Here is a 105,967-nt window from a genome sequence, read left to right on the forward strand (position 1 = left end):
GTGCTTTTTCCTGCTCATGAACACAGCCAAAGAGCGCCTGAGCTAGCCAAATGACACTTCAACACCTCTGTGTACTCAATACACCTCCCTGGATTGCCCTCCACCCTGAAATGTTCAGACTGGCGCGGCTCACCACGACAGACCTATGTGGGAGGACTCATGGCACTGAGCACAGCCCTCCCGAACCCCGTGCCATGTTTCACAGTACGGATCAGAGCCCGTATATATGCGCGGGGACAGTCACGACCCACAGCTCCCGCAAATGGAGCAGGCGGCGGCACCGGTACCACCGCGATGCCCCCGGGTGTCCCTGCCGTTGCGGACACGGCGGCGCGGGGTAACAGGGGACAGGCTGTGGCGAGAGGCAGACCGGCGGCGGCGGCGCGCTCCGTCCCGTCCCGCCACCCCACCCTGCCCCGGCCAGGCGCAGGCGCGCGCGCAGCCCACGCCGCTCCGCTCCCCACGCGGCGCCGCTCCTGCCCCGCCCCCCCGGCAACGCCGCCGCTCCGCATGCGTCGTGAGAGAAGGCAACGGCAGGCACTGCCCCCTGCTCCGGCCGCCGCGGAGGAGCAGTGCCGCGGGACGCCGGCCGGAGAGGAAAGAGGCGGGGCGCGGCGCGGCGCGGCACAGGCGCACGCGGGGCAGCTGAAGCGGCGTGCGGACGCGGAGCATGCGCGGAAGGCGGCCCGGCGGGTCTATGTGGCGGGTGTGTGCCGGCGCAACAGGCACCAGCCGTTTCCTCAGAGCAAAGGGAGCATGCGCGAAAAGGAGGGAGCGGAGTTTCGTAACGGGCGCAGGCGCACTGCGCCGCTCGGGGACCGCAGCCCCGCTCGGTGGGGGAAAAAAAAAACCACCTCAGAGTTACGTCAGGAAAAGACGCCTTTGTACGCGGGGAGACCCGCACAGCGCGGGCAGCCCCCGGAACGGGCGCGACACGCGGCCGCTACTCACCCTCTCCGCCGCCAGCCGCGCCCCCCCCAGCTGCCCCCCTCGGCGCCTCCTTTCACGGTTCGGCCGCGCGCGCTGCTGCCACCGCCGTGATTCCATCCATCTTGAATTTGACGTCATCCCACACTAGGGATGAGGTCATCGAAGGGAACGCTCGTCACGTGCGCAGCGCTCTGATTGGCCGGCGGGGGAGCGGGGGGCGAGGCGCTGGCGCGGCGGGGAGGGTCGCGGTTGGAGACGGTTTACGGGAGTCGGGGGGATCCCCCTCCCGCCGCCCCTCCCCCGCCAGGTAGCGCAGCGAGCGGGCGGGCCTCGCGAGCCCGGGGCCGCGCAGCCGGGACGGCGCCTGGCGCTGGAGGGCTCCGACATGTCCGCGGCTGTTGCCTTCACTCTTTCCCTCCCCCCCCCCCTACTTCCCCAAGCCGCTAGCGGCTCGGCGTGTGCGGAAGGGACACTGAGGCAGCGGGGTGAGAACGGAGAGCCGAGACTCCAGGGAGAGGGCATGCAGGGAGGGTATTGAGAGAGCGACATTAATGGGCAGGTGCCCATTCCCGTGTCCCGTTGCGTCGTGGTACGGTGTCACCCCGTCGCCGTACTACTGTTAGGGGGCCGGGGTCACCGGTGGGCTAGTGACGACCCGACCGGATTTGCCACACTGCCGCCCTGGCCTATCCCCCGTGTACTGTGGGGTTGAGTTTGCAGTTCACCCAATTTAGTCGTCTGGTTTGTTGTGGTTCTTTATTTTGCTTCTAATCCACGTTTTTCTAACACGGAGGAGGGGGAGGTTCCCGCTCGGCATGCAGAGAAGCTCAGTTGCTGGTGGAACGCACGTGGTGTGTTTGCACACCAGTCCGCTGTTGCCCAGTACTGGCAGGGAGATAACCTTCCTCAGGCCCTTCTGGGTTCCGTCTCGGACCCTTTGTCACTGCTGTACTCGTTCATCTTGATGCGAGTTAAGAAGTCATAGTGGACGTCACCGTTGCTTTAGGCTTCTCATTGAAATGATTCACTTTGAATTAAATACTCGAATAGGGCTTTTTATTGCAAAACAGTCACTGAAATAGAATTACAGGATTTCTCTTGTTTGTGTTGAAAGCTAATCTGGGCCATTATCATTTCATTAAGGACAGCTCAAATCTTGAGATTTACATATAATCTGCATACACAGTTTCAAACGTGCTTTTAGGTAGTCACAAATGCTCTGAAGCAGCTACTAGAATCCCTGTAATGGGTTTAGAGTTGCATTTCTAAACCTTTTATGTCAAGGTTTTACTGCAAATGAACTAGCCCTGCATAAGGAAAACAGCAAAGCACATCACTGTGTCCAGCCCCAATCTCTCCTCTCTACATCTAGCTTTTGTCATAGCTGCCCCTTGGTGTTGTAAAAAGAGTGAGTTTTTGCATTCAGGGCCTTGTGTCACTGCTGCTTCTATCCTGATGTGAGCATGTTGGTGTGATGAACCAGCAGAAAAAACGAATTATGTTGCTTGGTTTCATCTGCAATAGTGCTTCGATTTGATTTGTTGCATGGGTATGCAGACAAACAGCTGAGGGACAATGCAGCCTACTGTGGTGATGGGAACAAACAACTGGGAAAGCAGTTGGATCTGTTTGCATCAACCAGTTTATGCAGTGACACTGACTAAGCTGCCAGTGAAGCGTTTGTGAAACTAACCTTGAACTTGCAAATCTAGCAAGGCTACATGAACCTTTCTCATATGTACTCAGTTATTTCTCAGCCAAGCAGAAGCAAACTGGTCTTGTGTAATTATTTTCTCATCCAGATTTCTACAAGATGGCCTGTGTCATAGATGAGGACCTTATAAATATGTCTCACTGTTCAGGTATTTATTACCAGTATTTTTAATTTGTCAGTTTCCCTACTGAAAGTGCAGCTCATAGAATGGAACCCATTTAATAGATTGTATAATATTGGCACCAGACAGCAGTCAAGCCTCTAATTCTAAACTTAACGCAGATGATTTGGGAAAATTTTGAACAGAATTCTTAAAAGATATTTTGAAGGGACATAGAGCTCCATTTTATTGTCTATCATGTTTGCATCTGATCAATGATGTGTTATTAAAGTTGTATAGATACCTTAATTCCCTGTAAATTAGATTTCTGATTCTAAGGAAATCTTGGCAAGAAGTTAATGTCATAAAATTGTTTGGAGTTAAAATTGTCTGTAAGTAGATCAATTTTGACATATACACCATTCACAATTATTTAAATGCTTTCTTGTTCTGCAAGAACTGCTTGTTTATGATTCTACTCCCTTCCCCCCCCCCAATATTTCTATTTCTAAGTGTTTTGATGAGGCACTTAGTTTGATACATTTTTCATTTATACCTATGTAGTTGCAGCTGCTACTACCAGATGTGTATTTGTTGAGTATGTTTTGTTTCCATTCACAGTCTCCAATAGCTGTTTGCTCATACTTGCCAGCAAGCTTAATCACTGTCTTGTTAAAAACTGAACTCCTGCAAAACAGAATGTAATGCAAACTATTTTAAAATATGGATGATTATACATGGACTTTGTGAATAAATGTCTAAAAGCCAAGCCACTTGCATTGGTTGCATGTGTAAGTACAACAAGTTACTAATTTTCGTGGTGCAAATACTGTACTGTAGGGCTAAGTTGTGTACTCTGAATAGCTTGGGGGTTTAATGCTGACATTTGTTTATTTTTCAATAGAAAAATATTTTTAATAAAGTCATATCCTGGAGCTAGGATCTGTAGTCTCAGCCCTTTTAGATTTATAGATCCCTAAAAAAAATGCAGTGAATGTTTATGCCTTATGTGATTAATTTAAAATTAATGACATTAAGTTATTTTCTTTTAGGGAGCTTTAGAAGTATCTCAGATACCCTTAAACACTCGTTGGCAGCTGAGAAATTTTTGTGGATGAGAGCTTAGTTGTGAGAGAGCAGAGAAGCTGAAAGAAGACACCTCAGAAAGAAGGTCATGCAATTTAATTTTACTTTATTTCAGGGGTGCAACTAAAACTTTTAATCTTGGGTTTGTTTTTTTTTAAGTCTTGTGCCCATCTGTATAGAGGGGTCCATTCTGTACTTTAGAAGTGTATGCTGCTGTTATGTCCCCTCTTCCTAGGCAGCATGGCTTTTTAAACCCTAAGGTTCTGTAGCTGCTGTGACAGCAGAACCCGAGAGCCAGAGTGTTATGTCTTTCTTGTTTCCCAACAAAAACTCTGTTGCCAAGGACATATTGCAAAGGGAGATAATTAATCTCTAAGAAACTGCCTCCTCAGCTAAGCCTGAAAATCTTATCAGTGGAGATTACTGCTGCAGGACATGCTATGGCTCTTACCCTCTTCCTTCAGAGAGCAACTTCTGTCCCAGAACTTCTGGGAAGTGGAACTCTGTTACTTGCAATCACAGAAAACACTTGAATGAACCAGTTTTCTTCAGCCACTGTTGAATGCAGTAAATGTTTCTGGAAACACTAGGGGCCTGTCTTTATTGATTCCAAATATTCTGCCAAAGCACAGGTAACTTAATGACTTTCCACAGAATTTTCTACCAGATTCTCATTGCTGGCTGCTGTGCATGGAAGTGGGTGCCTGTATTTTTATTTTTATCTTCTTTTCTAATATGTTTGTATGAAGCTTCCCATAACAAGTGCTGGCAGGCAAAAAGAAATATATATATATATTTAGTTAAAACCTGTCACCTTGTCACAAAAATGCAGACACTTATTGGTATTCAGAGAGGCAACCTGGCAGTAATGTACACAATGAAAATATGACTGAAGTCACTGTTTGTGTGACTGGTTTGAAGCAAAATACACAGTCAAGGCTTTCTGAACATGTAAATTTCTTACCAGGAAAATAACTTACATAGTGTAACGCAGAACTCTTCCTTCCTGGTATTGCAGTTTCTGAGTGCCAAGTCTCGAGCCCTTTTAGGCATCACCCTCATTCTTCTGTAAATAGTCCAGTGTAGTTACTATTTTCTACTCAGAATCCATATGTGTAACAGCTCAGACAGACAACAACATGTTATATACTAATATTACTATAGAAAACTGCTAAGTAGTAGTAAAGACATAATTACTTAAAAAAGGTGAGAGTTCCACAGGTCAGGCAAAGATGTGCTATATGTATCAAGGCATACCTTCTCTAAGTGAGCAGATGGTCCTGGTACTATTACTGCCTCAAAGAACCATGTGTCTTCATTTGCAACTAGTAAGCCGTTAGTGAGTACTTTAAAAAAACCACACATGATAAAAAGCTGCAGTAACAACTGAAATAGAAAATCTGTCACAGTGTAGCAGATAGGGCACAATTGCATGTCACCAGCCTTCACAGCTCTGAATAACTTCAACTGGAGTTCAGTGTGAATCTTCCAAAAATAAAATCCTGAGTATTTTACTTAGTTGAAGCCTGTTAATATTAAAAAGTGGCTTTGATTTAGTAGTTAGAAGTGTGCACATCCTGGCTCTTTATTTTAGAGAAACTGTATGTAAAGAAATTGAGGAAACAGCAGATGGGAGGGTGGATGATATGGCAAGCATATTCTGTATTTCCATCCCTACACTTACTCCAAGCAAGGAGAAGCAAAGAAAAATGAAGTGTCTTGTGCTTGCCTGGAAAAAAAAAAAAAGTCAAAATCACAGAATTAACCATGTTAGAAAAGACCTTTGAGATCACTGAGATATGCTTTTGTTCACGTTCAGCAAAGTTTATTTTCTGGAAGAATAAATGGAATGAGAAACATTGTATTAATACAGTAATTACATTTATCATTCCCTTTTCCTGTAAATGTGGCCTTGGGGATCAAGTTTCTTGGCAGAAAGTGCTGTGACTGTAGCCTCACTGCACTAGAACGTTTATATAAGTGAATCAGAGAGACCAACAAAGAGCTATTACTGTTATGGTATATTTTAACAGTCAGCTTGATGCTTTAATACCTCAGTATCAGGCAGTTAGGCCTTGAATAACAGTCTTCTGGGGTTAGAGATTACACAGAGATGGAGAACAACATTTGGAGTTGCAACAAGTGCATTTTTGTTTGTGCCTTGTTAAGATACTGGAAAAATGTGGTATATGTCAAGTAGGTTATTTTTCTTTTCAGTAGTTGTATCCAAATGCTAGAGATGATTTATGTTACATTCTCATCAAGTACAACATTCAAAAGTTAGGTAGTAAGCGTACTGGCTTGCAGAAAAATTGTCTAAGTTTCTTTATTTCATCAAGTAGTGCCAGAAGTGTTATTGCTAGATGTATTTTTTTTGGTTTCTGCAACCAAAAAGTTATCTTTGGGGTTGCACATGTACAGTAGCTGAGGGTGCTGTTGTGTCACTGAGTCACTTTCATATATAGTGTTAACATTGTGGTTCTAAGGCTACAAAATTTGTGTTTCAAGTAGGGGTTGAAGTTTGTAGCAGCATCCTTGAACTTACTCTCCTGCCTTTCTGTTCACTACAAAAGACATGCCAGTTTTGAGATGAAGACAACTGAAACTTGCTTTCAGGCTAGGAATACAGAAGTGCTGCCCTGTAACAGCTGTGGGTCAGCTTTTGCGTTACTATGGCCGGTGCAGTCTTACTGATGGTGTCTTTGTACTGATTTATTCATTACTGAGGAGAAAGTTCAAATGGCATGGCCAAAATAACCAAGATGCCAAATTATTAATGTTCAGGCTACTGACTGAACTGACTTCTGTCAGTTCTGTACTGTCAAATACTATTCTTTGTGTGACAAGTTCAGACCCAAAGCAGAATGGTAATTTCTTTAGTAAATGTTGCTTTGCAGAGCTGAAGTGCAGAAACAGTCCTCTGGAAGAGGTGTTTTTGCCTGAGCTTTTCTGCCAATGTAATTCTTCCTTCCTGTTTTCTCTGTCTCTTCATTATAGATAAGCCAACTATTATAGGGACAACAGAAAGGCTGATTGCCTTTCCAATATAAATATCTTGCTTAGGACCTCACTGGCTGTAATCAGGTACATTATGGGAATTGGTAGGTGCATGCATTTATGCAATGCTGTGTATACAGGTAGTTTTGAATGGTGAATGTGAAGAAGCAGAATTTGGCCATGCTACTGCACAGTTGGCTTCCCCTCCCTCAATTATACAAACATTACTCTCTCCCATGTCATTCCCTAAGATACGTGGGCAAAGTTTGTATCTCTAGACCTCATGTGCCTACTACAACTGAAATACTTACTGGAAAGCTTCAGGACAAGTGTTTCTAATTGAAAACAACTCCAAGGGTAAAATCATGTACATTAGCTGCAGTGTTTTGTTTGCTGATTCTTCACATACTGTTGACTTCTTAACAACTTTTTCTATGAGAGTAAGTGTAGATTCCTGCACCTGGGGAGGAACAACACCATGCACCAGCACTGATTAGGGGCTGACTTGCTAGAAAGCAGCTCCATGGAGAAGGACCATGGAGTTCTGTTGGGTAACAAGTTATCCATGGGACAGCAATGTGCCCTTGTGGCCAAAAAAGCCAATGGTATTCTGGAGTGCATTAAGAAAAGTGTGTCTAGCAGGTCAAGGGAGGTTCTCCTCCCCCTCTACTCTGCCCTGGTGAGTCCACATCTGGAGTATTGTGTCCAGGCAAGAAGTAGGTTAGACATAAGGACGAAGCTCTTCATGATGAGGGCAGTGAAATATCAGAACAGGCTTCCCGGGGATGTGTTTGTGGCCTGTGTTGCTGGTGACATTCAAGATCAAACTCAATGTGGCCCTGAGCAGCCTGATCTAGTTGGAGGTGTCCCTGCTCACTGCAGGAGCGTTGGACAAGATGACCTTTGAGGGTCTCTTCCAACCCTATGTAATCTCTGAGTCTGTGACAGGCTGAGAGAGTTGGGCTGTTAGTCTGTGAAAGGGAAGACTGAGAGGAGATCTTACTAATCTTTCTAAATATTTGAAGGATGGGTGTCCTATGTTAACACAGCCTCTTTTCATTATTCCCCCTCCCTCCCCCACCCCTGCCTTTTCTCCAAACACAGACAGGAAGGAGAAGGACCCAAGAGACAGAAATGGTGGTTGAGATAAGGACAATTTACTACTCTATTGCAGGAATATTAGATTACAGAAAAGAAAACAGATAAAACCCCACCAGCATATGCAGCAGTAGAGGAACAGACAGAATGAACCACCCATGAACCACTTAAACTGAAAACCAGAAGAAAAGGGATGCATCCCTGCCTGTAAGCTGGGGGAAAGCCACAAAAACCTGGAACAAGAAACTTTACAAGCTATAGAAAATATTTCATGTCCCATAAGCCCCAGTCGAACCCTTCCTGTCATGTAGCAAACATGATGTTAGCATGGTGTAGAATACACGATCTAGCTGGCACTGCACCCTGCAGGGGCAATGGACTGTAGCCCTGTCTCCTGTGTGACCAGTCAGTGTAAACCAATATAATGGGTGTTCAGATGCTAGGCTCTTTTCAGTGGTGTCCTGTGATGGGACAAGGGGCAATGGATATAAACTAGGATATAGGAAGTTCCACTTCAACATGAGGAAACACTGTAAGGGCGAAGGAACCCTGGAACAGGCTGCCCAGAGAGGTTGTGGAGTCTCCTTTTCTAGAGACTTTCAAGACCCATCTGGATGCATTCCTGTGCGACTTACCATAGGTGATCCTGCAGTGGGACTGGTCTCGTTTTGCTCCAGAGGTCCCTTCTAACCTCTGCATTCTCCAATTCTGACATTTCCCTTGGTGTTGTCATGGGCCTTAATGATGGAAAAAAATAGCTTTTTTAAAAAAATAGTTTTTAATGGGCAAGTTACCTGAAGTTTTGGGCAAAGTTTGAAAACCTAAGGGCGATGCCTGCCCAGCTAGCTAAGAAGCAAGTCTCTTACCAAGAATCCTCACTTGGCATCAGATTTAGAAATAGCTGGGGTCAGTGAGATGGAAATGATAGGACCTCTGAGACTGTCCCTCATCTAGGGTTGTATAGTGGTTCCAGTGTGTACCAGCATAGTGTAAGCATCCATTTTGCTGCAGCTCTGGACTTCAACCTCATAGTTAGTGTGGACTTTTTTAGCAGACTGCTAAGTCAACCCTCAGCATTATGCTCAATGTGACACGTTGCCACGAGATACTGAATATCTTACATTCTTCTGCATGAATTACAAAGCTAAACAGAATCATTCCAAATAGGATGAAGATACACAGACAAATAATGGCTTTAAGCTGTTTTATTTTTGTGCTTCAGGATGTTTGTATGTCTTGAAGTGTCATGCTATGTACTGCATATACAGGAAGACGTTTCACTAGCTGTGATATGTGGTGGCTAAAGACTTGAGAAATCTTAAGTTTACATTGGCCCTTAGGTTGAAATTGGCTTCAAGGCTATGCAGGTGTATTTTGATGATGAGTTAAAAAATTATGGGACTTAACAGGTGGCTAATTAAAGCACAGAAGGTACTGAGTGTAGAAGGACCTAGCTCTAGTGTGTCAGTGTATGGGGCTGTTCTTTCTTCTGAAGGTCTTCCGCTCTTCCCAAAGTAGCACAAGCTAGTATGAAAGTTTTGTTTTTAAAAGTGTCTTTAAATAGAAAAAGGAATTCCATATTGAAGAGAACCTGGGGAAAATGGACATTTCTCTTTGTATGTGGACAACAGAGATAGTCAAAGTAGGAAAAATCAGAGGGTGTCTTGTCACCAGAATGGCATGTGGAGGGAACTGCTGATGGAACCTGAGATGTGGGGGAGGTTAGTTCAGCATTTTCCGGGCTAGAGGAGAGGATATGTTCGAATGAATCAGAGCTAGTCTTACATCCTGACATCTGTGGCTGAGGAATCTGACCCCTGCAGTCTTGTCAATGGACTCTTGAGTTACTGAAGGGGTGTATTTGTTCCCAGGAATCTGCAGAAACACTGTCCTCTCTTCCCTGGCAGGCTGCTCAGCAGCCTGGATATGGGTTTTCTCTTGAGCTGGAGATGTGTTCATTTAAATCAGACTCATAAAAGTTCTGTGAATATGTACAGGCTTTCTGCACTGCAAACTTTCCATTGCGTAACAGCTGCTGCAGACCTACATCGCGATGAGAGCTAGTTTCTGGTCTCATTTTGTTGGTTGGTACAACCTTGACCTGGAAGAGAGAAAGTGAGAGGGGATTCTGTAGTTCGTGGCATATTTGACATCCTGTTTTCAAAAGCTGCTGAACTGATCTTCGGTTGATATCCTTAACGGGTGTGTCACTCCTGGAGACTGGCTGATATGTGGTGCTCTGGGCATTGCCTAACTTTGGCGTATGAGACCTGCAGAAAGGCAGACCTGTCCATTTTATACTGCAGGTTGTAATAGGTAAATTCTCTTCTGTACTGGGTAAAGCTGTAGTAAGCAACACTGTCTTGTGGTTTCTGTTGACCAAACATTTTTGAAAGATTCTGTCTGTTCAAGCTGAAATGACACACTTTCTTCCCTTATATGTTTCATCATTCCTTGGTTTTCAGGTGTTTTAGGTCACATGATTCATCTCTACATTAATGCTTCTGCATTTTCAGTGCCTTAAGTGGGACTGCATTACAGTCTATATAGACTTGACAAATGCTATTTCAAACAACATACAGATTTATCCTGAGGCCCCCTCTCTGTCTCACTTCCTCTCACCATCTTCATTGCTGCATTGTCCTTCCTCATCTTTCTCAGTTCCAGGTGGATTTTTTCTTCATGTCTTCACTGCATTACAGCAGTTCAGGGGTTTTGCTCACTGGGCAGCCAAAATGTACCTTGTTTCCTTTAGTCACGAGTTAGCTTAGAGGAAAGTCCTCATAAATTTTCATGGTGTTTTAAGTTATCTACAAACACTGCTGCAGGCAAAAGATGTCAGGAGATGTCCTGGACCAGCATGTTTGCTGGATATTTCAGATACTATGTCAGGGCTGGAGCTCCTCTCCTGTGAGGACAGACTGAAAGAGTTGGGGCTGTGCAATCTGGAGAAGAGGAGGCTCCAAGGTGACCTTCTTATGGCCTTCCAATATCTGAAGGGGGCCTACAAAAAAGCTGGGGAGGGACTTTTTAGGCTATCAGGGAGTGACAGGACTAGGGGGAATGTAACAAAGCTGGAGGTAGGGAGATTCAGAGTGGACATGAGGAGGAAGTTCTTCACTGTGAGAGTGGTGAGAGGCTGGACTGGGTTGCCCAGGGAGGTGGTTGAGGCTCCATCCCTGGAGGTGTTTAAGGCCAGGTTGGATGAGGCTGTGGCCAGCCTGATCTAGGGTAGGGTGTCCCTGCCCATGGCAGAGGGGTTGGAACTAGATGATCCTTGTGGTCCCTTCCAAACCTGACTGATTCTATTCTATGACATTGTGCTTCAGTCTGTACGTGTGTGCAACACACTCCTGCTGATGTGTCTGGAACTCACGGAAAAGGGCCATCACAGGTCTTCTTGAAGCTCTGAAAGAGGCAGCTTGAAGGGACTATTGAGTGAGCACAGCCAAACTCTTAAGTCCTGCTAAACTTCATACTGATTACTGTCACTCAATGGCTGCAGATTTTAGTGAACTGAAGAGATTAGTTTGTGTTTTTTAATCTACTGAAATTTCTGCACATCTGCTTTAGCATCAAGTATGGGCTTATTGGAGTAAAACCTAGGCAAAGCTTTGCTTTGTGTCACTAACCAGTGACCTAAAAATAATAAACTCAGGACATGCTCTCAAGATAGAGCAATCATTTCCTGTTGCTTGGCAGTATCTCCAGCCCTGAATACAGAACTGGGAATTTATTTTATGATGCTGTGCAGAAAAAAATTGTGTACAGTTTTCCACTGTGATTCCCCCAAGAGAAAGAAACCATGGCTCAGTGCAAACACTAATGACACCTTCTATTAATCTTAGCAAATTTATGACCAAATTTCTGTTCTTCATTCTATATTTCCATAAATATTTTCTAGAAGACACCCTTGTGCTTTCTCAAATTCATCCCACTTATTTTCAGTGGGAATTTGTTTAAACCTACTATAAATAGCTTGTTATGGCATAATTTAAATTCTAATTTATTAAGTAAATTTAGTTTGTTTAGTAAATTATCTTTTTATTATCCTGTCTTCACATGACATGGACAAAATATTTTCCCTGTTCTTCAAGGAGTACTAAGAATTCTTTTAATGTATCTCTAGATAACATTTTATTACCCACAAAGTATGCATGATTTGGTTTAAAAGGAACCCTGTATACCCATGATGTCCTATGCTTGATAAAATGTGAAGACCCTAACTTCATAGTATGCTTCAGGCAGGTAATCTGCTGCATACCTACCTGAACAGCAGTATTTACCATCATTTGTAAGACTGGCATATTTTGGTGACTGATTTCAACTCCCAACAACAGAAAGGACAAGTTCAATGTCTTTGTTCTCCTGGAACATACGGATAAGAGGGGAATAAAACCCTTAAATGTTTCTTGTGTGTGTGTGAGGTTTTCCTGTGACCTGGGTTAAACAGTCAGTGTTTTTTTTGGGAATGCATTAACACTGGAAATAGGCTTGTATGAACTGACTCCATGAAGAAGGTCATGCAATGAATCATGCAGAGCCATTCTGATGACAGCCATGGTGGACTTCTTACACAAATACGTACTACAATCAACACTTTCAAATAGTTTGAGTTCCTTCTTGATGTTGGTATTTTAATATTTGGTCAATCCCTCTGAAAACAGTAAATCCCCAAATCTCCTTTTATGGTAAATTCTATTATGCTGGATCATCCTGTTGGTGGGAAAGCTAATCAAAATTAGGCTTAGCTAGTGATGAGCTCAGCTGAATGAGTGGAATTCTTTTCTTGTTTTCATTTTGTTTATATGGTAACTGTCTCTTTCCATTTCCCATACAAATAAATGTTGTGTTTTGTAGCTGAGATGTGCTGCCTTTCATATGCCAGAAGTTGCTGATAATTGAATCACTTGAACACTGAAATTGAGAAGCAAATCTTTTCAAAAGAAAAAAAAATGATGTGCTACAGAATGAACTTTGTCACACATGCCTCCTAAAAATAGTTAATTCTTTTGTTGCTACAGGAAAGTTGATGAAGTTATCCAGGTCATCAAAATTGACTGAGTCACAGATTCTTTTGCACCATCTCAATGTTTTTAAACATAACCTCAGCAACAGTTTCTTTGTGTAGTACAGGATAATAATTCAGACATCAAACTGATCATAAATCACTCCATCAAATACTTTTTGAAGAGAAGAGATTTTAAACTAATCCTTAAATGTGCAAAAAACCCAAAATAAGTTTCATTTGTTTTTATAGCAGCTAATTGCATAATGTGATTTCTCTTGAATCCAGAGAGCTGAAAAGAATAAACAAGTTAACAAGGTGCTATGGGACTTGCCTTTATGGTGTGCATGTAGAAACTTGTTAAAGAAAAACTGATTGATAAAAGCTTCTGGAGGGTGTTTACAACATCCAGCTCAAGCATCCATTGCGCAGGGAGCCATTTCCCTCCTCACTGATTGCACACAGTTGCCAGAGACTGTGATGTAGGGCAATGTTTTTATTTCTTTTATCTCTCCTTTGTCTCATATAGCTGTGCCCAGAACTTCCTTGTCACGATTGTGTTCTATGAATTGTTGTGCTTAAAGAGTGTAATAATCATGGCTGAAAAATGGGGTTTGTAAGATAAAGTTTCAACAGGCTGATGCAGTTCCATAACTTTTAGTTTAAACATTTTCAGTGTTTAGCCAAATAGAATTCCTCTTGCAGTGGCTGTATCTTTGCATGCATGTGTATATGTATATGTAATAAATATGTATGCATGTACCAATATGCTGTGCTTATATGTGCATTCGAGTGTGAATATAAACATGTATGCATATAAAAATAAAGGTGTATAATGGGATAGACATGATAAGAGAAAAATCTAAGCAAAACATTAATCTGCATATACTATTCAGACTGATAGAACTGTAAAAAGGGAAAGACAGAAGTGGACCTAAAAATAAATTATATTAAAAAGAGCTTTCTGCTTGGATAATTTTCAGTGCTGTTTGTAGGGATGCAGAAAGAATTTTTGTAAGTGGGCACTGAGTTATGTGCATAGCTCTTACCCTCTTGGGAAAACAATCCTCCAAAATTTATTTTTAGACAACTCCAGATTGAAAATCAGCCCATTTCATTAGGGAGCAGGTAGTTACATAATGCAGGCACATGGCTCTTCAAAATTCAAATGTTTGCTTTAGAAGACAAGAAGCTAGACCTCCCATGTTTGTACTTGGCACAGCAGAAGGAAAGGGAATACCAGGGTTATTGGAAGTTGCCTTTGACTCCCCTTGATTGTATCTCCCTCATAGTGTTTTCAGCATCTTAAAGACAAAACTGTTCTGACTATTCCTCATTTTCTCTGCCAGAAGGACCAGAGAATTACACTGAGCCCATTTTTCCCTGTCTATATTGCACTTGTGCCAAATGAAACTGGAGGTAATTTGCTGAGTTTTGGCTGCTTTCTGTCATAAATATCAGCTCTTCAGAGTGTAAAACTGCCTCAGCTATGCCATTTTTAGATGGAAATATTGCTTTAGTTGTGGACCACGTGATAAATCCTTTCCTACTTTTAGTTGTGGACCGTATGATAAATCCTTTCCTACTGGACTCTTGCTATCATAAAGATGATACTTTTTGCCATAAGGATACACAGCATGAGCTTTTCACCTTGCTGGTGAGGAAATATACTTGTCATAACCTGGAGGAAGCATCAAATTCCAGCACTGACATCAAGGTGATTTTCTCAGACTGATGATTAAGGGTCTATCTGCTGTTTATAAACCCTCAGACCTCATCGTGTAAACTTCTACAGTGCCTAAAGTTGTGTTAAGTATTCTTGTCCCTGTTACTTTTGAAAGTACAAGATCTATCAAAACCAGATCTTTTACAAGCCGAGAATGATGTTACCCATCAATGGTTTTTCTCTTAGGGGTATGATTGCTTAGAATCAGGGGCATATAAGCAAAGCATTCATTTACTGTTGTCATGAGCTAAGGTATGGAAGTTTTGTAGACAGTCCTACAGCCTTTTCTGCCTTTGCCAGTGGGCCTTGATCCATGCCATCAATCCACCCATCCTATCAGATCTCTGAGGAGAAAAGAACAGTGACCTAAATGAAAATGTGCTAAAAGCAATCCATTTAATTTGCCTTCTATTTTTCAAGACTGCATTTTCTCATTAAACTGACTTCTCAAGAAGGCATTCTCTTTCATTAAACTGACATAGCTGATGCACACAATTATATTAAAGGTACTATCTTCTGGGGGAGGCTAACATACCTCTGATTCCCACCTCTCAGTGAAAATTTGAGGTACTAATTCAGGTCATGAGCTCCAGCTCTTAAGTCACTACTCAGTAATTTTTTCAATGTGGTAGAGAAATTAATTGCAAAGAGAAATAGTGATGGAATATGTGTGCAGATATTTATATTTGGAATTTGATAAATGAATATTAACCATTATGACAGTCATGTCCTCATCATCCTTTAGTGGTAGCATTGTTACAGCTATAAAGCAAAGGACCTGTCATTTTCAGCAGCAAAGAAAATACTCTTTGCCCCAAAGCACTTGTGGTCCAAATATTGCAAAGAACAAGGTTGTGTGCCCCCTTAACCAAAGGCAGATGTTTGACTGCAAGGGAGGAATTAAAATCTGTTTTCTCTAGGGAATTTTTCTCATGTGGTAGGTCAGCATGGGAGAAAGCAAGCAGGAACTTTCCCTACTGGCATTTGTGCTAATTAAGAGTGCAGAACAGATTCAGTAAATAACCTGCTGTTTTCATAAGCCAACAAACATTTTGAAAAGCATCTCCTTTTCAGCTTTATCAACTTTCAATAGCTGGGAAAATGTCATTTTAAATTTCTTTTTAGTTAAATACAATGCAACAATTTTCTTCGGGAATTTTGTGGTCTGAAAACTGGAAGGGAAGAAAAAATCAAAAGCATTGTTTTCTTCCTATTTTACAGTGCATGACTATGCATTTCTCTTCACTTGGGAATGCCAATACCTGTTGTGAAGTCTCTTTGGACTCCAAATGCCAAAGGTCCTTGAGAGATCTCTCTCCTTTTTCCTGATTAGGTTTGCAACGAAGGCGATATATTGATTTTTTTTATGGATTACAAAGCCAGTGATGCAATATAATCTTTCTTCCAAAACAAGCACTTAGATTTAGATGTTTGTTGCCCTTTCAACACTATGCAATTGTAGAGAAACTGCCCATGTTTGTTGCAGCAATTGATGGTGATAGGAAGTAGAAATGACCTTCCAAGTACCTGAAAAAGGCAGACTGTGCTGTCTAACCGAGGCAGGGGCAGCATGTAGGAGAGGATGAAGAAAGAACGTCAGTTTTCCTGTCACCAGAAGGGGAAATAGCAGTGCTGAGGATTCTGCTGAGATGGAGTGTGGTTCTTCCCCAGTGTAATGTGGAACTCATGCTCCAAAAATGGAGGCTTCAAAGATGGAGGCTTCCTTCTGGCTGCACAGTCCTGCAGAATTCCCCTTTGTGAGAGACCTGTGGGCTAATACTAGACTTCCACTCTTCCATTACTAATTCCTTGGTGCTGTTAGAAAAAATACTGCTAATGTGCTGCATAACACTGGGCAAGCTGGAGCTTTGCTCTCTTTTATTTAAGCAAAAGCTCAAACTCAACAAATGCTTCAGGTGACAGTAGTCTCTTGGTGGGTGAAACCACAGCAAATGTATATGTGTCAAAATGCAGAGTCAAGCAGGATGTTAACAGCATCCTAATGAGTAACTTAAAGGGCAGTTTAGTCATGTAGTGCCTTCTGTGCACATCTGACTGTTTGTTCAGACTTGGCCTCGTACTGGCAGGTACTCCTGGTGTGCAGGAGTTCTTACAAGTAGCTTGTAATTTTTTTTCTGTAGGGAAAGGGTATGAGAAGGGGCATGGAAAACCCATAGATCCTTTGATTTTAGTGGCACTGATGATTTAGTCTCAAATAATTTCATAACAACAGCTACACTTGACAGCAGGCCGGGATTTTCTCTGAAAACCCTGAAACTACCAGTAAATCTTCTGTTTGTTCAGATTCCCTCAGAGGGAGAGATTTGGGTTCATAGCTTGTCTGCTCATTACGTTTTGGCAGAAGCAGAAACATTAAAACTCCTATTATCACAGTATCACAGTATCATCAGGGTTGGAAGAGACCTCATAGATCATCAAGTCCAACCTTTTACCACAGAGCTCAAGGCTAGACCATGGCACCAAGTGCCACGTCCAACCTTGCCTTGAACAGCCCCAGGGACGGCGACTCCACCACCTCCCCGGGCAGCCCATTCCAGTGCCCAATGACTCTCTCAGTGAAGAACTTTCTCCTCACCTCCAGCCTAAATCTCCCCTGGCACAGCCTGAGGCTGTGTCCTCTCGTTCTGGTGCTGGCCACCTGAGAGAAGAGAGCAACCTCCTCCTGGCCACAACCACCCCTCAGGTAGTTGTAGACAGCAATAAGGTCACCCCTGAGCCTCCTCTTCTCCAGGCTAACCAATCCCAGCTCCCTCAGCCTCTCCTCGTAGGGCTGTGCTCAAGGCCTCTCACCAGCCTCGTCGCCCTTCTCTGGACACGCTCAAGCATCTCAGTGTCCCTTCTAAACTGGGGGGCCCAGAACTGGACACAGTACTCAAGGTGTGGTCTAACCAGTGCAGAGTACAGGGGCAGAATGACCTCCCTGCTCCTGCTGACCACACCATTCCTGATGCAGGCCAGGATGCCACTGGCTCTCTTGGCCACCTGGGCACACTGCTGGCTCATGTTCAGGCAGGTATCAATCAGCACCCCCAGATCCCTCTCTGTCTGGCTGCTCTCCAGCCACTCTGACCCCAGCCTGTATCTCTGCATGGGGTTGTTGTGGCCAAAGTGCAGCACCCTGCACTTGGAGCTATTGAACCCCATCCCATTGGACTCTGCCCATCTGTCCAGGCGACAGCACAAGCCTTACCCCAAACATCTACTCTATATTGGTTTTAATCATTTGGTGCTTCAGTCATTTGGTGTTTTTCTGCCCACTTAAAAAGCTCCCTGCCTCTTTTGTACTTGGTAATCCAATGTTTGTCTGGGTTAATCATAATTACAGGCATTTATGTTAAGAAAAAAAATACACCTGCCCAAAACAACTTACTGCATTCCTTCCAAATAAATCTAGTTAAGTGTTTGTGCCTTTTAACCAGGTTTAAATGTGGTGTTTTTTTTCTAAACATTTATTGAAGTCCTTATTCAGTACTCAATCAGAGCAGGGTGCCATCACTTGCCTCATCTGTAAAGTAGGTTCCCTTAGTCCAGTGTTTCTACTTGGAAAGGTTTCTGTTGCTTCATAAGGCTCTTTGTTTCCTGTTGAGCTGGCTCAGGAGCACACAGAAACATGTAGCTCTATTGCATCAATAAAAGATCTTGCACAAACTGGCAAGTACTCTGTGGGGTTTGGATTATAGATCAGCTTCTATCACAGTTTAGGAAAATCATCAGAAGTGGGTGCTTGGCTCTGTGTGTATATCTCTTAGCTGAAAGTGAGAGCCAGATCATGTATTGACTAAGGGAAAAGTGGACTGTGTATTTCGGTCGGTTCATTCTGTGCTTCAGATCTGCTTAACACAGGCAGGTTCTACATGTGTGCAAGAGATGGTTTCACAAGGGCAAACCAGGCAGTGGCACTGGTGTGAACCAGTGAAGGCTTGCTGCATCTGTGGGCTGGTCACTGGTGTTTGAAAGCCCTTGCCATTCTGAGCACCGTGTCATCAGATCAGCAAGAGAACTTGAAATCTATGTCGACTCTTTCCCAAAGTGAGCTGATGGTCCAGTCAGCAAGGTGAAGCAAGGAGGGAGCTCTGATCCTGTCACCAAGTGCTGCTACAGTCTAGGTACCATCATCTTTGCTGAATGGGACTTCCAGGTGCACTTTGCCCTTGTACCTCATGGGCAGATGCTGGGAAGGAGACTGATTTTTCTTCCAAGTGAGCCTTCCTAGTGAAGGGCAATACACCCACCACCTGGACTGCTTGCTTTCAAAAGTGCCTGGTTGTAGCATTAAGAAGCACACTATGAAATGTCTTATATGGGATTTACTTTCCTGCAGCACTGACAAATCATGGGTGAGGCCTGATCAGCAGCCTCATATGGTACCTATCTTGGTGCTGGGAGTGGGACCATGCCATCAGAGCACTGGGACAAACAAGAGCTTCTCTGTGCTGGTATTGCACAACTGGAACTTGGTTGGAGGAGCAAGGCCAGGCGGAGGTTCAGCATGACCACCGCCTGACTCATATTTTTTCCTCCTGTTACCAATAAGAACTTTTTCCTCATGAGTCACTTCAAAACTGTGCCTGTTCAGGAAAAAAAACACAACTCAAAGATTTTCCTGAGGAACAGTTTGTTGGTGAGACAGAACAAACCACTGTGTAGAGTCAGGGACTGTTCTGTTCGCACGCTTGAGCTAATTGTCTCTACAGGCTGTAAAGGAATGGGGATTTTACTGTCATTTATGTAGACCTCTTCATCTTTACAGCATTTTTCTCTGAAACACGTCATCAAAATAAGCAAATGTTACTCTTCCACTTTTTGAATATGCATCTGAAGCTCAGGGAAGAAAGGACTCCTTCAAAATGCCATGGTCTAGTTGACTGGATAGGGCTGGGGGATGGGATGGGTTGGAGTGGATGATCTTGGAGGTCTCTCCCACCCTGGTCGATTCTATGATTCTATGACAGAAGTGATTTGTTTGCAAAAATGGTACTTTTGGCTATGTCAGCTTGTCCCTCTCTTCTAATACACTTTGGCCTTGCTAACTGATTTAAGCCAGTTTGAGGCAATCAAGTTCCTGTAGACTTCACAAATATCATAACTCTAGTGGTGCCTCCCTAAGGGAAAGAGTGGTTTGAGCTCAGCCTTTGACAAATATCTGGAATGTCACAGCCAGGGCAGTTTTTAAGACTGCTCTGATTGTGAGAAAATGAATGTGGGCACCAGGTAATGCAATTTTGAGGCAGAAATGAGATGGAAATCCTGTCCATGTGATCTTCTTCTTGCCTTCATTGGCAGCTAGTAACATGGTCTCACCTACATGTTCCTGATGTGGATCAGTTTATTTCTGTTGTGAGAGCCTCAGGACTGGTGGCATCTCCATCCATTCCCACAGTCCCACAGTGGCTATGGGCTGGGCCTTCTCAGACTGGCAGGATTTAATGAGATTTAAACGGTGGAAGTCTGGAAGAAGTGTCTGGGAGAGACATACTGACAGCTGCTTTTGACACATCAGGTTAACTGATGTCATGTTCTCAAGCTTTAGGTCCTGTGGATCTGCAGGAAGATCTGCTGGCTTCTGGAGCACAGAACAGCTTTTGTTAGATTCTTTTGGAGCCCAAATGCATAGTTCTGCTTTCTGGAAGCAAGCCCTTGTGTCTCGAAATGCCATGACTGTTTGGAACAATTGCAATAATGGTTACTTCATAAAGAAAATAATGCAAAGCAAGAAAGGAATGCTCCAACAACCGATGTTTCTGTGTGAAACTACTAGCCTAGAGATCAGGGTCTTCTAAGTGACTAATCAAATCCAAAGTGAATCTGTCTAAAGAATCTGAAAGAGTGAATCTGACTCAGGCTGGACATGAGGAGGAAGTTGTTCAGCATGAGAGTGGTGAGAGCCTGGAATGGGTTGCCCAGGGAGGTGGTTGAGGCCTCATCCCTGGAGGTGTTTAAGGCCAGATTGGATGAGGCTCTGGCCAGCCTGATTTGAGGTAGGGTGTCCCTGCCCATGGCAGGGGGGTTGTAACTGTATGATCCTTGTGGTCCTTTCCAACCCTGACTGATTCTATGATTCTAAATAAATGCTTAAAAGATATGATGAAAAAGCCTTCTGTCAGCCACAATATTCCAGTTACTGATAGTACTGTCTAGGAGAGTAAAGGCTTGTTTCCAAAAATCTCATTCTTGATCCTCTAAAATTTATCCATTAATGAGTTTTGACATGGCTGTTATTGGCACAGTCCTTTTCTTGTACAAATTGCATACTGAAGATCAATTCAGACATTACAAATGTAACTACAGAAAATATTAACAGCAGAGCCAGGAGGATTGATTAGCTCCAGATGGCTGGGCCAGGATGACTGTGAGGAGCTCCTTCCAGAGTGGAGTCCAGCTCTCTACCAGCACAACACAGCCACAGGCTTTAATTCCACTAAGCAATTCCTTCTCTGTACCTCCCTCAATTGACCTTCTTCACCACCAAAGCGAGCATGAGTAAGTTTTGTACTGAGGTCCTGAGGTAACACCTAATTGAAAGGAATAAGGGGTAAAAAAGAGCAAAAAAATTGTATTTTAAATACAATGATGCTTACTAGAAGTATAATTATATGTAATCAGCCATGCATGTGCAGGTGATCAGTCTTCTGCTGAAATAATGGATGCATCTGTATTTCTGTATTGGCTTGTGCTGAGTAAGTGCAACTCAGTGCAGTGGCTGCAGAAGTATAAAGAGCACATGCTACTGCCTGAGATGCTGGGCATCATCTTAAACTTACTGTAGTTAATGCAGTGCAAGAATAAGTCTGGAAAATGTGAAAATGGCTGTAGAGGTCATAGGGTGTATGCTTAATTGCCTGAGGGGGTCTCTTCAAGTATCTGCATTTCTGATAACTAAGTTGCTGTGTGCCAAAATGATTCTAACTGAAGAAACAATGCAGAGATGATTCAGAATCTCAAAGGATTTGTAAATTACAAGGTAAATCCTGACAGGAATAGGATTTCTGTATCCATTTCTTGTTTAGGTTAAACACCTACTGACCTGACTTACAGTTTTGTTTGAAAAGGAGGTTCTGCATATTCTGTATTGAGGAACCCTTTCATTCACTACTGCAATGAAGTGGCAACTGTTAGTTGCCTTGCTCTGGACACAGGCCTGCTACAGCTTCCAGCCATAAGGCTGAGCTGTAAATGTGCTAAGTTTTATCTGGTTTTCAGCAGTCCTGAAGATGAGCATATATATTTAAGTCTTTTAGAAGAAGAACATTAGTCCTGTACTGCAATTAACATCATCATGCTTCAGTCATAGGAGTGCTACATAGCAAAGGTGATGAGATTTAACTCCAGAGGACAAAATCTCTTAGGGCATATCGCAACCCCAGCCAGCAATTTAGGATTATGAGTGGTGGAATTCCAATGCAATCCAGTTTGGATGCCAGTCTTGCATTACCTATATTTGACTTTGGCCAGGACATACAAATATTTTTTAAGGGCTAAAGATTTTTTTTGAGTGCTAACTGAAAAATTTCTATCAAAGTATTTTTTCCCAGAAAATTTAGGTGAGTTACAGGTTGGACTTGGCAATCCTGAGGGTCTTTTCCAACTTGGATGAGAGTCTTTTCCAATCTGGATGTTTCTGTGATTCTGTGAAAAAACAAAAGAGGTAATGAACTAAAATATGGAGGATTAATTGCACTGACTCAAGTCCTTTTTTAAAATTATTATTTTAAATTTTTAAATATGTTTATTTGTTAGTGGGATATTTAAGTCAAAATGCATCCTCTGTACAGCCTGCAGCCAGGCTTTCCCTATTGCCTGCCTGTGCTGAAAGGAGATGTAGATGGTGCACCTGGATCACAGGATCACAGGGTGTCAGGGATTGGAAGGGACCCAAAGAGATCGAGTCCAATGCCCCAGGAGGGTACAGCCTGACCAGGTAACCTGGCCCATGCAGGAGAAGGGGTACTATGGTACACTTTCTCCTTAGACATAGTAGAAATGCTTCCAAACCAAAATATGTTTTGGAGTTTTATTTTTCTATTGATACATTCTCCTCTACCAATTTGTCCATTTTATTGCAAGTATTTTTCAGTTGAAGTCTGGACAAGCCTTTATTTTCCTTTCTTTTCTTTTCTCCTTTTCTTTTCCTGGTGATCTTGCTGTTTTATTGTCTGAGCCATAAGAACAGCTCACAGGTGCCACAAAACTACACAGAGCTCTGGCTCTGCACTGTGCCAGAGGGTCTCAGCCATCCCACAGCTCCCCCTTTGGCCCCACATGTTCTCCAGGGCCCCAGCTCTCCTACTTATTAGTGCCAAGATGATTATTGTCCCACAGTATTTTACAGAAGTGATGTTACTGGCATTCTGAATGTATGCAAATGAGGGAGTAAATGTAGTTCCAGCTCTCATATATCTGCCTCTTTCATCCATATGAAATTGTCTACCATCTGCTGCTTCAGCTCCAAAAACTACTTGTGGTTTCCCACACTTTAGTATTATCCTCTCATAGCAAATAATACTGTCTTTGCTCCTTTTCTGTGCATGATGTGCATGAACCAAGTGATATTGCATGGAAGTTGTTGTCCTGCACTGTAAACCTGCAGGCACAGCTATCTTGGGAGCACACCTTCCTTATACACAGAATGAAGAGAAAGGGATTTTAGTTTCTCAAGCCTCCTGCCTAATATGGTTCTTGTTTGCCTAGCATTGCTCTGATTTATGTAATGCTGAAATTGCAAAGAAATGAGTAGCACAGTAAAAGCAGCTAGCGAGACAGATCAAATTCAGGAAAAATACTCTTTGTTTTTGAGATACAGAGTTGAAAACCTACAAAGTAGAATTGCCTGATATGTGGACAGTAACAAAATTCAAGATACATAAACCTGACATTCGAGGCATGTAAACCTGGCTTCTAAATGTCAGATGTTCAAAGTGGGAGAGGGAATAACTCTTCAGAAGGATAAACACAGACTACATCAGGAATTTTGAAATGCCTTTTTCTTTGAGTCAGACAGGGGCAAGGGAGCCAAGCTGAGCAGTCAGGAGAGGCAGGTTCCCTGGGGAGACTGCAAAGGAGAGAGAACTGGCAAAATTCCCACTGGATCCCCTTTGTTTCTGTTGCCAGTAGTTATCACACACACACCTGCAAAAGGTAACAAACTAGAGCAGCTTTTTCCCTAATCCAAAAGCCTACATGTAAGGAAGATCACACTCCACCACCTAGGGGGTGCAGTGATAAGAAGGGCTTAACCACAATGGACAATATTATGGCCAGGATCACTCTTATTTCTGTTCTTATTCTCTGGGCAGCTACACAACAGGGAAGAGGAAATGAAATTACAGGTGAGTGATGCAAACAGTGAGAGGACTGTGGCTGTCATGTAGGAAAATTTAGTTAGGATATGGAATAACTCTTTATTCTAAATAAACCAGCCAAGGTGGCCACCCTCCAGAGAAGCATCAATGTCTCTGTGACCATTTGAAAGTCCTCTCTTGATAACTAAAGAAAATCTAACCGAGACAATATACAACTTTTCTCTCTGATTTTTTATCCCTTGTAATTTCCTTTGTAGCAGAAATTACTTTACCAAGTTGCTTCTTTGTCTTCAATAACGTGCAGGTTTTTTATGAGAACTGTATTTAAAAGAAAATTTTGGAGGAAATTATGCTGCAATGTACCTAAAATTCCTTGAAATGCATAAAATGAAGCTGTAAAAGACATGTTTGACTTACATCTGTGTTATGGGCTGTAACTTGGAAAAATCTAACCTGATTGCTAGATTGTAGCTACTAAATTAAATCTTAATTTGCTCTTAATTTCCATCTGACTTAATCAGATGAGAGAAGATTGAGATTTTTCTCTGCTTTTTATTGCTTTCCCCCCCATCTAAGTGGTTTTACAAGTCTCAGTTAAAATACAAGCCATATTTCTTAAAGCCTTGAAGACTTTATTGTGTAAAAGTCACAACTTTAAAAGAGGTTTCTACAGACTGAGAGTCAGAAAAGCCTAAACTGTACTGCAATTTAAAGTTGATGTTATTGACTTGAAGAATTTGGAATATACAGGAAAATCAAGCCCTCAGTATTTTTTTTATTTCAGAGCTTTCACTTTTTGAAGCTGAATCTGAGTCTGCCTTTTGTGAACCTGTTCCAATAGTTTACTTTTAAGACCATGTCAAGACAAGAAAGGGGCTTGTCTTTGGCTCTTGCTGTTCTCCAGTCAGAAAGGATTTTGCAGATCTCAGCTCACACTGCCTTTTCTGTCACTGGAGCAGTGAAGTTTCCAGAACTGCAGCTAAGTCTGAGACATAAATGTTATCAAGCATGTTTTATCACTGATCATATTTTCAGTTTGGATCTGAGTTTGACCAGAATTATAACCAACCTGCTCCTATGCAGACTTCCCTCTTGGCCTTTCCTCTCTGTATTTATTTCTATTAATGAAGTATTTTCTTCAATTATTTATGCTCTTGCTTAACATAATAGAATTTATACTTTGCCTGACAGTGGTGAGAGCTGATGATTGCTAAGATAAAGCCCTAAACTCCAGAGATGGTAGGCATGACGTAGCCCTTCTGTTGGGTGACTTGCCTTTTACTGTTTTGTGATTGACTTCAGCTTTGTCTCGCTGGAAACAACAGCCAGTGCATTTTAATTCAATTTGATAGTGCCATAATCCCATAGATGGAGGTAATGAGAATAGAAAGCCAATATGCTTAAGAGCCAAAATTGATCCAAGCCACATTGCTGGGCAGAGGAAACTGCTGTCAGTACATAATTGAGCTCTGTGAGTGCCAAATCTTATTTTAAACTGTATGGAAGTGATGGATGATAGTAAGGTTGATGGTGCAGCATCTTTCCCTGTCACCTTCAGTCTAACCTCTTCTGGAGAGGGTATCTTTTTGTGCCACCACAGCCATTTCTTAAACCTTCTCTTTGGGCTTTGTCAGTCTCATTCTATACCCAGTATCAATGTTTAAGTATGAAATATGTTTTCATATCTGCTCTAACAGCTGTAGCTACTAATTATAAACTGTGTCTAATTCTATACCATTTTATTCTCAGTTTCATACCTGTATTTATGTTGCACATTGCTGTAGAGCCTAAGCCAGCCCAGCTGACTCTGGAATTTTTTGGCTTTCCATTGCTCTGCACAGATGACATGAATCCTCAGTGCTCTCATTACTCCCTTATTCTCTTCCAGTCCCTGCTTTGCCTCAGCCATGCTAATTCGTGAGCTCTGGAGAAATGGAGGGATCATAGTGACAAGAAATCAGTCTGAACTCTTCTTCCTTGTGTGTCCTACACAATTCTAACATAATTATATGTTATAGCACTATGATTTCTTACTACAATAGTTTCTTTTTCTCATTTTCATAGAACAAAATTTGACCTGCTCCTCCCACCTTCTCTGATCACCATCAGACATTTGTGCATTTTCTCCAGATGAAGGCTAGATCCAGAATGATTTAGGTATCCTTTCCAGTCCACTTTAGGTATTTAGCCGTTCAGGTTCCTAAGCAGCATCACTGGCCTCCCTGAAGCTTGCTGGGAGACCTTTGCTCTCACACACATTCTCTGCAGCACACCTTGGCATCAAACTCTGCCCTGTGCTGCAGGAAGAAGGCACAGAGTGGGTTAGGCAAAGCAGGACTGGACTCCAAGAGGACTAATTTTCACCTGAGTCTGGCCGGCTATGAATTAATTATGCTAGGGCTAGTCCATAGTCAGCTGCAGCCCTCTTAACCTCCTTTTGCTCTTCCAAAATGCCCTTGTCCACAAGGAGGTGTCTGTGCCTCTGTCAGGGAATTGCACCCAAGCAAACTGATTTTTCTTGATGGCCTTTAAAGCATATAAGGCAGAAGACACCTTTCAGACTGATCTTACTTGAGCAGTGGCTAGGATCACATCTGGAGGAGGACCTTCTGGATAACTTCTCTGAGCCAACTTGAGACATGTATTGTGACATGTGGTATCTATCTATGCTTTCTTCTGGGCTGTCCTTGCACTACAAATGGATAGTCCTATTCAAAGCTCTTTAAGCAGTCCTATTTGAATGTCATGTATATCTTTTGTTTAGCTGGAAAGCAAATGATCATAGAATCATAGACTTGTCATGGCTGGATGGGACCTCAAGGATCATCAAGTTCCAATCCCCCTGCCATGAGTAGGGACACCTCACACTAGATCAGGTTGCTCAGAGCCACATCCAGCCTGGTCTTAAAAACTTCCAGGAATGGGACTTCCACCACTTCCCTGGGCAACCTGTTCCAGTGTCTCACTACCCTCGTGGTGAAGAACTTCTGGCCACACTTCTCTTGATGTAGCTCAGGACATGGTTGGCTGTCTGGGCTTCAAGTGCACGCTGATGGTTCATGTAGAGCTTCTCATCCACCAGCACCCTCAAGTCCCTCTCCCCAGGGCTACTCTTGAGCCAGTCCCTGCCCTATATTAGTGCTTGGGATTGCCCCAACCCAGGTGCAGGAGCATGCACTTGGTCTCCTTGAGGTTGGAATGGGTCCATTTCTCCAGCCTGTCAAGGTCCCTCTGATTGGCATCCTGTTGGAGAAATTCTTGTTAGCAGAGCACACAAAATTGATAAACATGAGCAACCCGTGCTGGGAAGACCTTGAATCCATCCTGGGAGCTTAGATAGCAGGCACAGGGTGGCTTCCCCTGACATGCAGCTGCAGGGGGTGGAGTGCAGCTGCAGGTGGGCAGAGTTTAGCCAGCCCCAGAGGCTGACCCTCAGATTGTTATGGTATGCTGACCTATCCATGCCTTACAAGTAACCCTGGACCCTCTGACTGTAACCAATCTTGGTGGAGCACACCTCTTGCTAGAATGCATATAAGTCACTGTATCACGGAAATAAAGTGGATTTGACCATCTAACCATATTGGTGAACCAAAAGTCATTTTCCCATAGGGCTCCACTGGTTTAAACTCCAACAGCATCCCTTCCCTCCAGCGTGTCAGCTGTGCCACACAGCTTGGTGTGGTGCACATGATTCCTAAGAACCTAAAATATTTGCTTGAACTGTTTTTACACATTTCATCTTTCCAGTCAGGACATGAGCTGTACATATAAAACAAGCTGTGTAAGCTGTGGATATTTTAATTGTATGCCTGTTGTGTCAGCTTCAATCTGTCTGCTGACTGACCCTGGTCCCTTCAGAGCTTTCAGAAATAACAACCCTGCCATACTCAAATCTCTGCAGCTAATTCATATTTATCCTTATTAAAGTTTCTTTTGTTTTGTCTAAAGGATGATACAGGCATTTTAATTCCATCCCATCTATTTCCCAAATAGGACACAGAGTGACTCAGCCTCTCAGGCTTTCCTAGTATCTTATTAGAGACAGCCTGATGTCTGTGACATGACTGTAGGTTGCTTACTGCTGATTCTTACACTTGATCTGGTTTGGTTGCTGTTGTTGTGTAGGTTTCTTTGTTGTTGGTTGTTGTTGCCTTTTTTCCCCCTCTTGCTCCTTCTCAAGTATTTCAGTTCTAAGTGAAGCATGTAATGAGTTTGCTCTTCACCATGACAGGTTTCAGAACTCCAGAAACTAACTCCCATTCCCAGACTTGGGTGACATTAAATAGTTAATTGACTTATCACTGAATTAATTTATACCAAAATGAGTGGACCACTGCAGGTCTCAAAGAGCCTGGTCTATTATGGTCTGCTAAAAATGCAGATAGACAGCATAGGAGCTCCAAGAATACCTTTTGTGTCAGATACCTGAAAGTCCTTCCCAGTGATGTATGAGTACACAGTTTTAGCCTAGAGCAATGTCTGAAAGATGTCTTATTCCAGACATCTACTGTGACTCATTTGCCCATGAGTTCCTCACCCTTCATTCCCTTTATAGTTAGAGAAGAAAGATAAACACTTTGGCAGCATGAGCCTAGAGTGCTTGGATGACTCTGCCCTGGAAGTGCCTGTTGTGCTTTACTATTAATTTCTATTAACATATTAATTTCCTTTGTACTTCCTTGTGTTAAATTGCCTTTTCTGCTTTGCACCTTGAAGGCACTGAAAGCTCTTTGCATTTTCTGCCAATCTACATCCTTTTGTTACTGAAATGATGCCTGTGACAAGCAGTCACTACCAATTCTTTCTTCTGTCTATTTTGTGAAGTGAAACTTTCCTAACATCAGCCTTCCTGGAAGTCATTAATCTGTGTTGACTCTGTCATTGCTTTCTCATAACGTTATTTTTAACTGGGTACTGCAGGGAAGTTATGCTCCAGAGTGACAAGTTAATGCTGATCTCTTTCTTTTCTGTTTTTGTTTTGTTTTGTTTCCATTTGCTTCCCTAGAAAATGGCCTCTCTTTGCTTGGGTACCATCTATGCAACTATAGCCTGACCAAAAATGTGTTTAAAATGGTTGCCTACCAGAAGTCCTATGAGAAGAGCACTTCCTGTGGAGGATGGATACCGTGGATGCTGTGTCCCCGGACGTACTACAAAACACAGTATCATCCTGTTGAACTTCCTGAAACTGTCGTTTTTACAGATTGCTGTGAAGGATATGAGCAAGTTGGACTCTACTGCTCTTTAGGTAAGTTTTAGTCAGGTTAATAATTGGAACAATTGCTTCTGGTGGAAGAGGTTTCACTTAAAATGTAAAGATGTAATTCAGTTCTGGCCATTAGGTTCCTGTACACTGCAGTCACTGAGCCTGCAAAATCTATGGTAAATTTGGTCCAACATGAAAGCCTAATGTTCCTAGTTACTGCTCTTAGTCACTTCTAGTCACAAATTCACTGAACTTCCAGGAGAGCATGAAGAAGAACCTGCTTACTACCACTGCAAGGGCTCATTACTGATCCAAATTCAAGCCAACAGGTGTGGCCAAGGGCAGCCACTCATGCAGCCTTGGCCTGGTGCTGTCTGTTATGAATGTGCTTGCATTTGCACTAGGAGCTTTCTTATCAAAAGTAATTGAGGATGCACTTAGGACAACATCTCCTTTGATTTTGAGCAGGGTCAGTTCCTGGGATGCAAATCTGATTTTGGTGTTAATTCAAACAAACTATGGCCCCAGGATGAGTCAGTACCAACTGCTTTTCAATCAAAACTACATTAAGGGCCCTTTTTCTCATGGCTTCCTTGGTTACCTAGGGCTATGTTGGACAACTAGAAGCTGATCAACCTTTTGGTGAATCTGATCTAACTTCTGAGTTTTAACAAGACTCTGCTTGGAAAGACAATCATCTGACTCAAGCTTTTCCCTCTTCCTACATCAGGGTTACCAGCTGATAAAAAGAAATGGCTAATTTTAAGCAGAACTGAAGTCATAGGTGGAAGAGATTCCTTGGGGAAAAGGAACATTTTTGTTTTCTTTTCCTGGACAGAATCACATGCTATTCAAATGAATACATTAGCTAGGCCAGCATTGGTCTGTTTTCAGCGTCCAGAAAAGTTCTGCAGAATGTAATCTTGTCTTCTGTTTTCAGTATGACATTTCGTTTTCTCCATTTCCCCTTTTCAAGTTGTCATCCTGGCAGTTTACGTAGTCTCAACACTGTGACAAAAGAATGAAAAGGAAAGGTCCTATTGCAGCCCTGGCCCTTGCTTTGGGTCATAAGACTTGGATGACTCAGCTCTGTAGGAATGTCCCTGAACCTGCTCCTGCATCAGTTCATGTAGCGTGACATGAGGGCGTAAGAGCCATATGTCTTGTCATGGGATCTGTAAAGAATAATGTGTTCATCCTACTTTTAAATTGCTTCAGAGCACTGGAAAGTTTACCTCTACATAATTTTTGCAAGATATTTCCCAACAGTTACCATTAGTATATTGTGTCTAGCAGGAAAATTCATTTAACAGAAAGACACAGAAGTGTTCTTTAAACAGGAACACAGAAGTGGTCGTTGTGTTTTACTTAAAACAGTGTGCTAGAGAAGAGAAATGAAAACATTATTAGATGCACATCATTCTTCACTTATTATATCCTGCCCTTGTTGTCACTGTGGCAGTTGTGTCAGCCAGGGCAGAATTTGACCAACAGGTTTTATGTCCCGGCAGGCTTGTGAGACTAGCAAGGACCTGCTGTTGATCATCTGTATTTTCCAATGGATCAAATTGCTGTTGAAAGCTACTCCAGTAAGGTTTTTTTGATGTACGTGCATGTGCATACACGTGTGTGCATGTGGATCAAATGACAAGACTGAGAAGCAGTCAGAGGAAATAGCTTTTCAGTTCTGTTGCGCAAGCAAATAGGTATGTCAGCTAAATGCTGAAAAGTCACTAGCTGGTTTTGGTTGTTTCTTGCATGAGAAACTCTGTGAGGATTTTCAGGGTATTTCAGCTCTTCTGAGAATCAAAATCATCTTCTTGGGTGTTACCCTGGTAACACGTTAAATATTTTTTCCCAGTATAATTCTATGCCTTTTAAAAGCATCTCTAGGGATATTTTAGACTTGAAGGCCGTTGATGAGCTTATTTCATCTAACATTAGCAATTCTGTAAAACTCTTGTAATGCTTAGCTGCAGAATTCCTGCTCTGCCTATGACACGTTTCCAATGGGCACGCTACACAGGTGTGCCCAAATCCTGTGGTCACCTTAACTCCTTTGTTATTTTCTGTCAAAGTTAATTTGGAAATATTTAAAACCATAAAAGGATTTGTATAGCTTCTAGGTGATTCCCATGTTTATGTTATTCTGATATCTTTGCTTTTCAGGGCATTAGTCATAAATTGTGTGAATGGTAATGCACTGTCTAGACAGTCTTAAATAAATGATGAGAAGAGAAACTGGAACTGCTGAAATTACTGCACAGCATGCTGTTGAACTACTGTTATTTTCTTCTTGATGTTATCCATGCTGGCATGCTCTCCATCCTGCTAGGAACATAGAGGTCTCCATGACCTTTCAAAGCGACCTGCTGCTCCTGGCCACTCCCTGCCTTTTCTTCAAAGAGGAAAATATTTATTCCTGCCTGGGATATGACAGGTCCCATTTTTTCTTACTTCTTTACTGTTGGGAAAAAAATATCTAGCTTGTTAGTCAAATTACTCTGTTATTTCTTTCTAGTTGTCCCTTGATCCATTAGAGTAGTATTAAACATGCACACACGAACTAGCTGAAACTGTTTTAAAATAAAAATTGAAAAGCTAAGTATCTAAAAGTTAGGAAGTTCTAGAATTAATTGTAAAGGTAGAACTGAATAAAACAACCTTTGTTTCTTCTCTTTATGCCTATGCATGCATATTAGTGGTCTTTCAATTACCTGATCTGGCACTGCACTGTCTCGAGGACCACATTTCCCTATGGTGCTCAGGGACCAAGGAGCACCCCAGCAGCACATTGTCCTAGTCTCTGCATTCAATATATGGTTCAGTGCTCTACTGAGCCTCTTTCTGAACAGAGAATTATTTATCACTTCTTAAGGTAAATCCTAGAGCAATTCACTTACAGCAATTTGTCTTTCTGAAGCCTGCAGGAAGGGAGGGAGGTTCTCCATCCTACACAGCTGGGCAACTGAGTGGCAGAGAAACTGATAGCAAATAATTTTGTGTGCCCACTTTCAGACACCTTGGGTGTGGGTTTATTTTTTTCCCCAATTTATTTTGATTTTCAGAATGCTTAGCACTGCCTTTAACATGGCTGGTGTGCGTGGTTGCTGTGCAAAGCCTCACATCCTTTTTGTTGACTGAGAGCAGTCCTCTGACTGCTAAACAGATTTCAGAGCTGGAGGTCAGGATCCTGGGCCTATGAAACCCACAAGTTTGTTGTACAAAATTTTACCAGCACCTTGCAGGAAGCTTTCTTTTAGGTAGAGATCAATTATACAGGTAGGGTCCAGTTCTACAGACTAGTTTCCATCTGTTTGAATCAATGGTATGGTTACTACTCGTGGCAACTGGTTTGCTGCCCACCTTCCACCTTACTGCATAAGATGAAACCCGAGTCGCATTTGAGCTTCAGACTCACCACAGGTCCCTGCTGGCTCTCTACCAATTGCCAGTGTGAACACCAACATGAGATGCTGCTGGTGAGATGAACTCATTAGAAGTGGCAGTGGCTAAATTTCATTAAAGTTCTTCTGAATGTACACAGACTGATTTTGTTCTTTAGATGACATCTTCACCCTTGACAAATTTAATTCCCCGGCTCCTGGATACATTCTAGTGAATTATGTCTTTGCATAGAAAAGTGTGTTAAATGTTTGTCAGATTCTGAATTAGCACACCCCAAGGCTGCCCTCCATTCCAATTAACCCCTAGACATGCAATCAGGATGTTAGCTATGCCTCTTGCAGGTTAAGTCTAGCAGTGCTGAAAGACCTCAAAACAGAGTCATATGATGTAAACTGCCAGTCTTCCATTTTAACAGCCTTTGCCAGGAGCTCTTTCTGTAGTCTCATAGATTTGTCTCCACTTTCTGATGCCTGAGACAAATTGAGAGATTTTGTCCCTGGCTGTGCTGCACCCTCTAGAAGAAATTTGGCCCCTCTAGGTGGAGAGAAGGAGATAAAGGGGAGTTATATCTCGGGTAATGTTGTCCCTCAGTGTCTGTCTCCTGAGAGATCCCCCGTCCTGCAGTCACAGCAGACCAGGCAGCTCTCATGTGGGCAGGCTGCTAATGCAGCTTTTGTTGCTAAGCACTGCGTGCTGCATCTCTGCTTCTCTACGTTTATGCAAATAGCAGAGGCTGGCTTGCACCACAGTGCTGACAGTGTTGTTTGGTAGGTGACTGTCCCTAAGGCAACTGAAGTGAAGAGCACAAATAGCATAAATCTAAATTTCAAAGTGCATCTGGTGCAATTAGGCCAGCAGGACTATCAAAGGGATTGTAGTCAGCACTGGTGAGGCTTCACCTAGATACTGTTTGGCTTTGGGCCACTCACTACAAGAGAGACACTGAGGTGTGGAAGCATGTCCAAAGAATGGCAACAAAGCTGGCAAAGGGTCTAGATCACAAGTCTCCTGAGGAAGAGCTGAGAGAACTGGGCTGTTTATCCTGGAGAAGAGGAGGTGCAGGTGAGACCTGAAAGGTGGCCGTCACAAAGTGGGTGTCAGTCTCTTCTCCCAAGTAGAAACTAAAAGATGAGAGGAAATGACCTCGAGTTGTGCCAGGAGAGGTTTAGATTGGATATTAATTAAAAATCCTTCACTGAATGTGTTGTCAAGTGCTGGAACAGGCTGCCCAGGGAAGTGGAGGAGTCACCAACAAAAGGTTAAATGAAAACTCTCCGTTTCAAGCTTAGACATTACCTGTTTCCTTGGATCATTACATATCATTTGGATTAGTCATAGCTGACATCAGGCACATTTTCTGTTTTGCAGGACAAATGACAGGTCAATGGATCAATAGATCAACCTATCGATCTGTCTGTCTATCCACCCATCCATCCATGACTATTACTGGATAAACATAAATTCTTTTTTTTTAATGTAAAAAAAATGCCATGAGTGAGAGACAAATCTGAGAGCATTTGCACTTTTGAAATGAAATAATGGTATGTTGGCCTGCTATTTTCTCCCCATGGGAACCTCAGAACAGATGAGCTTCTATAATGAGGAGGAGGTGTTTGCTATAAATAGCACAATTTTATGGAAATAATTTTCTATATTTTTGTTCTCAGAAATGTTTTTGTTACTTAGCACTCAATAGATCCAGAGTATTTGCCTCAAGACCTGGTATTTGTCCAGTGGAGAATGTGGAAACATCTGATTACCCTTGCACGTTTGATACTGAATGTCCAGGGCTTAAAAAATGCTGCAACTCATCCAAAGGATCAAGCTGTGTGGATGCAATGCCAGAGGGTATGTTACTGATAAATTTAAGACTGCTTCCAATATAAATACAGTTATTTTTTACTTCTGAGGCAGAAAAACTGTTACCATAGCTCTCCATTAAAAAAAAAAAAATACAGGAATCTGCCCTGGATCAGTTCCAGAACTTTCAGCTCCAGTACCTGCACCAGTGAGTACCGAACCACAGGTGCTGCGAGTCACAGAAGCACAGAATTGTCAGGGTTGGAAGTGACCTCAAAGGTCATCCAGTTCCAACTGCCCTGCCATGGGCAGAGACACCTCACGCTAGATCACATTGCCCAGTGGGCCTTACTCAGGTTTTTGTCCTTTGCTGGTGCTGCTGCCTGTGGCATATGGTGAACAAAGTCGGAGCTGATCACTGTTTGTGGGTGCTTCCTATATGCCAAGTTAAATCTTGCTTCGTTTTTTCATGGCCTTCCTATAGCTCTGTCGCTTCTTATAGCATCAGGCATCGGATGACTTGACTGTTTTATTTTGTACACTTCAGGAAGCACATTCTGGTACAACGTGACAGTACTTGTGAAAATGGATTTTAATCAATTAATCAGAGTTGACTCCCACTTTCTGAATCATTCACGCCTTTTGCACTCCATGGTATGTACAAACAGGAACTCTACTGTGTGTTGCTTGTCGTGTCTATATTTGTGTATTCACTGATCACCACATGCTTCATGGTCCTCAGTGGCCATGAGATCATACGATGTTAGGGGTTGGAAGTGACTTGTGGAGATCTTCAAGTCCAATCCCTCTGACAGAGCAGGACCATATAATCTAGTACAGGTTGCACAGGAATGCATCTAGATGGGTCTTGAAAGTAAGGAGACTCCGCAGCTTCTCTGGGGAGCCTGTTCCAGTGCTCTGCAACCCTTACAGTAAAGAAGTTCTTCTTGATGTTGAGGTGGAACTTCTTGTGCTGTAGCTTACATCCATTGCCCCTTGTCCTATCTCAGAGTACAAGTGGGAAGAGCCTGTCCCTTCCTTCCTGACACCCAGCCCTCAGATACTTATATACATTTATTGGATCCCCTCTCAATCTTTTCTCCACACTCCCTGTGAGCTAGATTGGCATTTCTGACTCTGATCACCAGGGTCTTCCTAGTTGCTGAATGTCAGCTGCATCCTCAAGCAGCTCAAGTAGCATTGATTTGTCAGCTTCTTTATTAAAAAATGCAGGTCTTTTTTTGAAGGGCAATTTAAAAGACAGTTTGAAATATAGGGGAGGGATTACCTTCTTAAATTACTCATGATTCATCTGTCTCAGTTCATTTTAGGATCCATGACTGACATGGGTCCAAATTTCAAGACCTGAAAAATGTTTTCTGATAAGAAGTTTTGAGTTAAATTTTTCAAGGGTCAGACTTGATCTACGGCACTGGGACTTACACAGCAGAGAGATTCATCACTGACAAAAAAATTGTGGTGAAACTTCAGGATTATAGCAGGAGACCAAGTCTGGTTTAAGGGCATTTTGTTGTCGTTGTTGGCACAGCAGCGGTTCTTGGGAAGACAGCAAGGTACTACTTTTGCTGTTAGAACTGAGACTGCCTCACACACAGCTTAGCAGCAGCATCAGCAACAGTCTGTGCACGGCTGCAGCATGATGTGCCTCTCTGTATTGGTTTAAGCTGACTGGCCCCACTAGAAGGGATGAGGGACAGGGGACAGAGCTACTCCCCACCCTGCAGTGGTGCAGTGGCAGCTAGATCGAATATTCTTCATCATGTTTATTGCATGCCAGGAAAGGGTTGGCCAGAGTTATGAGACTTGAATTAGATTCTGTAGCCTGTAAGGTTTCCTCTTCCAAGTTTGTGTAGTTTTCCCCCTGGCTTACAGGCAGGGATGCATCCCTTCTGGTTTTTGGTTTGTATGGTTTGTGGGTGGTTTGCATTCTGTTGGTTCTCCTGCTGCTGCATACACCCATGGTATTTTTCTACTGTTTTCTTTTGTGCAATCTGATATCCCTGCAATAGAGTAGTAAATCATCCTTATCTCAACTACCGTCTCTGTCAGGTCCTTTTCCCTCCCATCTGTGTTGGGGAAGGGAGGAGCTTGTGAGAATGGGCTGTATTAATGCAGAACACTCTTCCTCTCCCTGCATGGCAGGTAGGAAGAGTCTGAGACGACCAATGAAAACACAGCCCTAGCAGAGGTCCGAGGCATGCTTGTCAAAGGAGGCTCTGTAGGGAGAACCAAGCTACAAAGCTCAGACAAGCGCTTGCTCTGTACTCTCAGTGGCATTTAGGAAATGGATTGATGAACTAGGACAAAGACCCTCCAGGCCATAAATCAGTGTTGATGCTTTTGTTTAAGAGTGGACAGATTTGATTATTTTGCTTTAAAAAAAAAAAGGCAGTAAAAAAAGAACACACTTAATTGGAGAGGAATACAGAAAACTTGTGTTTAAAGGTGTGCAGGAAAAGATACGGAATGAGTGAGTCCTTAACACCTAATGCAGATATAGCATACATGAGAATTCCCCCAAAACCTTCCCCCCAACCAATCTAAACCCCCAACCCAAGTGCTCATTTTCTCCTCCTGCATTGCCTCCTGTTGGGCCCAAGCAGGCCATGGTTGTGCAGCTCGAAATTTGCTGCTGCAGCTGTGGGCTTGAAGACCACAGGCAGGTTTTACTCCCACAGAGTTAGTACAGATAAGACTCCCTCTGGAGAGCCATAAGGAAGTGAGAGAAAAGAGAAAGATTTGGCTTTGCTGCCCACTTATAAAGTGATAGCAAGATTATGAGATGGAATAACAAAATTACAATTTCTGAGGGTGACCAAGTCCATCCCCTGAGACGGGACTTGTCTCTGTGGTCTTCTTAAGGAAACCTGGGACCCCTCAAATTACCACAACCAGACACATTTTTCTTACTACATATCACCATGCCATAGAGAAAATTATGCTTGGATGTGGCATTTGAAAGGTATCCAAGAGTGCAGGTACCTATTTCCCTCCATTTTTGTTTGTAATCTCCCCCAGTTTCAAGCTGATAATGGGCTAGTAACAAAGGAAACCTTTCACCTGTCTTAAACTAGCACTGATGGGCAGGGGAATACAAGTTGCAGCAATAGCAACTTAAACTAGCACTGATGGGCAGGAGAATACAAGTTGTAGCAATAGCAACTTAAACTAGCACTGATGGGCAGGGGAATACAAGTGGTAGAAATAGCAAGGGGGTGTTGTATGAATTTACTTCTTCCTTCTACTTGAATCTGCCCTTTTCATATGCTAAGAAAGGACATTCTGTTCCTTTCACTCTGTGGAAAGGAGTAGAGAGCCATGGCCTACCAAGACATTTATGTCTTAGGCTAAAACACACTATGGCAAAGTCAAAGACTCAAACGAAGCTTTGCAATGAGCTGCTACTCAGAGGAACCTTTCCAGGCCCTACCTGCTCCACTAACTCATAGTACTCAGCCCACCACTATGTCCCTTTTCTCACTTCTGACACACAGTTGTCAAGACTTGGTCAATCCTGGAATCTTTCTGTGGCTATTAGTCCCAACCTTCTTCTACAGTCTACTGCTTTTCTTCTTTTTTCTTTCTATTTCATTTGCCAGCAGTCTTCTTAGTTGCTTAAAATAAGAAGCTTTAGACAGCTGAACTCTTATGCTGTGTCTAATATATATTCTTTCTATTGAGACTTTGGTGTTTAAGCATTACAAGCCAAAGATAATTTCCCCATAATCTTCCTGGGTTTGCATCCTCCTGCCTAAGCATTTGAGATCTGACATGCAGCTTCACACCTCCCTTAGCTTGTCATTATGATACCATAACTCTTTTTTGAGATGTGGTAGTAATAAGTCACCTTGCATAAATACAGACTTAAAAGTTGCCGCTCTGTTATGGTTTCTGAATTGGTGCTTTCTACACACACGGGATGAAGATATAATTGCAGAAGTTATGCTTCACTGACATACAGCTGTGCTGAGAAAGCAACAAGATTCTGAAGTGTTTGTTCCTCTGTGTTGCAGATTACTGGTGCACTACTGCCCTTGAATGCCTCTGTGCACCATATCCAGAGTAACCCTGCAGAGGTATATGCTGGGACAGTGACCTCTCAGGTTCTCGTTGGACTGCGTCAGGCAGCTCCACTAGTGGAGGTTTCTTCTTCCTTGAAGGACATTGTGAAGCACGTGTATGAAGTGATTGACATAGAAGTGCAAGGTGATTTTTTATAATCCTGTCACAAGGGAAGCCTTTTAGGGTTTCACTCCTCTTGCCTTGGGATTTCATCCATGAATTTGCTTTCAAAAATAGCATACTGAATATTGTAAACGTTGCAAGTACGACCCTAAGTTTTCTGCTGTGGGCTAGAGAGGACTGTCATAATTACTTTGGAGTGAACATTTTGTAGAGAAGGATGTAGTTTAGTGGTCATGGTAGTTGGGTTACGATTGGACTCAATGATCTTAAAGGTCTTTTTCAACCTTTGTGAGTCTATGATTCTCAGATAAAAAAGCAAAGTTGTCCATATTTATAGCACAATCATTAGCTGCATTAAATGGGATCTTAAAAACCAGTGTTTTCTTGCATAGCATGTATGCTCTGTTTTTATGCACATTACTTCTAGTAGCTTGCATGAAACAAGTGCTATTCATAGTCTGTTAATTACTGTAGCACATTACTGCCTACTTCTAAAATGTTAGGTAAATAAATATATTCTGTTTTAATTACTTTAATCTACTTATCACTGTGTAGTTATATGAACATTTTCACTCTTGAAGTGCATCCTCATGCATTGTCGTAGTTTCTTACTCTGGTTAGCTTTTGAAAACTCAGTCCAACTTTCAGTAAAACCACTGGGTAGACCTTCTTGCTGCTGAGATCTCTTAGTGTGGATGACATCCTGCAACTGTAAACAGAAGCAGCCACTGACTTTATGTTCCAAAGAATTGGAGTAAAAATGACAGGGTTATAACTGTTTCTGGGGAAGGGCAGCACTCTGATTTCATTGTACTCATACACATCCAAAACTGCTTCAGCAGAGTTATTGGAGTTTTACACTGTGTTTGCCATGTCCAAGGCTGGGTCTACACATGTTGCAGATCAATTTTGGTGCTGTTGTCAATTTCTGTGCAAGTTATGTTTCTCTTCTCAGATGTCAATGAATGTTCCTATGCTGAATTCAATGCTTGTCCCAAGAAAAATACCTGTGTAAATCTGGAGGGTTATTACATCTGCGCCCCTCAGCATGCACATGTAGATATCATGCAGCACCAGCTCAGCCAAAGAAAAGAAGGTAAGAAACATTCAATCTCACCTTGGAAAATACTGAGAATGCCTCTGCAGGACTCTGTGATCTACTGCAGGAGCCACCTACACGGCAAAGATTTCTGGAGTGTGCAATGCTCCTCCTTCTGCTCTTGGGAGAAGATACTAGATAAACCAGCTGTCAGCTATTTCTGATTGAAATGCTTTGTGCTTATTTAACAGTACCTACTCTTCTACCTCACCCTCAGCTGCCCTCACTCACTTGCCAAACACTTTTGCTTCAGGCCCTGGCTACTTTTCAGAGCAAGTGACTCTGCCAGTACACCACCCTGGCCTCTTGGGGGAATACAATTCATGATGCTATTTATACACAAAGTCTTCATCCCATTTTGAGTGGCTGACTGCAGCCAGGACTCAGTGCTTCTGTTGTCCTGCTCTGGAATATACAGAATCTTCTGCTGAAAGTGGCTTGGGTTTGATGATGGATGAAATAATACTTTGTGGTACAAGTTCAGCAAAATACATGTAGGTGTCAATTAGTCTGGTAATAGGCTTAGAGATAATGAGATATAAAAGGGCTTGCAGATACAATGCTTCAATTAGAAAACAATTTTACAATCCTTTAATCTCAAAACTAAATATAATGTATTACTTTGTGCTTTGGTGGTGTGATAATATATTTCTTTTAATTTCTGTTTCTAAACCTTCTATTACTTTTTCCCAGCTGTGGAAACCTTGAATGGTATTATTTTGGATTTGCTTTGTTAGTAATGGTTTAATTCTTTGATAATGCTATTTTCACCCCTAGGCATGGCAGTATCTACTCCAGGTTCAGCACTGGATCTCATTAACACAAGCAATAGCTCTCTGTCTATAAGCAATTCAAGTCTCTTGTCCTTCACTAACCAATCCTCAGGTGCTGGATGCTGTAAGTAACTTTGGATATAAATGAATATAGTCTTGCTTTTAATTTAGCCATTTTTATATCCTTTTGTCCTGAGGCTAGTTGAGGAACAGGAGAGTGTTGGCAGAAGCTGGTAGTAGTTTTGAGGAGAATCTACCTCTATGGAAGCAGAAAGAGAGAGGTTTCCCCCAAAAGATTGGAGGCTGTGTTGCTGTAAAGTGACTGCTGAAGAACCCATGACTAATGAAGGGAAATGATCTGGAATTGGGCGTGGCTGCACTGGGTTTCTTGAGATACTTGTGCCTGGTGAACCATGCACGTGCAGATCCCATCACAGGGCTTGTGCTGGGTAATCCTGCAGTGTGAGAAGATGCCAGTGAGGGCTGTGCAAGGCTAGCACCACTTGCCCCAGACCCAGCTCACTGCATGTCTCAGGCTTGCCCACAGGAGCTCCTCCTGGCCACAAGCACCATGATGCAGGCCTCTTGTGTTTTGAATCTATGAAGATACTGGTGGGGTACATGAGTAAGGGAGATTGGCTGCAGGTATACTACACTGGAGTCAACCTTTATGAGTATTCTTCTTACACATAATCTGAGGGACTATGATGAAAAGAAACTCCAGTAGACTTGTCTTTATATGGGTGACTTCAGCCTTTTCAGGCAAGATTTATCACAATCCTTTTAACAACATCTTCTTGTGAAAGGAAATAGCTTTGAGTAGTTCTTCACCTAGCTCAGGGAGACACTGGGGATCTTCTTCCATGACTTCCAGTCCAAGCTTCGGATAGAGGAATTAAACCAAAGTGTCTTTAGTGCAGGGACTTTGGAGGTGTTTGGCAGCAAGCATGACTCAGAGTCCTGGAAACAGTTGTATCCTACTGAAACAATTTAAGAAAACACATATTTTTATTAGGCTAACCATTAGCATGAAAGAATTGAAGCTGTGGCAGCAACATGCCATGGTCTCTAAGCTATCATGGGGGCTGATGTTCATCTCACTTGACCTCAGCTGTCGCCAGAGGTGCCTAGTCTGAACGCTCTCTCTCTGGTTAGTGGAGACAGACAGGCTCCTCTGGAGGGTGATTTATCCTGCCCAATTTAGACAATTCCTCCTCTTTCAAGAGAGGAATCATCTCTGAAAGGTCCTCGTCTTTTCCCATTAACTTGACAATGATTGCAGTCGACTAGAGTGATGTCAACAGGTGAAATACTACCTGGGGCTCTGCCCCCAGCCTCTCAGAAGGTGGGATCTGTGTAGGTTTTCCACATGCAGCCTTTGCAGGCAAAGCAAGTGTCAAAGAGTGGAGTACACAGATTCACTATTCCACATGTAATCCTGTTGCTTGAATTTGTATCTCACTGGCTGATTAGTTGAGTTAGTAGAGATTCATCACAAACATGCATAGTAAAAGCAAATGAAAAGCGTAAGCGTCAAATTAGTTACTCTGGTGGGGTGGTTCATAGGTAAGGTGACCTGGTAGTGAAAGCAAGGCAATTTCCCATTCTGATGGAATGCAAAGAGGAGTGTCCCCTATTGATTGCCAAAGTGCTTGTCTGTCATTTAGAATAGCACAATGCTTTAAAGATTAAATGTTCATTTTTCTGTGATGCTTTTCTTGGAACTGCAGTAAATCCCTCAGCAGTTAGAAACCACCGAGTCATCAGTGTCACCAGCAACAGTTTTGAAATGTCCTGGCACGTCACTTCTACTCTGAACCATACTTTCCAAATCCAAGTGTTCAAGGGCAAAGAGACTGTACAAAACCTGAAGACAGAGGAAATGAAAATGGAAGTGTCTCATCTGGAAGCAGGTGTGATGTATTCCGTAGAGGTCAGCTATGAAACCTGTGCAAGCCCCAGCATCTCCCGTCAAAACGTTAAAACAGGTGAGTGGCCTCTTTAAACTAGACATACATTCTCTCTCCCCCCCTCAGTCCATCTCTCTTTCCACTGACCTGCAGCTCAGCAATGATCTATTTGGTTCTCCCTGAATTCTATTTCCCACACTATTCAGCACTTTTTCTCTCCTCTTCCCCAGCATTTACACAACCTGGACAATCAGGCAGCACAGCTCTGGCCTTAAAGCAATGCTGGACCTGGCTCCAGCTATTACAGATATTGGGCTAAGATCAAATATTTTTTGTTTTGTTTTGTTTGCACCTGGCACTGCATTCTACTGCTACCCATCTGCCATCAGGCCCCTTTTTTCCGGGCTGATGGCTGTGGCCACTAAGAAATCCAGTTAACTGATTTATCAAGGGCTCAACTGAGCTAAGAAGAGTGCCCAGAGGAAGGCCAGATTCAGCTTAATATTTGTGAGTGATCAAGATTAAAGGGAATAACAAGGGCTATATTTAAAAACTTGCAGAATGCCTGCATAGTTTTGTTTGACTCACTAGTGATACTAGCTCCTCTAGAGCCTGATGTGTTGATCAAACCTAATTTTGTTTTTCCTTAAATCCTTAAATCATTATTCTTAAATTATTCCCTAAACCTTCAAGCAAATAAAGAAATAAATCTCTCCCCATTTTCTTCAAAATGCAGGCAGTGAACTACTTAATTCTGGCCACAGTTAGAATGCTACTGGTTATGTTTGTCCATAACAGCCTTCCCTTTGATCAGATGTGGGATGACTTCAATTTGACTCAGAAGAAATTACTGCCTTTGTAGAGGGAAAGCAGGATGTCTAATGGTTATGGAAACAGGATGATGAACTTCAAATATGAAGCTGGAGCCCTTGAGAAAAAGAAAAAATTTACAAAGAGCAGTCCAAAGAGTAACAGCCTCAGATTGTTTATATGGGTTAAGATGGTTACAGAATCCTTGGCTCTTGGTTTTGGCTTGTGTGCTCTGTATGTCCTGTGTCAGGTCTTATCAGACAAAGAATTACCATGTGCTGTTTTTTGTTATTATGTTCATTATAAGAATATATTTATTATGCATTCTGCCAAGATCAGGGGAAAAAATTCTGACTAGTGTACCAAAGATGAGCTCTCAGGCAATTCAACTCTGGATGTAACTCAAATGTGGGAGTTACGTAGGGATGTGTTCATAAGGATATGTGTATATCCAGGTCTTATGGAATGTAATTAGGCATCTCTTCATGGATCTGACGTAAATGCATCTCCTCAATGTATGGGAAGTTTGTAGTATAATATTTGCTTTGTTTTCTTGGTTTAGTATCAAACTGTCTCAAAGTTCTTCCCTCCTTGTCCCTCAATCTGCTGGGATGAGGTCTAGGTACATCAGTTTTGATGGAATTGTTTGATTTTCTTCTTTGTCAGTGTGTCTTAGAATATCATGTTTTACAGAAGCCAAGGTATTTGGTGTTACACTGAGAATTCTCAACTACAACTTCACTGAAGATTTCCATAATGCCAGCAGCTCAGCATATGAAGAATTCTCAAGACTGTTACTTACAGAGGTAATGCTAGACTGATATCTGTGAGCAATATTAATCTATCTAGCTATATCTTTATTCATCTATATATTCAATTTAGGATTTATTTAATGTAATAGGGGATTTTATGCTTGTCTGAAATATCCCTTGAAAATCATCATACTATTTCCTGTGACCTTTGTGTATAGTTAAAACAAAATTCAGCTGCCTAGACAGATCAAGCCCTTAGGTTTATAAGCAAAGGAACCAGTAAGAGTTTTCCTCTGCAGAAGAGTAAAGGAATTAAAAATGCAGGCATGCAACAGGGTCTCCTTTCCTTCGATCTTTAGTTTGGCAATAAGCTTATGCTAAATTGACTTGAGGCTTTTTAATGGATTATTGAAATAACATTGCTGGCATTTATTTTAGGGCTGTCTTTTCAATAAATGCCTGACTGCACACAAAGCTCTTTCTTCTTTAAGGAAAGTGACAAATTCAGGCTTTCTTCTCCAGTCCCCTTAATTGCATACACACGTGTAGCCACTTGCCATGATCAGGTGTAACCAACCATAAACAAAACTAGAGTCCTGAAGTCTATTACCAGCTCTCAGCTCCCCTGTCAAATAGAGTGGGGAATGTTTCAGGTGCTGCAATCTCTTACAGTTTTGCTGTAGAGAATAGGGCCAGTACAGAGGAATTGAGATCTCTATCCAAAACAAAACTTTCCCAGAAGTAAAGGGGACTCATAAGCATATATGAATATAAATCCAAGGGGAAAAAACACAGTAATGGAGTTATACTTTCAAAGGCAACACAGAAGAGGCATTTGCTCATGAGAAATTGCAAGCTGAACCACAGTTTTATTTCCCCCAGCTGCAAATGGATTGTCTTTGTTGTGCAGGGTTTTTTTTTGAGTGAATCTTTTCTGCGTGTAATGCAGACTTAACTAGCATCATGGAGTGGGACAGGAAAAATGTTGCCCTTCTTGTTGCTGCCTCTTTGGGCATTTGGGAGCACTACATCCCCCTCTTACTTCCTCTCCCCTCTCTTTTTCTTGCCTCTCAACTCTGATGTGAGCTTAGACCAGGTAAACAACTTGTTTGTAGGAAATTTTTGAGCAAACTCTGACTGAATGGGACAAAGCTGTGTTGATTTATGCACTGCATTGTGTGCTCAAAGGCACATTTTGAGGCATTTATAGAAATAAAAGATCCAAGCAAGATTTCCTGAAATATTCTTTAGCTCTAAAACACGTTGGCAAAGACCAACTTGGATTCATGCAGTTGAGTCTTCCAGAGTGCAGTGGCTATATTCAGATTGCTTGTTGTGACTGGCCCCTGGCCAGTGCTAAGTGTCTGGGGAGGACTGCTAGCTGGTAGTAGTTAAAATCAAGACAGCATTTCCTCCAGCAACAGTGAAGATGACCAAGTTCCAGTGTCTTAGAGTGAGGAAGTGAATGTATCAGAGGTTTGGTCCAAAAAGTTTGTGACACACAGAGCTAACATCGAAGGCCTGATCTGTGTAGACTTAGCCATTTCAGCTCTGGTGCAGGCAAACAAGGGCAGAAGGAGTTCTGGTCCCACGAGCCAAAATGAAATTTGGTTTGGTCAGATGAGTACCATTTTCAGAGGTATCTAGATGCAGCAAGGAGACTCAGACTGCTCTATGCTTCAATAATCTCTGAAAATGACAATTTCTGAAATGTTTTAACCTTTTATTATTATTTTTTAAATACCATTTTCTCCATTGTGCTTGCGTAAATCTTTGAAAAGGTACCACTGTAGTTCAGCCACTCCTGTTTGGTTCCTAACTGCTGATACTTCTCCCCCTCTGCTCAGCTTGAAAATTCATTTCCACCCAACATTTCTGCTTTATACAAATCTGGGAAGCTGAAAGTGGAGATGGAATCCCTGCAAGCTGGAAGCATCATTGCGAAGCTCAGAATCACTGTGCAGGATCCCGAGTTTCCAGTCGATGCCTCCACATTTGCCCCAGTGCTTTCTTACCTACACAATGAATCTACACTTATGGTGGATGAACAAAACTCTGCAGTAGGAGGTAATTTTTTCCCCCAAACAAGAAAATAGGGTTTGTGTTTCCCTGGCGGTGTTCAAGAAAAGATTGGATGCAGCACTTAGTGCCATGGTCTAGTTGAATGGATAGGACTGGGTCATAGGTTGGACTGGATGATCTTGGAGTCTCTTCCAACCTGGTTGATTCTATGATCACACACAGTATCACCAACACTCTTCAAGAAAAGTACTGAAAGAGATAAAGTATTTGGTTTGTTGGAATGACAACCACTATGTGAGGACTCCTCCACGGTCTTTTATCCATAAATCCAGAAGGGGCTGGACAAAAGAGTATTGGCTGTCCCCAGGTACCTGCAGACACTGCTTTCTTCCACTTTTTAAGGAGGAGTAAAGCCCTTGCTTTCCCTATTAATTTTCTTCCCTCTCCTCTTTGTGAGCAGTTGGAAGTTTGCCACATCATTCTAGCACTGAATTGTAGATGGGATTACTGTGGAATATTTGTAGCCTCCAGATAGTTTTGTGTTTCGAGGCTCTGGGGCTGTATTTGGGCCAGAGTTTAAGAAACCTGACATCTTTGCTATAGAAGGCCATCCTGAGAAATCCCCAAGTGTCCTCTCAGTGAACAGGAAAAAAGAATCACACATGTAATTTATGTTCAACTAGGCTTTTGTTTGTTCATCAGTAATCATCATTTTTGTCTTTGAAGGACTAGGTTCTGGGTTTGGTTTTCACAGCTGGCAGAGCCAGCCAGTCAGAAAGTTGACAAAGCCAAGAGGATGAGTTATTCTGCTGTATTGAGCACTTAAAAGCTCATTTACTGTGATCTGGAGTTGTAGAGTTTGCAGGAGATAAGGAGAACAGAACAAGGGAAAAAAGCACAAGAGACAAATTTCACCTGAAGCCCACAAATATCACAGTGGTAATATTGCATGGTGCAGATATATGTCAAAATGCATTAAAATGTTATTGATCTTGGGACTGAAAGAGTGGGGAAGAAGAAAGCAATAGCTCTGGAGTGTTGTTTTAATTATAGATAAACAGCTGGCTTCCAGTAGCACAGTAGTACAGCCAACTCCTCCACTCCTCCTTAGGGATGAGGAAAATAGGCCTATTTCTTATCTCTGTCCAAACAAGCATCTGTTTGACATGAGTTTCCTAAGGTCAGATGTGGAAAATAAGGTAAAGGTGTGCAGCACATGAAGGAAAGATTTGTATAATGGGCTGTTTTGATTCCTGGTCCCCAAGAACACTTTGACAATAAGCCCACACAGATTCTCTTGCACCAATGGAGCAATGCCACCTGGGTCCTCTGTGGAGCATAGATATGATCTAAAGGCTACATGCTTGGTTTAGCAACAGTGGCAGAGCAGAGAATTCAACTTTGACACAGCAAGGATGAAAAGTTGGAAGGGATAGCACAACTCTAGGGAGTGGAGAAGCTGCACCTCTCTTTGAAGGCTCATAAATGATGAGGTTTACTGCCATGATGAATAGAGACAGTAAAATTTCTGTCTGTTGCATGAAGCATGGTAAGAAAAGAGAAGGCAGTGTGTGCTGAGTCAGGCCCAAGATCCATCTAGCACAATACCATGTCCTCAGTAGCAGCCAGGAGCCTGATCCTAGAGAAGCAAGCATGGACAGTACTGCTCGCTGATACTGTTTTAGTCCCCAACTGTTTTCATTTCCAGGACTTGCTGAATCCAAGGAGATATCTTTGAGTTTCTCCTACGTGGGTTCATGCAAACCTTTGTCATCTGCAACACCTTTAGGCAAGGAATTTCACAGATTTTTGCCCATTATATGTACCTCTTATGGTTATAAAGCATAATTGGAGCAAACACCAAAGTGCTTTTTAAAAACTGTTCGAGTAGGAGTGTTTGTTGAGGTGTGTTTAGAGGGAAGACAGATGGCAAACATGAAAGGCCAGAGAGATGTCAGGAGTGCAGATAGAGCACAGAGCACCTTGGCTAAGATGTAACGGCTGTAGAGAAAATAAGTGCAGCCTGCGTGTATGTGCATGGGTGATGTGCTAGTGCCCCTGGGCACTGAGAAGAGTGATTTGGCCTGATGCATGATTGAACGTGGCCATCAGAGGTGAAAGAATTTGCTTGAAAAGCAGTGCTAAGTGATGAGAAAGGAAACCCTCAGAGACAAGGGAGCCAGTGAATCTAAGTTATTTGGCAATTAGCATCGGAGCATCTCTCAGATGGTATTTGAAGCCATCAAGATTTCATAGCTCAGTAAGGCATTAATGAGAGCACTTATATTGCTGGTGCTTTAGTCAATGGTGCATACTTCTGTTTTCCTGATAAGCGGCTTAGGCTGTAGCATAATAGGCAGAGGCTGGCCCTAGACATATGACATTGTCTAGTGGAAACGATCGTGGATAAAACAATTATATGGTGATAAAGAAAGTAAAGAGACTTTAGATATTATCTGGAAGGGAATAAAAGGGGAAGGCTGGCTGTAAGCAGAAAGATGAAGGCATATATGGGTATGTACACACCTGCTCAACACTTTCTGTTTCTAAAATGGCGCTTCTTTCATTTTGGAGCAATGATCGTGGTGATCTCATCACGTCTGCAGGATGAGCACTTAAGACAATGCATTGTTCAAAGCAATTTTTATAGCCTCTGGTCAGAATTGTTTGTCCAAAGACAGTTTTCAGTCTAGTATTCTGCTCTCCCTAAGGCAGTGAAGGCGTATGCCCAAGGGAGAGCACACAAGAGAGGGCTCACATGGGATTCACTGAGATGACTCCTGTCCAAAGCATTAACTCAGCCTTTGCTTGTTTGCTGGAACAGGGTGTGAATGCTAATATGAGACTCATGATCTAAATCCCTTAAAAGTGAAGAGACTCAGCAATAAAATAGATCTATAACTCCATGAAACAAGCATCTAACTGGCTCACACCAGCTGTAATGAGACATGAGGAACATCCTTAAAACATATTAGTGCATTGATGAACCAGGATTTCTTGTCTGAGACTACCACAGAGTCACAGTTTCAGTGTTGCCTTTGAAAAGAAATCTTTTATAAAAAGCATTTTTGCTCTCAGCACTTCCTCTGTTGAGAGCTGAAGACTGCTTCTCGTGGGAGTTACTTGCACGTATCCTTTATTTGAAGCAGAAGATTATTTGGATTAACTCTCTGTTTACTATTCTCTCTACTGGTAGCTAGTGGTAACAGATCTATTCATTATCTGGTGTAGCTGGAGGTACTGTATGCAGAACTTTGTATAATGTATGCTTTTGATATAGCTCTAGTACAAACCTGCAACATGACTTTTTTAATTTCAAATAAGTGTTTGCTTTAAAAAATACATTAAAAAGTCTTTACCTATAGAAAATACTTTTCAGAGTACAAGAACAAGATTTTTATGTGAGAAAATAACAACACAGATAGTGTTGCGTATTACTCAGAGCTTGGCTGTCATGTAAACTATGAAAAAAGAAGGCCACACTCATAAATTCCAAAGGACTGAAGAAAGGACTGCTTTATGATTCTTTCTATCTGAAAGCAGCCAGAAGGGAGGCTGTCTGACTGATGTTCTGACTTTGGTCTTACAGACTGGGATGAATGTGCTTCTCACACCGAGAATGACTGCTCTGTGTTTGCAGAGTGTATCAATTTGATGGGCTCATACCTGTGCAGATGCAAGACAACCATGGATACTAATCCATCCCGACCTGGAAGAAACTGTGAGGGTGAGCAAAAGACTGACCTGTAGTTTCCATAAGCTGTGAAAGGTTGGAAGAAATTGTAGATGTTTGCTCTCCTTCTACTGCAACCATTTACATAGCAGACAATGTGTATATAGGTGCCACTCTGCAGTCTCTGGGTGAAAGAGCAGACACAGTCTGCCTCTAAGCATGAAGATGAACTTTATATATATCTTAAGATGAAGTCTGACTGCTAGAGCAACATGAGGTGTGCTTTTTCCTCTTTTGGTATATCTGCAATGGATTTCCTCCCAGTAAATTGATTCATGGCCTGCCAGACAGAAGAGGAGAGCCAGGAATCAAATCTGTACTTTTATGTTGGCACAAAATAGGTTCAACACCATAAAAATCATGTAAGCTATAATGTGGTAATGAAAAATCCAAGACCTATCTGAAACACTATTGGATATGACTTGAGCAGTCTCAGTCACACTTTCAGGTCAGACCCTGATACCTCCTCACCCCATTTGGGGACCCACTTCATTGTGTATTTGCTGTGTTGCAGGTGAGATTGTGGACCCTCTCACTGAAACAATGGCTCCTGAAATAACAAACAGCACAGCAATTTCTCCAAAAGAAGTAAGCCCTGTAGGCCATGCTTCCCCTGCCACCACTGAGATAGTGGCTGCTGTAGACTCTGAGATGACTACTGCCATACATGGCCCTGTCACACTGCCCCTGGATGACAAGCAGGTGTCTCACAGTCATTCTCCCACCATTGCTCCTGCAGCTTCTTGGAAAGAAGGTCTAACACCAGAGATGGACTTTGGCAGCAACAGTACTCCCAGAGCTGCAGGACTCACAACCAGTACGGAACTGGCCATGAGTACAGAGCAGCAGGAGTCTGTAAGTCCATCACAGCAAAGCTCTATGGCAGAGGCTTCTCCCAGTGCATCACAGCCAGTGTCTGCCATCACAAATGCACTCATAGGCACAGCTGATCCAGAGCAACTCAGTACACCATCACTGGTGTTTCTGAATCAAACAGCCCCTGCTAACACCAGAAGTCACAAAGCTTTTGATGTGCCTAAAGCCAGCTCTCAAAGTGGCCCCAGTACAGCTCTGCCACCCACAGGGGGTGCTGGTATTCCCACCCTCAATGCCACTCTCACAGCATATGTAGAGATGGAAAGAGAGAACAACTCTTGGTCTGAGACATACTCTGCAGCTCTGGAGTCACAAACATTGTCAAGCACCTCTCAAGCTCCCATCCCAACTCCAGGCCCAGCCACGGACCGCAGTGAGTATGCATACAGCAGGGACATGCATGCACGGTGATTTGGCTGTAAGAGAAGCAAAGCCTCACTAACAATTGGGAGAGATGCACAGCTGGAGTCTGTGATTTGGGGTGAAGGCATCTGCAACTGTTTTTTTTACTGTCAAAATAATTTTCTTGAGAAAGTTGGCACTTTTTAAATGAATCAGCACATCTTGGTTTCTCCTGCATATTCTGGCACCAGAGTGGCACAGCAGCAGCTGCCTACAGTTACCTTAGAGACTGGGGAAGGCAAATGACCTGCTTTCCTATTTCTTTCAGCAAAGGATGGATTAGACAAGAGTCTTGCAAATCCCTTGTGAAACAGGAGCTGTGTGGAAACCTGTGAGCCACTTTCTCAAGAGCAATAATTGAGAATAGTTAGGCTGACAAACAAGGGCTTAATCTGTTTGGGTTTGTGAAGATGTATGGTTGCTAATTAGAGGATTTTTATGTTGGTTAGAGCTGAGTCATAGCTCAAGGTTGGAACCAGAATTGTTCTTCAAATTACTGCTTTGTTTGGGACAGGAACACTGCTGTGTCTCTCCAGCACTAAATACACCTTTTCTTTAGTGTGTTAGTAAATGATACCTATTTCAGTTTTGATTCTGCCTGTTGTGCCCTCCATATGTCTCTGACCCCAAGTTGCACTCCCCTCTGCAGTTTTCTCTTCCCATCTCCTATTATCTCCTGTTCCTAGCAGTTTCCAGTCATCCAACCCCACCTCAGGTTCTCCATCGTTCCTTTCTCCCTGGAAAACTTTTTTCATCTGTGTAAGGCCAGCTCTGCTGCTACTTCAGCCTCTCTTGGACCACCAGTGCCACAATGCCACTTCTCTAGTCCTGCTAAGCTTTGGGCAGCTGTACTAACGTTCCTTTTCAGCTTTTGTCTTATCTTTTCTTCACTCTATGGATCATGGGTGAGACCTGGGAACAGAGCTGGGCAAATAACTGATTTTGGACCTCAGTGGTGAAATGGAGGAAACAATTAATGTTGCCCCCTTTCAATGAAGGGAAGAGCTAATAAAGGTGGGGTTTGGTTTTGTTGTTTTTAAAGAAGAAAATAATAAATGTTCATTAAGAAAAAATCTAAATAGCTAAATTTAACTGACAAAACACAAAAAATTGTTTTCTTTCAGTTGGAAAATGCAAATTGAAGAATTCTGTACAAACAAGTTCAGTTTACAACAGCTTGTTTTCTTTTCCTGATTAAGCAAATATTCAGCAAGTGCTTTTCCTGAGAATAAAGCTTGTGAAGAAATTATGCCTGGAACAAGAGGAAGAGCTGCTGTAATGGTACCTCATAGCTCAGGGCAGGAAATTCAGAGGGAAAAAAAATCCATGTTTGAAATTTAATATTTAGCTCCTCCCTGTGGCAACATCTCTGACCTGGAGGGCCAGCCTCACCCATTCCTTCACAGTCAGTTGTGGATTTTAAATACTGATTGGGTTTTTGTTTTCCCTTCTCACCATCAGATAAGTGAATGTGGTTTATCTCCTAAATACTTATGTTCATATGACAGGAAAAGCCACAACACAAAGCAAGCCCAAACCCTTTGATCTGACTGATGGTGGTAAGGGTTCTTTTGAGATCACAGAATGTTAGGGTCTGGAAGAGACCTCCAGAGAACATTGAGTCCAACTGCTCTGCCAAAGCAGGATCACTTAAGGTAGGCCACATGGGAACGTGTCCATGCTGGCTTTGAAAGTCTCCAGAGACTCCACAATGCCTCTGGGCAGCCTGTTCCAGGGATCAGAAGAGTCTTGAGATAAAGGAAGCCTGCTTGGGTGCCTTGCTTTAAGCAGGTATGGCTTTCTTCCCTCCCTTGCAAACTTTTTCTTGATGACTCTTTCTTTCCCTCTAGTACCTGTCACAGTTCAAAGGATTACTGTCTCTAGTGTGAACAGCACCAACTTCAATGTGACACGGTCAACAGAGTATGCTGCTTTTCAATTCTTGCTGTTTCAGAAAAAGCAGCCAACTTAGAAGACTAAAATTCAGTATAGGAGTCTGACAACCTCAGAGCTGGAACCCAGTGTCTTATGTATTGTTGAAATCTGTGTAGGGAGGAAAGCAAATTGGTAGACCAGAAAATAAAGACTGATACTGATTCAGAAACAATTTTAAACAGAATCCCTAGCTAGATGATAGAGTTCTTGAAGTCTTTGGGGAAGACTCTCCTGTATTCATATAAAACATTGAAGTACTTGGTCTTGGTATGCTAGGAGTGATGATCTGTAGCAGTTAGAAGGCAGTGTGAAGATGGTTGACTGGCAATGGTCATGGTATTAGGTGATGGCAGTCAGCTTGCCTGGCTAGTCACTAAAAGGAAGGGTATGATTCGTGTCTTGAGAAGCCTTTTCTCTCCTGATTGTGATCATCTTCAGTGTCTGCAGTAACGATGCCAAAACCAGTGATACAGAGAAATGACCTAAACCATTTGAGACCACCTTAATGTGATTCAGCAGGCACAGCTTGGAGGAACATGCACCCCACTAGGGTTCATCTTATCTTACCATAGCTGTCTAAAGAGTAGATGTCTCAGGCAACTGTCTAGCTTTCCCCTGAAATTGAAGGGAGGACCTTAGTGTTGCAACGATTTGCTCTCTGGAGGGACTGGTGTCACCCCACTTCACATAGAGGTTGCTGGGACAGGTAGCTGAGCCTAGGAGCACAATTCAAGTGTCTGAACATAGCCATTAACTTACATTTCAGATGCCCCAGAGCATCCTAGACAGAGCAGGCAGATACAAGACCTATAGGATGTCAGTGCCCTTCTGGATAGTCATATGGGGTCAGAGAGAGCAGGCTAAGGTGCTGAATACTGAGGTATTTTGGGTTTTGGCTGCATTTTGGAGGCCTGGCATTTGACTGTTATGAGTTGATACATACCCCCTGTGGCCAGGAATACCAGGGTCTGTCACACACTTTTCTATGTAATTAAATTGTCTTTTTCTTACTTTGCAGCTGTCCAGAAGCTTAGTGGCACAGTACGGATAACAAATGTGAAATTCTCTTCGGGCTTTAGCAATACAAGCAGTGAGGAGTACCAGACTTTCGCACAGCTCTTTGTTGATGAAGTAAGTGACTAAGAAGGACATGACACTTTTTCACATGAAGGCTGTATGCCATGTGCATCCCTTGACACACATGTAAGGTTTGAGTTTCTCTGAGTATCTGCTGGATGAGCATGCAGCTGTGTGTTAGACTGAGACCAGAATTTGGGTATTCTCTAGTGCTTCCATTTCCTCTGCTTCTCATACCCGATTATACTGGCTTGCTCATTTCCTTCCAGGGGTGTGATGAGAACTTAATGGATATTTGCAAAGTGCTCTGAGATCCTTGCCCCACAGAGCAGTATATTAATGAACTGGATGATTAATACTACCCTTTGTTATAGTACATAAGGTTGACATTTCTTATAACTGTCATAGTTTTTGTAGTCTTGTATCTGGAAAGGGAGTGGTTTCTTGATAGGCAACCTCTGCCCTCACTTCTAATTAGAGTGCAGGATATCAATGCACACTGCAATATCAGCTGTGCTTTTAATGGTCTGATAACTCTCAAGCACTGCCTGTGACAGCATTGCTCTCCCAGTTTCTCAGTGAATTTATCAGATATGTTTTTTCCTGCTGGTGTTTGCTGAAATACACCTGTGCCTGAAAAACTGCTGCTTATGCTGGGCTGCCTTACTGCCTTCCATATATCCCCTTAACTGTCAGTTTTCAAAGGCCTTGATAGCTGTGGTGCTGAATCCATTGCTGACAACTGTACGAATTTTCAAACCTTGCAGAGGCCTCCCCAGACCCTCACTGTGTACAGAGCTACAGCCTGTCAATGACACACAGCTGTCCACAGCGGGTGCACTGGGAGCAGTGTGCATTCAGGCAGAGGTCAGGCCAGCACAGGGTTAGAGACAACTGCAAGGAGGGGAAAGTGTGACCCAGTTTAGCTGTGCATGATGTTTTCTTGGATATCAAATATGTTTCCCACTGATCGTTACTGGTTTGCACCTTTTGGGATGTGTTAGTGGAGCACAGCTTTCTTGGAGCTGTTCTGGCCCCAAGCTGTCACATCAGAAAAACAGTCCCAAAATAGGAGTGACATGATTAGCAAAGGGAAAAGGGAGCAATTCTCCACTGACCTCACTCTCGTTCAGTGCCACTCTCTGCCTGAGGCTGTTTTGCAATAGCATGGTATTGAAATGGACTAAATGGAATATATTTTCTTCAGTCATTCATGGATACAAATACATTTGGAAATTTTGTAACATAATTACTAAAGCAAGCAACCAAAGTAAGGGTTTGTGTCAGTTTCACCCAGTTCTTAAAGTTTCAGGCAGAAAGTGATCACTTGTGACTATAAGGAAGTAATTTCTTCTCCCAGTGCATTGGTTTTGTGGATCAGCTGGTGAGATTTGTTAGTGTTGATTCCTTTCACCTCTCAGCTACTCTCTGTAGGCTATTGTTGCATTAGCTACTGATACAGCAAAATGTGATGCAATTGTTTTATCACAAATGTTGTCTTTCTAGAAAAATGCAGCTTAGGATAACAGAAAGATCTCCATATTTTTGTTTCTGGTTATAAGGGACAGAAATCCATAGATTCATAGAATGGTTTGGCAAGGACTTTAAAAGATCATCTACTTCCAACGCCCTTGCAATGGGCAGGGACACCTTCCACTAGATGGGGCTCAAAGCCTCATCCAACCTGGCCTTGAACTCCTCCAAGGAGGAGGCATCCACAACCTCCCTGGGCAACTGCTTTCTGTCTCTTACCAGCCTTACTGTAAAGAATTTCCTCCTAATAGCCAGTCTAAGAATTTCCTCCTAATAGCCTCACTTTAAAATAAGTGAGGAAGATTTCATGGGGTTTAAAAGCACTCTCAGTTAAATAAACTTTGCCAGAGATTTTTTTTAATTTCTTTGGAGTCACCATCTACAATTCAGAGGATTTATAAATCCTAATGTGTGTAATGTACTTTAATGCAGAGCTACCCGAGCCCTTAAGTGCCATGTGATTAAATTGTCAGCACATCCTTTAAATGATGTGTAGGTGAGAATGAGGTAAAAACTTGATATAACAACTTGCACTCTCATTTTCTAGGCCTATTGTCACCATCATCCATGCAATGCAACTGAAAAACAACATATCTAAAGAGTACTTTAATCTACTTGGTTTTTGCTTAGCCTGCCTTTTGCATTACTCAATAAAAGCACCATGGCAGCTAGGATTTATCCTCAAGGAAGTGAATCAGGAAAACAAAAGTTTTGAATCTAAAATGTACTCACTGAGGCACATTAAATCCCTAAGAATAAGAAGTTGTTTTGAATGTGGGTGTCTTAACTAACAAAAATTGGGAAACTTATCAAAGTGACCCCCTCATTTGGAAGTGGCATAGCCTTTGTTTGATGTAGCTTAATGTACTTAAAATAGCTGCAGCTAAAGCATTCTGAATGTGGAATTAGTGTTGATACAGGGATTAAGGCAGTTTCATTATTCCACTGTAATTTCACCCTTTTTGTTAGTTGAGTTATCTGCAACTTGGGATGTCAGAGCTGTTGGTGATGGTGGCTGTGTGTTCTAGTACCTTCTCTCTGAAGGTGCAGCCAAAGCATGCACAGTGGGGAGATATTTTTTCCCTCTTTGAGTGAAAAAAAAAACAGGCTTCATGCAAGTTTTTGTTCAAATTAATGTGGCTTTTACTTATTTCCAGTTTCCTGACTGCCAGTACATTCCCTGCTCTCCTGGCCACAGAAGATCCTGTACAGGTACCAACAACAGCAGCAACAAGCTGCTGACATTTTGCCTGGGACCTATGAAGTAGTCCCAGAAATCCTAGAAAACATGCCACAATCACACATAGGGTGAGCCTGGATGCCTGGCTCGGCCACTTCCCTTTTGCTTAAGAAACCTCTTGGCCTTCCCTGTCCTGTTAAGTAGATTTTAGCATATCTTCCATCTGGCTCTGAACATGAACTTTATCTGCCTCCTGTTTTGGCCTGGGCAATGGACATTCCCTTCCCTCGATGCTGCTGTTAATTTTGCTCACGTTTTCTTCCTTTCTTGTGGCTCTTCATTTCTGAAATGTTCACTCTTTCTTTTCTAGTTCCATTTAATAAACCATCATTTTGATAACCTAGGGTGTGGCTCTGGTTACGCTATCGCCTAGCCGCCTGGATAAAGGGGTTTTTACTGCCACCTAGTGGCTAAATGCGAGTACTGCCAACATCTCCTGACACCTGGGCGCTGAGTCCTGCTGTGTGTGGAAAACTATGAATAAGGTCAGGAAGGAGACAAAAACCCAAACAAACCAGACAAAAATAAATAAATAAAATGTCCCAAGCCCCAGGTAAAAAGCAGCGATAAAACAAAATCTTCGGAATACGTGAGAAGGGAGTATGGTTGAACTCGAGAATGAGCTTAAAGATGTTACAGAAGTATGTATTTGGTGTCCAGGAGTTCAGATAAAAACTATGAGAGATGAAAATTCAGAACTAGCTTCCAACTTTTCAGTACATTCTTGTGAAACAGCAGAAAAAGAGAGGAGAAAGGACACAAGAGCCCCCTTGCTTGGTGAAACAGAAGGTTTGGGGACTGACAAGAACAGTCTATGGTCTACTCAGGCTTTCGTAGGGAAATGAGCTATTTCCATCCTCCTGGCTCTTCCAGTATGCCCCAAGGGTCACTGCAAGGTTTGCTGGATGGGACTTCCAGGAGCACGGGAGCCCTTTCCAAGTGCACACAAGGGCTTTGCTCCGTGCCATGTCACCTTGCCACCAAGGGCAAGCAACACACATCAACTCTGATCACCCAGAAAAGGGCTGCAGCTTTCCTGCAGAATCTGGGGCCAGCTTCAGAGCTGGATAGCATGTAGCAGGCAAGTAAGTAAAGACTGCATGGCACACAGGCTTGGCACATAGGTGTGCAAAAACTGTAATCACCTGGGAGAATCCAGCACAAAATGCACAAACTCTGTGCCTTGACTTTTACCTAGGCTGTTCTTCATAGGACTCACCACCTGCCCCAAGAGCATCACTAATATAAACTTGGCCTTACACTCATGGCTGAAATCCAGCCCTGCTACTCCACATACTTCCTGTAGAAGATGTGTAGAGGAAGAAGGGGTTGGAGGTGACTGTAGCCTAGCCTTCACCTGCCCCCTTAATTTTCTGGAAATTTGAGCTAGGGAAGGAAGTGAGTGATGTATCCTAAAGAGAGGGCCTGAAGCAAAGTGAGGTGCTGGAAAAGAGGTGCAAATAGAGTGTGCAGGGCCAAGTAATGCTTGCCTGGCCTTTATGGTGCAGTTGCTCTGCTGCTCTTGCATTCCTCTCTGCTGGCATCTCCTGGGAGACTGACAGCCTCTGGAGGGTGAAAGCAATGAGCAAGTGTGCCAGAAATCACCAAAATTCAGGTGTTTCTGTGTCTGTTTTCATCTCTCTGTGTCCAGCATTGAAGCTAGTGGCAAGGAGGGCATACAATTTGTCTTTCACATGCTGCCAGGTCTTACTGCAGTGTCCTGTTGCACTGTTGCTGGCAGCTTGCAGGTGCAATTTTAATATATTAGTTCAGAACAACCTATACTACCTGCCTGGTCCAAGCTTGAAAGTTATGTCCCATGTTTTCTGTTGCTACACTTTCTGTTTATAAGTGTAGAAGAATATAAAAAGGCTTCCCAGACACACATGAGAGATATTAAGAAACACAGAGGATCTGTGAGCATCCCCTGGAGGAAATGAGAGAATACACAATTCTAATAGAAAAATGCAGGACCCTGATGGATGGTAGAACATAGCCTGAGCTTATCCTGGCCTTGTGTCTTCAGGTATGTGCTCTGCCTGCCTTGTGGTTAGATACTGGTGCAAGATGTGGCACACAGATCTCTGTGTGTGCTGTTTTCGTTTGGAACATGCAAGTAGGCAGGGACTCCTCTGCAATGTTATTGAGCCTCTTGTCTGGGCCTGCTTCTCCTGTGGCTAGTGCTGGACCTAGAGATGATGGGGAATGGTGCTGCAAATGCCAGTGCTGTTATATGTCCCACACAGGGCTCCTGCCTATATCCAGATGCCCTACACCATGGGCTGCTCTCCTCTGAGAGATGTTCCCATGAATGCCTGCACTCCAGAGGTACCCAGCCTTGGAGAACAGACAGGGAAGAGGTCAAATACACACTCTGTCTCTTTGAGAGGGGTTGGTGTCTCTATCTGGGTTGGATGGTAAAGAGGCTGAGCAGTTTAGCTGGTGCAAAGCCTAACACAGGGCTGTGTTTTCCTATCTCACAGAAAGCTGACCATCCTGCTCTCCAGTGTGGTGAAGGAGACAACTTCTAGGGCTATCATGACTGAGGCTCAGTGTGCTTTGAAAAGGGTGGCATTTTCTTAGGTCACTAGAGAAGTCCAAGGTTACTGTGTGCAAACTGAATGTTTATTTTATCGATTTCTGCAGACAGACCTAAGTTCAGCTGTGGTTTGGTGTTGCAAAACTTCGAGGGTGACTGTTCCTGTTCAGAATGCTTCAGAGCCATTTCCTAGTCCAGCTCTTGGAATCCTGGAGGAGGATTATGATCTAGGAATATGTGCCCTGATGATAGTCAGAATTTGCAGAAAAAAGGTCAGATGCTCCTTGGGGAGGACTTTAATGAACTGTTTCTGAAATCAGACTGAGGACTAGTATGACAAGAGGTTGAATTGTGTGGCAGTGCTGAAGAAAGGAAACATATTTCTGCTTTCTTTATCTTGATTTAAAAGGCATTTAAAAAGAGGCTTTAGTTGCTTGGCTGTGATGAGAAATCACCTGTCAAGAAAGACTTGAGGATGTTCTGCTCTAAACTGTAATGTACCTGAGCTGAGGGAGCTCTCAGAGACAAATATGCATAGTCAGGAGACATTTCCACCTCCATTGTTGCTCCTTGTATTGGGTTGCCCAATCTCCCTGTAGTTATTTTGAGAGGTGGAACATGCAATCCTTGAGGCATAGGAAGTTTCATGTAAACATGAGGAGGAATTTTGTCACTGTGAGGGTGACAGAACAGTGGAACAGGCTGCCCAGTGGGGTTGTGGAATCTCCCTCTCTAGAGATAATAAAAATCTGTCTGGATGTGTTCCTGTGTGATATGGTATAGGTGATCCTGCTCTGGCAGGGGGTTGGACTGAATTATCTTTCGAGGTCACTTCCAGCCCCTGACATTCTGTGATTCTGTGACTCTTCCTCCAAGTCTTCTTCTTCCCTTAGTGTCACCAGAGGCATGGATCTGTGCCAAATGACAGAGAAGGTCTTAATTGCTTAGCTTATTTAATGCTCAAGGTTAAATATATACCATATCCATCTGCTACTGTAGAATGGAAGCATAAAGCAAATGGTCAATTCTTTCTGCTTCTCTCCAGAGTACAAATCACAGTGCTCTCTTTGGGCAGTGTGCAAAGCCCAAAATGTAATTTTGCTCTATCTGTCCATCTCCATGTGCATTTTTTTTTTTAATTTCAGGTACATAAATCTCTTCCTCTTGAGGTTGTTCAGCAGATGGATGCTGGTCTAATTAAAGTGAGGATAATGGGTATTACTAATGGGAGCACAGTGGTAAGTTTCAATTTACTGATTGCAGGAGATATGGATATCTACTACATCATCACCACTTTTCATGATGCCTTTGAACACAGCTCCTATTTCACAGTTGACAAGAACAGTCTCTCCATAAACGGTAAGGAGCAGCTTGTATCCCAATAATACTTCAGAAGGAGGAAGATGATAAAGTCTATTATTAATCTGTATGTTTTTGAGGTGAAAGTATCTGTAAAAACAGATGGGTGAAAAGCCATTTTCTCAGCTTATATCGCTCCTGCTTATCCATCCAATCAGCTGTTTCAGAGAATATCAAAAGATGAAATATGATGTGAGGTACTCCTTATCTAAAAGGACAAATCCAACTCATCTTTTTATCTATAGCTAGCATGAGTTTTCTAGTGACAAAGCTATGGAGATATTACAGTGGTCACAAACAGAGGGTTTTGTAAATTACCAGTGGAAACAGGTCCCTGTACACAGACATAACTAACTCTGTTTAAAATAATTGTGCAACTAATTACCCTCTACTTTGCACTGATAATTTGCATGAGATAGAATTCTCAAAAAAACAAGTAAATGAACATGATTTTTTCTGCACCGGGAGTATGCATTTTCCTTACATGATGGAGTGTGTCCAGAGAAGGGCTGTGAGGGTAATCAAAGGCCTGGAGCACCTCTCCTGTGAAGACAGACTGAGAGAGTTGGGGCTGTTCAGTCTGGAAAAAAGAAGGCTCCAAGGAGACCTTATTGTGGCTTTCTAGTATCTGAAGGGGGCCTACAAAAAATCTGGTGAGGGACTTTTTTAGTGATCAGGTAGTGGTAGGACTAGGAGGGATGGAGCAAGACTAGAAGTGGGTAGATTCAGATTGGATGTTAGGAAGAAGTTCTTCACCATGAGGGCATTGAGACACTGGAACAGGTTGCCCAAGGAGGTGGTGGAAGCCACATCCCTGGAAGTTTTTAAGACCAGGCTCTGAGCAACCTGTTCTACTGCAAGGTGTCACTGCCCATGGCAGGGGGGTTGAACTGGAAGACCTTTGAGGTCCCTTCCAGCTCCAACAGTTCTGTGATGCTGTGGGTCAGAAGTTCAGAAGAAAGTTCACACTTTACTGAGACCAACATAGTGTCTGTTTGTACAACTTCCTTAAGCTGGTAAGGAGAAACACTTGTCTTCTGACTAACTGCTGTTGAATCATGTTTCATAGGTCAATGTGTCACTTCTGAAAAAAAAACAAAACACAACTTCTGTATCCTTGTCCAATGAATATTGCTGTAAGCTGTCACTTAGAATCCCATGCAAAATGACTTCAGAAACATGTATGTGGCCTGCCCTCTACATCCTCTTTGTAAACCTTGCAGCTGTGAACCTGGAAAGTTACACCTCCTGTTAATTAGTAAGGTCACAGCTATTTTGTGGTAGTGCTTTGTACAGTGTATGTCCACCTCCAACCTGTGCTGAAACAAATGGTTTGCTTCAGGGATGGGTCCCCAGAGAGCAGGTGGTTAGTGCTGCTTTCTAAGTCCCACCTATGTTGGGACATCTTTATTTGCACAGGTACAAGCAGACCTGAGGAATAGAAAGGGAATTAAAGCATATTTTTTCTTTCAAAAGTGGAAATTTTAGCTAGGTGAAGTTAAGCAAGCAACTAGACTGCAGCAAGCTCACACAAGCATCCTGCTTAACTATTCCTAGGCATTTGCTGATCATATCCTCAGGAGTTTGAAATGAGGGAAGCAGCTAAGGAAGCTTGTTGGGTTAGAAACACCCCTTGGGCCATTGATCAGTTTAAGAGGAGAAGAGCTGTGCAGCAGGGTGTCTGCATTTCATAGCATTTTAGAGTAATTTAGTTTGGAAAAGGTCATGCTATTAGCCTAGCATGGCCAAGTCCACTACTAAATCACATCCTAAGTGCTGTATCTATGTATTTAAATACTTCCAGGGGTGGTAGCTCCTTCATTTCCCTGAGCAGCTTATTCTAGTTCTCGATAACTCTTTTGGTGAAAATATTCTTTTTCTAATGCCCAACCTAAACCTCCCTTGGTGCAAACTGAGGTGGTTTCCTCTTGTCCTGCCACTTGCTATTTGAGAGAAGAGAATAATCCCCACCTTAACACAAGCTCCTTTTATCTTGTTGTGTGGAGTGGTAAGGTCTTCCCTAAGGTCTTCCCTAAGCCTCCTTTTCTCCAGACTAAACAACCTAATTCCTCTCAGCTGCACCTCATAAGACTTGTTTTCTAGATCCTTCACCAGCCTCGTTGCTCTTCTTTGAACACTCTCCAGCACCACAATGTCCTTCCTGTAGTGAGGGGCCCAAAACTGAACACAATATTTGAGGTGCAGCCTCACCAGTGCTGAGTATAGAGGCATGATCACTTCCCTAGTCTTGCTCACTGTGTTATTTCTGACACAGGCCAGGATGCTGTTGGCACGCTTCTGGCTCATGTTCATCCAACTATTGACCAACAACCCTAAGTTCTTTTTCACTAGGCAGTTTTTAAACCACTCTTCTCCAAGCCTTTAGTGTTGCATGGCATTGTTGTGGTCCACACATCAATGAGATTTCAGTGAGTATCTGCTGAGCATCATTGATAGGCTCCTAAAGGGTTTTGTCAGTGTCTTGCAATTAGCCTTCTAAGCAGCATTTCTAGCATCCCACCTCTTCTAGGCCCAGTAACTGCTCGACATCACATCTAGGAGGTGTCATCCCTCCATAATATTGTGATGATACATCTGTGCTCCCATTTCAGAAGCATCACATTTTTATTTATACACTCTTCACTTTTATCTTTTGCTTAAATACACCAAACAGATTATGATGAGTGCCAAAGTGAAGAAGATGACTGTTCCCCAGATGCATCCTGCCATAACACAGTTGGGTTTTACCAGTGCAGCTGCAATGAAGGATTTGCTGATGTGCATCCAGAAAGGCCTGGAAGAAGCTGTGAAGGCAAAAGAATATTTTATTATCTAATGGCTAACTGAATGCTTAGTGATCTGATCTTTACTGGATCATGGTCACACTTGACACAGGTCTTGAAATTTTGCCATAGATGTATTTAGTTTGTTGTTTACAGCTGGATCCTAACAACAAAAGTCTTGCAGTGGACTTGAAGTAGTTCTGACTGATAATCTGTCATGAGAGTTTACTTTATTAATATTAAATACTGTCTTTGTAGAGTTCTTTTAACACTTCTATTTTGTTATATTTGCCATTAAAATCAGATAGGATTGTCAAGATTGTTAATTGTTTTCATTAACAGTAGCAGAGGAAACAGCAGAGGTAATGGAGAAGGTAACAGAAAGCAGTAGCTATGTGTTTTGTGCTCTACATGGCAGCAGGGATGAAATGTTGGCATTACAAACTACTTTTTTGTATGACTTAGTTTATTTGGCTTCACTCTTTCCTTAAGTAATTTGTTAAATGACATATAATGGGTCTTTAAACTCCTCAATTCTTTTAGGCTTCCTCAGTAATTTGTATTTGTTGTTGTAACCAGAGTGCTAAGTTACTCTTTGATGGAAGTCACAAGGATTTGACCACAGTTACCAACCATTGTTCTGTTTTAACTAAGATATTTAATGTTGTGATAATGAGCTTTTGGGAAATTCAACTCTGAAAGACCTCAAACTTTTGTTTTTCTTCCTCTTACATTCAAATCAGCAACATTTTATGCTGAGTAATTTCCAAAAGCTGGGGAGTTTCATATATATATGTATATATACACACATATGTGTGCGGATTTCATATGTTGCTTGGGAAACAGAGCTATTTGGATGTTCAGCCCATTAAATAATTTAAGAGTACTTTAGTGCAATGATACACATCCTTTTTGTTTCACTCAAATGGAGTTTATTGTCTTGGTGCTCGCTAAATCAGTGGTGGATGAATAATGAATACTTAGGTTGAATATTTAGATTGAATACTCAGGATCCTATCTTTTGGATACCAACTAGTATCTTTACAGTGAGAGTAGAGGAATACTGGAACAAATTGCCTGTGGAGGTGGTTGGGGCCCCATCCCCAGAGATACTCAATGCGAGGCTTAACAGGGCTCTGGGCAACCTGATCTAGTTGAGGGTGCCCTTCCTTACTGCAGAAGGGGCTGGAATAGATGACCTTTGGAGGTCACTTCAGCCCAGAGCATTCTGTGACTCCGTGTGATTCTGTGGTCACAAGTGGGCCATTTTTTTTATAGCAAATTCTGCTCTTGTTTATATCCCACATCCAGAAGTGTGCAGTCTTGTACAGTACTATACAAAACCTGATTCTATGATTCTACATGAAGATCTGATGAACAATTTACAATTGGGGATCTCCTGGAAGCTCTGATCTTCTAAAAGCTGTTTATATGTGTTTTCCTTGAGGACACTTGCTATTGCAGCTCTCAGGAAGTATAGCCCTTCAGCTTTACTTACAGGCACTTCATGTATCTCTTGGATTTTATACTGAAAAAAAATCTTTGACAGTGACTAGAAGTGTATTTAAAACAAACAAACGAACAAAAGAATCTCCCTGCCTGCCACTAACTCTGTTTCTTCCTGTGAGCTTGCTTTTACCTTGTGAAATCCAGCTGAACTTGTATATTACAACAATACCTTTGTTTTTCACACTCTTCAGCATTTCCTATCAGCCAGAAGGCAACAGTGACAGATAAGAAAACTGCGCACAACACAGCTTCACCTGTGACACCTTTGCAAACTTCAACTCATGTTTCTTCTCCTGATTCACTGGACTTCTCTACTACTGAGCATAAAGCTCTAGGAAACACCACGTTGCTGCCTCCTCTCATGGTGGATCCTGTGTCAGCCCATGATGTTTCTCCTCAAGTGTCTCCTGCCCCCCTCACTAAACCTGCCCAGGTGGTTTCCATCAAAGATGCAGTAACTGTGTCTTGTGAAATTGAGAAGATCATCCTTGCTATCCAGAAGAGATTTTTACAGCAAGAGTCTATCCCCGAAGCCTCCCTGTACCTGGGAAAGCCTCACTGCAATGTGAGCTTTAGCAACAGCACTCACGTTGTGCTGCAGGCAGGCTGGAGCGACTGTGGCACTGAGGTTGATACTGTAAGTCCTCTGTGCCAGTGAATGTGAAGAAACCCTGGGGAACTCTTTGTCTCTTAGGGGCACGAAGGGAGGAGCAATGGCAGATCCTTAGCTAGGAGTACTACCTATTTGTTGCTGAAATGTTGGGCTAAGAAATTTCTTTAGAGGAAGAAACTGTCTTCCTGTGATGGAAAGTTGCCTCTGTTTGACACAGGGGGAAAGCAAGAAAGAGAAGGAGAATCTTTAAGGTCAGGCAGAAAAACTCAAAGGCCTCTCTTAGCTGAGAGTCATTTCACATGCCTTTCTGGGTTCCTTTTGCAGCTGTCAGAAGCTCCCCTTTTATTAAAACCAAATGAATAATTGTATTTAGACAAATATTCCAGTTACTAGCAGAAGGGAATACAAAAGAAAGATGGCTGTCTCTCTGGATCCCAAAACAAAGGCCGTGATAAAGTACAGAAGTTCCTTGTAGAGCAATGATTTTTGCAAACTAAGAAAGAAGAGGAGGGGTGGTGGACATGTCACTGTCTAGTAACTAAGAGACTAAAGGTGTCAGTTGTTTAATTTTTCCAGCCAGAGGAATGGAGAATACCTAGACATTTGAAACTGCTAACTCCTAGAAACACAAATGTTCACAAGTTGCACTTTCTACTTTCTGTGTTGCAGAACATGACTGATACCATAGTGAAAACCATCCTTAGGAACGACAATTCTGCTCAGGGAGTAATCCACCACTTGAAAGTTTCCAGTCCTGTTCACTGCATGTTTCAAAACGATCTCTTGACTTCCTCTGGATACACTGCAGAAGGGTAAGTAACAACTTTATGTGCTTTGAAATGCTGTTGTGTGGCTGAGTGTTTCTGCATTGGAAGAACTGCCAGGGACTTTAGCTGTATCCAATGACAGTAATCTGCTAACCTGCAGGTCCCTGCTATGAGCTTCTCTCCTACTCAGTCTAATATGCCAATAGATTTGAAAGTCAACAATACTGGCCATTGCCTGGCTAAACCACAAACAAAACCAAAGCTTTGAGAGCTACTGGTGCAGGTTTTGGAATCAGAATTTGTCTTCTCTTTGCTTCCCCAGACAATGACCTGTAGCAATAGCTACTTTTGCTCCTTTTGTAGCATAACAGTGATGTATTTTGTCAACTAATGTCTATGTCAGGCTGTGGTTAGTAGGTTGAGAGAGGTTCTCCCTCCCCTACTCTGCCCTAGTGAGGCTGCATCTGGAATACTGTATCCACTTCTGGGCTACTCAGTTCAGGATGGACAGGGAACTGCTTGAAAGAGTCTGGCACAGAACCACAAAGATGATGAAGGGAGTGGAACATCTTCCTTACAAGAAGAGGCTGGGGGAGCTGGGAGTCTTTAGCTTGGAGAGGAGGAGACTGAGGGGTGCCTATTAATGTTTATAAATATGTAAAGGGTGAGTGCCAGGAGGAGGCAGTCAGGCTCTGCTCGGTGATGTCCAATGACAGGACAAGGGGCAATGGGTGGAAGTTGAGGCAGTTCCATGGAAACATGAAGAAAAATTTCTTCACTGTGAGAGTGACAGAACACTGGAACAGGCTGCCCAGGGGGGTTGTGGATCTTCCTCTCTGGAGATATTCAAGATCTACTTGGATGCATTCCTGTGTGGTCTGGTCTAGGTGATCCCGCTCTGGCAGGAGGGTTGGACTGGGTGATTTTTTGAGGTCCCTTTTAGCCCTTAACCTTCTGTGATTCTATGATTCTCTGATTCTTCTCCTTAATTTTGTGACTCTTCTTCTCTATATTTTACTCTCTTTATTTTGAATGTTAAGACTGCTCATAGTCTCATTCCCCTTCAGCTCCATACCAATATTCCTCTCTGCTACACTGGTATTGCCAAGACATTCCACTCTTTTGATTCTGCTGCTTGTGTTTCCATGCTTCGTACCTTCCCAACGAAAATCTCCATGTATTTTCATCCTTTCTTCTTGAACAGAGTCCTAACATACTGGACTGCAGAGAACTCTTCATTACTCAACTGTTCAAGAAGTGGGCACTCATTTATAGAAACACATGGTCAAATTTGTGCCCTTTAAAGAAGGCTAATTGTCATTTCAGACTTTACACCATCTTTGAGGATTTGCATGGATCTGGACACTTCAGAACAGAAATGCAGTTGTTTATTGGAAACTCCCCAATACCAAAAAATTTCAGTGTCTCTGCCAGTGATGATGTCTTGATTGAAGTGGGTATCCAGAGATCAGACAGCAAGCTCAAGGTGGTCCTCACTGACTGCTGGGCAACTCCAACTAATAATTCAGAAGATCCCCTCTCATTCACTTTTATCAGCAACAGGTACAGCAATGACACTTGCAGATATCATAGTGCTATACTTCCAGTGTCACCAATTACCACTTTGTTACCTTTCAAATGTCTCTTATGTGTGTTCTCATCACTGATATATACACAGTCCCTTGACTGGTCACACCTTCTTTGAACAAGAAAGGTAGATATGAGAAGAAAATCTTTTCAAAAGGGTAATGTAGAAGTAGTTTGAGTTTGGTTGTTTTCCCCATAGCTTTATACTTTTGACCTGAAAAAATCCATGGTTTTGGCAGTCAGTAATGAAAGAAGATGGAAAGGTGTGTGCTTGATCTATTGCTCTGAGGTTCACATACTACCAGGAGCTTGTGTGATTCTCATTGGTGAAGGTGTAGGTTAGTTGATTTCTCTGTGTTGTGACTCATACACAATTTTGCTGCAGCCCCTGGTAAAGGAGGAAGTTTGTTCCTGTCTAGGCCACTCATCTCTCCCAGATGCCACATTCCTTGGCCTCACCCACCACCTTAAAATACAGTATGGTCTTTTCACTCAGTGAAAAAAAGCTATTCTTTTTAGTATGATGTTACTTCAGATCAATCTCTTTTCTGTGGTCTGCAGCAATAATGCAAAACAATGGTTACAAACTGGAACATAGAAGGTTTCACCTCAACACCAGGAGAAAATTCTTTACAGTGAGGGTGACAGAGCACTGGAACAGGCTGCCCAGAGAGGTTGTGGAGTCTCCTTCTCTGGAGACCTTCAAAACCTGCCTGGATGTGTTCCTGTGTGGCCTACCTTAGGGGATCCTGCTTTGGCAGGGAGGTTGGTCTCCATGATCTCTGGAGGTCACTTCCAACCTCTAAGGTTCTGTGATTCATATTTGGTGAAGCTAAGTGTAAATTCTTCACTGTCACTCTTTCCCTTCTTTTTCGACTCTCCAAACACTTCTTGAATCTCCTGTTCTATTTGCTTACTGTGAGAGTAAAGCAGCAAATAGCCCCTTACCAACTCTGCACAGCTGGAGAGTTACTTCATGGAAGATGTGGCCGTGACCTTCTAAAAGGGCCTGACAACCTGTTATGTGCTGTAACCACAACAAGTCTTCTACAGCCCTAGCTGCTATATGTGTTCTTTTCCTTTCAGCTGTCCCATCCCAAATACATACACCACACTGCTAGAAAATGGGAATTCAAGCAAAGCACAGTTTAAGATGAAAATTTTTTCCTTTGTCAACAATTCTGTGGTTTACTTACACTGCAAAATCCGTATTTGTATGGAGACCCCAGGAAGCACCTGCAGGACAGTAAGTGTTTTGCAACAATATGCTATTTGTTTTCAACATGCAATATGTAGTTCTGTTGTGGCACTGAAGGAGTAATGTTTCCAAACAGGATTTAAGATAGCCTCTGAAGTTTTCCTTCATTCTCTGCTGAGAGCAGAGGGAAGTTGGATAGTGTCTGTGTTTCTTCCTGTTCCTCATCCTCATAGCTGAAAGTATGGAGCTTGCATAGAAATGGGGAAATCAAAGTTGGGGAGCCTAAGAATGAACCTTTCACCTCTGCACAGGGGTGGTGAGAAGGCCATAAACAGGAGTGACAATGAGATAGGCTGTTCAGAAATGTGCTTGCTCAGATGAGTCTGTCGCGAAAAGTGAGCACCCATATTAGCAGTATCAGCAGGAAAGTCTGAGTAAATTGATTTGGGATGTTTTTCTGTCTTTTTTTTTTTTTAATTATTATTTTTTCACACTAGAGATTTGCTTCTTCAGGAAATGAAGCTCAGTGGCAGTAAGTTTCTAGGGCTGTGACTCAAATGGAATTTATTCCAGCTTTTTAAACCCCTATTTCTTTTTAAAGCAATAAAGCAAATGATGTTCTGATAAAACTTCAGTTTCTAATTGTCTCTGCTTCGTTTCTTTCACTCCTAAGTGATACACACTGCTTCATTTTTTTTCTTCATAGCAGACATACAGGAATTCTCTCCCTCTGCCAGCCTTCCTGTCTCTTTTTCTATCAAGGATGTTTTCATTAGCAGTTTAGTGTTCCTCCATTGTTTAACACTTTCCTCTAGCTCTAAATAACTCAGTTTAAGCTCATTATAAAGCAAGTGATCTCTTCCTAAGAGATTTTCAGTGGCTAGCAGAAGATACTTGTTTCCTTTCTTGAAGTATAAAGCTTCCTCCAGAAAAAAAAGCAAGTAGGTACAGGAAACATTTCTGACAGATGGAAAGATGGCTCCAGTTTTCACAGCTGAATTTGTGTGTTAAATGTTAGTGCTTCATCAAACCCCAGCATATGCCCTCATTTGGAGGAAGTAGTACTCTCCTTGAGTTCATTGTGTTAGCTGAGGTGGGTCATGGTGGTGATTGCAAGGCAGGGGATAAAAGAGAGATGAGCAGAACAAGGACTGTGTAGGCTGGTGTGTTTGCTGCAAGAGATCAAAATATTGCTTTGCTAGGAACCACTGTGTTTGCTGTTAGAGAAGGCTTCAGCTGTATGCATTCCAGTCTAGGAACAGGGATAACTAAAGGACTTACTTTTATCTGAATTACAGAGGTCTGTAATGGGGTAATTCTGCTAGTCCGAAGTGAAGTTTGATTGAGATTGACATCTGCAGTTAACATGGTACATCAGAGAGGCTCTCTTTTCTCTTATATTCTGTATTATTAGTTTCTATGCTACTTGTATATATATTTTTTTTTCTTTCTTTCTTCTGTGCAAAATTTGCCCCCTTTGAAAAGTTGCTGAACTTGGTGTCTTAGACTAAGATTAAAATGTCATGTGAAGGAGACAAGTGGTAGGCACATTCACTGAGGGTTACAGTGGCTTTTACAATGAAGAGTGAGGGAGCTGCAGCAGGTGTAAAGATCAAAGAGCAAGAGCAGACTATATCTGGAAAAGTATGTGAGATGGCTGGGAAAGTGCCCAGGGCCTGGGATCTGACCTTCTGACCATTATGCTACTCTGGAGAATGCTTACTTGCTTTAGGGTAGCTTTGCTTCATCTTTTTGCTCACAAAACTGAGACTTAACTCTTGTGTTATTTCTGAGCCAGTTAAAGACGCTGTTACAGACAGTGGATTATAGAGTTTTTACAGTGTAAGCATGCAGGTTAACACTGGTGAGACATTCTTGTATAGACAAGTTAGTAGGACTCCCTTGCACTTCCCTGCTTTCTTTTGCTGATTATTGCAGAATGTTAAGGGTTGGAACGGGCCTAGATCGTCTAATCCAATCTCAGTATAGCACAGCACTGCAGTTTCTCTAGTTTTATGTGCACATCCAGGAGAACTATGGCATCTCTTGAATAATGTCAACAGGCTACATAAAGGTTGCAAGTTAAAAACAAAAATGTAGCAAACAAACTGAAGGTGCTGCCAAGGAGGTGTGCAGAAGAGGTGTGCTGTGTTCTGCAAGTGCTGCTTATACAAAGCTAGAGCAGCTAATTCTCAGCATGTCACAGGGCAGGGCTTTCAAAAGAGTAATTCTCAGATTAGTAGTTCACACATGGCTGAAGAGTTGTGCGTTGTTTTGAAATGACAGGCAGCTTGGTGGGACCTGAAAGTTGTTGCTGCAGTTGGTGATGCTGGTGGTATTATTTGCTCTGCCTGCCATGGGCAGTAGAAGCATGCAAATAAAAATCTTTGCAACCCCCTGTCGTACAGTGGGAAGTTTGTTCTTCCATAAGGTTGCTCTAAAGCAAACAGAAAGTTAATGAAGAGATTGTGTGAAAGGCCTGTTCACAGCAGTGTTTTTCAGTATGACTAATTACAGATTTTATACTGATGTTGGCTTGATGCCATTTACTTTCAACTTCTTTTTGGTGCTCATTTCAGTTTAACAATGCATAATGGTAAGAAACAAAAAGTCCAGAGATTTGGAATAGAACTAGTTTTTTACATGCTCATCAGAAAGCTTTGTATTTTTAATTAGTAAGCCATATTACTTGTTGGAGTTTAACTTGATTATTGCAGAGATGCCATGCAGTTCGATCCCTGAGAGCTGGAGAAACCATTGCTATGCACAGAACATCCTGGGGACCTCTGTGTGAATCACCTGGTGAGTTATGAATAGATGTTTACAAAAAGAGAACACAGAGTAACAATGATTTCCTTTTCAGTGGCAAAGGAACTCGAAGCCCTGTGATAGGAGGTTTTTGTGCTACGCTGCATATTTTTGAGGAGCAAGAGTTTTTACCAAAGTTATACATGAAAATCCCTCTGTGCCCTCCTTGGTGAAGCGACTGCCAGATTGTCAAGGGAACATAGAGAGAGGATAAAGTGCTTTGTGTAGCTATTAACACAAGGTAGCAAGTACAACAGCCACAAAACCAAACAGTTATTACAATTGTAAAGCGTGAAAGCAGCTTGACTCTTGCAGATTGCAATCAGTTTTTCAAGTGTTTGCACTGTTGTCTGACTGCAGTTATATTGAGTTCTGAAGTCTGAAATTAGAGGAGATAAGAGATTGTACTGTTTCCTTAGACTCCCTGGTACTGACGTCATTATTACCATGATTGAAAGTGGTAGAGCATAGCTGATGCACAGAATCTTCTTTAATCTGGTGGAGCCCTGCGTACATGCAAGGTCTCATTTGTTATAGAGCCACAGTGCACTGGGCTGGAAGGGGCCTCTAAAGGTAATTTAGTCCAACACCCCTGCAGTAAGCAGGGATGTCACCTACTAGATCAGATTGCTCAGAGCCCGATCAAGCTTGACCTTGAGTATCTCCAGAGATGTGATCTCCACCAGAGTCACAGAATTAACCAGGTTGGAAAAGACCTCTAGGATCACCAAGCCCAACCTATCACCTAGCCTTGCTAATTACCTAACCCATGGCACTAAGTGCCTCATCCAGTTTCCTCTTCAACACCTCCAGAGTTGGTGACTCCATCACCTCCCTGGGCAGCCCATTCCAATGCCAATCACTCTTTCTGTGAAGAATGTAATCTTTGCTCCTTTCCCACCCCACATTTCCCCCTATCTTCCCCCAAACCCACAGCACCTGGGTGCTGTTGCAGTCTCTTCCCACCCCAGGTGTGACCACTTTGCCCTCCTTGCTCATTCCCCTTTATAATCAGCCCCAGAAGAGACAGCTGCCCCAAGCTTGCCCGACTGGGCAGAGGATCCTCCTTCTGTCACCACTGGTGAGTCTCCCACCCTGGTGCGTGCACAGTGGGTGAGTGGTGGAGGGGATCAAAGGCTGGGGGGCCTAGTGGCCCCCTGGCTATGTAGGAATAGGCTTGATGGTTGCTCTAACATCATCCACAGGTGCTGGCTGGGCCTCCTCATTTAGCCTGAGCTCCCCTGTGTTTAACTGCTGTTTTCTGTTCATTTGTCAAAGTATTAAAAAAAAAAAAAAAGGGCAGGACTAAATCTGTGAAGCATTTTGAGAAGTGCTGAATGAGCATGGAGGGAATGTCTGAGAATCCCAGGGCAACCTCTTTCAGGGTTCTACCACCCTCATAGTAAAGAACTTCTTCCTCATGTCCAGTCTAAATCTACCTTTCTTTTGTTTGAAACCAATGTCCCTTGTCCTATCACTACAGGCCTTTGTAAACAGTCCCTCCCCACCTTTCTTGTAGGCTTTCTGTAGCTGCTATAAGGTTTTCCTGAAGCATTCTCTTTTTCAGGCTGAAAAGGCCAGACTCTCTCAGCCTGTCTTTATAGGAGAGGTACTCCAGCCCTTGGACCACTTTTGTGGCTCTCGTCTGGACATTTTTCTTCAGGTCCCTTGTGTTGAGGGCCCCAGGGCTGGATGCGGTACTCCCGGTGAGGTTATGCATCTGCCTCAGCTGCATTTACCCTGAGTGATGTTTTTGAAGGTGCTCATGGCCTCTAACATTTATAGTTATTTGGCCTGCTGCAGCCATTTGCATTCATATCTTACTAGTGTAAAACACTGCTTGTGAATATTCATGCACACCACTATTAGAGTTTTGACACAGGGCTACCATGAATAGACAGAAGTCATCCCCTGTTCCTCTTGCTGGTTGCCTGTTTGGCCAGTACCTTAACACTCTGCTGGACTGGTACTGGGTTCAGGGTATTTTTTTCTCCTCTGCTGTGATGGTCACAATGTCTTTTGAGGCTTAAAAACTGGTCCTGGCGTAGTGTATTGTATTTTTCTTCCATTGTATGCAAGCGTTTTTCTGTTAGAATAAACCTTCATTTCTGAATTCTTTAATTCTTACTTTAACAGAAAGTTGTAGAGTTAAATTCCAAAGACATAACACACTCAGGTCTGCAGAGAGATTATGCTTGTATGTAAAAAAGTCTGGGACTGTGGCTCACAGACCTTTCCATGAGAATCACCCTGCTCAAAGAGCTGATTCACTTCTGTATCACAGCTTTATGCTTCAACATGCACCCAGGCTAATTTGTAGGCAAGGCTTCTTTCTTACTCCAGGAAAAGACTTAAGCATTCCAAAGCTTCTTTTTGTTTCACCTCTTCTTTTTTTAGCATCTGATTTGAAGAGAGAGAAAGAGGCTGGGATGGGAGTTGGATACATCACTCTCATTACCTTTGCTGTGCTTGGTTTTGTGCTGGGAGTTGTGAGCCTTCTCATTTTCCTGTACCAGCGAAAGATGGGGCAATACAACTTCAGAATCAAGTCTGACAACTTCAGCTATCAAGTATTCTATGATTAGTGATTTCCAGGTTACCAGATGTAAGTACTGGATTATCATCACTTTCTTTAGCTGTTTATCTCTTCATGAAATAAGCACTTCAGATGAGCATCCTGGTTTAAAGGTATTTGAATCTCCTCTCCAGTTTGCTATGGGTGAAGTTCACAGAAGTAAGCCCATTTTAAAATGTTGCAGACTACCAAAGAGGAAGACAGTCTCTTCCTCTTCAGCTTCCTTCTTGGCTTTGGTCTCAGACACTTTAGAAGAACACCAATAACTATTTCCACACAAAGAATATCACTTTAGGATTTGGATTGTGAACTGGTATAACAAAGGAGAGAAACTTTGGTGCTCTCTTAAAAAAATGTACTTCAGAAGCTAATTTACTTCAGAAGTTATTAGTTTCTGCAAAAGCCTGGGTTTAATTTTGGCTTTGTTTTTGGAGGGGTTGTTTTTCAATAAAATGGTGGGATGTTAGAACCTAGGCTTTGTAGTAACCTTGTTCTGCAGTCATTATTCTCCATGAGCTTGAAGCTCACCTTATTTTGTCAGCCTTTAGTTTGGATCCTGACAAATTAATTTGATTCAATTCTATTCAAGAGTGTGAAACACTGGTAGTGCATAAGCCATGCTTACAAGTGTCCTCAGAGAGTCTGAAAAGACAGCTCTGAGGAGTGTCCACCACTACCACATGTTCTGCCTCTGCAACTTGGGTCTTGAACACTTCCCAGAGTACCACAGGACTCAGCACTTTAGCTGCAAAACATGATCTGGCTGCTCACCACTATCTATATATTTGTCCCTTTAAGAGAAGAAGAGAGAGGTAAGAAAGCTGGCTTGCTGAACAAGAAAACTTAGCATTGCTTCACAACTCAAATGTTTACCGCAGTTGTGGTTAAATTCTGCTTCTGGGAACAGGCTTATTCGATGCTCTTAGCAGTTTGTCAGTAACTGTTTCCTGGTGGAAACCTTATACATGAAAATGCACCTGCCATGACCATCTTAAATTCATCAGACTCATTGTGATATTTGCAGATAATTTAGCTTGCTTCACTAAGTAGAACAACACTTAACACATCTCCAGAGAAAGGGCAGGGAAGGTGGCATCCCAGCTATCTGCTTGCAATGTCTTGGAAAATCACTATTAGCTCTAGTTCCCCTACTGCTACAGTAGGGAGACTGCTCTCTGTAGTCATCCATGAACCACTCCTAAGAGACTGCTGTAGGTGACAGTGATGCTCTGACTGCTTCTCAAAGGCTGGGCAGGGCTTCCTGTTGGGACCTTAAAGGTAAGGTACACAGGGTTCCTTAATGCAGCTTCAGCAGCTGTACAGTTCCATCACTGATACAGGTGCCCCTAGGGAGTCATAGTCCAGCACAATGGGCATTAAACTGAAACCTCTATATGAAGCCTCTGAATCTCTCCATGGAGAGAAGAATGGTTTGATTTCATTCATCATGCTCTTCTCATGAATGGTCACAGGTGATTGCAGTGTTTCATAACAGTGGGGATCCTGGAGCTGTACAATGAGATTGTAGCATAAAAGATGTTGTCAGGCACATAATGCTTATACACCATGTTGGAGTCTCAAGTCTCAGCTTCTTTTAGATGCTGGAACTATTCAGCTCTTTCCTGTGTGTTCACATTCTTTGGAAGATAGTTGGCTACCTTTCTCAATCATGATTCCCTTCTTTGGTTTCTTTTTCCTAGTTGGATCATGTCTCATCACATGGACAACTGAAGCTTGTCTTCAATCAGCATTTGGCTTTCTTTACTCTTCGCAATGGTGGTCATGACTGGAGAAACGCTGACTCTTCCAAGTGAATGTTGCATATGAAAGGCTTCTATCCACCCCCTGCCCCCTTTATGTATTATCTTTTCTTCCAGTCTGGCTTTTTCCATAGTATTGTTACTGCAGCTTCAGGATGAAGTGAATTTTGGCAGATTTTTATCCTTTGGATAAAATAGAAGGGGAAAAAAGGGAAAGATTTCATAATTGTCTATTTAAGTTCCAAGATTTGTGTCTCCCACTCTGCCACACTGCTATCTGCACATCTTAGTGTCACTTAGTGTTAATATTGAGAAGCTGAATGTTTCTCTATTCCAGGAAGTAAAGCAGAAAACACTCAGAGAGATCTCATTTTTAATTTGTAATTCACTATTTACATAAGGCGAGGTTGAAACTTGGTGCTGCAGCAACACTGAAGACTTAATTGTGCAACGCCTTAAGTATACAGAAACTGGAGAACACATGTTGGATTTGTCACCAAATAAAGAAAAGGCAGCATGAATCTGGGGTTTAAACCTGCTCAGAATATTCTTGAGTTTTGAGATTTGACTATAAATTCCCTAATCAACAAGTACTCAGTAAGTTGTGAAAAAAAAATGAAAAATGAAACAATTTTTGTTACTGGCAGCCCATGTTTGTCCAGATAAGTCAACTGGTGCCTTTGTGTTCTGCTTGGTTAGCCCCAAATGATTGTGCAGTCAAGCCACAGAGTGTGCTACCCACCTAAGCCAGAGCAGGACACTTGCAACTGAATAGTTATAAATGTGAGCTGAACTTTGCCTGGCTGAAGAACCTTTTTGCAGCAGCATATGCTCACATGCTCCATTGGATCCAACAACAGCCTGTTCAGCTGGACAAACTAGCAAAAGTCTTCTCCACAGAGAAAGCATCTCCTGCAGCACCCTCTTTCCCAGCATGCTCTTCTTCACTCCACTGCCCCTAACTTCAGGAAGTGTCTTAGAAAACACAGAATAAAGCAGAGTGGGATCTTGTCCCCACCAACCTTTGGTTCTGATTGATGCATATACTCCTCCTGCACCAATGATAGGTAGAGGCCAGCTGTGTCTCAGTCACCTGCACTTCAGCAATTTGCAGTGAACAGGCTAATTCCTCTTTGAGCTCAATGCACATCATTGTAAGAAACTCTTAGTGGAAACTGGTCAGTAACCTGAACTCATAAATACTGTCAGAAGAGCATTGAAAAGCTGCTTTTCTATCCCTCTAGTCCAATTGCTGCTAGTTAATAGGATTACTGGATGAAAGGCTTCTACATTTTGCAAAAGGTCATGTTGATCTTATAGGTTACATATACACCTTTTAAATACATCAGTACGTTTCAGAATAACCTCCTGCATTCTTCTTGTGATATAAGTGATTCTATTAGGAATGAAAAAACTTAAATTTTCCTTACTGAAATATTAGTTACCAGGTACAGATATAAAAGATTTGACTGCAATTTAATGGTGAAATTACAAATTAGCTTTGCAATCTTAGAGTCTGATGAATGTAACCACTGGCTTTTTATAGGTAGGAGTCTCAACTTTTGCTCAGTTTGCTCTCAGGTAATGCATTTGCATTCTGCACACAGTGAGAGTAAAGCTGTTTTACTATAAATATTTTGCTAGTTTTTAGTACTGACAATCCTGAACTGCTTGACTGTGAGAGGAGCAGAGATTTGCTGCTTGATTTCAGTGGAGTTGCACCATTTACAAAAGCTGAGCATTAATTAGTCTTCATGATGAAATGCAGAGCAGTAGCTTGTATTTAAAACCTTGCATGCTCAGCAGAAACTGCTGTTATGGCTGTTTGAGGTTGAATAGCTGAATTTTGGTGACTTAATAAAAACATTCTTGTAGCTTATTGTTGACTTTTGTACTACTGTTATATTTTCCCTCTATCATTTACTCACAAGTATTAAGATGTGCTTTATGTGGATGTGGCAGCTTCTGAAGAATCATTCAAGTATCGGTGTAATCAATTCAAACATCACTTAAAACACAACACATGACCTATCCAAACACCAATGAACTGCAGTTACAAACTTCTGCATATGTACACTTACTAAGGGCGTCCTTTTTTTCCAGAATTGCATAGGACAGGTGTATTCTCACTTTCATGCTTTTCAGCAAAGACAAACAGAAGAGTATTCAGCATTTCCACTTCAATTATTATTGCAGCAATGTAATGATCCAGTCTGCAATCAGTATCCTTTCTTCATGTTCCAGCCCACTGATCAGTTTTGTGGCACCCTTCTGGACCCACTGTAAGAGGTCTTCATCTTTCTTATACTCAAGACCACACAGCCACATGCAGTACTCCAGACAGGATCACAAGGAGAGGAGCAGAGGGGGAGAATCACCTTCCTCAACTTGCTGGCCACACTTCTTTTAATGCAGCTCAGGATACAATTTGCTTTCTAGGCTGCAAGTGCACATTGCTAGCTCATATCCAATTTTGCATCCACCAGTATACCCAAGTCTTTCTCTGCAGGGCTGTTCTCAATACATTCATATCCCAATCTATATTGATACTGGGAATTGTCCTGACCCAGGTGCAGGGCCTTGCACTTGACCTTGTTGGACATAGGCCCACTCTCCAAGCCTGTCAATGTTCATCTGGATGGCCTTCCTTCTCTCTGGGGAATCAACAGCTTGGTGTCATCTGCAACATTCCTGCAGATATCCTCAGTCTTGCCATCTATGTCACTGATGGAGACATAAACAGTATTGGTCCTAGTATGGGCCCTGAGGGACACTACTCATTATTTCTATGAAGGCATTGAGCTGTTGGCTGAAAGTCATTGGATGTGGCCATCCAGCCAATTCCTTATCTAAGTCCATCCAACCCATATCTTGCCAATTTTGGGGCAAGAATATTGTGGGGGACATCATAGGAGGTTACTAGATTAGTCAGGTATGATTTGCCTTGGGTAAAACCACCTTGGCTGTCTGTTCACCTAGCAGCCTTCCCTACATTTTGACACATCTTCCAGGATTCAGTGATCTTTCTGGGCACACAGGTGAGACTGACTGATTGCCAGTTCCTAAGGTCCTCTTTTTTACCTTTTAAATGATGAGTGTGATATTTCTCATTCTTCTGTCACTGGGGACTTCATCTGACTGCTCTGACTTTCCAAATACAATAGAGAGACTTGACAACTACTACAACCAATTTCTTCAGGACCTAGGCCTGCAATTTGTTGGGCCACATGGACATATTCAAGTTCTTCAGGTGGTCAGAAGCTTGATCTTCACTTTTGAGGTATGAGACTTCATTCCCCATTCCTGCCTTGAGGGTCAGGGGCTTGAGAAATGTGGGAAGAGAGATTACCCATGAAAGTTGAGGCAGAAAATGTGTGGAGTATCTCTACCTTCTCCATGATGACTCATTCATCATTGCTTTGTAAAAGTAGCTCCATGAAGTCAAAACACTTTTTTACACTGTTTTACTTTTTTACTCACTCAACCTTCTTCCTTGATGAATCTTTCTGATCTTTTTGTGGCCATCAACTGCAGTGATTCAGTTGTGCAGTTCTTTCCCACAGTGTGCAAGCTGCACAGTGGCTTCCAACTCCCCCTGTTTATTACCCATTCTGTGTGCATTGGTACAGAGGTACATAAGGTGGACTATTGACCATGTCACTTTTTTACAGGAACACACCTTAATATCTTTGAGGCATTTGATGTTTCCTGTGAAGGAGGAAATGTATGAGATGCAGTAGGATCCCTTGGGCTCTACCATTTCACCCCATTTCCCTATCAGACAACTTCTAATGGCTTTTGAGGGCTCATTTTAGACTGCTGTGCTCAGTTCTCCACATCAGTGACCAGGTAATATCACCAAGCAAGAATCACAGAATGGTAGGAGTTGGAAGTGACCTCTGGTGATCATTGAGTCCTACCACCCGTCAAAGCAGGATCACCTAGGGCAGGCCACACAGGAACACATCCAGGTGGATTTTGAAAGTCTCCTGGGAAGGAGGCTCTACGCCTCTCTGGGCAGCCTGTTCCTGTGCTCTGTCACCCTCACTGTGTGGATACGTCTCTTCGTGTTGAGGTGGAACCTCCTGTGTTCTAGCTTGTACTCATTCCTTATCCTATCACTAGGCACCACTGAGAAGACACTGGGACTTCATCTTGACACCTACCCCTAAGATATTTATAGAGGTTGATAAGATCCCCTTTCAGCCTTCTCAAGACTAAACAGCCCCATGTCTCTCAATTCTGAGACCAATGAGAAACCTACTAGAGGAGCAGTACTGGCTATCTTCCCTTTCCAGTCTGATGTTGGCCACCTTTTGTTCTTCTAATGAAGCACTGGCGCTAGATAATTATTTGAGACAATGGCTGACAAATGTGTAGAAGTGAAGATGTGGTTTTGACCTCTTACATTATTTCCTAAGAAGCAGTTCAGACCAGTGGTATGTGTGTTTAATGTGCCTATTGTTCACTGAGAACACAGCACTGCCGACACCTGACACAAAACACTCATCGTTATTCCTTTCTGTCATTACAGCTTTGCCAAACTCTGGCCCCAGCAGAGTTGGAAAAAGCTGAGATAATTGGAAAACTTCCTTATCCATTAAAATATAAAGGAGGTGACTCTTTAATGCCTGTTTGGAAAGTTCTCTTGTAGGCTGCGGAAGGAAATAAACTGAAGGAACTGAAAATATTCAACTACAATGGATCTAAAACTGTGATGTAGAAAGCCTGGAGCACAGAGCCGCCTAATGGCTTCTTCGATATGCTCTGTAACATCTGCTCTGCCCAGGGGGTCTCTCCTGCAGGGCTTGTGGCAAACCTACAACTGAGCAGCATCCTCTCTGTAGAGGTAATACCTTTCTTCAAGGCTCCTCTTTTCTTGCTGTCTCCTGACCCTATCAGGCCCATTGCAGAGACTATTCCTGAGTTTTCAAGAAATCTCTGCTTGTCTCTTCATCTCTCTCTCTCTGTGAGAACAGCTACCACTGTGTGCTAAAGGCAGTCTTGGGTACATATACATAGTCTGGGGGTAAGACAAGAGACTTGTCAGTGCAGCATATTTCCACATGTAGCAAATTCCCGTGTAAGTGCTCTCTGCCTCCCCTGCCCTTCTTTCCTAAAGCAGAGACTTTCCCCTGAAATCGACAGAAAGAAGAGATTCAGAGACTTCACACAAAAAAACAGTCACAACACTGGCGTAAAAGAGGAATAGAGAACAAAGCCAAAACATTTGGGCATAGCAAAGGAAAGAGCAGGAAAGGACCAAAGCAGTGAAGGTCAAATGCTGCATGGGAGTGTCAGTAATAATCACCGGTGTAGTACTTGCAATGGAGGCTGAAATATCACCCCACACTATTTTCTTTCAGTGAGCTGCTCAGCCCTATCTGCAGTGAAAGCTATAAAATTATTGGGATGATGAGGGTGCCAGGAAACTGGATTTCTTGAAGTAATATCTGTAAAGGAAGGGAAAAAATCGTCGTTCTATCAGCCTACTTTTGTGTGTGTGTTAGACAAAATTCAGCATGTTTACTGCATGAATACTGCAATTATACTGTGCAAGCAACTTGATTCAAACCTACTTTTCTCTCTTTTTCTCTCCCTGTCCTTTCACAGACAGTATTAGTAAAAGTGTTTTTCCTTATGCAAGTTTCTTATACATAAAAGTGTTTGATAAATTCTAGAAAGTTGTGAGTATTTGTAATAAACCTTTATTTAAACAGTGAATTTCTCCTTTCCCTGCTCTAGTATGGAACTAACCAATTTCAGGAAAAAAGTGCCATTTCTCTCCCATGGCCTTTCTGTTCAGCCCTGTGAAGAACACAGTCTTTTGACAGTTGCTTTTCTTTGACTTTTCTGTGTCTGCTCTTCCTATAGATAACTCTGAGAAGCATCAGAGCCTAGGGACAATGACAAGAGAAAATATGTCCCAGTTAGTTTATTGATAGTGAATGTTTAGTGAGTATTTGGCACTCTGCTACATAGGACATTTTTCTCTTTCTATACCTGGCCGGAGCCTTTGTGAAAATTCAAGAGCAAAATAGAAAAGCTTGATCTAAGCATTGAGGAGTGTTGGGGAACTCCATATATGGTGGCATTCTCCTGTGGTTGAAGGGGTTAGCTGTGAGTGACCCATGGTTTCTTACCAAACTTCCTCTCAAATGGTATAGCTTTATCCCTCTCTTTCCCTCCTTATGTGTACTTTCTGACAACAACATGCCACCATAGAAATGGACGACGGGGAAAAAACCTCCACAGTCCTGCTGTCAAGCTATGCCATGAGGCACTTAGACATGTCTCAGCTCCAGGAGCAAGGAGAAAACAATGTGCTGAAGAAAGAACAAACATAGATTTTTGATGATAAGATCAAAATAGGGACCTGCATGATCTTCTCCTTAAATGAATGCAGGTTCTGACCTTTGTAGATTAACTTTATAGACTGGTATTAACTTTCAGGTTAAAAGGAGGTTGTTACCTCATTGTTAGCGCTGCAGTGAGATGTGTGCTCAGAATTATACAAGGAAGGAGAGGCTCCTTCCTTGGCTTGTTTCCCCGTTCTCTTTCACCTCACCCACCAGTGTAATTTTCCTCACCTCTGTTACTTAGCAGAACTGAAAAGAGAGCTGTCAGTAGCTCACTGCAGGACTAATTCAGAATTATCTGGTTTCTACAGACAGTTTTTCACTTATTGAGTCTGAGTTCACAGTTTCTTTCCTGTCTTCAACAGTAACTAGAAGAAAATGCTGATTGAAGTGCTAAACAAAGATCTTCAATAATTTGTGTTACTGTAGAGCGAGGGGGTCAGATTGGCTCTGAAGTCACTTTACTTGTTCCTCTCACTCTGCAGGGCATGGCTGTTCCTTTTCCAAAGAGATTTCAGTGTGAAAAGTGACAGAGGGAGAAATAAGCATTAACCATAGCATCCAACTGCAGATCTAAAAAAGAATTCTGTTTATTTTAAAGCTATACACTAATGTGTCTTCCATGCAGTGATGTGCTACACCATAAGAGAAGGAAGTTACTTATCAACAGCTGGTGTTCTTTGTGTGTAGATGTTTACATATTCTCTGTGTGCTGGGATCCTGTAACAGCAGACGTCGTAAAGATTTTAGCACTGTGACTTTTTCATTGCAGGAACTTCTCTGGGCCCCCATCCCTGGCGTTACACACAAAGGGGAACACCCCACCCTCCACTAAGTCTATTTTATTCACTGTGTGGTTCCCGTTCACCTGCAGAAACCTGTTAGTCAGACAGACAGACGGTGGAGAATGAGTAATAAATGTGTATATGGACAACGTACAAAGTACACTAGTGATCTGTAGTAGCCTTTCTTGAGGAAGCATTTGTGATTCATTGTGATGATTTGGGTGCCACATAGTAAGGCTTTCTACCTACAGCTCTCCCTAGCTTGCATTCCTATTGTAGAAATAAATAAACAGGCTACACACCCTCATGCTGTATAATCACTTAAAATTACTTGGCTTTTCTGTTTCCCTGGAGGGTGCTTAAATGTATCCAAGTGCTTGAAATTTCAACATACCAGATCTTCTCCTCCCATCATACCAATTGCTCTACTGCACTCCTTCCCTTGAAAGCTCTCTGTGGACAGGTTTCTAACCTCGAAGTAGGGCTATTCATAGCCTTCAGGAACTTCTGAGTAAGTACTACGTGGTTTCTTTGTTTATAAAATCAGGTAAATGAAGCTTACAGAAGCCCTGGGGCAGGTGCATAATGAAACGTAACCAAATCATGTTTGTACAACACCCCGAAAATCTCAAATGGCAAGTGTTACAAGTAAGATCGTGTTTCACAGCCCTTAGGCATTGGAGTCAAGTGAGTTTGCCCGTGTAAGCACCTGAAGGACTTGAAGTATGCTCTGCTAATTGTTATATATTTTATATTATTGTAATGTTATTTTATTTGCTAGTGTTCATAGCTACTCTTATTATCATTGGCACTCCACACTTGAAATGTTTTCCTCACTTGACTCTGTGTGGTCCAGCTGTAACCCAGTAGTACCTGCTTGATTGTAAACACTTGCTTGTGGCTTTTCTCTGCACTTAACACATTTCAGCATCTTGCAGAGCTACGATTCCTCACTATCAGCAATGTGTTGCCATGTAGATTTTCCAGACACTTGAAGTGGTTATACTGTTATTGGTAAACTGGTATGACTTTTCAAAGTCATAGCTGTAATAGTCAGCACTCAGTATTTCTGCTAAGCTAACAGTGTTTCAAAAAGCAGCAGAATGCTTAAATACTTGAGGGATTCAAGAGGAGGTATGCAGCTAGAGCTACATTCAAATGAACAATCGGAAGAAAAGTTGCAGGTATGCAGGTATGGTGTCTAGTGTTTGGTTTGCACTTCTGAAGCATATTTCCTTTGCATGGCTCATGTAGGAATGTGAATAATTTATTTTATTATTATTAATTAGCTGATGCTTTGGAGAAGGATCATTAGTGAAATTTGCTTAGAATAAGATCTATGTTTCTGGGAATATCCTTGCTAGATAAAGATCCAATCTTATTGCATATATATTGAGAACAGAATCACAGGGTTATTGAGGCTGGAGTAGACCTCTGAGATCATCAAGTTCAGCCCATGAATTAACACCACCATCTTGATTAGACCATGTCACTAAATGCTACATCCAATCTTTCTTTAAACACCTCCTGGAGCAGTGACTCCAGCACCTCCAGATAATGTGAGTGGAAGAGCAGGGCTCCAAAGCCAGAAGGTAGGTTAGAAAATTATTAAATTGCTACATTATTAAGTTATTATCCCTCTGGAGAGCAAATCATACCAAATTAATGAGAGAAAAGGAAAGAACTCTCTAAATTCTGGGACACAAAAAAGTAAGAGCAGGAGACAAATCTTACTCATTGATCTCCCGTGGGAGTCTGCAGGGGAGAATAATAATGAGGAAACAGAGTCTTCCACTATATTAAATCCTGAAACTGAACAAAACAGGAATATAGGTCACATTGTCCTCCCATTAATTCTGGCAGGACCCAGAAAAGTAATTTGCTTTTCAACAAATCCCTTGCTTTTAGAATCATAGAATGGCCAGCCTGGAAGGGACTTCCAAAGGTCATCTAGTCCAACACACACACCCAAACACACACTCCCAAACACTGCAGTCAGCATCCTCAATTAGATCAGGCTGCCCAGAACCTTGTCAAGCCTCACTTTGAAGCCCCAACCACCTCCCTGGGCAACCTATTCCAGTGTTCTACTACCTTCATAGTAAAGAACTTGTTCCTAATAACCAATCTAAACCTGCTCCTCTCTAGTTTGAAGCCATTGCCTCTCATCCTGTCACTGCAGGCCTTTGTAAACAGTCTCTCTCCAATCTTCTTGTAGACCCCCTTCAGGTACTGGAAGGCTGCTATTAGGTATCCCTGGAGACTCCTCAGAAGCCATGTCTGACTTGCAAAATGGTTCCTCACAATTACTACTGGAACAGGCATGGGTAGCCGAAGCCTAGATGCCCTGGCCTTGCAGTTGTATTAACCTGGGAAGGAGTTTGACAGCTTTGAGTTGCTCAGAGCAACATCACAGGCAAATCAAAAGTCATTCCTTATGCCAAGTCATCCTTCGCAGACTGGTGCAGAGCACTGAAAGATTGGCTGTCCTTGCTGGGGCGGAAGCAAGCCAAGACTGTTTAAGGTATGTGTACCTTGCTCACAGGTCTCACCAACTTGTTCCCACACCTGTCTTGCATAAGGTCTTTTTTTGTGTAGCTCTGGAGTACAAAAGGGGGTTGTACTGCCATGGCAGATATATTAAGCAGTCATTACAGGTAATTATTTTTTTTCCAAAATCCACAAAGCTTGGGATTGTTATTTCATAGGGAGCAGAAAAGCAGCTACAAGCATTCAATAATCCACATACTCATGGAATTAATGTAATTGACACCGACATTGCTTTGTGGTGTTGAGGATAGGTGGAGGGGTGGGAGACTCATCTTGCATGTTTATATAGATGTTGTGTACCCTTTCAGGTGTGTGTTCTAATGCACACAATATTTGTATATGAATCACTTATTGCTTCATTTTTTGTATGTGCTCAGGCCTTTGAAGATGGTGAATATGTTGTAATTTACCCAAACTCTGCCTTCACTTAGTATATTTAAGGAGGAAAGAGGACAGTTTTTCCTTGAAATGATTCTAAATAAAAACTTCCTGCCTAGAAAAAAAAAGGCTGTAGATGTCTTGTTGCTAGTGAGAAGAAGTAGTAATTCTTTGTGAAACAATAACTAAATTGTCTAAAGAAAACTTAAACCAACAGCCTGTGTGTTCCTCTGCTGACCAGAGAAATGTGGTGTCAGTGACTGCAGTGAACGTTTAGCAGATAGCAGTTCCACTGACCTTGTGCTGTTCACATAAGGGGATCTGACCCAGACTCCAAGAACCCTGCTGAGTTTCAAGGGTGTTCAAACAGGGGATATTCAACTGCTACACACAGCTGGTTAAACCAAAGGTATAGTGTGAATTCTTGGGAAAAAATAACTTATTTAGCACAGCAACTAATGACTATTCACCATTTAGTCCTTAGCCACCAGATCTCCACATATCCTTAGCATAAGTATGTTTTATTCATGATGGTCTCATCTTCTGATTCTGGTCCTGAATTCTTCTAAGTCTAGCATACATCAATGGGATGATGGAAAAAGTATTATGGGAGCCTTTCTCTGCAAAGATCAGAGAAAAGTTTCCACAAATGTCTTCTCTGAACAAAAAGAGATAGCAGGTTCCCATCTGTGACATCTGTGCTTCTAAATAGAAGTGGGAGAGGGAAAAAGTTGAGTCACTATGCCTTTTATCTTTCACAGTATTTGACTTTTACCTCTCTGCCTTGTTCTCTGCAAAACAAACCTTCTTTAGAGGATGAGCTAATTTAGGATTTCTAATTTTGAACTAGCTGCTGCCTCTGGCTTTGGGGTTCATAGCTCCTACTTAGCAATATTTGTGTAGATGGTGGTCATTTGGCACCTCCTTTTCTTTTCCACTTCCCAATTCTAAAAAGATGGACTCAATTTCTTGTACCCTTTGGTGCAGCCACATGAAGCTAATGAGAGGTCTCTAGGAAAAAGGTCCTGGAAGGCTGAATTCCTGCTGCTGGATGTGGTGCTTTGTTTTGTAGTAGAGCCAATGCTTTCTAATGAAAGATGGGTTGGTATAAAAAAGGGTAATCCAAGCTGGAGCAAGGTTTTCTTTACTACATCTCTGCTGCCATCCAGTGAGATTTGGACAGGCTGGAGAGCTGGGCAAAGGGGAACCTCAAGGACTTCATTACAACAAGCACAGAGTCTGGGGTGGGGGCCGAATAACACCAGGCATGAGTACAATCTAGTGGTTGTCCTGCTGGAAAGCAGCTCCATGGAGAAAGGCCTTAAAGTCTTAGTGGACAGTAGATTATCCATAGGACAGCAATGGCCAAGAAGGCCAATGGCATCCTGGCATGCATCAAGAGAAGTGTGTCCAGCAGGTCTAGGGAGGTTCTTCTCCCCCTCTACTCTGCCCTGGTGAAACCACACATGGAATACTGTGTCCAGTTTTGCAGACCCCAGTTCAAGAGGGACAGGAATCTACAGACAGAGTCAAATGGAGAGCTAAAAGGATAATTGAGGGGTTGGAACATCTCTCTTATGGAGAAAGACTGAGAAGGATCTTACTAATGTCTATAAATATCTGAGTGGTGGGTGTCAAGATGAAGGCAGTAGTCTCCTTTTGAGGATGCCAAGTAATAGGACAAGGAATACCAGGTCACTGAGTACCTGTGGGTCCATCAACAAACTAAACATTTACATTATGTTCCATCTTTGATACCCTTTCCTGTCTAATGTCTATGCTGATAAAAGCTTTCATTAAACCATTAAGAAAAAAAAAAAAAGTAAGATGGAACACAGGACATTCCACCTCAACATGAGGAGAAACTTCTTTACTGTGAGGATGGTGGAGCACTGGAGCAGGCTGCCCAGAGAGGTTGTGGAGTTTCCTTTTCTGGAGACTTTTGAAACCTGCCTGGGCACATTCCTGTGCAAAGTACCCTAGAGGATCCTGCTTTGGCAGGGGGCTTGGACTCAATGATCTCTGGAAGTCTCTGCCAACTCCTAACATTTTTTGATTCTATGGTGACCTAAATTTTGCAAAAGAACATGATCAACATGGGGAGTGCCTGGCAAAAAACCCTGCTCCATTACAAGATCTTGTAACTCTTTTTTTTTTTTTTTTTTTTTAATGTTTTTAAATTTGCTTGAGAACAGAACAGCTGAAAAGAAAAAGCTCGAGAGCCATAGGTGTCGTTGTGCTGTTTCAAGACTTAGAATTTTCACCTCATATTGACCCAGGACTCAAAATATCACCACTTTCCAGAGAACCCATGAAGCAAAGTGTTTAAAGAAACAAATAGTCTTGAGGTAACCTGACTGCAGTAAGACTGAATGATCTGGCTCTGACTCTTACCTGAGTTTAAACACATTCTTTCCCAACTGCATTAAATTGTAATGTTAGCTAAAATGCAACGTTGTAAAGGCAAAAGAAAACCTACTTGACAGTGTTTTGGAAACAAGCGTTGTGTACTACTGCCTGGTAGGTTTGGTGAAATCAGTGCAGGCTGAGTTCTGTCTTTTGAATTCTACCCTGGAACCCACAGCTAAGCTCTTGATTTTCATCTGTAGTTTATGATTAGCACGAATATCTGTTCTTTGGCGGTAGGCTGAATGTGTTTCTGAAGTAGACACTGTGTCAGAGATGCTGCTTGGTGAAGAAATGGACTTTACTGTCTGGAGTAGTTTCCTCCACTTCCTTTTCCTGTCCAGTTTTACAGGGACTACACAGCTTTATGCATTGCTGGGTTAAAAAATCCCTAGTATAGCTATAACCAAACCAATGCATCTGCACCATCACAGAAGAAAATCAAGAAAAGTTGCTAAAAAAGTCTCAGAAGCAGCATAGTATAGTGTTACTTTTTGTTTGTTTTCAGGTAGCAGCACATTAAGATTTGTTTGTTTTCTGTAGTAGCACATTAAGATAATTGGGCTTTTCTGATTCTGGTTCTAAAGCCACCTTGGCTGGTGCTATCTCAGGGTTCTCTTTGTGAAGTGCCCCTGGGTGAGGCAGATATATTATCTGATGATGGTGTGATTTTGGTTTTGTGTCCTTCCCAAATGCAGAAGGTAACTTGCCTCTCCCAGAAGCCGTTCCTCCTCTCCTGCACAGAAAACTTCTTTCTATGTCCTGCTATTCTTATTTCCAAAGTAGAGCATTTTGACTAATCAATAAGTTGCCTATTTGGAAGCCTCAGAGTTTTCAAGCTAGACTGTGAATGCTGGGTATTGCCTTGTTTCGGCTGTATCTCTGACTCTGTGCTGCTTGCTATTGTCAAGGGATTTTTTACTTGATTTCTCATCAATTTGCTCTTCCCAAGACAATCTCATGCAAGTCTAGGATGGAAAATTCATGTTTCACCTCACCAGGGCTTGCTTTAAAGCACATTCATTATTCTCTGCAGCTGTCTACTCGGCACCATCCACAGAATGAGCTATACATTGCTAGCTTTAACCAGGAGTGGTTCTAGGAAATACACTTTCTTTCATCACAAGCCTGACACAAGGAAACAAGTTTGATGACATTTGTTTATGTAAAGCCTCACGCTCATGCAGAAACTTGTCTTCATCATTCTTAGCTCTTCTGGCCTAAATTTTCAAGCACTGTAATGCAGCAAAAAGCATCTCAGCATGAGCTGCAAAGTTCTCTAAATGTAGGAGGTGAATAGAAGCACCTGAAGCACATCTCATTGTGGTTTCCTTTTTCTTTCTCTCATTGTTATTTTCAAGACAAGGTTGTGATTTTTCTTAGCCTGAATGGGCTGAGCATTAGATAGTTAGGTATGGGGAGATGGAAGTCAAAAGAATTGTGCTTTTTTAGGTGGGGCTGGGTTTGTTGTTTTTTTTTCCCCCCCATGGTTCTGTAATAAGGAAGCCACAAAAGTGTTTTAGCTATCTGGGAGTGTTCTTCACCTTCCCTCCCTTTCTGTTGCACTGAAGCCCAAATGGCCAAGGTGTTTGCAATATCATAGAATGATAGAATGATCTGGGCTGGAAGGGATCTCCCAAGTTCATCTAGTCCAACCCCCTCTACAGTCAGCTGGGGCATCTTCAACTAGACCAGCTTGCCCAGAGCCCTGTCGAGCCTCATCTTGAATATCTCCAGGCAAGTGACGTCAACCACCTCCCTGGACAACCTTTTTACTGGATCATTGTCTTCACAAAATCATACCTTAGAACTGTCTCACCAGTTACACAACATGCAAATAGGCTGTGCAGAAAGCCCACCCTGATTCATTGTTAAGGAGCATTATCAGATAAATCCAGAAATAGTAACATGGTTTATGGCCTAAAGGCTCATAAATGAATTTATTTTCTGTGGTTCCTCTACACACAAGCAGGCACAGGCATGTCTTTAGTGAGGTAGAGGTGAGCCTTAGTGGATTCCTATTCTAAGGCATCTTGAAGTCCAGTGTAGCACAAGCAACAAATTTCCTACTTTCATATAAACTGAATTGTTTTAGGGGCCTGCCAGTTAGAACATTTTTGTCATAGTCATGCTGTGATTAAACAAATGACTCCAGCCCTCAGTTTATCCGTGCATAAGAGAGGTCTCCCAACCCATAGTCCACATGGCATGCTACAAAGCAAATAGCTTCCCAGAGTTATCTCACTGCCTGAGTACCTATGTGCACAATATCTATAGTGGGGGAACTACGTGTTTCCTATACTCTGTGAAATGTCCCCTGAACACTGGTTTCCTATTGGGGTGAGGAACAAGAATATTCCTGCACTTCCCTCAGATTGCTTTCTCACCAAATGGAAAAAGGCAAGGAGAAAATCCATCTTGTTTCACCCAAGTCTTCAGTTTGGATGATATGGGAGTAGAGAATCTGCCGGGGAATTGTATGTTGTCTAGGTTTCTGGCCAAAAGAGGATGTACTCTTTGAACACTCAGTGCTATACCATCTAAATTGCCTTATACCAAATTAATTTTTTATGCTCCTCAACACTTAAAAACTTCACGGTCAATAAGTTTTGAGTGCACTTCAAATGTTTTTTGACTTTTGCAACCAGTAGAAAATCCATAGGATATCTGTGTTTTTTGGAGTCACACCAAATTAGAAACACATGAACTGGTTGCAAATGAGGAAGCTATTGAAAACGAAACAAAACAACCCACATCCTCTCTGACAGTGGAATTCCACTATGAGAAGATAATTTTTCTAAAACAGTTTTGAACAAGGAAGAAATTAATGTCTGTTCATGATTAATGAGAAAGCAAACACAGAATAAAAACTTAAGAGACATTGCTGAGTTAATATCTAATGGATTGATGTTAGAACAAACCCAGTGCTTTCCACTGAACAATGCAGCTTTACATTGTTCAGGTGGGGTGAACATCTGAAATGAGATTCACATGTTAAGTAATTTAAGAGAAAATTCAGTGACAGGCCACTTCTTTCACAAGTGTAGTTGTAAATGATACAGAACGACAGCTGTAAATGTCACTGACCCATAGCTAGTAATAAAAAAATCTATATTCATCTCTCCAGCAAAAACCTCTGGAATGACCATGCAAAATAGGAGGCTCTGAATGCTTGAAATCCATATTGTGGCTGTTCTTCATGATGGTGCATGTACAGCCTACTTCTAACTAAGGCTGTTTCATTTGCAGATGATGCTGTATGAGAACAGGTTGATTAAAGACCTCTTCTTGTGTTACTCTAAGAATACAGTGGAACAGACATCCATTTTTAACAACCACAATGATGTGGCCTCAGAGACATTCTTAAACAAGTGGAGAGTGCAGTTCCTCCCTAACCCCCCTTTTTCTTTCACTTCCAACACCCACAGAGGAATACACACCCTCAATGACAGTACTGATTTGATTTTGGAGGTTCTTGGATGTGTTAGTTTGGTGCTGCAACATGATTAAAGAAGTCAAAAAAGAGTATTCTTCTCTTGCCCTGAATTGGGCAGATGAGAGTCTGGAAGTGTTTGGTGATAGCTGGCAGATGGCTGCATTAGAAAACTCAGTACCTCAAAATGTTTGTCTTTCAGCTGTGAAGTAATTAGCATTTATCTCCAAAGTGTTTCTCATCCAAGTTGGCTGAGAGGATTAGATGTCCACAAGAGTTTTGTTTTTCTCCCAATTTTATCCTTTGACTTCACAAAAGATCCTGCCTTTGACATTTCATTTGTTTTCTGTTATTTCCTAGTGCATCTTGTTGTTTCCTTGTGTATCTTCACCTCCCACCTCTGGGTGTAATCTGAGTTTCCTCATAAGCTTTAAAAAAACCCATGTCATAAGTAGGTAGTCAGTCAAATCTTTAATTTATAGACTGGTAAGAGGAGTCAAGAGGCATTTAAAAAATTTGAGAGGAGTCATTAGTTTTATACTAGGAACTCTCATACTTTAAGGCATGTGGTAAAACTTGTTCTGCTTTTACCAGAAACCACCTTTTATTGTAAAATATGTGACAAGCTGAATTAGAAGCTAGTTTGCTCTTGGGGCATAAATTGCACAGGTGTAAAAAAAAACAACCCAGAAACAGGAATTGAGAGTGCCTGAGAGGTTCATGGGGACTTCAGCTCTAAAAACAGGCTGTAATGACACAACCACTCACCCTGCTGTATTTTTTCCCTTGAAAAACAGATAAGTAATTTGCTGTTTGTTAATAAGAATGGGCTTTATACTGCTAAATCTGAACTTGGGTTGTTCTTTTGGTTCATGAAGAACTTCTCCTTTTGTATAAGTCATACACAGAAACACAGAACCTCAGACATTGAAGGGACCTCCCTTCAAAGCAGGATCCCTTAGGGTAGTGTGCACAGGAATGCATCCAGGTGGGTTTTGAAAGCCTCCAGAGAAGGAGACTCCACAACCTCTCTGGGCAGCCTTTTCCAGTGCTCTGTCACCTTCACTGTAAAGAAGTTTCCCCTCATGTTGAGGTGAAACCTTCTATGTTCCAGTTTGTAGCCATTGCTCCTTGCCTCATTGCTGTGGACCACCGAAAAACGATTGGCAAGTTAAGTTCCATAATACACTAAAAAACCAGTGATGCTTTTCCTGAGGTCTTAAGCAGACTTGAAGCTATTTTTTTTACTTCTGTCATTTCATAGAAGGTTATGAAAGGTAGGGAGTGGTATATCCTGCCCTTATCTCGGTAGGAACAGAAGACTCATGTTTGTAAGAGCATCAATGATTTTACATTGCTCACAGGTGAGTAAGAACTGCAGCTATCATGGGACTGGATTGTAACCAGATACCACCCTTCTGTGTAGAATGGCAACACCAAAAGTACCCAAGTTGAGTATAGGTTAAAGACTGGCATTAGGCTAATGCAAGTTCAAGAGAGAAAGAGAAACCTAAAGACATCAGCTTTCTAAGTAAAAGGAAGATGGGATTCCCAAATATTTATGTGAGAGGAAACAGCTCATATGCTTTCTTCAAATACTTCAGTTAAAGATGTAAGCAAATAATTACTCAGAAAACATCTGACTGCATCAGGAGTGTCTTCATCAAACAACACACATCCTATCAGAGAACAAAATACATTTTCCTGGGTTAAGCTCAAGGTCCATGTGCCTTCATCTTTATTCTCTGTCAAAGTAAAGCTGAAATGAAACCAGTTTTAGAGAACATAGCAGTTGGAGTTAAAGTCTGGAATTGATGTAATTATAGGTCATGATGTATCTAGGAAAAGCTTGAAAAAACTTCAGAGAAAATAATGGTCTGCCTTCTTCAGGCCTCATTGTGATCTGCTTCACCCACCTCCACCTCACTCCAGGACTGCAGGACATTTAAGCAGATTCAGTGCTCTTGCTGTGCCAGCACTGATAACAACCCTCAGAGGAGCAAGTATCAACTCCTGGTGCATTGCAGAGTAAGAGGGAGCCCCTTCCCTTTGCAATCAACCACAAGTGCTTTGTATAGCATCATTCCTCTATGTAAAGGGTGGCTTGAAAAAAATAATCTCACTGAAAATTATTTAATGAAGGCATTTATCATCGTAAACTTGACACAGGAAAGGGTACTAAAGATGTGGCTTAATGTGAATGTTTAGTTTGTTGATGGGCCCACAGGCACTTGAAGGCGTGAGGGTTCTGTAATGATTTTTCACTGAAGAGAAAGAAGGCAGGTATGGTGGTGTCTTTATGGCAAAGTTGTGACTCAAAGCAGGCAACCAGCAGTGGCCTATAGTCAGGGGAAGCTTACTTGCTAAAAAAAACGGGGATAAACTCATTCTGTTTATCCAGTATTTCCCACCTAGTTCAAAGAGGTGAAGTAGCAGAGACTTACAACCCCTCAAGCCTCTTTACTGTACTGAACCAAAGGCTGATTGGTGCATTTCTAACAGTTCACCAATCTAATGGAATAAAAATATAAGAGAGAATTGAACATTTATACATTTACTGATAAATAATTAATAATACACGGAAATGCGAAGGAAAGAAGTTGCATCTCTTAATCAGAGCAACATTATTGGACTCAGAGCTCCTCAGCTCTGTATCTCAGTCATGCATTGCTCAGGCCCCAATATTGTTAAAATATTCTGAATAGAATAAGAGAATAATATTATTAACATCATTAATAACAAAATAAGAGAATATATCTGAGGATAATATTCCTGGACAAAAAAAAACAAACAAAACAAACATATTCAGATGTGATGCACTGCTTGCTGAATTCTGCCTGTCTTTTGACTCACTGGCCTTTGGGCCACATTCAGACTTTTCTCCATTAAAGAAAAGCAAACATACTTCAACAACGACAAACTTTGAATTTTATTACGGTACCTGGTCAGGTGTGAAAATTTCATTGCATTGGCTGCCTTCCCACTTGCGTGAGGCATTAGCTGAGGCAGAGAGGTAACGACACAGTCCCACCCCTGTTTAAATTACTGAAGACTTCATTTCAAAATGCCAGTTTCACAAATGGGAGGAGTACTGCAAGGAGGTGAAAACTCAACATGGGGACTTGGAATTACCTTTGGTATTACGTTTCCTTGGCTTTCCTGTGTAAGTTAAAATCTATTTGATTATTTATCATTGGTGTATATTTAGAGGATGTCCCTGAGATAGTTGTGTGGCTGGAGGGCTACAAATCAATATAAAATTCAATGATGTGAATTTTTACAGCTGACTATTTATTTTTTGTTTCTCTTGAAAGTGTAGCATTTCAGCAAGTACTTTGGTAGGGATGTAAAGCTGCTATTAGATAAAAGATTATGAGCAAAGCATTTGGAAAAAATCTGATCTAAAAGATAAAATCACAGTGTCTGGTGAGATTTCATGACTTGATTAGCCCCGAGCTTGGTTATGAGACCAATGAGTGATCTATTTTGCCAGCTTTTCTCCCCTGATTGATCGTTTAGAAGACAGATAAGAAAGCATGGAGAAGATTGTATTTTGCTGTATTCTCACTGTACTGAGAGGTTGTTTTTTTTTTTTTTTAATAAATGCTGCATTAGTTTATTCTTGCTGTCAAGTTTCATATAATTCAATGCAGAGGAGTGGAAGCTTCTTGAGTGATCTGTACTTGCTGTTAATAATCCAAGAGATACAAGCAGAGGGCCTTACATTCAGGCTATGTTGGGATGTAGGAAACATTTCGGTCTGTTGGAGGAATTTTGCAATGTTAAGCATTGTTGCATTGCAAACATTTATGTATGCGCCAAATTGCATGAAAATACTACCTTAGTTTTACAGATAAGCAGAGTCAAAAGAAGAAAATTAATGTAGTTCTTAAGAATTTGATAGAGCTACTCCAGTATATCTTCTCTGAGTCAAACCCAAAGACACAGGATAATAACTAAGTGTTGCTAAGGAATAGTATTAACATCCTGGGCCGCATCAAATGAAGTGTGGCCAGCAGATTGAGGGAGGTGATTCTGTCCCTCTACTCCACTCTTGTGAGACCTCATCTGGAACACTGTCCAGCTCTGGCCCTCTAGTTTAAGAAATACACAGACCTGCTCAAGTGGGTCCTGAGGAGGGCTATGGATGATCAGGGGATGGAGCACCTCCCCTGTGAGGACAGGATGAGAGAGTTGGAGGTGTTCACCCTGGAGAAAAGGCGGCCTTGGAGAGACCTTGTAGTGGACTTCCAGCACTTAATGTGGGCCTGCAGGAAAGCTGAGGAGGGATGCTTTATCAGGGAGTATAGTGGAAGTACAAAGGGCAATGGTTTAGATTTAGATTAGATGTAAATATGAAATTCTTTACTGTGAGGGTGGTGAGACACTGCAATAGGTTGCACAGAGAGATTGTAGATGCCCTTCCCTGGTTATGTTCAAAACCAGGTTGGATGGGGCTTTGAGCAACCTGGTCTCAGAGAAGGACTAGGGAAGTGATCGTGCCTCTGTACTCAGCACTGATGAGGTCATGCCTCAAATACTGTGTTCAGCTTTAGCCCCCTCACTACAAGAAAGATATTGAGATGCTGGACTCTGCCCAGAGATCAATAAAACTGGTGAAGGGTCTAGAGAACAAGTCTTACGAGAGCCAGTTGGAGGTACTGGAGTTGTTTAAGCTGGGGAAAATGAGGCTGAGGGGAGACATTATTACTCTCTATAACTACTTGAAAGGAGGTTGTGGAAAGGTGGAGGTTGATCTGTTCTCCCATGTAACAAGGGATAGGACAGGGGGCAATTATTTCGAATTGTTTCAGGGAAGGTTTAGATTGGCTATCAGGAAACACTTCTTCATTACAAGTGTTGTCAAGCATTGGATCAGGCTGGCCAGGGAAGTGGTTGAGTCACCATCCCTGGAGGTACATAAAAGATGTGTAGATGTGTTGCTTAGTGGCATGGTTTAGTGGTGACTTCACTGTGCTAGGTTAACAGTTGAACAGAACAGTCTTTTCAAACCTAAATTCTACCATTGCATGTTTATCATGGTGTCCTAAAGAAAACCTCTTTCCTGTCTGATAGAGTTAAATAAGAAAGACATAATTGCCTTGGAAATATTAAAATAGACACAGACAGCGGAGGAGAAAATCCTGCTGATAAAAAGTAATCATTAATTCATCAGACATTTTAGTTTAGAGACATAATAGAATCATAGAATCATGTAGATTGCAAAATGACCTTTAAGATCATTGAGTTCAACCATAAACATAACACTGCCAATTGCACCAATAATCTGTGTTCCTAAGTGAAAAAGAAACCATGTTTAAAGGAAGAAAATAAAATGGAAAATTATGTGATTAAGTAACAGCAAAGCATAAAATAAGGTAATATCTCTAAAATAACACAGCAGAATTTTTTTTTGTCAAGAAAGGAGTATGGTTAAGAGCTGCTTAATTCTACACAAAGCAAAAAGGAAAAGACCTAGAAAAGCTGAGGCAATATAGCAAAGCAACTATGTAACTGAAAATGAGAAAGAAAAGGAAAAAAATGAGGATGAGAAAGATAATTGAAATCTTCATGCATTAACAAAAATATACTTAGTATAAAGAGCTTCATGTAATTATGGGGCAAATATTCACAAACCACATTTCTGAAATGCTAACAGGTGCAGAGGCCATAACAACAGTAACAAAAGGAACAAGTGAAACAACCACCATACTTCAAGACCACATAAAAGGCTTTACAAGGGGAGGTGGCCTGGATACACACAGCTCAAGTACTGTTATGAACATCCTCTCTCCCACAACACTGATGACCCCTTCCACAACAAGGACAGCAGATGAACAAGGAAGGACTGACTCATTTGGGGTGTCTGCTAGGAGAGAGGTGACAAGCCTCACCGGCTCGATGACAAGGTCCAATGACACCATAAGAGGGGTGAACACAGCAAGTGGCAGAAATGCCTCCCTATCCCTCAGTACCAGCTTGCCAGTGATGAGTCCATCCTCCTCACCTCCACAAAGCTCCTCAGCTGCCTCCTCCATCCTGCAGCAAAGCAGCACCAGTGGCAACACTGAGGAGAGCTCGGAGGTCACATCCCACTCCTCCCTGTCACACTCCTCTGTACCTTCCGAGTCTCCTGGCATTACGAACATTGGGTCGGGTGCCACAACAGCACAGACCCAGACACGCAGCCCAGCGCTGATCATGACCAGCCCCACACCATTGAATTCTGTGGCCACCACATCCCCAGACTCAGACACCACCCAGAGCAACCTCGGGTCCACAATGCCTGTCAGTGTGAAAATGACACCAGTGCCACTCACCTCCGGGCCCCTCACACAGGCACAGGCCACAGGAGACGTGGCAGCCACTTCATCTTCCACAGGCATTCCCTGGGTGGATGCGTCCTTCACCTCTGCAGCAAGCCATGCCACAACTCCCAGTGAAGATGAAAGTCTCGTCACAAGCCAGGGAACTGGCACTACTGCTGAGCCCCATGCCACGACATCCTTTTCCCTCCCTGCTACATCACTGGTGACTCCCTCTACAATGACAGCAACAGATGGACAAAGGGGGGGACAGACAGCAGCCACAACATCAGCTCTGGAGGGCAGCTCCCTTACGGTGCCTACCAGGAGCGAGGTGACAAGCCTCACCACAATGCTGAGGCCTGACACCACTGCCACTGGTGTGTCCACAGCAAGTGGCAGTGCTACCTCCCTGATTCTCAGTTCCAGCTTGCCAGTGATGAGCTCCTCCTCACCTCCACAAGGCTCCTCAGCTGCCTCGTCCATCCTGCAGCAAAGCAGCACCAGTGGCAGCACTGAGGCGAGCTCGGAGTTCACATCCCACTCCTCCCTGTCACACTCCACTGCTCCTTCCGAGTCTCCTGGCATTACGAACACTGGGTCGGGTGCCACAACAGCACAGACCCAGACACGCAGCCCAGCGCTGATCATGACCAGCCCCACACCATTGAATTCTGTGGCCACCACATCCCCGATCTCAGACACCACCCAGAGCAACTTTGGGTCCACAATGCCTGTCAGTGTGAAAACGACACCAGTGCCACTCACCTCCGGGTCCATCACACAGGCACAGGCCACAGGAGACGTGGCAGCCACTTCATCTTCCACAGGCACTCCCTGGGTGGATGCATCCTTTGTCTCTGCAGCAAGCCATGCCACAACTCCCAGTGAAGATGAAAGTCTCATCACAAGCCAGGGAACTGGCACTACTGCTGAGCCCCATGCCACGACATCCTATTCCCTCCCTGCCACATCACTGGTGACTCACTCCACTACAATGGCAACAGAGGGACAAAGGGGGATGGAGACAGCAGCCACAACATCAGCTCTGGAGGGCAGCTCCCTTACGGTGCCTACCAGGAGCGAGGTGACAAGCCTCACCACAATGCTGAGGCCTGACGCCACTGCCACTGGTGTGTCCACAGCAAGTGGCAGTGCTACCTCCCTGATTCTCAGTTCCAGCTTGCCAGTGATGAGTTCCTCCTCACCTCCACAAAGCTCCCCAGCTGCCTCGTCCATCCTGCAGCAAAGCAGCACCAGTGGCAGCACTGAGGAGAACTCAGATGTCACATCTTACTCCTCCCTGTCACACTCCACTGCTCCTTCCGAGTCTCCTGGCATTACGAACACTGGGTCGGGTGCCACAACAGCACAGACCCAGACACGCAGCCCAGCGCTGATCATGACCAGCCCCACACCATTGAATTCTGTGGCCACCACATCCCCAGACTCAGACACCACCCAGAGCAACTTTGGGTCCACAATGCCTGTCAGTGTGAAAACGACACCAGTGCCACTCACCTCTGGGGCCCTCACACAGGCACAGGCCACAGCAGATGTGACAGTCACTTCATCTTCCACAGACAGCCCCACGCCACTGAATTCTGTGGCCACCACAACCCCAGACTCAGACACCACCCAGAGCAACCTCGAGTCCACAATGCCTGTCAGTGTGAAAACGACACCAGTGCCACTCACCTCTGGGGCCCTCACACAGGCACAGGCCACAGGAGACGTGGCAGTCACTTCATCTTCCACAGGCACTCCCTGGGTGGATGCATCCTTCACCTCTGCAGCAAGCCATGCCACAACTCCCAGTGAAGATGAAAGTCTCGTCACAAGCCAGGGAACTGGCACAACTGCTGAGCCCCATGCCACAACATCCTTTTCCTTCCCTGCCACGACATACTTTTCCTTCCCTGCCACATCACTGGTGACTCCCTCCACTACAATGGCAACAGAGGGACAAAGGGGGACACAGACAGCAGCCACAACATCAGCTCTGGAGGGCAGCTCCCTTACGGTGCCTACCAGGAGCGAGGTGACAAGCCTCACCACAATGCTGAGGCCTGATGCCACTGCCACTGGTGTGTCCACAGCAAGTGGCAGTGCAACCTCCCTGATTCTCAGTTCCAGCTTGCCAGTGATGAGTTCCTCCTCCTCATCTCCACAAAGCTCCTCAGCTGCCTCGTCCATCCTGCAGCAAAGCAGCACCAGTGGCAACACTGAGGAGAGCTCGGATGTCACATCCCACTCATCTCTGTCACACTCCACTGCTCCTTCCGAGTCTCCTGGCATTACGAACACTGGGTCGGGTGCCACAACAGCACAGACCCAGACACGCAGCCCAGCGCTGATCATGACCAGCCCCACACCATTGAATTCTGTGGCCACCACATCCCCGGACTCAGACACCACCCAGAGCAACCTCGGGTCCACAATGCCTGTCAGTGTGAAAACGACACCAGTGCCACTCACCTCTGGGGCCCTCACACAGGCACAGGCCACAGGAGACGTGGCAGTCACTTCATCTTCCACAGACAGCCCCACGCCACTGTATTCTGTGGCCACCACATCCCCAGACTCAGACACCACCCAGAGCAACCTCGGGTCCACAATGTCTGTCAGTGTGAAAACGATACCAGTGCCACTCACCTCTGGGTCCCTCACACAGGCACAGGCCACAGGAGATGTGGCAGCCACTTCATCTTCCACAGGCACTCCCTGGGTGGATGCGTCCTTCACCTCTGCAGCAAGCCGTGCCACAACTCCCAGTGAAGATGAAAGTCTCATCACAAGCCAGGGAACTGGCACTACTGCTGAGCCCCATGCCACAACATCCTTTTCCTTCCCTGCCACATCACTGGTGACTCCCTCCACTACAATGGCAACAGAGGGACAAAGGGGGACGGAGACAGCAGCCACAACATCAGCTCTGGAGGGCAGCTCCCTTACGGTGCCTACCAGGAGCGAGGTGACAAGCCTCACCACAATGCTGAGGCCTGACACCACTGCCACTGGTGTGTCCACAGCAAGTGGCAGTGCTACCTCCCTGATTCTCAGTTCCAGCTTGCCAGTGATGAGCTCCTCCTCCTCACCTCCACAAAGCTCCTCAGCTGCTTCCTCCATCCTGCAGCAAAGCAGCACCAGTGGCAACACTGAGGAGAGCTCGGAGGTCACATCCCACTCCTCCCTGTCAAACTCCACTGCTCCTTCCGAGTCTCCTGGCATTACGAACATTGGGTCGGGTGCCACAACAGCACAGACCCAGACACGCAGCCCAGCGCTGATCATGACCAGCCCCACACCATTGAATTCTGTGGCCACCACATCCCCAGACTCAGACACCACCCAGAGCAACCTCGGGTCCACAATGCCTGTCAGTGTGAAAACAACACCAGTGCCACTCACCTCCGGGTCCCTCACACAGGCACAGGCCACAGGAGATGTGGCAGCCACTTCATTTTCCAATGGCACTCCCTGGGTGGATGCATCCTTCACCTCTGCAGCAAGCCATGCCACAACTCCCAGTGAAGATGAAAGTCTCGTCACAAGCCAGGGAACTGGCACAACTGCTGAGCCCCATGCCACGACATCCTATTCCCTCCCTGCCATATCACTGGTGACTCCCTCCACTTCAATGGCAACAGAGGGACAAAGGGGGATGGAGACAGCAGCCACAACATCAGCTCTGGAGGGCAGCACCCTTACGGTGCCTACCAGGAGCGAGGTGACAAGCCTCACCACAATGCTGAGGCCTGACGCCACTGCCACTGGTGTGTCCACAGCAAGTGGCAGTGCAACCTCCCTGATTCTCAGTTCCAGCTTGCCAGTGATGAGTTCCTCCTCACCTCCACAAAGCTCCCCAGCTGCCTCGTCCATCCTGCAGCAAAGCAGCACCAGTGGCAACACTGAGGAGAACTCAGATGTCACATCCCACTCCTTCCTGTCACACTCCACCGATCCTTCCGAGTCTCCTGGCATTACGAACACTGATGCGGGTGCCACAACAGCACAGACCCAGACACGCAGCCCAGCGCTGATCATGACCAGCCCCACACCATTGAATTCTGTGGCCACCACATCCCCAGACTCAGACACCACCCAGAGCAACTTTGGGTCCACAATGCCTGTCAGTGTGAAAACGACACCAGTGCCACTCACCTCTGGGGCCCTCACACAGGCACAGGCCACAGGAGACGTGGCAGTCACTTCATCTTCCACAGACAGCCCCACGCCACTGAATTCTGTGGCCACCACATCCCCAGACTCAGACACCACCCAGAGCAACCTCGGGTCCACAATGTCTGTCAGTGTGAAAATGACACCAGTGCCACTCACCTCCGGGTCCCTCACACAGGCACAGGCCACAGGAGACGTGGCAGCCACTTCATCTTCCACAGAAACTCCCTGGGTGGATGCATCCTTTGTCTCTGCAGCAAGCCATGCCACAACTCCCAGTGAAGATGAAAGTCTCGTCACAAGCCAGGGAACTGGCACTACTGCTGAGCCCCATGCCACGACTTCCTTTTCCCTCCCTGCTACATCACTGGTGACTCCCTCCACTACAATGGCAACAGAGGGACAAAGGGGGACGGAGACAGCAGCCACAACATCAGCTCTGGAGGGCAGCTCCCTTACGGTGCCTACCAGGAGCGAGGTGACAAGCCTCACCACAATGCTGAGGCCTGACACCACTGCCACTGGTGTGTCCACAGCAAGTGGCAGTGCTACCTCCCTGATTCTCAGTTCCAGCTTGCCAGTGATGAGTTCCTCCTCACCTCCACAAAGCTCCTCAGCTGCCTCGTCCATCCTGCAGCAAAGCAGCACCAGTGGCAACACTGAGGAGAGCTCGGAGGTCACATCCCACTCCTCCCTGTCACACTCCACTGCTCCTTCCGAGTCTCCTGCCATTACGAACATTGGGTCGGGTGCCCCAACAGCACAGACCCAGACACGCAGCCCAGCGCTGATCATGACCAGCCCCACACCATTGAATTCTGTGGCCACCACAACCCCAGACTCAGACACCACCCAGAGCAACCTCGGGTCCACAATGCCTGTCAGTGTGAAAACGACACCAGTGCCACTCACCTCCGGGCCCCTCACACAGGCACAGGCCACAGGAGACGTGGCAGCCACTTCATCTTCCACAGGCACTCCCTGGGTGGATGCATCCTTCACCTCTGCAGCAAGCCATGCCACAACTCCCAGTGAAGATGAAAGTCTCATCACAAGCCAGGGAACTGGCACTACTGCTGAGCCCCATGCCACAACATCCTTTTCCCTCCCTGCTACATCACTGGTGACTCCCTCTACAATGACAGCAACAGATGGACAAAGGGGGACGGAGACAGCAGCCACAACATCAGCTCTGGAGGGCAGCTCCCTTACGGTGCCTACCAGGAGCGAGGTGACAAGCCTCACCACAATGCTGAGGCCTGACGCCACTGCCACTGGTGTGTCCACAGCAAGTGGCAGTGCAACCTCCCTGATTCTCAGTTCCAGCTTGCCAGTGATGAGTTCCTCCTCCTCACCTCCACAAAGCTCCCCAGCTGCCTCGTCCATCCTGCAGCAACGCAGCACCAGTGGCAACACTGAGGAGAGCTCGGAGGTCACATCCCACTCCTTCCTGTCACACTCCTCTGCTCCTTCCGAGTCTCCTGGCATTACGAACACTGGGTCGGGTGCCACAACAGCACAGACCCAGACACGCAGCCCAGCGCTGATCATGACCAGCCCCACACCATTGAATTCTGTGGCCACCACATCCCCAGACTCAGACACCACCCAGAGCAACTTTGGGTCCACAATGCCTGTCAGTGTGAAAACGACACCAGTGCCACTCACCTCTGGGGCCCTCACACAGGCACAGGCCACAGGAGACGTGGCAGTCACTTCATCTTCCACAGGCACTCCCTGGGTGGATGCATCCTTCACCTCTGCAGCAAGCCATGCCACAACTCCCAGTGAAGATGAAAGTCTCATCACAAGCCAGGGAACTGGCACTACTGCTGAGCCCCATGCCACGACATCCTTTTCCCTCCCTGCCACATCACTGGTGACTCCCTCCACTACAATGGCAACAGAGGGACAAAGGGGGACGGAGACAGCAGCCACAACATCAGCTCTGGAGGGCAGCTCCCTTACGGTGCCTACCAGGAGCGAGGTGACAAGCCTCACCACAATGCTGAGGCCTGACACCACTGCCACTGGTGTGTCCACAGCAAGTGGCAGTGCAACCTCCCTGATTCTCAGTTCCAGCTTGCCAGTGATGAGTTCCTCCTCCTCACCTCCACAAAGCTCCCCAGCTGCTTCCTCCATCCTGCAGCAAAGCAGCACCAGTGGCAACACTGAGGAGAGCTCGGAGGTCACATCCCACTCCTCCCTGTCACACTCCACTGCTCCTTCCGAGTCTCCTGGCATTACGAACACTGGGTCGGGTGCCACAACAGCACAGACCCAGACACGCAGCCCAGCTCTGATCATGACCAGCCCCACACCATTGAATTCTGTGGCCACCACATCCCCAGACTCAGACACCACCCAGAGCAACTTTGGGTCCCCAATGCCTGTCAGTGTGAAAACAACACCAGTGCCACTCACCTCCGGGCCTCTCACACAGGCACAGGCCACAGGAGATGTGGCAGCCACTTCATCTTCCACAGGCACTCCCTTGACTGTTGCTTCCTTGGGCTCTGCAGCTAGCCATACCACAACTGCTCTGACTGAAGACAGAAGTACCATTGTGTACCTGGGGACTGGTATGACAACTGAGTCCAGTGACACAGCATCCCTTTCCATCCCTGCTACATCAATGGTGACACCATCCACAACAACGTTTGCAGACGGAGAAGTAAGGACTGAGACCGTGCCCACAGCACCTGCTCTGGAACATAGCTCACTTGGGGTGTCGGCCCGCAGTGAGGCGTCAAGCCCCATCTTGTCACTGACAACGTCCACCACCACTGCCACAACAAGTGGCATCACTGTCTCTGTGTCTCTCAGTTCTGATTTGCCAGTGACTGCTCACATCTCCTCAGTTCCAGCAGGATCCTCATCTGCCACTCACAGCTTGCAGCAGAGCAGCACCAGTGGCATCACTGAGGCGAGCTGGGGTGCCACAACCCACACATCCAGAGCAGTTGCTTCCTCTACTGCCGGCATTACAAGCACTGTGACAGCAGAGACCATGACATCCAGCCCAGCTCCCAGTTCACTCAGCATGAAGCCATCAGTCAGCACTGTGGAGATGCAGACAGCACTGTTCACCTCCAGACCACTTACACAGGGGCAGGTCACGGTGGAGGCAGGGAACACTTCGTCTTCCACAGGCACCCTCCTCCCTGCTGTGCCCACAGCCTCTGGGGCCAGCCACGCCACAACTCCTCCTAATGAAGGCAAAAGTGCCATTACTGACCAGGGAAGCAGCACAACCACTGAGCCCAAGGCAAATACTTCCCTTCCCTTGGCTGCCACATCACTGGTG

At 43.3% G+C, this 105,967-nt stretch overlaps 1 protein-coding gene across 1 annotated transcript; it reads left to right on the forward strand.

Moving 5' to 3' along the window:
• Positions 1-2,734: 2,734 nt before the first annotated feature.
• UMODL1 (uromodulin like 1) lies at positions 2,735-78,141 on the forward strand. The gene is made up of 22 exons (XM_064152571.1): positions 2,735-2,792; positions 28,988-29,230; positions 34,283-34,444; positions 34,944-35,050; positions 38,431-38,623; positions 39,558-39,698; positions 40,479-40,598; positions 42,205-42,462; positions 43,888-44,000; positions 45,794-46,013; positions 49,558-49,695; positions 50,216-50,950; positions 53,933-54,045; positions 60,449-60,662; positions 63,337-63,474; positions 65,146-65,591; positions 66,237-66,379; positions 67,661-67,897; positions 69,008-69,167; positions 71,837-71,921; positions 74,325-74,532; positions 76,203-78,141. The coding sequence occupies exons 1-21, from the start codon at positions 2,744-2,746 to the stop codon at positions 74,510-74,512; spliced, it is 4,203 nt and encodes a 1,400-aa protein (XP_064008641.1). The 5' UTR covers positions 2,735-2,743; the 3' UTR covers positions 74,513-74,532; positions 76,203-78,141.
• Positions 78,142-105,967: the final 27,826 nt, after the last annotated feature.

This window comes from Pogoniulus pusillus, chromosome 12, assembly GCF_015220805.1.
Source record: "Pogoniulus pusillus isolate bPogPus1 chromosome 12, bPogPus1.pri, whole genome shotgun sequence".
Taxonomy (NCBI): domain Eukaryota; kingdom Metazoa; phylum Chordata; class Aves; order Piciformes; family Lybiidae; genus Pogoniulus; species Pogoniulus pusillus.

What these genes read in the sequence shown, in the direction of transcription:
- UMODL1 (XM_064152571.1), top strand. Translation starts at nt 2,744, where the DNA reads ATGGCCTGTGTCATAGATGAGGACCTTATAAATATGTCTCACTGTTCA. An exon ending in GCTCAGCCAAAGAAAAGAAG is followed by an intron (nt 39,699 to 40,478) that starts GTAAGAAACATT and finishes TTTCACCCCTAG; the next exon opens with GCATGGCAGTATCTACTCCA. An exon ending in CAAGACTGTTACTTACAGAG is followed by an intron (nt 44,001 to 45,793) that starts GTAATGCTAGAC and finishes CCCTCTGCTCAG; the next exon opens with CTTGAAAATTCATTTCCACC.